At 48.7% G+C, this 121,896-nt stretch overlaps 3 protein-coding genes across 3 annotated transcripts; 1 reads left to right on the top strand and 2 right to left on the bottom strand.

Moving 5' to 3' along the window:
• The first annotated feature begins 452 nt into the window (after nt 1-452).
• Nucleotides 453-29,301, top strand: MYH7B (myosin heavy chain 7B). The gene is made up of 42 exons (XM_068419661.1): nt 453-549; nt 1,412-1,515; nt 3,276-3,419; nt 3,523-3,679; nt 3,781-3,808; nt 4,962-5,058; nt 5,913-5,936; nt 7,836-7,928; nt 8,564-8,627; nt 8,749-8,847; nt 9,892-9,995; nt 10,533-10,671; nt 11,975-12,093; nt 12,832-12,981; nt 13,319-13,489; nt 14,207-14,386; nt 14,474-14,606; nt 15,109-15,185; nt 16,690-16,777; nt 17,228-17,345; nt 17,973-18,096; nt 18,606-18,742; nt 19,191-19,446; nt 20,023-20,265; nt 21,076-21,252; nt 21,571-21,716; nt 22,515-22,605; nt 23,201-23,590; nt 24,027-24,153; nt 24,617-24,735; nt 24,986-25,182; nt 25,378-25,727; nt 26,106-26,230; nt 26,528-26,643; nt 26,771-26,963; nt 27,055-27,258; nt 27,372-27,497; nt 27,668-27,838; nt 28,159-28,263; nt 28,653-28,748; nt 28,920-29,057; nt 29,263-29,301. Exons 1-42 carry the CDS (start codon nt 453-455, stop codon nt 29,269-29,271), a joined length of 5,826 nt encoding a protein of 1,941 aa, XP_068275762.1. The 3' UTR covers nt 29,272-29,301.
• A 2,819-nt stretch (nt 29,302-32,120) lies between these two features.
• TRPC4AP (transient receptor potential cation channel subfamily C member 4 associated protein) lies at nt 32,121-68,354 on the bottom strand. Its single transcript, XM_068419739.1, has 19 exons — nt 68,220-68,354; nt 58,448-58,576; nt 58,082-58,198; nt 55,085-55,142; nt 53,898-53,953; nt 52,136-52,264; nt 50,795-50,996; nt 49,332-49,520; nt 47,498-47,640; nt 43,192-43,323; nt 42,423-42,481; nt 39,574-39,675; nt 37,356-37,439; nt 36,936-37,026; nt 36,431-36,571; nt 34,730-34,838; nt 34,400-34,512; nt 33,958-34,164; nt 32,121-32,502 (listed from the first exon to the last, which is right to left on the bottom strand). Exons 1-19 carry the CDS (start codon nt 68,346-68,348, stop codon nt 32,374-32,376), a joined length of 2,319 nt encoding a protein of 772 aa, XP_068275840.1. The 5' UTR covers nt 68,349-68,354; the 3' UTR covers nt 32,121-32,373.
• A 4,139-nt stretch (nt 68,355-72,493) lies between these two features.
• Nucleotides 72,494-81,064, bottom strand: EDEM2 (ER degradation enhancing alpha-mannosidase like protein 2). The gene is made up of 11 exons (XM_068419708.1): nt 80,961-81,064; nt 80,771-80,881; nt 80,611-80,650; nt 80,080-80,185; nt 78,893-79,018; nt 77,950-78,161; nt 76,640-76,781; nt 76,219-76,343; nt 75,349-75,493; nt 74,046-74,167; nt 72,494-73,209 (listed from the first exon to the last, which is right to left on the bottom strand). The coding sequence occupies exons 1-11, from the start codon at nt 81,062-81,064 to the stop codon at nt 72,718-72,720; spliced, it is 1,725 nt and encodes a 574-aa protein (XP_068275809.1). The 3' UTR covers nt 72,494-72,717.
• Between the last annotated feature and the right edge of the window lie 40,832 nt (nt 81,065-121,896).

The following is a 121,896-nucleotide window of genomic DNA, read 5'->3' as shown; positions in this document are numbered from 1 at the left end:
GGAAAGTGGACACGGCTCTTTGCAGAGGTTTTGTGCGGGGTACCAGGGCTCCAACACGACTGTGGAGCTGCAACTGGTTTTAGCTTGAGTTTATCAAGAAAAGGGTGTCGTTGACGATCTCTGGTGATGCTTAAAATGCGAATGTGGATTTTGACACCAAAGCGATGCCGGCTCACCCAGCTGGGACTTGCAGTGTGGGGCAGATAGCAGCAGAAGGGAAAGTGTTCAGTAATTGTCTTGTTATTATAGTTATATTAGCTAATATTGTTGTCGCTGTCTTCTCTCACTCTCTAAAATGAAAAGTGTGTTTGGTGACGGTGTTGCTCTTGGTCAGCAGCCCAGCAACGGGTGCTTGCCCCATGCACTGACTCCTTGCCCCTTCCCTCCTTTCAGCGTTCAGGTGTCTTTTCTTCTTCCTTCACTGCTGCCAAGTCTTCTTCCAGCCAGGCAAGATGGCTATGCTGGACATGAGCATTTTTGGGGAGGCTGCTGAATACCTCCGGAAAAGCTACACAGAGCAGTTGAAGCTTCAGACGATCCCGTTTGATGGTAAGACCCCAAGGCAGCTCTCGCACAGTGCCATGTGTGTGCCCCAAGGCAGCCCCTTGGCCATGGCTCTCTTTGGAGACCATCCCCGTCCCTTTCCCACTGCTGGTACCTGTGGTATTGCAGGCGCTGCAGAATTGCACCCACCACCCTGGAGCACAGGAAGATCTCAGAAGTAAGAAACGCAGATTTTTCACTGTCCCATTGTCTTCTGAGGTGCAGGAGGAGATGGCCCTTCATCTCCCCTGACCCTGAGGGGCAGGAGGGCTGAAGGAAATGGGTTGAGGGACTGGTGGCAAAGTCTTCTCCAGCTCTGTTTCATTTTGGAGCTGTACAGAGCTCACCCTGCAGCCCTCCCGCTCTGTCCCAGCCATGCTGCTGTACTGAGGCTCACTGTGCTCGGGCTCCGGGGCTTGGCTCGTGCTCTGCCTCGCTCCTCTCAGCTCAGCAAATGAGGAGAGTTTTGCTTGTTCTCACTGGCCTTTTTTCATGATGGTCTGAGCGCAAGCACACGTGAAGAGGCAGACTTCTGTCAGACTGGAAGTTGACCCTGGCAAAGTAAACAGCTGCCAAACACAAAAAAGGCAAAGAAATACCAGCCTCTATGACGGAGAGCGTAGGAAGGGATAATCACTGTCCTTCCATGCTGCCAGACTGCATTCGTGCGGCTTTCAGTTGACAATTTCAAATGGTTTCCTACATTTCAACCTGTTTTGTGTCTCCTTTCCCCTTTCCCCTTTCCCCTTTCCCCTTTCCCCTTTCTTCTTTCCTCTTTCCCCTTTCCCCTTCCCCCTTCCCTTCCCTTCCCTTCCCTTCCCTTCCCTTCCCTTCCCTTCCCTTCCCTTCCCTTCCCTTTCCCCTCCAGGAAAGAAGCGAGTTTGGATCCCAGATGACAAGGAAGCTTATATTGAAGTGGAAATCAAAGAAACCTCTGGTGGCAAAGTCACTGTGGAAACCAAAAATAAGGAAGTAAGCAAAACACCTTTCCTTTTCCAAGGGCTAGCGAGTGTGTGCAGAGGGGGGGGACGTGTGACAAGACTGCTTCTGAAGCTAGCCAAGCCCTTGCTGATAACCCTTCCACGCTTGGTGATCAGTCGTGCCCCGAGGGGACACACACCGCAATGTGTCAGGACACGTAGGCCAATTACTTGCCAAGAGCGGTAACGGTCCAGCATCCCCCTGTGGAGCGTTTGCTTCCAAACACGGTTTACTGTGCGAGACAGACCGAAGCGGGACAGTCGGGCTGGCCCAGCACAGCTCCTGGCTGCGGGAGGAAGGGCTGCCCGAAGGCTGCGCCTGCCCCACCGCAGCCCTTTGCAATGCTGAACCACTGCCCGGCTCAGCTTGGAGGTTGAAACAAGAGGTAAGGAGCCAGTTGGCCAATTCCTGCTCGTTTTAGCCAGGATTTGCAGCGGGGTGAGCGGTGCTGGTGGGAGAACAGGCGCTGGACGAAGAGGTAGGACCAGCTGTGTCTAGTGGTGAGGCTCCAGCTTTCCAGCAGCAGGAGGGAGGCAAAGCAAGCAACGATCAGCTGATATTTGTCAAGATAATATCCAGTATAAATAGCTGCAAATGAGCTTAATTAATATTCTTTTCTTGGCTGTGGGAGTCTCATGGCCCTGCAACATCATTACACTGGTGTAAAACTGGGAAAAAGAACAAGGACCTGACCAGGCATTAGATGGTAGACCTTGTTATTTCTGTTTCTCAGCTAGTCGTCGTGGCACTGAGAAGTGCTCGTGTCTGCTGAATTTGAAAGAATTATACGTAATCCTCTTTGAAAAGTGTCAAGGTTTTGAAAATATTTTTGTCTGAAATGGGGGGAAAAAAAAGCAAAAAAAATTTCCTTCCCCAAAAGAAAATTTATTGGAGATGGGGTATCAATTTTAAAAGTTTATTCTGATGTTTAAAAGTTTATTTTGATGTTTATTCTGTGAACAAATTGGTTTCCAAACCTTTTTTGCCGTTCCCTCTTGAAACTGTTTGGTTTTTTTTCACAATTCGTCATGGATTTGCAAAATCTAAAACTATATCTGCTTCCCCTGGATCAGCATTTCCAGCAGAAACAGTTTCAAGAGACATAACCCCACCCTTATTCTTCTATCTACCTTCCTGCTTCTAATACCTAATGCTTTTTAACACCACGCATTCACCTGTAAAAAAAAAACCTCTTTGAAAGGTTTCATTTAATCTTTATTAACAAGACCATTTGCTAAATTCAGCTTATTCCATTCGGGCCAGATACGTAATGCGATAGTTTCCCAGTGCTTGGCTTCGTGAGATTAAATAAATCCAGTTATAAGTGATGGGGTCCAGGCTTCAGCTCTTGGCCCAACCAACCAGGGATCTCTCCAAGCGACAGACCGTGCTGCTGTGGGGTTTTAGGCTGCGAAGAAGAGCTCAGGATGGCGGTGTCAAACACGTTGTGGGGTGACATCTTGGTGCCCCCCAGCTTGGACACCCTCCACTGGGCTTGACCACAGCCCATGTCTCTGGGGAAGGGATGGGCTTGAGGCTTGTTTTTTGCCAGCTGGGCTTTGTGGCTGAGGTGCCCCGCAGCCCCATCACCCCAAAACTGAGGGCAGCCCTGTTGGGAGGGCAGCAGGCACGGGGCCAGGCTTGTCCCCAGCATGGGACTGTCAGTGTGTCCAGCCAGCCAGCGTGTTTTGGGGGAGACAGTGTTCGGTGGGGGCTGGGGTCCATCTGACGTGTCCCCCCTACTCCGGCAGACGCGGGTGGTGAAGGAGGACGAGCTGCAGCTCATGAACCCCCCCAAGTTCGACATGATCGAGGACATGGCCATGCTGACGCACCTCAACGAGGCCTCCGTGCTCTACAACCTGAAGCGCCGCTACTCCCACTGGATGATCTACGTAAGCCGACGGCGCCCGGGGGACTGGGGGTCACCCGTAGGGTGGGGAGGTGAAGGGGCATCGGGGCCCCCCCGTCCCTCATCCACTCCCTTTCCCCCTGCAGACCTACTCGGGGCTCTTCTGCGTCACCATCAACCCCTACAAGTGGCTGCCCGTCTACACCGCGCCCGTGGTGGCGGGCTACAAGGGCAAGCGGCGCTCCGAGGTGCCCCCGCACATCTACTCCATTGCCGACAACGCCTACAACGACATGCTGCGCAGTAAGCCCTCGCCTTGGGCACCCCCATCTTGGGGGGTCCGGGCTCTGCAGCGGGGGGTGAGGCGGGCGGCACCGGCCTAATGCCTGCTCCTTCTCTTCCAGACCGCGAAAACCAGTCCATGCTCATCACGTAAGTGCCCCTCCATGCTCTCCCCCTGCCCAGCCCCGGGGTGGGCCGTTGGGCCCCCCTACGCTGCCCTCCAAGGGGAGCCCCGGGCAGGCACCCCACACCCCAGGAGGGCCCCCCCGCCCACTTCCCCCCCTGCCCCGCAGCTGTCGGCCCCCCTGTCCCTTCCCGCCTGCCGCCGCCGCGCCAGGTGACAAAGCCCCGCACGGGGCTGGCGGGCAGGCTCCCCCGCACCCCGACAGCTGCGGGAGCTGCCGTGGGGCGCCCCGGCCACCGGCATCCTCCGAGCAGCGAGGGGGAAGGAGAGATGGAGGCCAAGGCCAGAGGGAGATGGTGGCCGGAGGGGCGGCGGCGGGGGAGGAGGGTGACGTGGGAGGGTGTAGGCCAGGTTGATTTCAAGTGACATATAGATAAGGGCTATATAAAGGACTCTAAAGGACCCTACGCCTCTGCCAGGAGCCAAGGACATTTTTAGCCTCGGCCATCGCCTAATTAGGAAAGGCAGGGGCTGCGGAGGGATGCTTGGCGTGTGTCCGGTGGCGGCTCTGCCCCCAGCTCCCCCCTGGCTCTTTGTGATCTGGGATTACAATGGGAGAGCAGCTAACTATAGGGATGAGCTCAGCGGGGCCCGCTGGCCGCCTGCACCCCGCACCGGGCACGCCGGCCCCCGCGCTCGCCTGGGCAGGATTCACCCCAGCACAGTGCTGCTGCCATCTCCAAGACCCCCCAACAAAGCGGGGTGTGCTGAAAGTGCCCGAGCGGGAGCAGGCGAGGCTGGTTCCTGGCTGATCCCGGACAGCTGAAGCCCCGGGGCCAGGGCCGTACAGCCTTGGTGGGCGCCCAGCACCTCCCGCCATGTCTGCAGCGGGCAGCTGACCCCCCGCGGCACCTCCGAGGAGGCAGGCAGAGCCCGGGCTTGCAGCCGGAGGACACGGCAAGGATGGAGCTGGGTTTCGCTCCAAAGACAAGCCCCAAAGACAAGCACATACACCCCCAGGCTGGAGGGGATTGATAGCGCCGGCCTCCCCGACCCTCCGATCCTTTGCTTCTCCCCCCCGGCACGATGAGGGGGGTGGCAGGTCGGCAGGGTGTCTGTTTGAAGTTTTGCCTGTTCTTTGCCTCATGTCCTTGATCTGTGTATTTCTGTTACTCTAAGCGGAGAATCTGGTGCTGGTAAGACTGTAAACACCAAGCGGGTCATTCAGTACTTTGCCATTGTCGCAGCCTTGGGCGACACACCGGGCAAGAAATTAGTAAGACCCTCTTTTGAAACAAGTTCTTGCTGTTTTCTTCCTTTCTTTCTTATTTTTTTTTCTTTATTCCCCCTCCCCCTTTCTTCTTCTTTTTACTTTTTTTTTCTTCTCCCAACTTTTTGCATTTGGAAGCGTGTTTTGGTCTCACCCACCCAGGGCTTGGCTTTTCCCTGACTTTTGAACAAGCAAGGCTTGAAATTATTCTGCTCAAGGGGAAATGGATATTTTTTTTATGTGGCTGCTCAATCTATGCAGCCTGGAAGAGGTGCTTTAGATGCCCTCTTTATCTTCTCTTCCTCCTTCAACACCCCACAGATCTTCTTAAGGAGCACTAAAAGAATGGAGTAAACCTGACATTTCCCACCTTGCCTCTTTTAAGCCTTGCTTTTCATCCTTTTCTCCTTTTTTCCTCCTCTCGTTCATTTTGACCCTTTTCTACCTTGTGCTTTTCTTGCTCTTGTTTTGATTCTTGCATTTCTTTGGTGCTGGTTATTTTTGAGCTGTCCTTGCAATTGCTTATTTCTTCTTGATATGGTGAGGCTCCAGCCTGCTTTTCCCTTGCAGAAGCAAACTGGCTGCTTTAGGTATCTGACAAGCCGTACTTCAGCCTTATTTTCTTTACTCTTCTTTGGGTTTGGATTTAACTGTTCTTGCTTTTTGACGCATTTCTTTATTTTCTTGAGCTAATCTATTTAACAACTTTTTGGCATCTCTTACAAAGTTTAATCCTCCCATTTTTTTCTTGGACGTTTTTTGGCACTAAATGGTCATGCCCTGCTTTTCTGACCATGCTTCTTGTGGTTCTTGCCTGGCTTTTCTAGATTTCTAAAGACAATTTTCTTTCCTTTCTCTAGGCAGCTCTTGCCACTAAAGCTGGGGTAAGTGTTGTAGACTCCTAATCTTTAATGCTGAGGACAGAGTTCTGCTGCGCCACAGGGCTATGGCAGGGTGATGAGGAGTGCCTGTGCGGGGCCTCTGCCTTGGGACTGGGAGCAAGGGCTGCCCCAGCACCTGGGCAGCGTTTAGTTCTCCGCTTGGCTTTGTATCTCCCACCTTCCCATAGTTGGAAGCTTTGGTATTTCATCTCTTAGTGACTTTCTACCTTTCTGACTCCAACCTCTCCTTCAAGGGCCTCTTCAAGCACGCGTTTCTAACCAGCACAGTGTTTGCCTGGGGGTGGCGTGGGCTCCTCCAAAGATAAGGTGAAGCCTTCACTCTCTGAGCTGTTAATGTCCCCCCCCGCACCCCTCAAAGCCCAGCTGAGGGGCAGGGGAAGAGCCTCTTTGCCCCAGGCAGCACTGTGCTCTGGCTGCAGACCGGGGCCCTGATGATGCCTGGACATGCCACCCCCTGCAAAGACCTGAACTGGCTTGGCCCACCCCATTGCAGCAGCGGATGCCCTTCTCTGGGGTGCATTTCTGAGGTGCTTGCTTAGCTCCAAGGAAACAACAGAGTGCCTCTGGAAATACAGCAAAGGTTCAGTCCCTGGTGCTCCCAGCACCCCAAGGGCTCAGTCGCATGTCCTTGGCCCTTGGTTTCTCTGTCTGAGCACTGAGGGACAGCCTTTAGCTGATGCACACTCTTGTTTGGGGGATGCTCATTAACACACGAGTCTCAGACCACTTGGGCAAACAGACTAACAGTGAGGTAGGTGGGCGGCTGAATCTGAGTGTCCCAGGGCAGCCCATGGGGCAGCCCGCGTTGAATCTCACAGGCCAGGCAATTTTAGATCAGGCTGAATTTAAAGATAACAGACCAAAGGATACCCAAGTGACAAAATACAGTTAGTAAAGCTGTGATTCACAGCTGCTCCTTGTCTCTCTTGCCCTTCACACGCCTGGAGCTGCAGAGGTGGGGAGCAGTCCTTGGCCCAACATTGAAAAGACAGCGTGGCTCTTGGTGGGCAGAGCCCAGAGCTGGTGTTTCCCACCTAAGGAAAGCCCTGGGGACTGTAAAGTGTCAGAGCATGGGCAAAAGCTCTCACGAAAACTCCTGCAGGTGCCTGTGCCACCAAACTCCACTACTGTTGTCAAACCCCACTGTCCTTCGTGTGGCTTGGCACGAGTCTCTTGCTTCTCTCCTCGAATTCTTGTCCTGCTTTGCCTGCATTAGGTGGAAGCTGTCTCTATCTTTGAAGTGTGCATGTGAAACATGAATGGAAAAACAAGGTTAGGGGAAGATTAATCTTGGGGCTTGCTCAGGAGAGCTCCTGTGAGTTCAGCAGATCACACCAGCTGGGACCTGTGATGTGTTCCCACCACACTGTGACCCTTCTGTGCCTGTTGTTGGTGTAGGGAGTCGTAGATCAAGCCTGTTTTCTGGATCTCTTCTTTTGCAATGTGCTGTGATTTGAACTGTCCAAGATTTGGTTTGGTGGAAGAGGAAATGCCTGGGAGAGTCAGAGAGCCTGAAATGTTTCAGACTGTTGTGGTGACAATGGGTGCTTGCTCTTGGTTTGCATATTTCAGCAGCCTAAGAAAGGGGCTAAGGGCTGCTGTGTGCAGAGGGGACAGTAGCCTGGATCTTCAGAGGGACCAGTTTAGGCAAGGAGAAGCTCACAGAGAGCATTGCTGCAAAACCTAGCTCTGCTGACCCCTAAACTGAGCTGTATTGCCTTGAGACAAGGAGATGTCTCAGGAGCAGCAGGCTCTTAAGGACAGCTAACGAGCACAGCAGGCAGATGGTGCAAGGAGCTCCGCTCTGTTTCCCTGTGTTGTTGGTAACAAATCCCCTCTGGCTGGGTGGGAGCTGACGCATCCTTTGGTTTTGTTTTCCAGGGCACCCTCGAAGATCAAATCATTGAGGCTAACCCAGCTATGGAAGCTTTTGGCAATGCCAAAACCATAAGAAATGACAACTCCTCGCGTTTTGTAAGTGTCTTAGCAAGACAGAGAGCCAATGTGGTGCGTTTATGTAAGCTGAACGCTTCTGGTATCGCGTTTGGGCTGGAAAGAAGTCCCTTACAGGACCAAAGTTGAGAGGGCCAGTAAGCACAGCCTGGAGCACTGGAGCTGGGACAGAGAAGTGTGCCCCTTCCAGGGAGCAGCATCTTTTTTGCTAAGCCCCACCTGGATTTGCTGTGGGATACAGAGCTCATCAGCCACAGGTGGTTTTGATGCCTGTTCTTGTGCCTTTGGGGGAAAGGAGACACTCCTGGGTGAGATTCCTCAGCAGACCACTGAGCAGGAGGCTGCGGGCAGACTCAGTATCACACTGCCCCGCAGAAGTACTTAGCTTCGAGAACAGGCCTGGGGACAGGGATTTATCTACTGTGAGTGAAATTTCTGCCTGCCTAGTGCAGGCGATGCTGTGGGACCCTCTGCACGTTACAAACCAGAGAGCTTCACCCACCTACCCCTCACAGGGCCCAGTAACTTGCCTGGCATCAGCAGAAGCCTAAGTGGGGAATTACCAGTATCTTGTAGTTGTCGGAGGTTTCTAGGAGCTGTTCAGAATTGTACCTCTGTAGCCAAGCCCAGCACTTACCTCCTGTGAATGTTTTCAGGGCAAGTTCATCCGGATCCATTTTGGCCCCTCAGGGAAGCTGGCCTCCGCAGACATCGACATCTGTGAGTAACCGTGTGCCAGACGCAGCGGGGAGGGATTTCATCTGGCTATGTGTGCTGATGCTGGCTCAGCTCCAGGAAAGAGCAAGCCCTCCTCTAACCCCTCTGCCTTATTTGATTCTAGATCTTCTGGAAAAATCAAGAGTGATTTTCCAGCAACCCAAAGAGCGAAGCTACCACATCTACTACCAGATCCTCTCTGGGAAGAAACCAGAGCTGCAAGGTAAGGCAGCCAAAGCTGCAGCATAGCCTTTACAGCACGGTGGCTTGAAAATAACCACAGAGAGCTCTGTTGTCAGCTTTGGGGCCCATAGGGACGGAGGAAGCCCAGCTCACTGCCCTCAAATGCTTTGCTGGCTATGCAGGATCATAGGATGGGCGGATAATTCAGGGTGGAAGGGATTTCAAGAGGTCATCTAGTCCAGCCTCCTTTATCCTCACAGACTGAGAAGCCAGACTAAAGCCCTTTCTGCAACTGTCTGGGAGCAGAGAAGTGGTCCCTCAGGCTCTGTCTGCAGGATGTGAGCATGTTTTTGTAGAGCTGCCTTGCAGAGAGAGTCCTCATCGTGTGGTGGGTACAGCACTGACCTCAGGATGTGCAGGCTGGATATTTACTCATTTGGGGGTAGGGGAAAGTGTTTTGCAGCCCACTCTGAGCTCCTTCAGCCACCCTACTGAGATGACCTGTTTCAGGTGAGCTTGAAAACAGCTGCAAAGCTCACTCACAGCAGCAGCCCTGGTGTAGACATGTCCTAGATGCGTTCCCCAGGACAGTCCCAGCTGACCCAAATCAGCTCTGGGACAGTCTTGTGCTCTGAGCAGCCCTGCCCTCCAGGTGCCAGGACACACAGAGTGCGCAGGAAACCTTTCCACGCTGCAGAAAGATGGCTGGCACAGTCCCTTGGGGTGGTCAGCCTCTTGGCTGCGGGCTCTTGAGCTTGTTGCTGACTCGAGAACAATACCTTATTAGGCAGGTCTGGAGAGCTGTGCAGAGCAGTAATCTTATCTGGTGGTCACAAGGACATGGATGGCCACTTCTAAATCAGTCTGCAGCCAAGCCATATCCCAAGATAGCAAGCAGGAGGCACATCACAGAAGAGATGGACCCACGTGTGGGCCTGCCTGGGCTTACAGAGACTGTCTCACCAGCTAGTGCCCTCTAGTTGAGACCAGTGAAGACCTCTTCATCTGTGGCCAGGGTTGTCCCTCTGCCCCAGCTTTGTCTCTGTCAGACTGGCCTCACCCCCTGCATGTCTTCCCCCAACAGATATGCTGCTGCTCTCCCTCAACCCCTATGACTACCACTTCTGCTCTCAGGGTGTAACAACTGTGGACAACCTGGATGACGGCGAGGAACTCATGGCGACAGATGTACGTGTACTCCCTTCACACTACACAGCCCAAGGCGGGGGCCTGAGGAAGGGCACAACCTCCTTCTGGGCAGACATGGGGATGTGTCCTGGCTTTCCTGGGTCCCCCTCTAAATTAGCTGTGAGCTCCCTCTGGTTTATTGGCAGTTGTTCTGCATGTGCTGTGAGACTACAAGGAAGGGCAGAGTGACTCTGATGTCCATCAACAGCCTCCTCCAGGCAGAGAAGGGAGAGTAATTCCCTGCATGAGGAAGGGCGTGTAGCACGTGAGCACTTCCCATGGGAACGTGAGGCCTCAGCTTGGAAAACCTCCTGCTTGTGGATGCTAGGCTAGTCCTTTTGCTTTCAAATAGATCTTGTGGGAGCTGGACTCACATTCACAATCCCGTGGACAGGATGCTTTGTCTAGGTGCCCACCAGATAGTGCACCCTGCCCAGAGCCCCAGGATGGGGAAAGCGCCTTAGGAGAGAGTGGGAGGACCAACCCTCTCCTCAGAGTGGTGATCTTGTTCTATCTTTCTGCTTTGTCTCTCCTCAGCACGCCATGGACATCTTGGGCTTCAGCAATGACGAGAAATACGGCTCCTATAAAATAGTGGGTGCTGTCATGCACTTCGGCAACATGAAGTTCAAGCAAAAGCAGCGAGAAGAGCAGGCAGAGGCTGATGGCACTGAAAGTGAGTTTAGCTCCATGCTGCAAGGTCTGCCCAGCATGGGCTGGGCACGCAAATTCCTGCAATGGCAGACTGTGATAACTTCCCTGGCCTGGTCTGTGAAGGTCAGTGACCATGATCCCAAGCAACCACACTGTCTTAGGACCTGCTTTAGGCACACAAAGGGGCTTGTCTTTGAGCGGGCATATTTAGGACAGCCTTTTCTGCAAGCACTAGGTGGTCTCATCTGCAACAGACTTGCCTCAGCAATATCACAGGCTGTTACACCCTGGCTGTGCTTCACCTTGTTCAGTGTTCTCCTGCCCTTCATCCCCTCTTCTCTCGCACTTCATTAGGCAGCCTTCCAGAGCAGGTTGCCCACAGAATATGAGCCAGACTGTGATCAGCACTGCAAGGACCTGCTCAAGTCACAGCCTCCTGAAGAGCGGTTAGAGTAGGATACAGTCACCATCTAATACTTTTCCTTGTTTTTTACTTAGGAAAATCCAATGCAAATCATAGAGCTAACAGAACAGTCAGGCTGCAGAGCAAACTTGAAAAATTGGAAAACTCGGTGCTCAAATGTTTTCTGTTGCTTTTGCACTGCTGCATTATGCCTGGCTCCCAAGCATAATGGAGCAAGCTTCAAGGAGAGGGTGACTTTCCAGCATGTGGAGGGATGAGAAGGGGGAGCCCTATCACTTAACTGCAAGGCTTAACCAGTAACTATCCATCAGCTGAGGCAGGGATCCAGCAGAAATGACTACCTGGATCAGACCTTCTCATGCTAACATTCACGAAGGAAGAGTTCTCCTTGCCTGAGGAATGTCAACATGGGATTCAGCTGCTACCTGGTAATTAAAGAAGACTTTGATCTAGCAGTGATTTCCCTCCAGAGGTGATTTTCTAGCTATAATCTGCTATTAGGAGTCTATGAAAGATAAGCAAGAAAATCACCTCTCTCCTGGTCGGTTCAAATTCACTGCATGGGAATCCAAGCTTACACTGGAAAATGCATAGAGATCCCCAGGTCAAGAAGACTCAAAAACCTGATAGGCACCTGATAAGGTGCAGCAGGTCTGCTATGGCCATCTCGTCCAAACAGTAACTTCTCAGGCGGGAGGTCCAGACTTTAAAAGCATCATACAATATCAAAGATGGGAAATCACACTAGACACTGGAGGAGACTCTGGAGCAGGTGGAAAAAAACTAGTATAGTTAGCACTGATCAGCAGAAGAGCTGGTAATTTTTTTTTTTATTATTTTTTTTTTTTTTCCTTCCTGGGGCTTCCTTCCTGGCTCCTCATAGCTTTGTACTGTTTTACAGGTGCTGACAAAGCTGCCTACCTCATGGGAATCAGCTCAGCTGACCTCATCAAGGGGTTGCTCCATCCTCGTGTGAAAGTGGGCAATGAATACGTGACCAAAGGTCAGAACGTGGAACAGGTGAGTGTGCTGGGACACAGGCTCCCTGCTCGTGCTGGTATGTGACTCCTCTGCAGGCAGGCCCATTGCGTAATGTTCTCTGCACAGGGCGACTGGTGCTTCAGTTCACTCTCTTGGGTTTAGGAGGAGACTCCAGAGCCGCGTGAGAAGCTGTGTCCACAGTTACTGGCTTTTAGCAGCTGGGAAAATTGGTGGCAGAGATGGCAGATGATAACTTTAGATATTAACCAAGGCTGGAGGTTTAAGTCAGTGTCTTTGAAATGTGGCTTGGATTACAGCCAGAAGAGGTCCAGTTTCTATGGATCTGCTTCAGACACAGTCACACTCCCATGAAGCGTTCAGCTCTGGAAAGTAGAAAACACATCATAGTTAGGAACCCGAACCTGGCCTGAATAGTGCAAGCCAGTCCTCGAGTAAAATTCAAGAGGACCTCAGGAGCTGGTGTCTTACCCAAAGTGAGCTGTAGGCTCCTGCCATGCATAAGGCTTCTGAAAATATCACTTTAGACTGAATCTGTATCCTAAGACGTTGGAGGCTAAGACCAGGCCAGGGACACAAGAACACACCTGTGAGCATGTGAAAAATAAACTTAGAGGATATACTGTAACCATGAACTCCCTGGATCTGTCTGTCTGTCCTTTGTGTGCCAAGAGGAGCTCTCCTCTTCGGCCTCTAGCTGCAACAAAGGCAGGGAGAAGCATAAGTGCTCATGACCTGCTCTCTGATTTGCTTTGTCAGGTTGTCTATGCTGTGGGAGCGCTGGCTAAAGCCACCTATGATCGCATGTTCAAGTGGCTGGTGACTCGGATCAACAAGACCCTAGACACCAAGCTGGCCAGACAGTTCTTCATCGGAGTACTGGACATTGCAGGCTTCGAGATCTTTGACGTGAGTTCTGCAGGGTCTCTGCAATGGGTTCAGGGGAATGTAGTTGGATGGCTCAGTCCCTTAGTGTCTGACAGCTCTATCTCCTCCAAGAAACTGCTGGCCTTGGTAAGAAAAAGAGCCCTTGTCTGAATTAATTTATCTGGAGCAAACAGGCAGCTCACAAGGACTGTTCTAACATTGCTGTGGGCACATCTCCAATGATTCCTGGCTACCTGCTCTGATAGCAATCCAGCTGAGCCTAGCAGAGATCAATCTTCACACCCAAACAAAGCAAAAGAGTGAATCCCTTCACGTCTGGAGCTCCTCCTTCTGACGCAGGTTTGTTTTGTTCTTGCAGTACAACAGCTTTGAGCAGCTGTGCATCAACTTCACCAATGAGAAGCTGCAACAGTTCTTCAACCACCACATGTTTGTCCTGGAGCAAGAAGAATACAAGAAGGAAGGCATCGAATGGGTCTTCATTGACTTTGGCCTGGACCTGCAGGCTTGCATCGACCTGATTGAGAAGGTAAAGCACGAGTCAGGGCACAGGAATGGTACTTCTGATAGGTGGCTTGTTTGCAAAGACTGGAACTGTAAGAGGTGCTCTGCTACCAGCAATGAAATCATTCCCTCCCCAGGCAGTGACAAGTGCCCAACTTTGTTTCCCCATACTTACAGCTCAGAGCCTCCAGTCCATTGAGTCCTTTTTGACACAAATTTTGACTTTATGAAACCACAGAAGTTCTGTTCCCACCCACTGGTGAGCCACAAAACATGGTGCAGCCTTTTCCTCCAGAGAAGAGCGATCTCTGCTCCTTTTTTCCTACCCACTTATTGCCCCTCAGTGCCTCTTACTTGAGTACTTGCTGATTCAGAGCAGCTTGTATAACGTATTTCCACTATTGCATGGAGGAAACTCACCTTTTTTTTGGAAAGGAGCAAACCTGTCAGGATACTGGAGATGATCTCCCCTTCCCAACAATCTGATGGACCTTGGCAAGCCCCCATGTCTTGCAGGCCTGGCCAGTCCCACTCTGACTGGCTGGAGGTCAGATGCAGCCTGAAATGCACCAGTGATCGCTTGCCCATGGTCAATGTTTTGCACCATTTGCCTGAATGAGGACAAGGTCTCTCCCAAGTCAAGCCTTGCCTCACCTCGCTCAGTGGCACCGAGAATCCCCCATTCTGAATGGGACATGGCAACACTGAGCTCAGACCTCTTTATACCACATTCTCCCTGCAGCCACTGGGAATCCTGTCCATCCTCGAAGAGGAGTGCATGTTCCCGAAAGCCTCTGACATGTCATTCAAAGCTAAGCTCTATGACAACCACATCGGGAAGTCACCCAACTTCCAGAAGCCCCGGCCGGATAAAAGGCGGAAATACGAGGCTCACTTTGAGCTGGTGCACTATGCTGGTGTGGTACGTCCCCTGTCAGCTCTTCTACAGCATTCACACCTTCCTCCTTGCAGGGCTGTCCTTACCTTTGCCTCTCTTCTCTGGCGACAGGTACCATACAACATCATTGGGTGGCTGGACAAGAACAAGGACCCCCTGAATGAGACAGTTGTGGCTGTCTTCCAAAAATCCCAAAACAAGCTCCTGGCCTCCCTCTATGAGAACTATGTGAGCTCTACTTCAGGTGAGGAACAACCTCACCCCTTTTTTGACCTTGGTCTCTCCCTCCCTTTGCAGCAAAGCCTCCTTACCCCCACGCCCCACTGTTGGTGCAGCATTCCTGCACCTAGCAGCCAGGGCAAAGGGAAGACCCACATTGACCCCTAAAACCACTATGACCTGGGTAGGTGGGTACTCTGGACATGCAGTGCTGGCCTAGGGGCTTTAGGTGGGTGGTTAGAACCAGGCTGAGCTTGTGCGGTGCTGTAGAGCTGTCCTGGTGGCCCTCTGACTTAGGATGTGTGAAGGGGTCTCTAGTTACCAAGAGTCAAGGAGCAACACCCAGAGCTGGGTGCTGTGGGAGATGTTTTTGGTGGTCTGTGGCTTTGCTCTGTAGCAGGGCACTACCTCTGCTTTACAGAAAGCAGGGGCTGTGGGTATTTCAGGGGTGTTTGGGGGTGCTTCTGAGTCCTCCAACCAGAGCAGATGTTTTGCTGATGTAATCAATTAATATTTCAACCCAACAGAAGAACTTCACAAGCCAGGGATCAAGGAGAAACGTAAAAAGGCAGCTTCTTTCCAAACAGTGTCGCAGCTGCACAAGGTAAGAGCCAGCCCCTCATCCAAGGCCATGAGGAAAGCATGCTCAGAGTGTCCCAGTATCAGTCCCACTTCCCTGCCAAGACTCTGGGGTATCTTGCACATGAGCCCCTGGGGCCTGAAGGACCACCAGGGCTCCAGAAAGACCACCACTAGCCAAAAGCTCCTAACACCCTCTTGTCTCTGGGCAAGGGGCCTGTGCTTGGCAGAGTCCCAGCCCTGTCCCCGTGCTGCTAGGGAAGGACACGAGGCTCCAGGCTGGGAGAGCGATGGCTCCCTTTGAGCTGGGGCTTATGCTGCTTCTGCCCGTGTGATGCTTGCGCTGCCTGGCAGCTCCTTCGCCTTTGAGAGAGCGGCAGTTAAGACTTGTAGTGATGTTTAGATGATGTATTACATGAACATCACTTTAAGTCTGTGCTACTTCTCTCCTCATTCTTGTCGGCGGGAAGGACAGCCTTTGGGCAGAAGAAAATGGAGGAGGATCTTACAGGTCTCTGAGCAGGCAGCTCTCTGCTGTCCTGTCCAGGAAGGTGACCTGAGCTATTTTACAGCTCAGGATAACACCCCCCGCCATTCCCATGCTCACCGCAGGAGTTATTTGTCCATCCCAGAGCTTAGGCAACTAGAAAACAGCACAGAGGGGTGTGTGAGCCCAAAGCTGTGTCCTGCCATGACAGCCTTGTGGTGACAGGGTGCTCGTGTCAGAACCTCCGTTCAGGGAGGTGTGTGACTTTCTTCCTCCTGGATGAGTCACAGGCCTTAGGGAAAGGTGTGTGCGGTGAGAAGTTGCCCCATGATGACGTGGAGCTGTGGGAAGGCGTTCCCTTCCCTGAGCTGGTCCTGGACAGGCTGAGCCTGTACAAGCAGGGGAAGGCAGCCTGGAAAGATGGAGGGTGCAGATGCCTTTCCCACAAGAAAAGGCAGGGCCATGCCTTGGTTTGAGCCCTGTCACGGAGAGAAAAGGAGGCCCAGGTTGAATCATGATCCTCTGTCATGGCTGACAGGCGTGGGCAGCACGGTGGAGGTGCAGGGAAGACCTGATGAGATGAGGACTGCAGCCAGTGTGGATGCCAGCACTAGATTTGCAGGGTGCTGAGCGCAGGGGTGATGGGCACCAGCAGAGCTGTATGCCAGGAATATGCCCAGTCCTGTGTTCCTGGCTCTCCCCTGCAGCAAAGCTTTACCTACAAATACTTGGAAAGCATCGGGCTCCTCTCTGGCACAGCAAAACCTGCAGGTGCCATTTGGCAGGTCTGCCAGCCCAGTCCCCTCTGCCATCGCTCCCACCCTGGCAGAAGGCAGTGGTCCTGCTATGGGGCTGGGGATGTCCCGATGGCAGGACAGCACAGAGAGCAGCCAAGCAGGAGGAAATTCCCCCTCTCATGATGAGTGGTAAGGGGCTCTCAGTGTCTGCTCTCCCCCTGCCTGTGGGGGAAGGGGCTGGAGAGAAGTGTTGTAGGGGAGCAGAGCTGTTGCCTCATGCCTCATCCCCTGTGTCTGCCCTACAGGAGAATCTCAACAAGCTGATGACCAACCTGCGCTCCACTCAGCCCCACTTTGTCCGCTGCATCATCCCCAATGAGACAAAGACCCCAGGTATGCATGGACTGAGACAGCACCCTGGCAGCTCCCTTGGGTGACATCTACATGTGGGAGCTGGCAGCTGACCTTCTCCCCAACCCTTTTCTTGCAGCAGTTCTGCTGCCACTGAGACCTGGCCCCATCTCAGTGTGGAAATTCCTGTGACCCATGCCAGTCTCCTCTACTGGGGAGAATGAGTTTAGCCAGGCTCCCATTTAGGCTGTGCATTGATGGTTGGGCTCCCTTGCACTTGTATGTTACAGCAGGCATGGATGAGTCTTTCAGGCTCCCTTCTACCATCCAAGGCCCAGGCTGTAGCAGTGGTGCTCAGCATAGGCCTACAGGACAGGTTAACACCTATGTTCAAAACCACAGGCTGTTTCCAGAGTTCAGGCCCATGCTGCAGCTCCATTTCTCCTGTTCTCTTAGGCTGAGTGTCTGCTCCGTCTTTTTTCTTACCCCTAGGAGCCATGGATGCCTTCCTGGTGCTGCATCAGCTGCGGTGTAACGGTGTCCTTGAAGGTATCCGCATCTGCCGTAAGGGATTCCCCAACAGGATCCTCTATGCAGACTTCAAGCAGCGGTAACTCCCTCTCCTTCCTTGCCCAGCTACCCACACATGTTCTGAGGGGAGACAGACTTGCCCTGGCTTTGACCTGCTCCCCAGCTTGTGCAGGGCTGATCTGAACCACCACAATATGCCCAGTGCGTGCACAGTTTGGGATAGCTCTGCTGCTGGCTCTGTGGTGCCAGACATGGATAGTTTGGTGCCAGACGTGATGAGACAACACGGCTGGTGACGTTTGAGATGCTGAATGCAGGGCTAGTGCAGGTGGATGGTGGCAAGGCTGACGTCCTCCAATCCTGGCTCAGATTTCTCTCTGCCCTTGGGATCCTTCCCGTTCTCCAGGCTGGCCCCATACAACCTGCTTAGCCTGGGCCTGACCAGGCATGGTGAGGCCAGTGGCCTCCTCCTACAGAGTCTTCCTTGTGTTCAGGGACTAAGATCTGGCAGGGTTCCCTGGTGTCTGCTCTGCAGAAGAGCCCATAGTGTGCCCTGGAGCTCCTGGTTCATACCTGGCTTCAGCCTGTGCTGCAGTGACTTGTTTCCAGTGGGAACTGGTGTGACTGGGGTACAGGGATGATGATGGAGCCATCCACTCTGTGCTGGGGTTCTCTTGCATGTCATCCCTCTGCTTTGTCCCTGCAGCTACCGTATCCTGAATCCAGCAGCCATTCCAGATGACAAGTTTGTGGACAGCAGAAAGGCCACAGAGAAGCTGCTGAGTTCCCTGGAACTGGACCACTCGCAGTACAAGTTTGGTCATACCAAGGTGAGACCAGCAGCTGGTCCTTGGGAAGGAGACATTGCCCCTCCTGTCTCTCTGCAATCCCAGTTTGCTCTCCATGCCCAGCTTGCTCTCTGCCTGGCCACAGCCCTGCTGAAGCCCTGCACTCTGCAGGTTGAGCGTGGCCCTTGAAGGGACTGAAGAGGGCAGAGGAAGAGACATGTCGGGAAGAAAGAGGTCTGAGCAGAAGGTCGCTGCTGCCTGATCTCACACCACTCAACACAGCATCTAGTCCCTGCTGGGGGATGCAAGGGGATGTGTGCAGGGCAGGGAGCTTTGGTGCCCAGCTGTGCCTGTGCCTTGTGTGGGTGCACCTAAGCCAGTGCAGAGCGTGGGCGTGTGCCCGTGCAGGAGGGACACCTAAACCTGCAGCGTGTAGCCCTCGTTGCTCTGTGTATCCCTGCTTTGGGCCCAGGTCTGCCTGGCAGGCTGTGTTACCCCTGAGCCCTCTGTCCTCTCTGCTGTTGACTCTGTTCTCGCTCTCTTGCCTGCAGGTGTTTTTCAAGGCTGGTTTGCTGGGCTTTCTGGAAGAGATGCGAGATGAGCGTCTGGCCAAGATCCTGACCATGCTGCAGGCCAGAATCCGCGGGCACCTCATGCGCATTGAGTATCAGAAGATCATCAGCAGGAGGTAGAGTTGTGAGGGGAGGCAGATCTTTGTGAGCATCTCTCCTTGTTCCTTCTGCACGTTTCAGTGGGTTTGATGTGTGGGGCTTGCCTGTGGCTGGCAGGGGTTGGGTAAGGCCCTGTCCTGAAGGGATGGAGGAAGACCTGTAAGAAGTCTGATGTGGGCCTGGTAGGGAGGGTCAGTGTATCTAGGTGGGGGGGAGTGCTTGGTTTCCACTGGAAGATTCAGAGGGATGTAGAGTGAGGAGACCTGACAGCCAGGCCACACCATCCATCCCACTAGGGCCACTACGGCATGCAGAGAATGTGCCATTCATTCAGCATACTGCCATTTGCCCTCCTGGTGAAGAATAGAGCCATGTCTAGGCCTGCAAAAGCCAGGTTTCTTCTGCAGTGAGGATGGGAGGTGGGGAATCTACACCCATGATGATGCTGTGCTTGTATCCCTCCAGGGAAGCCCTCTATACCATTCAGTGGAACATCCGGGCCTTCAATGCTGTCAAGAACTGGTCCTGGATGAAGCTGTTCTTCAAGATCAAGCCTTTACTCAAGTCTGCTCAGACTGAGAAGGAAATGGCCAACCTGAAGGAGGAGTTGCAGAAGCTGAAGGAGGCTCTGGAGAAGTCTGAGGCTAAGAGGAAGGAGCTGGAAGAGAAGCAGGTCTCCATGATCCAGGAGAAGAACGACCTGGCTCTCCAGCTGCAGGCAGTGAGTGCTTCACCCTCTCTCTGGAACTGTAAAGATAGTGCGGGGTCCGAGGGTACAAGAAGGAGCAGAGCATGCTAGGTTCCTCCTTCAGCCTTTTGCAGTTCTGAGACCTCCTCATTGCCACAAGCTGTTCGAATTGCAATGTTAGACTTGGTGCAAACCTGAAGCAATGTCGCAGACTTGCCATCTCAGGGCTGCCACAGCGTTTCATGCTCCCCTGGCTCTGGAAAGGGTGATCTCCTCACATTGGAGTGGGAGGGATGGGAATGTTTACTCGCCAAACTGTGGCTAATCTGTTTCATTTCTGTACCAAGAAGTGTCAGTCCAGTGTTTCCTTCCTCTGGAAAATTTAGTTGCAGTTAGCATTTTGGCCCTGGTTGGTGTTAGTTGTTGTCCCACGAGCCTTGAAAACAGGCAGTGACTGGAGCTCTTTTTTGGTACACCTGAGCACCTTGAGCTTGCTCTGCCCCTTCCACAAGGAAAGCTTCTGCTCTGGGCCAGGACAGCATGGCTGAGAGCCTGCTGGTATGCTCTTGGGGCAGTGGATGAGCACTGGCTCTCCTGTGCCTGTCCCAGGAGCAAGACAACCTGGCAGATGCAGAGGAACGCTGCGACCTGCTGATCAAGTCCAAGATCCAGCTGGAGGCCAAGGTGAAGGAGCTGACGGAGCGCCTGGAGGATGAGGAGGAGATGAACTCAGACCTCACTGCCAAGAAACGCAAGCTGGAGGATGAGTGCGCAGAGCTGAAGAAGGACATCGATGATCTAGAGATCACACTGGCCAAGGTGGAGAAGGAGAAGCATGCCACGGAGAACAAGGTAACTGACCTTCCCTGCAGAGTACAGCCTCATTGCCCAGGGGCCTTAGTGCTTGTGGGGGCACCAAAGAGAAACGCCAGGGACAAGGCTGCTGATGTGGGGGAGCAGAGGCAAGGCAGAGTGCAAAAAGGTGTGGGAGAGAGAAAAACCCTCTGGTGTCCTGCCTCATTGCACAGGAGTGGTGTGGGCAAATGGTTCTGTGCAATGGCAAGTGATCCTCCTATGAGGAAAGGCTTGGAGAGTTGGGGCTGTTCAGCCTGGAGAAGAGGAGGCTCTGGGGAGACCTTCTAGCACCTTCCAGTACCTGAAGGGGCTACAGGAGAGCTGGAGAGGAGCTTTTTACAAGGGCATGGAGTGATGGGACGAGGGGGAATGGTTTTAAACTGAAAGAGGGGAGACTGAGATGAGATATTAGGAAGAAATTCTTTCCTGTGAGGGTAGTGAGACACTGGCCCAGGTTGCCCAGAGAAGCTGTGGTTGCCCCCTCCCTGACAGTGTTCAAGGCCAGGTTGGATGGGGCTTGGAGCAACCTGGTCTACTGGAAGGTGTCCCTGCCCATGGCAGGGGGGTTGAAACAATATGGTCTTTAAAGTCCCTTCCAACCCAAACCATTCTGCGATTCTATGATTTGGGGCACTGGCAAACCACCTGGTGGAACCAGCCTGGCCAAGGCGAGAGGGGCTGGCTGCTGCTGCGGTGCCAAGCTGCTGTTGGCATGGACTCCTGCCTTTCATGGGTCAGGCTACTGTATTAGCTTTTCTTCCCCTGTTTCTGAGAAGATGCACTTAATTTTTGACCTCACCGATCTAGGTTAAAAACCTGATTGAAGAGATGGCTGCTCTGGATGAGATCATTGCCAAGCTGACGAAAGAGAAGAAAGCGCTGCAAGAGGCCCATCAGCAGGCTCTGGATGACCTGCAGGCTGAGGAAGACAAGGTCAACACACTGACCAAAGCCAAGGTCAAACTGGAGCAGCAAGTGGATGATGTGAGTCATAGACCAGTGACAGTGAAGTGAGAGAGGTTTGAGCCAACCTCCAGGAAAGCCCAAAGGCTGTCCCTGAATGGTATCTGGAGGGTGGGATCATTATCAGATCCCTGTTTAATATGGCCAGTTGATGAATAACCCCCTTGACAAACTGCCCCTGAACCAAGAGGTCATCCAGAGTACCCCATGGAGAGCAGTCCTGGGCTGAGGGAATGGGACTGGAGACCAACTGGGAAACAGCTCTGGATCTGAACACGGGAAATGTTGGAGTTACGGAGGGTCCTTTCCCTCCCTAGCCTGTCTCTCTTCATTCTCCAGCTGGAAAGCTCTCTTGAACAAGAAAAGAAAGTCCGCATGGACCTGGAAAGAGCAAAGAGGAAGCTTGAAGGAGACCTGAAGTTGACACAAGAGTCTGTGATGGATCTGGAGAATGACAAACAGCAGCTGGAGGAGAAACTCAAAAAGTGAGTGTGTGATATGTGCCTGGGCTGTGTGCTTACTCTGCTGGGACAGTGCCCACCTCTAAATCACGTGGACACGTGGCCTCTGCAGGGGCTATTGGGGTGTGGCTTTGAGCACTGCTAGTGTGATCACAGAATCCGAGACTGGTTGGGGTTGGAAGGGACCTCTGGAGATCACCCAGTCCAACCCCCTGCCAAAGCAGGGTCACCCACAGCACGTTGCACAGGGTTGTGTCCAGGCGGGTTTTGAATATCTCCAGAGAAGAAGACTCCCCACCCTCCCTGGGCAGCCTGTGCCAGGGCTCTGGCACCCTCACAGTAAAGGAGTTTTTTCTCATATTTAGATGGAAGATCAGTCCAGGCAACATGAGGGCTTGGTTTTCCTGGGCACTATGCAGAGATGCTGAGGAGCTTGTCAGCTGCACACACTGATAGATCAGGGTGCTCTACAGCTTCCTCTGTACATGGTGTTGGAGAGGAGAGACTTGCCTGGCAGGATCCTAACGCAGAGCTGGGACATCAGCTACAAGTACAGATCTCATCGCTCATGTCCCATTCTCGCTGGGGAACTGGAGAACACCACCTAGGGACCTCACGGGGAAAACCTCAGAGCCAGAGTCCACTTTAAGCCTCCCTCCGAGCAGTCCATGCGCTACTTCTTGCCCCTGAAGTCCCTTTCCTGTGTGCGTCAGTTTGTTTGTCCTCTGAACCTGGGTGCAGGGAACAATCTTCCTCTGGCCTCAGGAGCCAGAGGGACTTGGCAGGACAGCATTTGCCTGACTCTGCGTTCTTTCTGTACAGGAAAGACTTTGAAGTGAGTCAACTGAATTCAAGGATTGAAGATGGGCAAGTAACTGAGGCCCAGCTGCAGAAGAAGATCAAGGAGCTCCAGGTATGGTGGGAAGAACTGTTCTCACAGCCCAGGAGTCCTAAATTTCCATCAGATGTATCTGCATGGGCCAGTCCCTCTCTTTGGCAGAGGAGTGAAGAAAAATGCTGGCATTGTTAGCAGAAGCAAAGCCCTCTGCCAAAATGTGGTGGACTGAAAATTAAAGAATGAACTATTGAGGCGAACACTAGCACCAGCATGAGGAACGGCTTCGTGGATGTAATTCTCTGTTCAGTCTAAAACCTTAAAGCTAGTGCCTCAACTCTGAAGATCCAAATCTAGTATGTTGGCCTTCTTCCTAGCAAAGACAGGCCCCCCAGGTTCAGGCTGTTTGCATGGAGGTTTCCCACCGAAGGGAGGTTAGTACCAGCCTGGCTCCTGATGGCAGGGCACAGAGGAGAGCAGAAGCTCTGCAGAACAGGCTGCCAAAGAGCACCAGGCATGCCTGCCTCAGGGAATCCCAAACCAGACCAAGTATCTGCTCCAGGCTGGTGGCTTGTTGCCCCCCCCCCAGCATCAGAGAAGACACTTCACTCCATTGCGTGGAGCAAAGATGCCAGAGCTTCACGAGCTTATTGCCTTATTCTGCCCCTGCCAGGCCCGCATTGAGGAGCTGGAGGAGGAGCTGGAGGCTGAGCGTGCTGCCAGAGCCAAGGTGGAGAAGCAGCGAGCAGAAGTGTCACGGGAGCTGGAGGAGCTGAGCGAGCGGCTGGAGGAGGCTGGTGGGGCGACGGCCGCGCAGCTGGAGATGAACAAGAAGCGGGAAGCAGAGTTCCTGAAGCTGCGGCGGGACCTGGAGGAGGCAACCCTGCAGCACGAGTCCACGGCGGCTGCCCTGCGGAAGAAGCACGCAGACAGCGTGGCGGAGCTGAGCGAGCAGATTGACAACCTGCAGCGCGTCAAGCAGAAGCTGGAGAAGGAGAAGAGCGAGATGAAGATGGAGGTGGATGACCTATCCTCCAACATTGAGTATCTCACCAAGAACAAGGTGGGCACTGGTTCTGTACGGGGCAGGTTCAGCTCTTCCCTGAACATCAGTGCCACTGGTAGCAGTGTTCAGCATAGCCATGTCCATGGGGTGTTCTCCTAGTTAGTTCTTGGCCATGGCCAAGTCCCTCTTTTTCACTAGGTATAGCTTGTCCCTGTGTCACTATGGCAGTGCTTGTAGGAGGCTTTGCTTGTCCTAGTCAGTTCTGGAGGATCTGGGAAGACATCTCCTGTGAGACTGACTGCAGAGAGCCACTGTTAGCTTAGCAGAGACACGAGAGCTCTGGCAGGCTCCTGCTTTCTGCCCTGTGTGCACAAGGGATCAGCTGGGCAGGGCAGCGAGGTCCCAGGGTGATGCCGTCACTGAGCCCCTCCTGGGGTAACGGTGCTCTCCAGGTAGAACTGGGTCTCACGCAGGCTTTGCTTGGTGCCTGCAGGCCACTGCCGAGAAGCTGTGCCGCACCTACGAGGACCAGCTGAGCGAGGCCAAGTCCAAAGTGGATGAGCTGCAGCGACAACTGACCGACGTGAGCACGCAGCGGGGCAGGCTGCAGACCGAGAATGGTAGGTGGGGGTGGCAGCCAGGGGACATGTGGCTGCCCTGGGGCTGGTCTTGCATTGGGGCATCTGAGGCAGGGAGCCGTGGTTCAGCCCGGCAGACTGTCCTGCTTCTCCCATGGAGCTCCATCTGGGGTGGAGGGGAGTGGGATGTCTGTGTTGTGCCTCCACTCAGGCCTTGCAGAGGTGCTGTATAGCTTGGCGAGGAAGAGGACCTCTGTGGTGACGCTAGTTGTGCTGGGGGATGCGCTGTGGTCTCAGGCGTCAGAAGGAGGGTTCCTAGCTGGCCTGCTTTGCCTTTGGCTACTGATGCACCTCTGCTCACGGGCCCCAGCTTGCCTGGTTAGGGATACAGCCGGGACTGCTGGAGGCCTCCGTGCAGCTGAAGGCCACAGGTTCTGAGGCATGGCTAATGCAGACTGCAGCCCTTTGGCCCCAAAGTAGCTGTTTTGGCTCTATTTAAACCCAGGGGAGCTTAGTCGGCTGCTGGAGGAGAAGGAGTCCTTCATCAACCAGCTGAACCGTGGCAAGACCTCATTCACACAGAATATCGAGGAACTCAAGAGGCAGCTGGAGGAAGAGACCAAGGTGAGGCTTCTAGGGCCTGGCTGATCTGGTGAGTGACACCCTCAGGGCATGGGGTGTGTCCCCCACTGTGGCAGTGGCCCAGATTCTTGGACCGGGGAGGTGGGACATACCCTGCACACAGGAGCCCCAAGGGCAGCTCTTAGCCTGGGAAAAACAGAAGTTCTCTCCCGCTGCCCCCAATCCCAGTGTCGTGGCCAGTGTCCTGGAGCCTGGGGCCAGCTGCTCCTCTGATGAGCTCTCCCTTCCTCAGAGCAAGAACGCCCTGGCCCATGCCCTGCAAGCCTCCCGGCACGACTGTGACCTGCTGCGGGAGCAGTATGAGGAGGAGGTGGAGGCCAAGAGTGAGCTCCAGAGGAACTTGTCCAAGGCCAATGCAGAAGTGGCCCAGTGGAGAACCAAGTATGAGACGGATGCCATCCAGAGGACGGAGGAGCTGGAGGAAGCCAAGTGAGTCTCATGGCAGGAGTCTGTTCCTTGAGGGTGGCGGGTTCAAGGATGGGGCTTTCCCAGACCCCAGGGTGAGACTGCACCCTCCTGCCTGGACCTCAGGCTGTTTGGGCAGGCTGTGGCCTCCCCTCCTCTGAGCAGCGGGGTGGGATGACAGTTGGGCTGGGAGCGCTCACCCCTTGCTGCCGTCGGCAGGAAGAAGCTGGCCATCCGGCTGCAGGAGGCGGAGGAGGCAGTGGAGGCTGCCCACGCCAAGTGCTCCTCACTGGAAAAGACCAAGCACCGGCTGCAGACAGAGATTGAGGACCTCTCGGTGGACCTGGAGCGCGCCAACTCGGCCTGCGCTGCCCTGGACAAGAAGCAGCGCAACTTTGACAGGATCCTGGCCGAGTGGAAGCAGAAGTATGAGGAGACCCAGGCAGAGCTGGAGGCATCGCAGAAGGAGTCGCGCAGCCTGAGCACAGAGCTCTTCAAGCTCAAGAATGCCTACGAGGAGTCCCTGGACAACCTGGAGACCCTCAAGAGGGAGAACAAGAACCTGCAGGGTAGGGCTGGGCCCAAGCTCTCCCCTTGGACTCTCTGCTCAGGGTCCTGCTCTCACAGGCAGCCTGTGGCTCCCCCATCCTCAGCCTTGTGGTAGGAGGGGTGTCCCTTGTAGGCAGGGAGCAGACCTGGCTTGGGGGTGTTGCTCTTGGATGAGCAGATCTCCATGGGTCCTTAATGCCTCTCCCATGCCCTCTCCTTCACTCAGACTGCAGGGGAGTGCAGCAGGGCCCAGAAATGTCCCCAGGCACAACCTCAGCTGCTCTCCAAGGGGCTGGGCGGGACATGAGCTGGGCCTGGGCAGGGGGATGGGGAAGTCACCTGAGCAGGGCTGGCCCCACAAACTCATTCCTGACCAAACGCCCTTCTGTCCCTGCCAGAGGAAATTGCTGATCTGACTGACCAGATCAGTCTGAGTGGCAAAACCATCCATGAGCTGGAGAAGCTGAAGAAGGCCCTGGAGAGTGAGAAGAGTGATATCCAGGCAGCTCTGGAGGAGGCTGAGGTGAGTCCTTGTTTCCCACTGATGCTTGCATGTGCCTGCTGCCCTCGAGAGGTGCTGGCCCACCCTGCAGCTCTGGTTGGGTGCTGCTGGAGCAGCAACCCACACTGCGTTGGCAGGGTGATAGTCCTGAGCTGGGCTGGCACCCCTGGGCATCCCACTCATGGGGGCTGTGCAACCACAGCAAAGCACTGGGGTGGCTCCACCTAGCTCTGGGCTGGGGTGCAAGGCCAGGCTGGGGTGGGTGGCTGGGGAGATCCCCCCTGGGGGCCACCTTCTCATGGCTGCTGCTGTCTCTAGGGGGCCCTGGAGCATGAGGAGAGCAAGACACTGCGCATCCAGCTGGAGCTGAACCAGATCAAGGCTGATGTGGACAGGAAGCTGGCAGAGAAGGATGAGGAGTTTGAGAACCTGAGGTGTGTGAGGAGAGGGGCCAGGCTGGGCCATGAGGGCAGGGGCAGAGCTGGTACTACGGCCCTGACAGGGCTGCCCCAGACCGGGTGTCGCCGGGCAGATGGGGCTGAGGCATCATCCCTCCTGCAGGCGCAACCACCAGCGCGCCATGGACTCCATGCAGGCCACGCTGGATGCAGAGGCCCGGGCCAAGAACGAGGCTGTCCGGCTGAGGAAGAAGATGGAGGGAGACCTGAACGAGATGGAGATCCAGCTGAGCCACGCCAACCGCCAGGCCGCCGAGTTCCAGAAACTGGTCCGCCAGCTCCAGGCCCAGATCAAGGTTGGGTGGCGCGGGTGGGGTGGGCTCGGTGCTGTCCCCGCTGCTACCCCCAGCTCCCCGCTGTCCCCACTGACCCCCCGCTGCCCGGCAGGACCTGCAAATCGAGTTGGATGACACTCAACGCCACAACGACGACCTGAAGGAGCAGGCGGCCGCCCTGGAGCGCCGCAACAACCTGCTGATGGCAGAGGTGGAGGAGCTGCGGGCAGCACTGGAGCAGGCAGAGAGGACCAGGAAGCTGGCGGAGCAGGAGCTGCTGGAGGCCACCGAGAGGGTCAACCTGCTCCACTCCCAGGTGAGGAACCACTGAATCCCAGGTCTCTGCTGGCACTGGAGCAGCAGGAGCCTGCCTGCCCACCGGCCACGTAAATGGCCAGTCCTCATGGCACTGACCCGCTCTGTCCGCAGAACACGGGCCTGATCAACCAAAAGAAGAAGCTGGAGAATGACATCTCACAGCTGAGCAGTGAGGTGGAGGATGCAGTGCAGGAGTGCCGCAACGCTGAGGAGAAGGCGAAGAAGGCTATCACGGATGTAAGAGCAGGGAGGGGACTGTGCTGTATGGTTCAGCAAAGGTGCCCAGCACCCTGTGGGGCTGGTGGGTGGGAGGAGAGGGCAGGGTCTCAGAGCTTCTCCATTGAGCCCCCGTGTCTGGCAGGGCTTCCTGGCCTTGTGGTGATGCCTCTGTGCTCTTGGCCTTGCAGGCTGCCATGATGGCAGAGGAGCTGAAGAAGGAGCAGGACACGAGTGCGCACCTGGAGCGGATGAAGAAGAACATGGAGCAGACCATCAAAGACCTGCAGATGCGCCTGGACGAAGCAGAGCAGATCGCTCTCAAGGGGGGCAAGAAGCAGATCCAGAAGCTGGAGGCCAGGGTGAGGTGGGAGGGGCAGATCCCAGCTGTGCCACCTAGGAGCGGGCTCCTGGCACTGCCCCAGCCCCTGTAGCACCAGGCTCTGCAGGGCGGTGGCACTGTCCCATCCCTCGGGGGCCAGGCTGGACCACAGGTGGACTGTGGGCAGTGAGGGGCAGTTCCTGAGGACCTGCAAGGCTGGGGCTGGCTCCATGCCTTTGCTTGGGGTGGCCTGGCCTTGGCTGTGGCTACTCTGATCTGGGGAAAGTGATTTGACCTCAGCTGGGGCTGGTGCTGGTGCCAGGGAGCAAAGTGCTGAGCTGGCCTCTATCCACCCCTCAGGTGCGGGAGCTGGAGGGAGAGCTGGACATGGAGCAGAAGAAGATGGCTGAAGCCCAGAAGGGCATTCGCAAGTATGAGCGGAGGATCAAGGAGCTGAGCTACCAGGTACGGCAGCACTGGGCGCAGCTCCAGCCCCACGGCACCGGGCCCAGCTCTCCCTGTGCTGAGATCTCGTGTTGTCCAACACCCCGCTCCAGCCCAACACAGCCCTGGCTGGTTCTGGGCGCTGTGCTGGGATCGACAAGGGCAGGACGGGCTTCTCCCTGTCCCAGCATCCACCACCTGCTCTGTGCCTCTCTCTTGCCCTGTTGCTGGCACCTCCAAAGCGAGGTGCTGGGGACCAGGGGACGTGGGGCTGGTGGCTGGGTTGGTGCTTTCTGTGCGATGGGCCCTGGCACCACTGGGACTCCTGGCTAAAGGTCTCAGGGCAGCCGGAGCCTGAGCTGGGGGGAGGCTGTTCCAGGGTCCTGCTAACGGGGCCGGGGCACTTGCAGGCTGAGGAAGACCGGAAGAACCTGACACGGATGCAGGACCTGATCGACAAGCTGCAGAGCAAGGTCAAGAGCTACAAACGGCAGTTCGAGGAGGCGGTAAGTGCCTGTCCCCGCTGCAGCTCTTGGGGCTGGGAGACGGTGCTGGACTTCCCCCGGGGCTGCCCGGGATGGCTGCGAGGGACAGGGGCCGTGATGCCAGCACGGGGAGCTCCCAGCCTGGTGCCCCGCTGCGCCCCACACACCCACCTCTCCCCTCGCCCCGTCCAGGAGCAGCAGGCCAACTCCAACTTGGTGAAGTACCGCAAGGTGCAGCACGAGCTGGATGACGCCGAGGAACGCGCTGACATCGCCGAGACCCAGGTCAACAAGCTGCGCGCCCGCACCAGGGAGGTCATCACCTCCAAGGTGAGTCCCTCCAGCTGTGGGGAGGGGGGAGCAGGGCAGGGGCTCCTGCCGGCCCTGGAGCCAGAGGAGCAGCTGCACAGCCCACGGCCTCATCCTGCCCGGCCCTGCTGTCCCCTGCTGCTGGTGCCAGGACCTGAAGGCTGGCAGCGTGCTCCCTGCCTCCAGGTCTAGGACCTCACCAAAGCCCTTTTGTTTTTTTCACCAGCACGAGTAGCAGGAGCCCGGCTGCCCGCCCCGTCCGTCCCCAGCCGCCCGCCGGAGCTCGGAGGCAGATGGCTGCAACAGTCGCTGCCAGCTTTGCACTGCACGAATAAACGTAGATCTGCCAGGCCTTGCTCCGTTGTGTCCGTCACAGGGTAACCGGGGCCTTGGCCTCTGCTGCTGCTGTGGGGGCAAGGTGGGGTCTTTGGGGACACCCTTCACAGGCAGGAGCAGGAGAGGCAGAGGCTGCCCCACGCCCTGCTCCATTGCCCTGGCTCGCTCCAGGCTTTGGGTGGGTTTTGGGAAAAGAGCCCTTTCCTCCTCCCTTCCCACCACAACACTTCAGCCCCTGGCAGCTGGAGGGAGCAGAGCTGAGGGGGGAGGCAGGGCAGGGGTTAGGGGCAGACCAGACCCCACTGGAACCATTACTCCTGGGGAGCACACAAAAATCCCTAACTCCAGGCCTGCAGGACTGCAAAGAAAGACATTTCCACTCATTTCTTTAAAATAGATTTCTTTAATAGTTTCCATTTAATATGTTTATTTGCAGTTAGTAAATTGGCGTTAATCTGGGCAGCAGGAACCTCAGCAATCCCTGGGGATAGGGCAGACTTCCAGCAGTATTCGTTAGGGACAGGGGTCCCCCCTCCACCCCCAGCCCTGCACACAGCCTGCTGCAACCTCCGCTGAAGCAGCCGAGCTCTCCCCGGCACACACAGGACCCCTCCTCCCCAGGCTCTCCCTAAGACAAAAGATGGATGAAGGGCAGAGCTGTCTGGTCCCTCTCAAAATGAGATGCTTGAGGCCTCTGGCATGGACAGAGGAGCCTACAGGAACGTGGCCCCCACTTAAAATTTGCCTGTGCCCCTCCCTGCCCGCTCAGCCTCCTGCCCGCTGCAGGCAGAGCCTTTCCCCCGTTGGTGGAGGAGCTGCTGGGGGTTCAGGCTGAAGGTGGAAGCAAAGCCAAGCTCTCTCCAGCAAGGATCCAAAAGTGACCCTGCTCCCGCGTGGGGAGGAGGGAGCCGGGAGGCAGAAGGCAGCCTGGCGTGACTTCAGCTCCACAGCCAAGGGCGGACACAGCTCGGCCCCTAACTGTGTGTTACATAAATACAGAGATGTAAATGAGACTCTGCACGTTTCTAGCAGCAATCAGTGGATGCACCAATTAACTAGACTATGGAAAAGGCATCCCTTAACTTAAAAGCCTTTTAATTTGAAGCATAGTGTACATCTATTACAGTTAAGAAGCAAAGATACACCAAAACCACAAATACCCCAAGAACAAAAAAGTACAGATGAGAAAGAAATTAGCTCAGGGGAGGGAGGGGTAGGGTGGGGAGGCCCTGATGAAGACCAGAGTTGCAGGTGCCGTAGTGAGGAGCTCCCCAACACCAGGGGGGTGACCGGTGTAACCTCACCGGAGCAGAGCAGAGCCTGCCCAGGGCATTCAGCCCCCCAGGGAGGGACACAAGAGTCCCCAGGAGCTCCTGCAAGGCTCCAGCTTTCTGCACAAGCTCAGCAGCTCTGACCACCCCGCAAGCCAAGTACTGACTACAAGTCCGCAGCAGGACACCAAAGTGTGAGGTAAGTGAGAGGAGAAGGGGGACTTGGAGAGGGCCAGTCCCACACCTCAGGCTGGAAGCCTTGTCCACTCATCCAGGCCCCAGCACAGGGATCCTCAGAGTGGGTTTCATTCTGCTGGCAAAGATTAGAGACAAAATGCTACAGCTCTGGGAGATCCTTGCCTGGACAGAGCTGAAGTGAAGTCATCTCATCAAATAAGTTAAGAAAATTTTAAAAAATGGAGATGCGTGTTTCAAAGAAAACTGTTTTAGCTGGAGCTGCAAGACGCCTATTTTTTGACCTAAAACGCAGTGGCTCAGGACGTCAGACTGTTTTTATTCTTGGGAATGTGACTGTCTTGGAGCAACATAATTAACAGTGAGCAGGCAGGGCATGCGCAGGTCTGGCAATCGGGACTGCCAAAACTTGATTCCCCCTTTCCCAACAGATCCTACAAAGTTACTTTCAACCAGGAGTGTTTATTCCCAGCATTTAACACATTCTGATTAAAAGAGATCCAGGAAAAACTGACATCGCCAGTAAATACTGCACTTAAGAGATTAATGTGGGGGTTGATATTAAGGACTGAAAGCAGAGACTGACATAAGACTTCCAGGCATAGCAGGTTAGCATCAAGAGCAATGGTCCTGAAAAGGAGTTTAAAACCAGATTAGTTACCCAAGAAGGGACAAGCCGCAAGTTTAAACAAATTAGTACATTTTAATGCTAGTGCTCCGTGAAAAAGCCAACCCCTGTTGCAATTCCACCGCTGCTGAAATGTCTCTGTTCTCTGCAGCATTGTAAAACACCTTCAGAGGGGAAGGATCTGCAGGAAAGACAGCAGGAGCAGAGGTGCTCTCCTAACGCACAGACAGACAGCTTTAGTACCAAACGATCCGAAAGTAGGTGGTGAAGAGGTGACTGGAGCTGGGGCTCTCAGGAATTAAAAGCGCACACGCGCACACACACACACACACACACACACACACACACACACATTCACACTCTAACCAACCCTAAACCCCTGATTCCAAACCCCAACAGAAGAGTTACAGCTGCAGTAGTCCTGGTGGTGGCTCTGCACGTGGCTGGTGTGTCGGGGTCCCCGTCAGACTGGCTCCTTGGACCTCACATTTGGAGGGTGATTTCTGTGCTTTTTGACTTGCTAAATTCTGGTAGCCATGAAAGACAGCCACAACTAAATTGGCACATACAGAGTATCCTCATCTGTCAGCAAAGAAGTCTCTGACCAGCCACGTCAGACAGGGAGAGAGGAAAAAAAAATAATAAAGAGGCTGGTTTTTGCAGGTGAATATTTTTATCCCAGAACAACTGTTAGATACATCCCTGAATGTGTTGCCCAGAGAGCTTTCGAAGTCTCATCCGTTAGAGATCAGAGATGGGGACCGGGGGGGGCTGGGGTTTTGACAATGCTCCACGGTTCCAAGCCGCACACGCACACACACACTACACAGCGTATCCCTGAAAATCCACGGGCTGCGAGGTACCCTCCAAGCGCTGTCCATCAGAAGCCAGAGTGAAGAATTACTCCTCAGAACAGTCTGTCCATGTCCATATATGCCTCGTCGATGTAGCTAACTATGGCACAGGGGGATGTCCGGTCTGGACTGAGCAGTATAGATACAGTCTCTTTCCAGTAGGTAAAACTAATACATGAGCTCTGTGGGAAGAGACAAAGAGGCTGGTTAGCGTGGTCCACAAACACCAACATGCAGCAGAAGACACATCCCAGGGGCATTCAGCAGAGAGAGCTGACAATCACTCCCTGTCCAGCCTGACTTGCCCAGCCACACAGCTTCACACCTCTGATTCACCACCCACTGCCCACGAGCAGTACGCACACACACAAGCCCAAACTCCTCCTTTGCTGTCCAGTCCAAACACAAGCTGGGACACCGTGGTGCTGCAGATCAAGCCAACACTGGCAGTAGCTCCCACTCCTATGGAAGGCACAAAGACAATACACCCTCCCTGCTCACATCCCTCCTGCATCCCTCTCTCAAGGCCAAAAGGCCTCTCCGGCAGCCCTACACCACATCGTGTACTCCCCACAGCCTTTACACACTGGACAATTATTTCCACCCCACCAGTGGCCCAAGATACAACAAGTACCACAGCACAGCACCTTCCCTCCGCAGCCCAGCATCAAATCACGGCACAAACATTGCAACACAGCGCCCAGGTGCTGCAGGCCCCAGCTCACCCTGCCACTCCCCAGGTGTGACTGGCTCAGCCCAGCACCGACCCAAGCGTCCTGCGCCAAATAAGGCTGAAAGAAAAGCGTTAAAGTTCTGCACCGTTCACTCCAGCTTCTCCTTCCCAGGTGGACTCCCTCCATCGCACTGCTCCTCTCTGGGAAACTGAAGCTCCTTATTTTAATGACTTCCAAGCCCTAACACTGCCCCTCTTCAGGTGCCTTGTCTATAGGAGACTGCCCGCACTGCACTCATGTCTGGTGCCGCAGTGTATGTGCGCACCAAAGAAGGGCTTTTTCCAAATCTGTTAAAGCTGCCACCCAAGCACTGAAAAGTCAAGGAAGAAATCTGTGCAACCTCACTTGAGCCTTCTAGGGCACATACAAGGGAGTCACCTTCTCACAGGTCATTTCCTCCTCTTCTCAGTGCCCAGGACAGAGCAGCTCTGGAGTGGAAACTTGCAGGCTGCTTTCCACAGGGCACTGCCTTGCCTTCTAGCAGCTACACCAGATACTTTTCCTGCGCTGTTTGCCACACCAGGAAGAGAGGGGACAGTCTGGTTAAGGTGCTAACTAGTCTGGGAGCTGGATTCTGTCCTGCCTCCACATCCCTGGGCAGGGCTGGCCATCTCGCCAGCCCTGCCTCTCAAACCTGCTCAGCGCTGGCAAGTCTCGCTTCTATAAGCCAGAGCCAAGACCTAAGGTCTTGTTCGCAGGGAAACCCAGCACCTGCCTTGTGGTAGTGTGACTGCTTGCAGAAGGGACCTGACTGGGGAAGATGGTGTGAAAAGCACTACAGAAAATTACACTGCGGGGCAGAACTTGCTCCCTTCTCAACCTCTGAATTTCCCATTTTTGCTAGGTGACTAGTAGACAGATATTGCTATGATTGATTCTCGCTATGGTAAGAGGTTCACATACATTTTCTAAGCAGGTGCTGTCTTTATCCTTGTTGAGGTAATGCTGTTGCCAGAATCGCAGGAGACTGTGGAAGTTGTTCAGGATGAAGCCTGGGTATTTTTCTGTATATTCCATCTGTTGCAAAGTGCGCAGATAAAAAGGTAGCTTTTCTTTCCTTCGGGCCAGCATTAGGATAACTAAACTTGTGTTCAAACAACTGACATTTTCCTAAAAGTAAAGATGACACAGCAGGTCAAACAACAAAAAAAAAAAACCAGAGACATCGGCTGTACACGTGTCCTTACAAAACGTGCTCGTGGCAAGCATGCAGAGGAGGTGCTCCTACGTGTATCAAGAAAGGACAAGGGTCTCCCCAAGAGAAGCCAGGTTCCTCCCTGCTCCCAGCCCAGTTCATCACTACACAGTATCAGCAAGATAACAGCAAAGTTAGTCAGCTCTTTACCTGTGTAAGTGTCTGTACATGAATAATATTAATGAGACGGAAAAGAAAGGACATTCTCATGGACATCTGGGACATATACGATAACAGGCGGCACTCTGACAGGACTTCTGCAACTGCAGGGAGAGGAAAAAGACAATCATCAGGTGCTTAAAGTTCAGACACATCGGTCCAAGCAATATGGCAGTAAGAACCAGTGCTCAGATTGTAGCAAGAAACCTGCAAGGTGGCATTTCTCTGTCTAAACCCCAAATTTTCAAAGCTTAGACTTAAAATAACCATTATCACTTCCAAACACACACACACGCCCTCCCTCCTTTTCTTACTCTTTACCTTTAGCATCAGACTGATTCTCAAACCGGTCCAGGGACAGCGTAATGCAGCGAACAAGCATGTTTGAGTCAACCAATGAACTGTTGATTTGATTTAAAAATATCTGGAACTAAAGAGAAACACTTTTTAGTGTTGCATTAAAAAAAAAAACAACAAACAAAAAAATTCACCCTACATCAACGCTCATAGATGAGGTCTGACAGAACAGCATGTCACACCCTTGTGAGAACGTGCATGGCCAAGCGCTGTACTAAGCCAATTACTCTGCTGGCACAAGGGGAATAGGTCAGTGAACCCAAGTAGGAAGAGCTACGAACAGGGTTTGGTGAGTAGGGCAACAGTAAGTGTCCTCCACATTTTTGACACTGAAAGAGTACAGTTCTTGAAGGTTATTGGAGAAACACCTTGAATTCTGAGCACAAGCCCCTAAACATACACCTCACCAACATAAGGCTTCACAGACACAATTTCCCCTTCCCTTCAGAAACAAGAGTTAAGTTCCGAATGCCAAAATACTCACGCGGGTCAATACCTTTTTGTTATCTCCAACAAGACCAAGAGGAGATATACACTCCTGGGCCTGCCTCATCCAGGCCAAGCCAATACTGGCGCTGAGGGCTGACCAAAGGATCCCTATAGCAAGTACCTTAAAAACACTACGGAACAGAAAAATGCCGAAATCTTGGCACCACTAAAATGTCTTTTGAAGCTGTGTCACTTCAATGAGACCAAGATTTCATACACTATTTGTTTTGAAAGAGGGAGATGAGACACCGTGGCTGCCGGCCTCTGCACTTCCTCCAGCTCCGTGTTTTCCTGCACTTATTTTGTACAGCAGACAGTGGGAGGGAGGAATACGGTGAGGGACTCATACAGAATGAGAATTAAAAAAAAGTTATAGATCAATAAATAGGAAGCACAAAGTATAAAGACAGACTCTCCAGAATGTATGAGTTCATTTACCAGAAAACAACCTGGAATTAATTACATCTTTCTTTTAAATACATCTCTGCTGCTATTCTCCAAGGTCTGCCAGACCTAACAGCAACCGGAGAAGAATTACAGTAACGCAAGCAAGAGTACGAGGTCATTCAAAACATACCCAACAGCTGCTGTTATACGCACAAAGTACACAAGAGCATGAAACCACCTTGCACAGAGAGCTGCCCATTCTTGATCTACCTATGCAACTAATACATCAGCCATGACTTCTTAAACTGTCTGTAAGGTCAAATAACATCAAAGATAAGATATGTCTTTTTGCAGTACCAAATATTAATGAATATTTTAAGTCATCTCCATGAAGACGGAGACCCCCAAGCTCCAGTAGAAGATTTTTCTGGAAGCCTGTCTCAATGTCCACAACTGTCAGCTTAACCCAAAATCCAGTGACTTCACAGGAAATGTTCTACCATTTTGAGCCCTGACCTTAGACCTGCCTGATCACGTAACACGGCAACGTTTTCTGAACAGCTCAGCGCTCGCTGACTCAGCACAGCGGGGAGCACTTCTGAAAATACGAGTGTATGCACCAACATACATGCTTGTGAAGAGACTTTGGCAGCTCACTCCCTAGTGTTTACTGTGCACCAAGCTCAACAATCACACCAAAATCAGCAAATGAATCTGAGTTTTAGTGCTACATTTGGTTATAAGAGCATGTAATTTGACCCACTGGGGACAGTTTTGACAAATATTTACCTTCTCATCTGTGTTGATGTACTTGTTGAACCTCTTGAACGCATCAATATTGAATTTCATCAGTTCTCCCAGAAGGTCAAAGTAACTCTGAAGCACATCTCGTGATTTGCACTCACTATCAACAATGCAGTAGAGAATATGCTGGTACAGGAGGAAAACATGTTATTGCCACAGTTTAGCCCAAGCCAGCCGTTCAGCACAGACTCTGATTTAATCACTATTTAAAAAATTTATCTGCAGGTTTAGTTCTTAGATGACAGAACTAAAGACAACCATTCAGATGAGTCTTCTGTTATTAACTTCCCAGTGATGCAGGCTACAGAACTGGCTGCCCCACAGCTGGTTGCCACGAGCAGAATTCACAAATACTTTTCAAAAATTGCCCTATTCCCAGTGAATATTTAAGACCACATTTTTTTACACCCTTTTGAATTCATGACAGTTAAATCCTTCTTGATTGCTATGGAGATACGTTACAGAGGAAGCTTGACATATACTTCATTACCTCCAGGAGTCCTCTATTTAGCAGGAACATCTGGTCTGCATAGGAGGTGGTGCCTCGCAGAAAACTTTCAACTGCCCTTGCCTGCCAAAACCTGAGAAACAGAAGAAATGAGGTTTTAATTTTGGAGCAAGGGGAGTATTTTATCACAACTGTAATTTCCTCATCAGTTTCATTCCAATCTGAAGCTGGATTCAGACCTGTTGCTCCTGTAGAAAAATCACTGACTGTCCTGGGTGTGAGGTTCAAAGCAAGCTGTGGCATTCTCCCTCACCTGCACTGCCACGGTACCCAAGTGCAACAAAGCCAGATCTTTTCACAGCTTACGAATTTCAAGCATTTTCAACCGCTGTAAGATGTATGAAAACAAACCGACTTCCCAACCAACTCAGAACAGCATGTTACAGTGCAAAGCGAACCCACCTGAAGGAGGATTCAGCTGGTTCCTTCTTCATGACCTGAAGCAGTCTGGTCAACAAACCTCTCTTCCCATCACAAACAAGACTCCTAGAGCATGTGAAGAAATTAGAGCATGAGTGGAAGGGCTGGCAAGCACTGCACCTCCTAGAACACTGAATCCAGTCTCTTCCCCAGAGCTTTTAATGATCAAAATCCCAATATTAAATATCCAGTACAAATATTCATTAACTTTCGTTACTAGTTCTACTAGTGGAAGAGTTCTCCTCACTGCCTTTGGTAAATGTCTGCAACATGACTTCCGAATAAATCCTAAAGAAAAATTACTCATTTTCTCTCAAAATTTTAATGATTTCAGAAATACCAATTCCCAGCTTGTAGGAATTAAGAGATTAGAAAAAAAGCATATACCACATTTGAGTTCAGGAATGACAGAAAAACACACCTTTTTTTTTGCTCAACAAATGTAAAGGAAGCTCTAAGTTCCGTTCTGGAGGCAAAGCAGAGTATGGAAACCTAGATGCTACATGAGGTAGCCTCCTTCTGTCTGTATTGGTAAAAGTATAGAGGCTGTAGAACTACAATACTACTTGTATTAAATAACATCTTCAGTGGAGTATCTACCGACAGTAACCTTGTGCAGAAGCAATGCCTTGACCTCCTCATGTATCAAGAAAAGCAACACGGAAACAAAACGCTAAGGGTGAAAAAGAAACCAAGTTTAGGCCAGAAACTGAGCAATGCTGCCTGTCTGGCTATACAAACCATCCCGCAGAGGTAGAGTAAAACGCTTCAGGTGGCACTCCTCTACTCAAAACCCACCCCAGCAGCCATACTCAGCAGATGCCCCCAGGTTAATGGCTACGTACTGTATCAGCACCTTTGCTGGGCAGTCAACAGACAGCTGACAAAACCCTTGTGGGAAGTGGTTTTCTTGCAGAATAACAGTCTGTTCTTACTAACACTCGAGAGATGAGAAACTTTGCAGGTCAGAAAAAGCTGTTTACACGCTTGATCCACTTCCTTTCCGTGTGCTCCTGACAGGGTAAGTTTTTCCCCCTAAATATTTACTCCTTTTTGAACAAAGCCAGAAAGGTATCTGTGCTTAGAAGGAAAGGATCTGAGTAATACAGACACCATTTCTTCCCAATTAGGCACAGTATTATAATAATTATAATCTAGAAATCCTCTTATAGGATTCCCTTTTGAAGCATGGTAAATCTGCTCTGTGCAGAACAAGTCCTTCCTGATACTTTGGGAGTATTCTGACAACTAAATTCTACAAACGTTTCACCTTGTGAGGTTTGTACATCAGAATCGTGTATTAAAGTGCTTATTAAATCAAAATAGTCAATCTAACATACTCAAATATAACACTAGAGATTCTGTAAGTGGTTTAACATGTTAATCTAATTTAGCTTATTCTAATTATTAGCTGCTCTTAAAATAAAGACTCTGAGCAGACACACTTAGATCTGTTTACACAGACTGCAAATGGACGGTAAGTGTGCACAGACTGCCCCTGAATCTCAAAACTAAGATTTATGAGTAGCAGCAATTCATGCATTAGAGGGATCCCAGCCTACTTTCCAGGTCCGTTTGCAATGCCTGTAGTGAGAAAGGCCAAACAGGCAGATCTAGCACATCTGAATGAAGTCTGGGCCATGAACTCAAACCCCACATTTTAGGTTCCTTTTGTTTTTAAAGCGCCTTAGTCTGAGCACAAGCACACTTTAGATTTGCTAATGACCATGAGTATCGTACAAACCTAGACACTTCCTGCTGAAACATGTCACTGGAATTAAAGCAAGAGAGGTGGACAGAACGACCTCAAACAAAACAGGTGACATCCATTGACAGGACAAGGGGCAACGGGTGCAAGCTGGAACACAGGAGGTTCCACATAAATATTAGGAAAAACTTCTTTACAGTGGGGGTGACCGAACACTGGCACAGGCTGCCCAGAGAGGTTGTGGAGTCTCCTTCTCTGGAGACATTCAAAACCCGCCTGGACGCGTTCCTGTGTGACATGATCTAGGTAATCCTGCTCTGGCAGGGAATTGGACTAGATGATCTTTCGAGGCCCCTTCCAATCCCTAACATTCTGTGATTATGTGACATCAAACCTAACAGAAGGACCTCAAACAGGTGACATCAAACCTCCAATATAAGTGCTCGCAAAGCGCTAGAAGCTGCTGACGTAAACCCTCTACCCCTAACTCACCTGTCCGTGTTGACAACTGCATCAACTTCAGGGATGTTGGCTTTATGGGAGATTGCACTCAGCTCATTAAGTTCTTGGCTGTTTAAAAGGAGATACTTGTTCCTAAAGCAAGACAGTTGGGGAGTAGGGGAGAAAAATATGATGAATTCAAGAGGCAAACATGCGATTCCATGAAGAGTAAAGCCACACGCCTACGAGGGCTGCAGGACCAGGCAATCAGCTTTCACCTCCCCAGCTCTTCACAGCCATTCACACCCTGCTCCCCCCCACCACAGCACACTCCCAAGGTAGGCCAGCTAGCTGCTGTTTTGTAAGCCTCCTCCAAAACTGGCCAAATGCAAGTCTGAACACTGACCGGCTTTGAGACGCTGGTTCTTTGCTGATCTGCTCAGAATTTTATGTTTTGCTTTGTAAATATTTGCTTCTGGATAGCACTTGTTTTTTAAAATCTCAGCAACGTTTTGCTGAATTTCAGTAGACTTTAATAGCGAACCTTTTCATAGCTTCCTACAGTTTTTACTCTGCCTTACAGTGACCATGCTCTTACCAGTAATAAATCTCAGCTAGAAAGCTGAAACTGCAAAAGAAGTACTCAGTCATCCTGGTATTTTATTACTCTGAGCAAAGTGCTGACTCTGGAAATTTTTAAAAACTTCACTAACTGTACAAAACAAAACAGGAATGGATATAAAAATCTGAATGAAATGCTTTATCAAATACTGAACTTTTCATAATGAAAACCAATTAATTTATCTGTAAATAAAATGCAGAAAGAGTCTGACAAAGTAAAAATGTAGTCCAGAGGGTCCCTTTGACAGACTCCCTGCCCAATGACAGCGTGCTCCCTTCCAGCCCTTCTACTTCACAGTGCTCAGAATCAGACAGCGAAGATTTATTTACAGGAAACATAAGGGAGCACAGGATGCAGTGATGAGTGTGAGGGTGTGCAAAGAGAACCTATTCATCAAAACACAGCAAGTACAGAGAGGATAAATTATTAGACCAGAAAGGTGATGGGGATGCCTTCTTGCTTCAAACACTGTCTTCCAGATTAGTGCCCACTGAGGCTGTCACATGAAGCTTCTTTTGATCTGGATCAACAACAGGTTTCTGTAATGGAAATACAGCCTCTCTCTCGATGCAATAAACCGTTCTGCAAGTTTGGTTTATAATACACAATTGTACTGAAGTTAATATTAGTATATAAGCACTTGCTCTCATCTTGTCCTCAGCTAACTCAGCTTATCTGGGATTTCATACAAAGTTCATGTAATTATTTGCTTAACAACCCTAACCAGATTCCACACATTCCACTTGCTCAAATGCTAGAGTTGAAAGCTGTTTTCTGTTTAAACAAGCTTGAGATCTTTGTAGTAGCCACTTAAGTAGGATCATAATCTAAAGAGGTTTTATTGGAAAACCTGGAGTGATTCCTGGGCAAGGTCTTGCACAGAGGATTTACGTTAGGTCAGCCTTCCCCTTATGTTTACAGTATGTCCAGCAGCTCCCCCGTTTTAAAGCTAATACTCCCCAGTCAAAAAGGCTGATACTTCCAATAGGCACATCTAACAGTACCAGATAAAACCTACCCAAAAATACCACCCTGGCTGCAGGTATGACCAGCTAGGCAGGAAGCGCAATACGCCTCAAATGCAGATGTTTCTAAGGAACAGGACTGAATTAGAGCCCCAGGACACTGACAGAATGCAAGATATGATTCTGCAAGTCAGAAGAGAGCAATAAGGAGCTCTGTACCAGCAGTGCAGCATTCAAAATAAACCAAGCAAACTGCATCACCCCTCAACTACTCCAGCAGACTCAAGCTTCATAAGTATGTCTGCTGAAGGCAAACAGACGCTTTCTTCCTAATTCCAACCTAGCTTCCCGATGGCTAGCTGACAGATAATTGTTCCCCTAAACTGTTCCATCCAGTTTAATCAGAGGTGGCCTTATTGCAGTCTACAACTACCTGAAGGGAAGTTGTAGCACAGTGGGAGTTGGCCTCTTCTCCCAGGCAACTGGCGATAGGACAAGAGGACACAGCCTCAAGCTTCGCCACGGGAGGTTCAGGTTGAACATTAGGAAGAATTTCTTCTCAGCAAGGGTCATTAGACATTGGAAGGGGCTGCCCAGGGAGGTGGTGGAGTCACCATCTCTGGAGGGCTTTAAGAAAAGACTGGACATGGCACTTAGTGTCATGGTCTAGTTGTCATGGTGGTGTCAGGGCAATGGTTGGACTCGATGGTCCCAGAGGTCTCTTCCAACCTGACTGATTCTGTGATTCTGTGATCAGGTCTTCTCCACTGCTGGCATTTAGACAGCAATCATGTCTTCCCAGCCATTTTGCAAAGGCAAAACAGTACTGATCAACCCCTTCAGAGGTACGCTGCTTTTCACCCTGATCTTCCAACAGCCTTTGTTTCATGCTTGTTCCACTCTGAATTACACCTGAACATGTCCCCACAGGGTAGATGTGCTCTTGTGAGCACACTGGCTCACTACCAACTCTCAGGGAAAAGACAGATAAATAGCATCATGGAAGCTGCGTCCTTATTTCTTCAGCCAGAAAGTGTTAACTCATCACATTCATGTTTCAGTTTGTTTCAACGTGAAGCAAAACGGGCTATTTTCAATCATCAACAGACATACTAAGACATGCCCACTGGAGAGCATATCCTTAGCCTTTTCGTAGCAGGAGCTGAAAGGCACGTGAACATCTGAATCGAGTTTAAGGACAGTACAATGTTCCATTCACATGGAGCCTGCACCGTGCCTAGGACACCCGCTGTAACTGCAACCAGGCAAACAATACCGCCGAGGCACAATCTACCACCGCTTTTTGTACTCACTCATGGTGATCACTAAAGCTCTGAAGAAGCCTCAAGAATTGTATCTTTAAAGTAATGTCCTAAAAAGAGAGAAGAAAGGTCAAAAAAATTTCCTTTACTATTTTTGGATATCATTAGTTACCAAGCTGACATGAAACAGCTGAAAACCTATCCAAACCAAAGCCATTTGGACAGCAGAGCAAGTGACCTGCATAAAGGGAGAAGTCTGCACTTTGCAGGCTTCCCAAAATAGGTGGAGACTGCCTCCAAGCCTATGCATGTAACGGTTAATAATTTCTTCTCACTGCAAAGGCAAAAAAGCTCATCACTGTATTGACTGATTTAGAATATCTAGGTTTGAAAAAACCAAACCAAACCAAACCCCAACCAACCATACAAAAAAACACCACCAAAAAATCCACCCCCCCAAAAAAACCTGACGGTGATCTATTTGTTCTTCTGTGCCTCTCCTTGCTAGACCCACTATCTTAAGTTATCTTCCTGTACTTTCTTAAGTTTTGGTCATCTTCTACCTTTGGCCTCCAGGGACCACAGAATTTACTCCCTTCCCAGTTCCCAAACTCGAAGAGAGGGGAGAGGCTAAATTGCTCTCTGCTAAATTGCTAGCACGAGCCAGAGACAAAGACTTAAGTGAAAACCGTAATTCACAAAAACCTCAATGCTACCACATCTCAATTATTTATTATACAAGCACCCAGTCACTCAATACAACTCCACAGAACTACATGATAAGATCAAACTCCAATACAGAATTTAAAGAGTTACTCACTGGGCTACAATCACAATTTGGATTGTGTCCATACAGAACAAGAGCCGATGCCGCATGTTTTCTCCAGATCAGTTTGTCAAACAAGTTATTGAGGCCAGGAATCAGCCTGAACTCTGCTATCATTTTATGAACCTGGAAAACAAGGAGAAGTACATACTCATCTGCTGCAACATCAAATACGGATATAATGTAGTCTGGTAAACAGATGGGCATAATTACATCATCCTCTGACAACAGAAAGAGTGAATTCTTCTGTCAAACAGCACGTGTTTGTATTAACATGTACTAACCATGGTGTATCATTAGAGTAGTTTCCATTTGGTGGACCTGGATAGAGAACCGACATTTTGGGAGAAAACTGTTAGCCAGTGTGCCTCTGGAAGCAGCTTTTGACATCATATCACTTACAGCACATTAAAAACACATCTACATCTAACTTCTATGTATCACAGAACTAAGCTGTGAATATTCTGCTGGCAGTCATCCACTGAGCGTCCTTTGCCTCTCCAGTTCACACAGCTGAAGCTGAGGTAGCCCTTTGAAGATAACACAAACTATCAATATCGGGTTTGTTCAAGTGACCTAGGCAGGAGTTCTGAGCAAAGCAGAGTCCAGCAGTAACATGACCACACCACAGTTCAAGCGCTGCTCCTTCACGTTAAAAGGAAATTTAACTTCTTTAGAGAATGCGCAGAAGAGAAAAAATTGCCAATTACTCAGGTTTATTTGTCAGTCTGCCTGCCAAGCTCGGACATGGTACATCATGACACATCTGAAACTGGCTATAGAGTTACTCGTGTAAAAAAATATTAATTTTGGTGTGAACAGCTGTTAAATACCTTCAGTCCAAGTTTTGGTACTTCTGATGTAAGCAATTACGAGGAATACGAGAAATACAAAGTGGGACTCTCATCAGCTGTACGCCGATGACAAGCAGTTTGCCTTGAGATGTAGTGCAAACGAAAACCACGCATGACTGGGAAGCCCAACATGCTGTAAAAATGAAGTGCCCAAAGCAGTAATGGACACGTTCCTTAAAACCAAGTCACCTAAACAACAACCTAGGTCATACCCGAGACGCAGAATTATAACCAGGAGTATTTCAAGCAGATCACTTCATTTTGTTCTATTTCCTCAAATACCTGAAGGAATCAAAAACATTTGAAGCCAATGCTATTTTACAGGTTTTCATTCTTATTCTTGTTCGCAGCATAGCTGATGGCCTTTTGCGTTCCTCTTGGTTGTAGCCACCAACTTTCCCATCTATATGGAAATCACATTCCTGCTGCTGGGCATCTCCAAATATCACACCTAAGGAAGCATGCAGCTCCTTTTCACCTCACCCATACTACCCTGACAGACTGCAAAGCCTGGAGTCCTTCGGTGCTCCCTTACTTTACAATGCTCTCAGACACTTTGATCCTGTCACAAGCCTCCAACAAAAACAGCTCTGAGGAATCTGTCCGAACAAAGTAGTCCCCGTAGTCCTCCCGTCCCTCAGTGGCCAGCATGGCACAAGCACAACAGGATGAAACCAAGCGTGTGAGCTGCCTGCAAGAGCCTCAGCCCCTCACTAAAGGAGGAGCTCTCCATGCTCATCATTTTAACTCGTCAATCTGCTCTTTTCCACACAGAGCATAACCTGCTTATTCCAAATCACTCACCCCTCATTTCACATGTGTTCAGTTTACTTTTAGTTTGCTTAACTCCAAGTTCTCACCTGACAGACGGCTGCGTGACAAAGCTCCTGAGTCACAGTCGTTGCCTTTGGATCATGCTCTCTCCCAGTCCCCAAACTCATTACAACTACTCAGCCTGGGGATGCCAAGACAATCCCTGCTCTATAGTCATCCTTCAAACTCCTTTGACTTTTTCACGTTGCTGCCCAGCTTCACACCGATCGCTCTATCGCCTTCTCACTACTAAAACTATTATGAGCTTCTACTGCATGCAGTTGGGCTCCCTACAGCAGGAGCAAGTAAACCAGCTGACTGCCTTTCACCACAATACAGCCATGCAAGACAGCCTAGAAAAATATATAAGGAGAGTAACTTAGGGTGTGACCATAATGAGAAGGAAGCAAAGGCACAGATCTGCAGTGAAACACCACTTAGCCCCAAGGGTGTGATCATCCCCAACACGGCAGCAGGCAGGAGCCGAGTGGCTGCTAGCACAGTTGTCAATTTATGCAAGTCAGACAGCAGTCAAGTTTAAACCAAGGATTTAGAGTAAACATTCAGCAACAGGCTGAGTTTGTTAGGAAGCTGCATCACGCTTCACACAAATGCCAGACCATTATGTTGATTATCACAGCGGACTGAAGCAAGTTTGTGATGCCCTTTAGAAATTCTATGCAAAATTATTCCAATATAAAACCACTAAGATCTTTTGCTGCTCAGACTGGAAGACTGGTATCACAGACCCTGCGCTTTTATTCCCTCATAGAAAAAGAGATACCATCAAGCAGCTGAAATGCTCAGCTCCAGTTCTTAATCTGACTGCCTTTCAGGAAGGGGAACGGACTCACATCTGCCACAAAAGTATTTGAAAACTTTACATAGATTAAAGAATGAAGGATACATCACGTGTTTCAAAGGCAGTGGATTTTACAGAAAGAGCTGGCTCCGGACAAAGTGTTTGGGAATGAAATAACTCCAATCTTTGAAGAATTCAATTCCAGTCCTGAATCAGCCCTGGAGAGAAGTGAACTGCATGCCAGCTTTACCCTTGGACAGCTTCCCCATTTGCATGGGGGCAGAAATAGCAGAGGAAGAATAAAGAGTTGTTTTCCCAGGAAATTAAAAAATAAAAAGTCAGCTTCAAAGCTAGCTATTTCAGCAGCATACCTTCTACCTTGTCACATTTGACAGTAACACAGAACTGACCCAGGGAGGTACGGAAGCGAGCACCTCCAGCTCCCTGAACAGGCAGCAAAATGAGTGCAAGCTGCAAGTAGTTTCTGCAGTATCTATAAAACTGCACAGGCAGGAATGAATTATCTGACGTGATACAATGGTAAAAAAAGTCCTCCTAACAGCTCCACGTTCTCGTAGTTCCAGTTATGTCTTGTTGGTTTTTTTTGTTTGTTTTTTTTTTGTTTGTTTGTTTGTTTTTTTTATTTTATGCCCAACAGTACTTCTACAAGGAAAGACAACAGGATTATGAGTTTCTTATGGTAGTGATTGTGGTTTCTGCAAGAATTGTCAGTTTCCTCTGGTTACTATTGTACAGAATCTATTTCTTTTTAATGCTGAGTATCCATTTGTAGGTTCAGAGTGAACAGGTTAGTTATGTTCAGGACTGTACTACAAATGCACTTCTATTTTAAATTCAGATTAAGAGATTTAAGAGACTGCCTGTGGTATTTGTGACTCCTATACAGTGGGAGGTTACTAGCAAAGAAGAAAACACTCAAGGTAAATGTGCTCAAGCAACAGCCCCCCAACACAGTTACTCCTGCCTAATACAACAGCCCTTCAACAACTCAAAACAATTTGATCCTCACAGATACTAGGGCATCCAAATGCCCCTGCTATTCCAAGCTGCTCTGCTGAGCTGAGCAGACTGCCAATGTTGGAAACCCGTCAAAACTGCACCAAGGGATTGCTTTTCTTTTCACAATATGCTTTTGACCCGTTTAAATCAAACTACAGTCAGGCTGCAGTGACTGGCTCTCCGTAAGCCTACATGAGGCAGGGAACAAATTATTTTTCATTTCAAAAGCAAGAAACGCAAAAGGAACAGATGAGTAGGATTTCTAGGCAGTGCCTAGTGTATCCCCCCAGCTACGAATTTAACAACGCTCACTCAGCCAAGACGTGGGAACCTACTGCAAAAATCACCCATCCTCAAATGACCCCAGAGGATCTCCAAAAGTGAAAGCAGCCAAAGAAGGGGAAGGCCTGAAGGGGCTCTGTCCAAGTGCGCCAGGAGGGGGAAGAATGCCTGGCTGCAGCTCCCGCAGCATCCAGGTACATCCACACGCTTCTGCAGAGAGAGGCAGGGTGCCTCCTGGATGAGGCATCCTCCTGCATCCATCTCACACCAGAGCAGCCGCTCTGCAGAGACTGACCACCCCCCCACAACGGCCAGCACAACTTGTCCCAAGCCCTGCCCAATGGCTCATTCTGGTTCTCAGCAAGGTAACACCACTCGCTCGTTTGTGCATCGCTGCAATGACGGGATTTGCCCAGCTTTATGCCCTGAGCTTTGCCCTTCATGTTTCTGTGTCCATGACCTAATTAATGAGCACTTAGGTTTAAAGAGACATCAACTCCTGCAAGCATGACCGTTTACAAGCGCTCACCTGATTCCTTTGTCTCCCCATGAGCAGGACGCAGAGAACATACAACACCTCCAGCTTATACATAATCTCTTGCATGATCTTCATGGACTGGGGAAGCTGTGTTCGTGTTGAGGTGTTGGCCAATCCACTTTCATCCGAAGACTCTGAACAAGATGGCAAAGATGTGAGCCCGAGGCAGCTTCAACAGGAAAGGATTTGTTAATTATTACTTTCACACTGAAACACTGCAGATGTAAGACCAGCACGTCTGCTTGAATCTTCTTCTCAACTAAAAATAGTGCCATACAACAAATAACCAATTTAAATTAAATGCTACAGAAGAGAAAAAAAAATAGCTGGAACTTTAGAGGAGATAAAATTACATTTTTTAAAAAATTATTTATTTTTTCATAAGCTAAATGGTGTCATCTACCTAAAATAAGTAGGATCACCTCTACGAATTAATAGACTACTGTGCCAGAAAGGACATGGCAGAAAAGGTAATACAAGTAGGGGTGAGATTATCAGAAGCATTTACTATTAAACTACTTTCATTTCATTCCTCAGTACCAGTATACTTAGGCCACAGTTAAGTAATTTTCATAGCTCTATCTAGAATTATACTGCTAAGGGCAGAAATAGGATATACCATGCCATGATTGCAAGGGGAAAACACGACAGAAATCATGAGTGACCCAGAGAAAGTAAATAAGGAGACAGTGAAACTTGTAGGTTACAGTTCAAAAAGGAGTCAGCTCTTTACACCACACATAACTAAGTGATGAACTGCCCTGCCACCCAATAGTGTGAATGCTTTTTGAATCCATGTGAAGAAATAGTAACTAGGCGAACACACAAAGGAACGAAACCATCAAAGGCTAAAAAGCACAGACACCACCTCTGACTCAGCAGTCCCTAAGCCACAAGCTACTGGAGACTGAGGCAGTACTCGGGGAAAGCACGCCCAGGTTTGCTTGCTAACTGATGTTGTGGGTCAAGAGCTGCGACTGGGCATGTTCCACCTCAGCAAAACTGCCTTGTGAATTCTGTTCCAAAACACCAAGCGTTCTCCAGTTATCACCAAGCTGGTGTGTATAAAGGTATTTGCGAGACGCTGTTGGAGCATTCACGTATTTATTTTTTTATGTATTTTCAGAAGTTTTAATAATTAATTGCTACAAAAGTAATGAAGCTGGATAAGGAAGAAAGTTTTCCAAAAAAGTATAGAAGCAAAATTTAGATATCAGAATTTTGGGATAATTCTATTCCGTTACCAAGTACTTCAAGTTCTACACGACATACATTGCTTTTTTGTAATATCGAAGAGTGAAGAAACAAACCAGGCGCTTGCTTCAAAGCATTTTTGTAAGGTTGTATTAACACTTCCATATGCTCACCAGGAACATTATTTTTTTCAAATTAACTTATTTAGTTCTGCTGGAACTACCTTTCCTTTTTAAAGGGACCGCTTGCTTGGTATGAAGTATTTGGACCTAAAGCCATCAGCCTAAGTTTTAGAGCAAGATGCTGGTAAAGTCACTTACCTCAGACGTGGGTATTTTTGTCCCTCCAGGGGAGATCAGTGCTGAGGATGTACAGCGTTACAGAGTTATCTAGGTGTGCAAAGGGCACAGTTTGCCGTAGGACATTTCCTTTCTCTAACTTTAGTTCACGAAAAAAAAAATCAGTGCTACACGAGAACAAAACGGGAGTCAGACTTAAACGCTGACACGTCGGTCTTTCATGTAAAAGGGGAATCAATACCAGTTGAAAGGAAAAGCAACACGTGGCAAACACTGAAGAAGGTTAAGATATGCATCAGCTAATGGTGGCTAGAGGAACGCAAGCCAGATACCTGTACTGCTCTGCTCTGCCTCTTCATTTGCCACTCTCATCAGTGCATCAACTACTAGTGCACTGTCCAGCCAGGCGTACCATTCCTCCAACTCCTGGAGGAAGCTGGAAGCACCTGTTGTTTCAGACACCTTCCGCGTTGCCAGTTTGCACAATCGCTCAATAAAGCCTGGAACATTCAAAAGCGTAGCTGAAAAAGAAAAAAAAATTATTACGATTTAAGATCACCAACACGTCATCAAATCCTCTATACCACAAGGTACCAAAGCATCTACGTTAGCAACATAGATGAGTACACAGAAACAAATTCCATCTGGTTAAAAAGTCCCTCTTTGTGCACTCTCCTAGTAAGGGCTGGAAGAGAGTGTACATTCCCTAGGCATAATTCAATCAGTGTTAAACTGGTTTGTGTCAGACTTACACTGAAAAAATATTAGTTCCACCCTACTCTAACTGCTTGTTTCCAGCTGATTCCCTTTTACTGGCACTGCTGTTTTCCAGTCCACAGTGAGTCAGTATCAAGGAACTGATCTGACTGAAAACTATGCTGGCAGAAATAAAGCAGCAGCCCTTGGAAGGGGCAGCTCCACCTCCCCTTTTCTCTGTGTGAAGCTACCTCCTTCCTTTTACCTCCTGTGGTGTTTGTCTCATACCAAACTGAATAGCTCACTTCAGTAGCTGGGCGGAAAGCTGTTAGCTTTTTAAGTACTAGTTTCCTGAATTAGTTTATTATTATGGAGCAAAACAGATGGGGAACACATGAACTAACTTGGGCAGCCCCAAGTTAGAGGGTTTTAATTAATGTGGAACTACACCCTTCGAAACAGCAGTTCAAGGACAAAAGCTGCTGGTCTGCAAAATGCTTGGGGAGATGCTAGGAGCTGCACTTTGTCCTAAAGGTTTCACAGAATAACTTAATATACAGGTCCTACGTGGTACCATCTCTGCAAGAATAAGCTCCCTGATAAAGTTTTTAAAATGGAATATGCTTTATAGTCTTAGATACAGTCTCTAATCGTACAAACAAAAAATGATTAGTTAAACATTTGCTTGGTTAAGTTCAGCTCTGTGGGATCCAAGCTTATTCAGTTCAACTAATTTAATTTAAACTTTGTACCCACACCTACACATACTTGTCCATTGTTCTTTACAAGCAAGTGACTGGGATAGAAAACAAACCCAATTATTTTAAGCCACTTAGTTAATCAGAGAGGGTTGAAATGACAGAAATTAACTCACCTAATTACCAACATTACATGAAACTGAAAGCTACAAAGTAAGTTTCATTAATAGAAAAGATTGTTTCCAGGAAACTGCTTGAGGAAAGTGAATAAAGAAAAAAGCTTTATAAAAGCATGCTTACAGTAACCTCTAGAAACATACGCTACAGACGTGACATTAAGAAGAGGGAAACTTTACACCCCGTTGAGATTCTTCTGCATTTCTTGACATTGTAACAATTACCTTGGTTAATTTCAGCTCGAGAAGGACCCAAGTTTTTTTTCTGGTGTGCATTTTTGGCAAGAAGCGTGTGCTTGTCATCGCTTCCCGCGTCAAGTTCAGAAATGGTGACGGCAAGGATCCGGCAGAAGTTCGCAAGCTGTTGCTGATCAAAGCTGGACACAAGGCTTGCGAGATTGGGAATATCATCCAGTTGTATCATTTCCTGCAGGAGGCAACATCAACTCAGTAAGCTGCACATGATGTTCAATAAGGGAACAGAGACACAGCCAGAAGGCTTCAGCTACAGCTCTTCCCTGGCAAGATCTGTGTGATATTTCAATGTTAGTAAAAGAGAAGCAAACAGGCAGCAACAAGGGAAGAGCCTGAAAAAAACTGTGATTTACAACTGGTGTCACGTTTATCAACTCCAGAAGTATAGATACCCATCTTTTAAAGACTAGGTATTTAAGTAAAATTTTGGGGGCTTTTTTTTAAAAAAAACTAATTTAATAGACAAATTGCATTTAGCTATTACAAAGCTTCAGTTCAGTTTTCCACTTGTCTCTGTATTCTCTTTGAAGGTCACAGATAAGAACTGAGGAAAAAAAATCTAGGCATCAGTCTTTTTCATCAAAAGATAGTAAAAATATTTTTTTTTTTTTTTCCTGAAAACTGTTTTTAACATATGTTCTGATAAACTAAGCTTGTTTCCTATTTCAGGATATACATCATCCTCAGCTTTACCCTAAAAAAAACAGTAACAAGCTACAGAATCCTGACCCTCTCCACAACAGGTACATAGACACACTTCATTCAGGATTTTTCCAAGGTTACACCTCTAATATTTTACTTGCATCACGTCAGGGCACTAAGCTGTAATGATGCTGGCAGGCAAGTTCAAAAACCTAGTTTGTGCTGAAGATGTAGAGTGCCCTGTTCCCCCAGCCTACAACAAACCCCAAGGTAAGAGAGAAGCACGGGAAGCCTTCCAGATGTCAGGAAGACTACTAAAATATTTGAAGTGTAATCAGAAGGCAAGGATGAAAAATTAATTTATGAGGTTCATTTTCTTTATTTGAAATGCTGCTTGTACTTTAATGACAGCTAGGCACTCACCCCCCCAGCATCCTCTGCAAGCTATGCAGAAGTATTACAAGTACGATACTACACACGTAATTTGGCTTTGGTATGAAATGTGGTTTAAGTTAACGATCACTGTAAACAGTCAGGTTTCAAATAAGCTGCAAGAAGTTAGAATGCTAGCTTAGAGGATTATCTTCAGCAACATGTCAAAGAAACAGCTGTCTTTCCTCTAGTGGCCTCCAAAGCCACACAAATAAAATGAAGAAACCAATAACTAACCTTTTTAACTCCCAGGATATCTTCAATGAGCCTTGCAGTTTGTAGGAATGTCTTTTTGTTTGTCATCAGTGTAAACAGGAACAACACAAAGTCATTTCTTTCTGCCAGTCGCCTTGTGACTCCTTCCGTCTAGAAAGCAGCAAGAAGCACAGACAGACCCAGAGTCAGAGCACACCTTGACAAGTCATATGTTAGACACACGCAGGGCAGTTTTACAGATGATGTGTTATCGAATCAACTATTCCCAAAACCAGGAAACATTGTGTTTAAGGTGACCAAAACTAGCTCCAGTCCTTGTGTGAAGTTAACATGACTCTTGCAAAAACTACAGGCTCCAGGATGAGAGGCTTCATCTCAAGGAAGTTGTTTACTTGCCTGACTCAAAAGTAAACACTGCATGCCTGGAAATACATCAGAGAGGCTTGTCTCTGCTTTCCCATACAAACTGTAACCAGCTCCATTTTATGGTATGTAAATGTAATCTCCAGATTCCTCCTAAACTGTTCGCACTGCTCTCAGCTGGGCAGAGTCTGAGCAACCAGAATCAAGCATTGGCCATAATGAACTCGGGGATGAACCCAAAAGTCATGCTAAAGCATGAACTCTGCTTCATCACCAAGTTCGTTAAGGCCAGTTCTCATGCTCTGATCATTAAAGACAGCGTTCATGCTCTGATCTCTGCTGAGAGCATGGCCAGTCTTCTCTGGAATTAAATGAAACTTAGAACTACATCCTTACTGCTTGCAAAGCTGTCTACTATATATGACTGACATATTACCAGTGCTCACAGAACTAGACTAGCTCAAATACTTCCTAAACATTTACACATAAGCATAAGAACAGCTAATGCTGCACACGTGTTTCTGTGATTCTGAGCACTTCCCGTTCAAGAGAGAGCAGTAATACTGAAGTGAATTAAAACAGCAGCTAGTCTATAAATTGCAAACTTGTTTCTTAGTGTATTACGGTATTCATAATTTGCAAAAGTTGCATAACCTGTAGATAAAAAAAAAAATAAAAATCCTATAAGTCAAGAAAAAAGTGTTCCCTCTCTTCCCCCTCCCATGTGTACACAGATACTTAGTAGTGAGAACATGACCTATTAAGACTCAAACTCTCAAGATTAGGTTGATGTCTTTGGAAGAGGTCCAAGTCAGTAACTGCCTTTTTAAAAATTTTTGTTAAACACTGTTCTCTAGGTAATTACACATTTTATTATGTCATAAAGCAAACAATCCTAAGGGATGTTCCCTGCATGCATAATCTGATGCATGGGCTTTTAGCTTCAGTATTTTAATGGCAAGGATTTCAACAGGCCTTTAACCCAGCATCCTCCTTAGCACTGATACGACATCAACTGAACTGAACTAATATTCAGCACGTGAGGGAGTTGCAGGATCAAACAAAACACTTTGCCAGCACCATTACTGAACTAGACTAACTGCAGCTCGGGTTAGCAGGCATCCATTTCCAGTTTCAAATTTTAAGTTTGAATACAACACAGGCTGACACGGCTTTCCTATGGAAACACAGATAACGAAAGATCCAAACAAGAAGATTTAAACTTGACAATGTGGTTAAGAAAACAGAAATTGAGTAACACATCAAAATATAGGGCGGTCCTATACTTAACTGAAGGAATTTTAATGAGAAGTTTCAGAGTAAGTTTAAATCATGCTTAAAAAATTCTGCATGTTGTCTTATCAAGTGTCACATGTAAAACGTGACCAGAAGAACACTTTTCCACAGCAGCTGTACTTACACATATACACGTGTTGTACAGTATGCTTAAACAGTCCTTGATGAGGTCATCACTTACTGCAAAGAAGAAAACAGACATTCACTAGCTATACACCACTAAGGAACACTAATGTACACAGTCGTGACATGAATAGCTATAAAATGGGTGAGAACTTCAGGCTAACTGCTAGCTCAGATCGTATGTGCAAATGCCTTGGAGGATAGAAACCAGAGGAAGAAATATTCTACGCCTGACCTGTTCACGTGCTCTCTTCCAAAACTACTATCGGCACTGCCTAGGACCACAGGGAGAGATGTACTTGTGGTCTGGTGCACTTCTTAGTCACACACAAAAGAAAACGACAGGGATGTAAACAGTATTTTAGAAAAAATATCAAAGATCAACTCAAAATTTGTCGATATGAGAAACTGCTGAGACACATACTAGCTCCAATTATTAAGCATGGGGAAAAAACAGGACAGTTCATGCAATTTTCTCCAGGCAGCATTCAGGAATTCACAGAAAAGCTTTCAATCTGATTTACTCCAGCATTTTAATATTTAAAATAGGTTTTCAGTACAAACATACAACAGCTGCCTCTAGCTCAAGTTCAAGTTACTTCACCTTTGAAGTTCCCTGGCTGACAGGCATGGAGTGTACCATGACATCTCCTTTCCTCAGAAGGGTTCAGGGAACCAGCAGAATCACAGACAGGAGAAATGAAAACACTAAACTAAAGCTGCTCCAGCAGAAAAGCTGCGCTGAAGCTACTGCGCCCCGTTGGCAAGTTCTCCTTAGAGCAATTTGGAAATTAGTAGTCACTGTGACTGGATCAGGAAAACAGCCTGCTTTTCATTATCTCACAATCTCTGCAGCTCCTATTACATAAACAATGTTTTGTGGCTTATTATTAATAATTGTTAACTGCAGCCACAGTAACAATAAAGTTTCCAGTGATTGCAGATTTACTGCATTGAGAGAAGTATGTTATGCTGAGTGCATGAATACTCCTGAGCTGTGCTTTGCAACAAGTGACTATCCTAAATCCCATCATGATTCAGTACTACAGAAAACAAAGAAATCAATGATTCATTTCGGAACAGGAAATTGCTGGTATGGAAACAGAGTAACAGAAAAATAGAATAATTTCTGTCTGAATAAGGACACAAGGCAAGAATGAAAAAAAGATAAAACACCTATTTACTTACTTTTCTGTTTCTTTTTCTGTGTAATAAGAGTTGGTCTCATGAGAATTTCTACTAAGAGCTGTAACAACAAGATAAAGAATTAAGGGAATAATCACTGGGATACAAATAACCAATTAATCTGTCAGTGACAAATCCAAACTTAGTCCTGTCTCTGCTGAAGTCACGGAGGTGAATAATAGAAGCTCTACAATCAAAACCCCACTAGTATCAAAATTACATTGACAAAAAATAGTTGTATTTATCCTGAAGAAATAATAACAGTTGTATAAAATGATCTCCCACTGGCAAGTTTTAAAGAATTTGAGTCTTCAAAGAATGTAATTTCACATGCATCCAGATACCATCAAAGATAGCTATCACACATCTCCCAAAATAATGGACCTTTAGCGATAATCTGCAAAGAATTTTGCAAAGGCTCTCCCTAAATCTTCCTTGGCCTCAAAATACATTTCAGGTCTAGACATAAGACAACTTAGTTGCTCCAGATTTTAATCTCACCAACAAAGAGCAAGCCACTGCTTGTGTACATGCACCTTACATGTATACTTACACATACGTTTACAGATATTTGAAGTGTTGTCTCATTTCTATTTCAGGAATGTAATGGTTAGCTGTCCAAGACTAGGACTATGGCTCTGATAGATGTAGAACTGATCTTTAGTTGTTCTAGCCTACACCACTGGTTTATTTTAAAACATTTAAAAAAATAGCAGTTTATTTAAAAATGAGAGTTAGCCACTAGAAGGAACTGATGACTTCTGCAAGAAGTATTGCAAAAAGCCCCTCGTTTTAAAATTCAGTTTAAAACTGTTAAGAGCAATGTAGGCATCACCCAGTCATGTCAACTGACAATATACTTACGTTTTACAACTTGCTTTGTCTATTTGTCCCAAATTAACTTTATCCTCTTTTTAATGAACTACCTACCCAGATACAGAGGAAAACATCTGCTACCACTGGAGGCACTGCCCACATTTTAAGCGCTGACAAATAAATAAATAGGCAAGTTTAAAGAGGAATATACATTTTCCAGCAATACTGGTAATAGTAGCTGTAGCATCAGTAGGGTAGAGAAAAATGACTACAGCAGTAATGTAGTGCTCATGTTAACGGCTTCTGGTTTAGAAGAATGCACACCTCAAGGTTCGGTACCCGAGATAAGCATCCAAAGATATCCCTATGCACTGCTCTTCTGGGAAAGAACACCTGCTGCAAGAGTCTGTCTTTTAAGGATGGCTGCAGTCATGATCGCTCCTGACTTGCCAGAGTGGATTTTTTCAGCTAGTATTTATTTTTTCTGGTCAATACTATATCACCTTATTCTTGCAGAACTGGTATGCTCCTCACATACACTCCAGGGACTGGACTGCAGTGGTGTGACACACTCCTTGGAGAAGGCTTTCTTCAGCCATCCTACTGAAACTGCAACAGTATGCAGCAACAAAAGCAAGAGTCCAATGGCAGAAAGAGAATAGGTAAGAGGGTGCCTCACCAGAGGCAGAAGGAGCAGAAAGGGAGTTATGAGATCTTATTTCTTAGAATGGGGTTGCATTCACGTCCAAAGTCCACAAGGCTCGTCTAGTGTCACGTGTTTGTATTCTCGGGTAATATCTTACATGTATTCATATAAAGGGAGGAGACACAAATGTGCTTTTGTTCTTCCTTGATGTAAAGGCTGTCAGAATCCAAAAATATTTAAGGAATATACTATCACACATTATACCATACAGAGTACACTGCCTTCGAAGTTACTGCTTCACAGTTTGAGATACCGCAATACAGAATCAGCACATGGCACACACAGAACCAGCAGATTAGACTACTCCCCTTTCAAGTCCTAGAGTAGGATTTTCAAAAACACATTGTGCTGGTTTCTACCACTGCCTTTAACCAGATTAAACCCACTTGTATCAGCCAGATCTCTGGCCATAGTACCAGGTAATTACAGTGTATCTGATATTTACCATCTCCAGCCCAAAGAAAAAAAAAGAAAAAAGAAAAAAAACCAAAACCCAACACACGCATTTATTTAAATATGAAACATAAAGCCATTTTCTGTGCATTCTTATATTAAAAGCACTTCTACAGGAAGTATCACAATTTCCCTTTAAAAACAAGGGAAATTTAGAATGTTTTCATACAACGTTCTGAATCACTTGGGTAGCTGAAGACTTTTGTCCTCAGTTGACAGTACACCAGCAACTAAACCAGTGCTAATTCCAAAACAACAAAACCTAAATAAAAGTTTTACTTAAGTAAAGGCATGCTAAGTGTAACAAGAGAGAAGTAGCAGACACTGTTTAGTTAGACCAAATGAAAAAAAAAAAAGGAAGAAAGTGTCAATTAGTTCACTGGAAAATACAAATCATACATTTCTAATGAAAGCTAAGATCCCATAGTCTGTCACCATAAAATTGAGCACACTTGGGTATTTCTCTAATGTAGAATTAAAACAAATAAACAAAAAGATAAATTGCCAGAACGTCTACAGAAACCTTGCAGTTCTGTTTAAAAACTTTTCCATAGATGAAGTAGCCCGCACTGCATGCCAGCAACAGACAACCTGGCTAAGAGAGTGCCCTAGTGCGCTTAAAAAAAACACCACATATCCTTCAGTGGGAAGTGAAATTCTCAGTGCTTTAGTACCAACTGTAGTATTTAATCTCACAACTAGAAATCATTTGGAACTGTTTTCATTGAGAACCGAGAGGTCTCACCTTTTTTAAGTTAAAAACGGACTACCTGAAGAAACAGCCATGTCTTCCATGTCATATAAGAAAAAGCATCTCGTTTTTGATGATGCAATACCTCAGAAAATAAACCCTTTTCACATTTTTTAACAGAAACAGAATTCTAATGCTTAACATCAAATTGGTAAAGTCATTCTGTAGCTTGCATTTAGAAGCTTCAAAGGTCTCAAAGACCTCACTTACAGATTTCGCAGTGGCACGACCATCAGGCAGAAATCTTTTGATATCAATGAAAAAGCACACTTACATCGACTCCTCCAAATAAGTCAAATGTGTATGTATTTGGGAAGGTGGACTCTTGAGCAGCTTTTCTATCTCCTGTAACAAATGCCATGGCTTCCATTGAAAGAAGTGCAGACATTTCCTGCATGCAGTAACAAAAAAAGACAGTTCAAAAAGAAAACTGTTCATCACTATAAACACAATTGACTCCAACTATTTGTGTGATCTACTGACTAATCAATTATGTGAATTCCCAGCTCTTATCTAGCACCCAATCCACAGACACTATCATGCAAACAGTATAAAAAAATCAGAACATGATCACAGTAGACTTTAAAGACAGCAACACAAAATAACCCCTAGCTTTCAGGAAGAACAGTGCAGACAGTACCTTTAAGATGCTTTGGCACTGGGAGAAGTCACTGTTTGGGTGGCTATGTTCATACAGCTTTTGCAACAGCAAGGGAATCCCATTCCATTTTGCTTGTTTATCTCTTTCCTTTAACAAGGCCTCTGTGATCTGCAACAAAGGAAGACTATAATTCCCATGTGTCCAATGCTTCACACCCAGGAAAACAACCTTATCACCTCCCCAAAAAATCAACAGCAGAGTATCACAGAAAAATAGTTTGTTGTAGAGACTACCATTACAAAATCCAGTACCTCTTTCCATGCAACAATTTATCCAGGACTGGTAGTTGCAGAATTTTACAAATGGTCAAAATATCTCAAGCAGGACAGGGCTTAAAGCAGATGTTATCGTTTAGAGTACTTACTCTCATTCCATATTTTTATATTGATCAAATATTTTTAACTACCCTAGTCTAAGGTAGACAGAGCGCTGAAGATGGAAAGGCTTCATTACTCGTCTCATTCAGCTAGTAATGAGTATTTCCTCAGCCAAGTCCCGGAAGCCATCCTTGGTCATAGCAATGACCCACACCACCAACATTTACCAGCAGACTCCAGAAGAATGTATCAAAGATACAGAGAAAATTTCCTCTGTAGTCTTGGGCTGGTTATAGATGGAGACCAACAACTAAATCAGTAGGAGAACATTTGCGTTATCCCCTGGGAAGCAGGCTGCAACCACAAAAAACCCCACGTTTGCACTTGCCACTACATTTGTGAAAACTTTCTCCGATTTTCCTCCTTCTCCCCAAAATATATAAAAAAGTTATTAATATTCACCGCTATATTTTACACCTGAAAAAAAAAACCGAAGTAGCAGTACAAGACTAATAAATATTCTGCTTTGAATCCACAAAAGATGTTTTGAAGTCTGAACACTTCCAGGTTACTGCCAGGAGATGTTGTAAAGGAGGAGCTCTTCGTTAAAGTTCACCATCTAGTCAATGCTGACCAAAATTTAACCCTCTTCCTTAAGGACACTTCAGAGGTACCTAGACCAACCCCAAAATAGGGACTTACCCTTGTACAGAAAGGTAAGGCAGACTACAATTACAGCCAGCAGGATTTCTGGCTGGTTTCACAAAATTCATATATGCCCTCCAAATAAAAAACAAAATAAGGAAAAAACCATCCAATCCTCAGGGCAGCTAGACTGCATCTCAAGGCAACATTTGTGGATTTTCTCTTACTCCTAGACCTAAACATCTAAGCTGCTCTCATTCTGCGTAAGTGGCTCCCCAAACCTGTCTGTGCTTAACTTGCATTGTTTCCCTCCAGCCTGCTTAAATGTCCATTGTTAACAGTTAACAGCCAGGAAATCTTGCTTCTTATTGTTCCAGCCAAGACATCCTTCTCAGCTATACCTCAGTGTACAATTCCAAAGGGCCATTCAATTCCTGCTTTGACAATTATATGCAAATATACCCCAATTTCTAACTGAGAATTTAACCTTTTTCTCTGCTTGTTAGCGTACAGGAAGACGAGAAAAACGATGCAAGCACGTGAAAACTCAGACTGGCAACGTTAGCTGCTATGGGTCCTCGCCCTCCTTCTAAGCTTCCAGATACTTAGGGTCCTTTTCCTGACACAACACCCAAATTTGTACGTAACCAAGAATTTCAAGGCTCTTGAAGTATCAGGTTTACTTGCTACAAAGGGTGATTGAAGCAGCTTGAGCAAACCTGGGACATAAAACTCTCTCCAGTTTTTAACTCTTCCCTGCTTTCCGACTTCTGAATAAGCGTAACCAACCAGCACTGCTGGAGAATGAGGCAGAGCTCCTTCCGAGGAGGCCGTTTGCACAAGAAATGACAGGACGAAACTAGAAAGTCAAAATGGCTTCTCATCGCCTGGACTGTGAGTAATGGGTCAGCTCCTTTGAAGTCACAAATTTCTCCTTGTAATACCCAGCACAGAGAGAGCAAGAGGAGCTCCACCATTACCCGATCTCAGGTGCGGGAGGAGTACACAACCCCACAAGCGGCAGGAGGAACTGGATTAATTGCTGGGTAAAGTGCAAAGAACGTGAAGCAAAATGCCAGGGAAAGAATCCAACTCTCCGGCTCCAGCCAATGTGGAAGATACCACAGGCAACGATGACGTACATGGGCTGCAATCTCAGGTTCCAGTAACACAGCACAGAATTCCAGCATCCAAGTGCTCTCAGAAAAGGCCAAAAGCCCTCAATCGATGTTAAAACCTTGTCCTGGGCTTAATACCACATTTGTTAATCGCACGTCGCTTCTTGGTTTGGGGCAGGATCCACCTCCATTCTCAGTTCTGTACTAGTTGTTCTTCCTCTCCCTGTCCTGGACTCCGAGAGGCAGTCACTTGTGCTGATCTGCAGAAAATGTTCAGAACTGAAATTCGGAAAGAATGAAGTAAATGTTTCCTTGCTCTCATCTTCTTTTAACTGCTTTCAAAAAAAAAAAAAGAAGCTTTTCTTTCTCTTGATTTAATATATGTCTTTGGTTTCATTGCAAGCTCTAGCTTGTGGTCCCTATTCTGTATTTATGAGGCTACCCTGGCTCTGAATATTTCCATTGTGGCAGGGCAGTATTTGCCAACGCAAAGACTTTGGATTCTGTGGAGGGATTAAAATTCAATTAGATTGTATGGAGCTCTCTTTCTTTACAACCATTTTGGTTAAAAACTGCATCTCATGATTTCTGTAATAGCAGCTACTCAACGGTTTTCAATTATAAGCAAAGTCGATTTCCTTCTTGCTCTTTTTGGGCAGACATTATTGAATACTCATCAAAAGTAGCACTGGGTCTTTTGGGGCCCCCTTCCCCCTCCAGCACTTTTTTTGGTCTCATCCAAGCAGGATAAGCCAAATCCAATATTGATTTCTCAGAAATTTTCTTCCTTCACTGAATAGCTCTGGATAAAATCTCTGAAATGTTGCACACAGAGCTTGAGAAACTAGGTACTATCTAGCAAGAAGGGGAGGTTGCAGAAGCCCAGCTGGAAATGGCATAAATTAAAAGACAGGGCCTACCTAACCAATGGTTGCAGGGGTTTTGAACAGTCACGCCTTACTGGCATTAGAAGAAGACAGAGTAAGTACCAATTACTGGGAAAAGAAAAGAAGCAGTGTCAAAACTTCCCTACCACCCAGGTAGGGTAAACCAAACTGGTACAAACACCAAGACACCACACGGTCATTTCTCAGAAGTTTGCCATAACACATCCAAGTTTGAATCACAAACCCAGAAACCCAAGGGAGGGCAGGCTGTGGCTCTCCAGAAGCGGCTGTATTCCGGGCAGGCCTCTGAGACAAGGCGGCACGCACCAGCTCGAGCCCAGGCACAGAGCTCCCAGGCGATGCCTTAGTCCAAAGTGAGCTGGATGACGCCAGTTTTACACCAGCACTGTACTGAATGCTGTTCACCCCCCAGGTGACCAGATACCTAACCAGCACCAGCCACCTCCCCCTCCTCCGGCTGTGCTGCCGAAGCCATGGCAGTGTGCGTTTGCTGGAAGGGCAACCAAAGAATGCCAAGAGGATTTAAGTACAAAGTTAAAAATGTGTCATCAAGCCCATCCACGACTGCAAGGTAGAGCAGACTGAGTGGTTTTCCCTTCAAAGTCTCCCAAAGGACTGGAGCCCAGGATTTCCCAGATTACTCCAATGACTGTTAACTACCGCAGAAGTACTTTCCTACTACAGAGTTTAAACAACTCGTGCATAATTTTTCTGGAAAGTATACAAAGGGCTGAACAAAGACATACACAAATCTAAATACTTATTTTAAATTTCTTTCTAATCTTCCTGTGTTATAAACCCTTTTAAAATGCCCCAGCATCCATTAGCATAACAGTCAATAAACAATTATGAATAATACCTAAATCTTCATCAAGTTACGTTGTTATGTGTTAACACTTACCTAAATCCACCCCTTGATCAGTTTCGTTCCCCTTTCCTTTCTCTCCCTCCACTTTGCTATTGATGTTCCTACCCACGGCTGCGATCCTCCAGGCACGGCCTCTCCGACAGACGCAGCTTATCCTCCCGGCTGCTTTGTGCCCGTGCCCCCGCACACGGTCCGAATTGCGTTACAAGCCTTGCTACAACATTTGTGACTGGCCTGAGATCTCTTCTAGTTACGATTCCGTCAAAATCCCTTCCCCTTCCAACGAGGATTTTCCTTTCCATTCGTGTTCCTGCATCGTGACAGTTTTCATTGCCCTACAAAGTAAACCTCTTATTTTCCTAACCTTGTCTCCGCCACTTTGCTAAGTTGTGGTCAGTGACACGTCTCCATGTCTTCCCGTAGCTGCTGACGAACCGAAGGTCCATGAGCACAGGATAGCAGCAGGAATGCCGTGAGCTAATCCTCCCCTTCGCTCTCCAGAGTAGGGGTAACAGTTTTCTAATAAAATTGCGTCTCTATTTCACATTTTACCCTACAAACACTTCACTGTCTTGCTGAACACTCACTACAGGAGGGTGCTTTCTGTGATCTTTCAAAAAGCACAAAATAGTGACTCAGGTGCCCAAGCATCCTTTACAGCACTAAAGGATTCATGTTGTGATAGACTTTACAGCTATGACACATCAGCTGTAATTTTTCTTAATTCAATTTTTTGTTGCAATCACGCATTAAGGTGAGATTGGAAGTGCTTTAAAAAAAAGCAGGATTTCCATTCTCAGTATTTTCCATGACCACTTCTGAAGTATATATTCACATGTTCTGAAAGTTTAAAAGGAAAAAGAGGCACAAGATTCTGGCTCTCAAGTAGATGCAAGCACATGGTCTCTACGTATTTTTAATAAAATTGAAGCCTTTCCATATCCCTTCCTGCAAACCTTTTATGCCATACCTTTAAAAAACAGGAAACCAGTATTTGTGCAACTAAATATTTAATTTTCCTCTGAACAGTAATAACTTAGGAAGTCATCTCTGACACACTGCCAGGAGAATGATTATTCAGTATTTTGGGGAGTGCCCTGTCATCCCAGCTCTTTATTGTACTTTCCTTTTCAGTCACTAACATCAGTCTGGCTAAGCCGTCTCTTTCCTCACACAACTTTTCACAACAGAGCCTACAACCAAGGTAAATGACCCCCCCCAAGTTTTCATTTTAACCCAACAGCATGCTACAGAAACACACCTTCTGGCCTCCGCAGCGGTTCCAGAGGCGTTCCAAGGGAGAAGCTGGGAGCTGCCACCCTGCAGCTGCATGGCAGTAAACAACGCAGCCAGTCACCAGCTGGGCCTTCTGCACGTAGCTCTGATCGAGAACGTGTCAGAGCCCCCAGAATTTTATTCATAAAAAGAAACTCCGTTGGTGGTACTAAGCTGGGAGAAGGCCACGTTAGAGCACCCATTTCCAGCCTCTCTCCAGCTCCCAGATTCTTGGAAGTGCGGATCACGTTTCCCATAACCACCGTTTCTCCATCCTCCCCAGCCCTGGATGGAGCTCACCATCCCTTCTCCTGCCGACCCAAAAGCATGAACCCAGGGACATGGTGTCCTAGGACAAAACCTGCCGTAGCTTCTAGCCAGGTCTAACCATCCCCATGACTCCCAGACTACTGCTCCACTCACCATCAGTGGAGGAAGAGCCAGTCTACGAAGACAAGGAATACATCTGACAAATCTCAAAACCCCACAGCGTTTCTGAGAGCAGACCAACTCCAACACAGATCTTTAACACCAGCAGCTCTTCTAAACCACTACAGAATCTACCAGATAAACATCAATAGCTATTGTTACTCTTTTGATGATCTTACTCTCAGAGAAAAAAATAAATCAACTGATATGCAAAATTATATTAACTTCTCAGTGATTACTCTTTCCTTGGAACTGCCTACACTTCTTTAATTCATTTTAAAAGAAAGCAAAATCTGTGCTGTATCTAGGAAAAAGCAGAGGGGCAAGGAACTACCACATCTACAACAGTTTTCTTGCCACTCACCTTCACTTACACAAAACAAGACTACTGAAGTCCAACACTACCATTTTTGAGCATTTCTAGTGTATGTCAGAGCTCTGGTCCCTGTTATATAAAAAGCACTTCCAGGCTTTCCAATACTCACTAGCTGTCCTCTACGGCAGAGCTCTAAGCCTGCTAAGACCCATACAATTAGAGCTACTAAAGTGGATTATATTCACGTGAATGCTTTGTTCGTTGTTGTAAGGAGGAGACAAAACTGACTAGAAAACAAAGTATTTTCTCAGAGTTCAAGGGGAAACTGCTACAGACTACTGATCATCTGTAATGACAGGAGCTAAAATCTGGATGTCTGAGGCAGAAAATGTTTTCACAGAGCTTTTTCGGAGTGGATAGGGACTATACTGCTAAGGGAAGGATCTATTCCTAGGAATGGCAGATCATGAAATACAGCTGGAAAAATGGACTCTTCTTTTCTGTTCTGATTGTTTCAGCTAAACCTTGGCAACCCTGTGAGAGCAAGAGCAGTGCTGACGACCTGCTCTTGGGACGGCACCAGAAGCACGCTAGTTTGCCAACAAATCACTGGTTAGTCCATCATTATACTGCTCTGTCTACAGGGATTCGCATAGCTGCACCTAAATATCTTCTGGTTTCATGCTATATACATGCTTTTCACAGTTGGCTTGCAGCAGATGAAGTGTGTGCCCTCTTGCTAAGGGGATTTGAGCTTGATCAGCTGAGCCAAAATGTTTCTTTGCCTTCAAGGAACTGCAGCATAAACCCCGTCAGCTCTTATTTACAGCGCCTGTGTGCACACAGCATGGCTGTGCCAGGAAAGGGACTACAGACCAGCCAGTTCACAAGCAATTATTTTTCCTTAGTAGAAAATGTGTGTCACTTCTGGAAAGTTGGTTTGCTTCTAGTTTACCAATATCTGAAAAGCCCCTTTCACTTGCTCTGTACTCGGTGCTAGGGCAAACCTCGGTACAAGGTTATGCAATCTGAGACCAACGACTGAGGCCTGTATTCAGGGCAGGAGCTGATGTGTGGCTAAAAGGGATACGTGAACAGATAACGGCAATACCTACTGAAATCTGGTTAATCCATCAACGCTCTTATTATTAATAATAAAGCAAAGAGACTGACCAGCAAGAAAGCTACGGCCCCTGGTAGGCGAGCACAGCAAGAACACACAAGGGTCCAGATTTCAGAGCCTTCGGTGGCCTCAGAACTGCCAGATATTTAGGTGGCTGCTGCTGTCAAAAATATTTTTATGTCCCTGTCAGATCAGACTGATGAACTTTTAGATGTAGGTCTGTCAACAATTATCCTTACCAATTCAAAGACAAGCCCCCGCCTTCCTCGTACAAAAATGGATCTTGAGATCAGCTAAAAATAGTACACAAAGCTTCGTTTAAGAATAAATGCTACCGCTGCCCACAGAAGGGGACTAATTGTCTCCCGGTGATCAGATGCTGAAATAGAGTGACAACATTGGGCGATAACACTACTGAGATGGCAGGCACCACAGCAAGGAATGGTGTTTCCCAATCTCTCTTAATTAAGATCTTGAAAAGGGTTTCTCTTCCTCACAGGATACCAGCAGTGCAGTTCATGCTGCATATGACCCAAAACTTCCTTGCAAAGAATGGGAAGAAAAGGCTCGAAGGACATTATCCTGACTTATTCTTCTGGACCCCAACACAACAGCTTGGAAATCTGATCTGCTCTCAGGCTTTCCAGGAACAAATGAGTTAAGAAACTTAAGCAAGGACTACCACGCTGCCACTGAGGAGTCAACTGCAGGAAAACCGTAAACATTCTGATGAAAAAATAAAACCTAAAAAAGAAAAGCATCTAAAACTGCCTTGTACTTCTTTAAAACTTACATCAAAGTGTTTTATATTTAGATCATCTACAAACAAAAAAACTGCTTCAAGGTAAAAGTACAGAGACACGTAATTTACAAAGTTCAAAATCATTCAGGGACTTGCTCCCCCCGCTCCGTAGTCTAAGGGATTTAAAAATGCATTCCTACAGCATTTGTGAAGCACTGGGAGCCCTACGCATCCAAGCTTTAAGTCTTTCATGGCAGCACAGTGATACTGAAATGTATAAAGTAAAACAAAACAAACAAACAAAACCCCAGCAACAAAAACACCCACCTCAAACTTGGGCATTACGAGAAGGAGGATATAACTAGCAGAAGTTTCCTCAGTTACTGGAAAAGCCTGGTCATCTGCTTCAGCAGTTATTTCCAACAGTTTGTAAAAGCCCCAAATCAAAACGCAGTACCTCTGCAGTGCTCAAGCAAACCAAAGCCCAGAGCGGAGGTACCATCCGAACAGATTACGCTGGTGCATGATGTTGTTACAGGTTTATCTGACTTAAATCGCAATGGCTGTGAGGAGCGAGCAAGCGAGGGTGTAGAGGCGGACAGGCAAGTTAGCAAGGCAACACGCCGCTTTGTCTACACGCCGTATGAAACACACTCCTAAAACAAGCCCACAGAAATAACTTCCTTCAAAAGAGACAACATCAGGTTTAAATTCATGCCAATTATTTGCTTCTTCTCAAGCATTAACCAAATAGTACCTGAGCAAGCAGTACAACAAGGACAAAAGAGCTGTTAAAAATCACCTCCTGCTCTTTTTACCAATCTCAGCTACAGAATGAGCCATGGACATTTACGATGAACAAGTCTTCTCTCACTAATTGCTCACAAACCTTGTTACTCAAGGAAAATACTGTTGTCTACACTAGTGGAAACCACTTAGAGAAATCCGATTTTTTACTCCATTTCAACCCTTTTAAGATACATTAGCTCAATAAATCGCCACCCGAATGCAAGTTCTTTATCCCATGCTTCAGTTTCCCAGTCTCTGCACCATTTTGCATTTAATCTGTACAATAAATGCCAATTATTCTTTGTAAAAATAAATAGTCCTTTATCCATGAGCAGCTTCTCAAAAAAGCCAGCATAAGCACACAACAGGCACAAGCCTAGGTTAACGAGTTGATTTCATTTAATTTCTCTGTATTTCCCAGCATCGTCAACTGGGAAAGATGACAAATTTGAACTAGACCCGGAATAGTTTAATGAAAACCACCAGCATAGAGCCTCCCCCATTTCAGAGCTAGAAGGTCCCTTGAGCCCTAGTATCATGAGGCTGACTTTGTCCATCAAATATGCTTAGATTTTGATGCTGTATTGTTACGGATCCAAGCAGAGCTTCCTTTCTTTGCAAGAGAAAGCCACAACCTCTATCACCAACCGAAGCAGCAGAGGAGGATGGCTCTTTCGCAGCATGGCGAATGGTTCTCCTGCTCCACAGTCTTACTAGAGGGAGATGGAGGATGGGAAGGAGATAAAAGGCGCACGAAGGCACAGAGACATCCTTCCTCCCCACCGCGTGAGGCTGCAGGGCCGGCCCTCCAGCGCCAGGGCCAAAGCCCGGCTGGCAGAGGGGTCCGGGGAGCCCCAGCCAGCGCGAGAGGCCGCTTGGCCCGATGCTGCCTCCGAGCAGAGCCGGCGGCAGGCCCCGCCAGGCCAGCCGGGCTCTTCCCGGCCTCGGAGCTCCAGAAGAGGCCCGGCAGCCCCCAGCTGGTGCTCAGCCCCGCCGAGGGGCCGCGGAGGCCGGCACCCTCCCAACCCTCGACGGAGCGGGGCCTTGCGGGCCGGGCTCCGAGGCGGATCTGCAGGCCCTGCCCGAGGCCGGGGGGTGGGCTCGGGGCAGGAGGTGCGGCAGGCCTCCGCCAGCCTCGCCGGAGCCCCCGGCCGGAGCTCTGCCCCCCTCCCCCCCCGCCGCCTCAGGGCCGCGCACACCGGCCCGCCCCCCATCCCGTACCTGCGCCCCCCGCGTCAGGCCGAAGCCGCTCAGCTGCCCGTGCCGGAGCTGCGCCAGGATGTTGGTTGGCGCCGCGCGGGCTCCGCGCCGGCCGCCCCCGCCGGCCCCGGGGCCCCCCGCCGTCGCCATGGCCGCTGCTCCGCTCGGCCCGACACAAACAGGAAGCGCCCCCCCCCCCTCCCCCTCCCCCGCCCCTCTGCCGCGCCCCCGCGGGGGCCGCTGGGAAATGCAGTGCGGCTGGAGCGGGGTGCGCATGCGCGGGGGGCCGCGGAGCACGCCGGGAAGGAGGCGGACTGCCCCCCATCCCCAGGCGGGCACAGGGGGTGGCGGGGGCGTGTGTCCCCCCGCGGTGCGTGGGGAGGGTCCCGCAACACCGCATCCCCCGGCCCGGGCTCCCTCCCCTTGATCGCTCCTGGGGGCTGCTGAGACGGCAGGGCCCTCACAGGAGCTGCCTCACCTCCACCCTCAAGTTTATTTCCATTAAAACACCCGCATGTGCTTTAACTATTACTTTTTTACCGTTACTATTAGTTTACTATGAGCAGCTGAGGTGAGCAATCCAGACACGCAGGCAGAACTCAAATCCACAGCGCAGCACCGAAGGAGCTGGTTGAATCAAATGAAAGAAACCACAAACCGCAGACTCAACCACCGCCCGAAGAGTGCAGGCCCCAAGACAGACCTTCCCCACAAAGCTGCTCTGCCCCTGGAAGACAGGGAGAAAGCTGGAGTCAACGCCAACTGCCGAGACAGGTGCTGTCCTCCACACCAAGACAAAATGTGTACAGGGTAAAGTGGAGTTTAAATGCCTCCAAGGGTTAAAAAAACCCCAACACGTCAAAGGAGCCACAGAAGAAGGACACTTGGGAGCAAGTTCTTGACTAAAGTACAGGCAGCAGCTCCAAGGGACCCAAGAGGTGACCATGGTCACAAAGACACAGCTGTCAGTGGTGGCCACCTCCTCCCTCGCTCGCTGCTGCATCTCCAGAGGCTTGGAGCTGCTGTCGCTTGCCTGCTGGAACAGAAGCAGCCCAGCTCTAGTTCTTGGTGAGACAGCAAGGAATGCAGCGTACAATTTGGGTGCCCAAAATCATGACTGCTTTAAATGCAGACCTTAGTTTAGATTCCATTTTAACTTCTCTTTGATGTACAAGGAACAAGAGAAAGCAATAAAGACACCAAGGGATTAACATGATGCTTAACAGCACTGCCTAACCAGCGCTGTGATGGCATCTAGGGGATGTGTTTTAAAGTTTTACAGCATCACATCGTACATCACTTCTCAGGACCATGAATAATCCACGATCGTGGGCCTGACACGATCACAGTTTTATTTGTAAAAAGCAAGATCTGCTAATGGAGACTTGCTGTTTAGATAAACTGCCGCTCACAGAAAGCCATAAGCACTGCGCCTGAGGAAATGCAAACACGGCAATCTTTTCACTGGCACACTCACACACCTCGGATACAAAAGGCCCCTTTCCTAGTGCTTCCCCTGCCCCCTCTCCCTCGCTTTTTGGTATGTTTTTTGCCATTTGCCAGCAATTCATGCTAAGGGCTGACTCTGTTTCCTCTATCTTCTCCTTTGTTAGCTCCATTAAAATAAGTCTTTCACAAGATGTTTGTCTGACCTTTCATCAACCCACAGCCTCTCCAAATCCAAACAATTACTTTTGAAATACCTCAGAAAATCTGGCCTTAAGTTTTGGGCTTTGCGGGCTGCTTAGAGTGGAGGAAAAAAAAAAAAACCCCAAACAATTACAAGGACAGCATCAACATCTAATGCTAAATTTGGTTTCTGTGCTGTCTTGCACAACTCGACCAAAATACACAGCTTCCTCCCAGCCCTTGACAGATGCCGCAAGTATGGGCTGTAGGTGGGACCTTTTGAGCGCTGACCTGCCTTGTTTGGAAGCCATCCAAAACTGCCACTGCCCATCTGTGTTTCGCGCACATCTCATTTTGGATTCCTGACAAAAGCCTTCCACGGCCTGTTAACATGACCAAGCGCTCACCATACTGCTTGACTGGAGCTCTCCCTCCAGCTGGAATATGCCAAAACAGACCTGCCATCTCTTCCCACAGATGTCCTTCACTGTGAGGCCCCTGGAAGGAGAGGCAGCAGGAGACCACAAGTTTTAGCTTTATTTTTTTTCCCCGTCTGACTTGAGATAGTAATTTTGAATCCATCAAGTTCTCACTAACAACAGAACCTCTTATGTTATATATACAGGGAATGGAATCTGATCGCTAGGGGGACAGCCAGGCACAGACTATTTTATCCTGCCATCCCTTAGAGAGAGATTCCCAAACATCTGTCCTTCATCACGTTGCCTATGAAACAGCACAGCTTGTACACGTGTCACTAAGCTTCAAGCACGCTCTCTGCCCTCCAGCAGCCAAGCCAAGTCATAGTTTTCTATGTAAAGAAGAGGCTTCCTAAGGATCCTAAGAAATCATATCACAGTTCTTTTTGTTAAAAGAAAGTCTTAGTAAGATGGTAGCTGCTCTCAAATACTAGAACAAACCAAAATTAAGGCTGTCTTGTGTCATTCTGACTCATCCATCCCATAGCACTAATCAAGATCCACCTAATTACTCACAGTAGAACAGTAGCTGTGGACAGATGAGTTCTTTCAGCTCCAACTGTGCTGAGGGAAGACCTTACCTCCTAAGGCTACTACCCTTTGGTTCTGCTACTGGAGCCTCTTAGGTGAGGGTACCAAAATGCCGTGGTTAGTAGAGATCTACTGTGTTGGTAATCTGCAGCCTATCCCACCAGTCCTTCATTTTCCTCTACATCACGAGTGAGGCAATGCTGAGAGAATCAGGACAGAGCACTGAGTAAAGCCACAGGAAAAGGCCTGCATTTTGTTGTTCTACAGAACAGACAACGAATGGCATGTAAGATACAAACAGCTGGAAAAGAAAAATAATAACCTGATGGTTACAACAAGGAGCCACTAACAACAGCTCCATCTTTGTCTAACAGTGCCTCAATTTTAGGGTGCTCCACGCTCAGGACCTCCCCTGCAACAGCTGCATCAATGTAGTATTTCTAGAACAGCAGCCGTCCCACCTGCTAAAAGCAAAGAAGTACAGAACTAGAAGGGCCTATGCTATTTAAGTATTTCACTGGCCACATGGATTTATCTATCCTGTATCTCTAACCCACTCAAATAACTGTAGCTTGTTTGTGCTTCCTCCAGACTCCTCACTTTCCAGCAGGCTTGAAGAAAACCCATCACTTTTCTGCCCCCCCTCTTTTTCTTTCTTTAGAAAGAAAAACTCTATGTAACACTACTGATTTCTCTCTTTCTGATCATTGCATACACCTGTCAAAAAGATACTAATAACACATTTAAAGGTTTGGATTTGTCAAGTCAGCTGAGCACCAAGAGCTTTCATGCCTTTGACCTGTTGAGAAAAAGACAGAAACACAGCCTGGTTTCTCTGAGCGGCTGGATCACAAGGAGCTCTCTCACTGCCTGCTGCAGGGAGCAGCTTGTGAACATCTGTTCAGCCATCTCCTGCACCAAGGGAGAGCTGCCTTTCAGTCTGAACCAAGTCCCCTTCCATCCTACCCTTATGCACGCTACACATAGAGCTCAGCTCATCCACCCCGAGGCCAACTTCACTTACCGAACTGGCTGATGCAGTTACACAAGTGAGGCCCCAAAGGGAAGTTTAAAAGAGGAAGGAAATGGGGAAATTTCACAGGAAAAGCACATTAGATTCTGTAAGAAGAAAGCAAGCTCCACTGCAGAGTAAATCAAACCTTTGCTAGTCCCTGCTCCACCTTAGTTTGCAGATGACACTACCGGACGCTTACTAAACCGGTTTCAGGCAGGTTGTACTGACCCACAGATTCTACATAGAGGAACCGAGCAATTTTCTATGTTGCAACTGCTCTCCTTCCCCCATGCCATCCTTCATGCTCGACAGACGTGCTAAATCTGCAAATCTGAGCCTTCATCTCAAAACCAAAATGTTTTTTCCTGATCACCAATCTGTCAGGCTAACCACATATTCATGAAGAGGCCAAAGATAAAAGGTGCAGCACATCCCAGAGGAGGCTCGTAGTCTCAGAAGTGAAGCTACAGCCAGCGATCCATGCTTCTCCCCTTATGACAGGGAGCTGCTCAGGCCCATTTTTATAGAGCAAAGCAAGCTGTGCACTCTGCATAAACCTGTGCAACTTCAAAACATAGTCACAATGAAATAAACAAGGTACCTCTAACCTGTAGACTTTTCTTTCTCTTTCTGAACACCTGCTTGCTATTCAGGCAACCAGTTGGTTTTAGATTAGCAACTTCACAGCGTTAACAGCTGATACCTGAATCACATTTTATGAACCACCAGTAGCATATTTTAATGGGAAGCTGTTTCACTTGATAATACAATTCACATTGTGAGGTACGACTTTTTCCATTATGAAACTATAAAAATATATTCCCAGAGTCTGAATCAATAATTTAAACTGATAATGAAAATAGAATCAGGTGTCATCCAGGAAGACCTGTCCCAGTACTGCAAGTTTAGAGTTAAAAGATTGAGTGGGGCAACTCAGGAGGGAGTGTGAGCTCTTCTTAGAGCTTCTCTTCTCTCCACCTTTCTCTGAAGAGGCATCTTCAGGGTCTTTTGCACTTTCCCCTTCACCATAGTCAGCAGCTCTTTTTAAAGTGAATTTCTTGTTTTTCTTCGGTGAGTAAAATTCCCGCATCAAGTCTTCCACTTCCCACTGCTCTTCCTTCCGCTTCCTACAGCAATGCAGCGCAGCAGGGTCTATAGGATGAGCTTCAGTGTTGAAGACGTATCCTCCAGCATTCAAGACGCATTCCCCGTACGGTGTAACCACCACATCAAAAACTGATCCATCATTGTGAATGAAGTTGTCTGGGTCAAACAGCAGGTACAAGTATTTTACTGTTTCAGCCAAAAAGAAGGATTCCATGCGATTATCCAGTCTGTGATCTCTCAAGTCTTTGATCTACAGGTGAAGAAATACAGTGGGTTACAGTTGTATCGAATTCAGTAAGTTATGAACTTAGGGGGAAAAGTAAAACCAGCTTGCAATTCATTTCAGTTAAACAGCACAGCATGGCACCAATTCACCCTGTAATTTTAAACAGCTGTATGCAGATACATCACCAAGGTTTCAGATGTTTTGAATTAGTGATAAGGAACAGGAAACTAACAATCAGGAGAAATGCACTTCCTACCAGGGTAAGGAGGAGAACAGTGAGTAAGCTTCCCATCATTTCCCCACTAAAAAAAAAAAACCATAAGGCTTTTACCTGCTTCCCAAATCACAAGGCCTAATTCCTAATATTTATAAGGAGTTTTTTGTAAAACAGAGCTTTTGTAAGTTTGAAATCTTCTATTAAATGATTTTAGAGAAAACACTGCAGTTCCCTTGTGTTTGATCAGATTTTCAAGGCATAGTGGGAAAGCAGAATCACACAACTGGCAGGCAGAGAGCCTGCATACGAGCCTTTCTGCTGAGCAGGAACACGTAGTAGCTACCAAGATACAAGGAGGCAGGAGAAGCTTCTGATGCTTTCCCATGTTTTGGGCTCTGGTGCAACCGTCAATGACAGGATTGGGCCCACTGTTCAGGCTGTGAGGGAAGTTACTACCAGAAACATGACCAGTGGTTACCAGATCAGCTTCACAGAGAAATACCAGGGGTTTGTTTGAAGAAGAAGTCATGCTTCAACCAAAGTGATCATTTGACTCAATGGAAAAAGTCATTCAAGAGAACACTTTCTAAAAGCTGATTTTTAGCAGCCATTTAGCCAACTTAGCAGTTGATTTAGCACTTACAGTTGCAAATCCACAGTCCACCTTGCTGATTTTCTCTATTGACTCCACTGCATCTCTTCCCAGCTCTAAGACCGTGGGATCTCTTGTAGCACGGTACAGATACATTGCACTCTCAATCAGCTCTGCAAAAAAAAAAAAAACAAAACCTTTGCAAGCATAAAGATTACCAAACCACATACAGAGGGAAGACAAGATACCCCTTGAAATAATTTTTAATACTACTTTAAGATGACGAGGTAAACAGCCTAGCTTGCCTTCTATTTCCTCTGGCTCAAAACACAGACACTTGCTTTTGCTAAGGATGTGCTACAAAGAAATTCACTCTAACCAGATTGCATCAGCTCAGGTAAGAGTGAATAATGCTCCTCTCCCACACTCAGAGTGGGAGGGGAGTGAGAGAGAAAAGGATTAAAACTCAGTTGTCAAAGGAAGAAAAGAAAGATGCTTCTAGAAAGGATTAGAAACAAGAAATTCAACCCCCATAATATAGTTTTTAAACAATACTGTAACAATAAAACAAAACTCTGAAACACCACAGAAACAGGCACTATGGAAATACGCTATACAGGCAACATATAGATTGTGCTGTGTTTCCTTACTAAAGAAACAGGTCTTTTTAGATGCTGTAACACATTTGAAAGTTAATGCTGATGAGTATTTTTGGTAGATGTGTCCTATGTGGATGTCACCTGAACACTCAGACCAAAAGGAAATCAATTATTCTCATTTACAAAGTTTTACTGAACTAATGATCAGGTATGCAATTTTTTGTCAGAGTTGTAAAAAAAAAAAAAAAAAAAAGAAAAAAAAAGACAGAGCATTTTATTGCAGTATCACAGACAACATATAATCCTCTTATACGCTGAGCTTTGCTAGTGCAACTAGAATTACTTTATTTTAGGAACTCAACAGAACTAGAGTGGTCTATTCATACTCGCTTTCGCTTCCTAAATTTAAAGGACACAAGCAGTCACATTAACATTTCACACTTTAAAACATCCCATGTCAGAGAATCTAACCCTTCAACATGTCAAATCCTACACTGTGAACCCAATTCATTAACGGGCCTCATTATACAGTAACACTATGGTCTGCTGCCTTTAAAAGACAGCCCTGCCTTTGTGAATGGCAGAAAGCAAAACGTGTAGCTTTGACTATGGAAATCACTGATAAAATGCATGCAGGAACTAAGTCAAAGCAAAACTGGGAAGGAACTTCTGGAGGGCAGGTGTTGCTAACACGTGATCACACCACCTGAGCAAAAGCAGGACTCCATGCTCCTTTTTATTTCCTTTCTGCTTACCAGGCCTGAGGGGATAGCCTTCTCTCTTGTCCACTGTATAGCCCTGGGGAATGTTGTAGAACTCGGGCAGCCCACCAAACTGCTTCCAGACAGTGTAATAGTTGAGGAAGGTTCTCATGGCATTATCTACATCCCCAATCAGGCTCTGAGGGAGAGAAAACAAATAGCAAAGCAACATCTGGGTGAAAAAGAAACCGCATAGGAATTGATTCAATAACACTCCTATAGTCAAAGCAAGAGACAGTGGCAGAAACGGGTTGTTTAGCAGATCTGAATGGGTATGATGCCAGTAATATTTAGGTATGATGCCTTAAGAACAGGTAGGACTAAGGAGGTAGGTGCTGTTTTTCTGTTGGATCACATTCCACACACCTGAAGTAACACAAAGTCTCTTTGATTTTTAGTTAATGGAAGGCTGGGTTTCTTCAGTCAACATTTCTTTTAGTCAATCACAGCATCCAGTCTATTTCAGTAAGGATAACAAAGTCCCAGACCACAAGTAAGTGCTGATGAGAAAGCAAACCTCTTAGTGGGCAAGTATTGACACAAACAAAGCATTTATAAGGTGGTAGAAAAAGAGGTGTGATTTGATTTTGCCTTAAATTCACCTCTGAGTTATGAGACCACTGTCAGTGGAGTTTCCTACAACAAAACTGCCCTCCCATCATGCTTAATGGGAGACTTTTTTATAGACCAGAGATAAAGTCAGCATCTGCTCTTCTACAGGCTCAGACTACCATAGATTTCACCAGAGATCAAAACAAACTTTTAAAGCAGCACAGATGAGGGTTGTATCTGTAACTTTTTTATTAAAGACCGACCCAAGACAGATGAACAAAATCACCATGCTACTGGTATGACAGCTCTTACCTGTAGGCCTGGCCAGTAGGCCTCCAGGGACTGAAAAACAGGCATGGACACTGTTCCTTTGTACATCTGAACCCAGAGGTACCAGTCATCAAACTTTGTGTAATTTTTGATAGCTTTGTTATATTCTATGAAGAAAGATAGATGGGTAAGTAATCCAACAAAAAACCCTTTTTTTGTTAAGAATGAGGTAAGCCCTTTTCACTTCAGCCACGTCAAATGAATGACTTCTCAGGATGCTCACTTTGGTAACTCTTTGTTAGCACAGATTGTTCAAAAGCATTACAACAAAGGCTTCAGGAACAGTCTTGAATGGAACCTATTAGATTCCTCATCTTCTTCCACAGTCCCACATGCAAAGTTTTTACAGGCGCAGTCCAGGAGGCATTCCTGGGACCCTTCACACAGAGAACAAACTGCTCACCTAGAAACATGGACATCAGCTCCTTGTCCTGCAGGAGAATGGCTCCTTTGACAAGGTATTCAAAGTAGGAGTCCACTCCGGCCCCAATGCCAGCATCTTGGGCCACCCACTTGGCAGTTATCACATCAATGTGGTTACCAACCTGGAGTAAGTGAGGGAGAAGGAAAGAGGGAGTTAAAGTGGAAATAAAGCTTCTCTATTAAACAGTAATTTAAAAAATCCCCACACCACCACCACACAAGAAACCCTTGACCTTTTCTCAGACTGTCCATTTCACAGATTCACAATGTCCACTCCAACTAGCATTTTCTCCATTAAAAGACACATTTATCATTTTCTACAGGTTGTACTGCTCTGATACTGTAACTTTGGAATTTTATGCTTCCAATATAAACACTGCACTGGCCAAAAAAAAATACCATTATGCTACTGTAAAAAACACAATTTCAACATGATATGTCTGGTCCTAATTCTGATCTTACAAAAGATTAGTGAAGGATGAGGAGGTACAGAGATGGAGGTCAAGGATGTCAAAGGCATGAGAGCTGCCCTGCTAATATTTAAATAGATCCTTTAAACCTGGGACTCTTTAGCCTAGAAACAGATCCAGCTGATGGAGAATAAAATACACAATTGTGACTTGCTTAGCAAAGATGAAAAAAAACCAGCTATGCAGTTTCTGTCTTGAACAAGAATCATGGCTATAAACCAAAAAGAAACAGATTCCAAAGCAAACAAAAGGGAACACTTCTTCATACACCACATGAATAAACCTGTTCCACTTTCCATATGCAACACTAGGAGCTTGCATAGGTTGAAAAAGCAGCTATAGAAATTAACTGAAGATTGACCAGGGGATAGTGAACACAGAGATAACACTTCTAGCTCTGGATAATCCTAAAACACCAAAGCTGTAGAGGCTGGTAATATCTTGGTGCACTTGCAATGCTTATTCTTTTCCGTAGGCCATTGTCACAGTAGGCATCAGAGAGACCTTTTATTTAATCTGTTACAGCTGCTGTCACAAAAACTGCAATACCCAGCAGAAGCCATTTGTCTCCCAGCCACATCTGTGATGGAACAGAACAATGGCATAATGTTGGGTCACACCACTAAAGCAGAGATGTGGATGCTGCAGGTGTTCAGGAACAATGTCAAACACGCGACTTCAGCCCAGATATTAGCACTGTGGTTATTTATCTAGTTCTGTCTCCTCTCTGTTTATGTTTTTTTTTTTTTACGCTTAGAATAGCATCCACAAAACTATACAAAAAGCAGGACAGCAAATTCAAAGTCCATTCCTCACTCACCAGCCCAATATCTGAGCGATTTTTCCACAGTGCCTTCAGCGCCTTCCTGGCAACATCCTCAAACACAGGGTCACCAGTAAGGTGGCTTAAAGTGGCAAATTCCACTATAAATGTACCAATTCCAGCAGTACAGGTAACTGGGGTCTCCCCAGGGTTTACTCCGTGCAGCAAGTTCACTGTTCCATACGGCATCCCAGTTGGGGTCTGAAAAGCTGAAAAGGAATATTTTTGGTTCACATGAGTGCTCACTGTTACGTCTGACAGACTGTCAAGCAAACACGTGCACTGCACACAGGCAAGAAGGGGGACTGGAGCAACTGCAGTAACTGCAAAGAACGAAATGAGAATGAGAGTGTGATTCTGGGAGGGACAGAGAGGGTACCCCAAGCTACACACAGTCCTGGGAAGGTACGCCAGAGCTCTTCCACCTTGCCCAGAGCAGCAGACTGCATCCCTACTTTTTTTTTTTTTTTTTACAGCACAAGCAGGGTAGTCAAAATGGAACGACACACACTGGTCAGCAAAGTGTAAACACTGAGCTTGTGGTTACTTGGTGGTAGCCCACGGTGCACCCCACACAAGGAAACAGTGCCGGGCTATCAGGGCACACGTCCCAGCAGCAGCCCACAAAGGGGCAGATAAGTCTGCATCTTCTTGTCTTTACAAGCTGCTGTTTCACAGCCTTTATTTATTATTTAGATTAAATATATCTCCCCTCAACAAGCAACAAACTGATGTGTTATGCGCATACAACACTTGGCAGGCATATATACAACTGGTATCATGCACTTCACAATGTTTTCCCCACAAGCTACACTTGCTTTGAGCTCAGGGAATGCAGGACTGTTTTACGAGTTTACACATCAAGCAGCACCATCTTTATCAAACACACCAGTCACCTCAGGAGCTACAGCACTGTCACATAAACCAGACAAGTTCTCACCCGGCAGGAGTTTGCGAGCTGCTTCCTCTGCCATCCTCAGGAGAGGTCCAGAGCACGGCCAGCCCACTTCTACTTCAACACCAGCCTTCTTCGATAGCAAGTGAGCGGAGAGGAGACCACCCACCACTGGAAGGCGCACAAGAACAATCCCATTAAAGAACATGGGAACGAAATCCGATACCAGTTGTATTTGTCATAATGCAGAGGCAGTGTTTGTGGGGAAGTGAGATGGCTCATCCTTAACAGCCTAATTCAATATGCCACAAGAGTGGTTTGTTTCTTCCTGCCTGTTTGCAATGGGTAGGAGATAAGACTTCTTCCATTTAGAAGCATCAGATCCTACTTGCCCTACTACAGCTGCACTGCCCTGCAGAGAATCAGCAAGCTAACAGTATAATTAACACAAACCTCTAGGAGAGGAATTCTGTTTCATTTCTTCCAGACAGCTTAATGCTGTTTGTGTGAAGTAGTGCAGCATACCTTCTTAAATTCCTTGGAGAAAAATGTCTAGGCCAGAGCCAGGAATTTCAGCGTGACTGACAGAGGCAGGGAGTTATTAGCCCTTTTCACAGGGGCTAATACAGATAGTTAGCCCCCTTTCACAGGGGCTAATACACACAGTTCGTCTACTGTCACATAACAAGCACAAAACCACAGAAATTACACTGCTGCAAAAATTGGCTCAGCAATATTTGACAGGAGAAACAAAAAAGTGTAACTGTTTTGTTCTCTGACAGTGTCTTTGAGATGGATGGCACTGAAGCAGTTAGGCATTTGACCAGGTACAAGACTCCAAAGGCCTTTGCGATTCTCAGGAAAAAAAGACAAGTTTCACTTTATGACGTTAAAGCAAGAAATTAATAATCTCTATTCCAAACAGTACATAAAAAAAGATTGTATACAATTTGTACCGTTTCAGTAGAAAATATGTTTATTCCAAAACTCAAAACCTGGCATCAGAATATTGAAACTGCCACGTCTACTTCTGTTCGTGTTGAGGCAGGAAGCAGAAAGGTGATGGGCAAAGACAAAAAGGAAGTGATGTTTGTGATTTTTCTGTGTGCTTACGTGTCCTGTCACACTGCATTACAAACAGTCTGACTGCTCCCTCGCATCACCTCTGTGTACAGTTCAGACTCGTACAGGAAGGAAATCCAGGATAGACAGCAGAGAAAAACGCACCTCACCTCTAATGTTAGTTTCAAAGACAGATGCATTGACATCAATATCAAAATCCACCCCTTCCTGCAGCACACTGACGACTCGCTGGAACTCGGACACATTTCCCAAGATCTGCAGGGGGAGCAGGACAACAGAGAACAAGGCTTACAGCTCATGGGAAAACAAAGGTGCAATTCAATGTCAGGGGCTAATTCTAGTTTTGTTTTACTATTTTATGAAATCATTAATTACAAATAGTACTAAAAAAGCGACTGGCAGTTTCATCTCACTTCGAAACTTTTTCTTCACACACTTTAGGTCTTTATTGCAGAGGTAGAAGGGGTTGGGGCAGGGAGCTCTGGCCACCTGCCTCCTAGGGCTGGAGCAAAGAGAACGGCAAAAGCTCTTTGGTCAATTAATAACTGACTTTCCATCGCTACTGCGTGAAAACCAGGTGTGGAGGAGGCTGCCAGCGGCCTTGAGCGGGCTGAAGGCCGGGCTGCAGCCGCGGGCACGCCCGGGCCGAGCCGCGGGGCTGCGGGGCAGCTCGTACTCACTAGCAGCGTGTCCAGGGCGTCGATCAGCGTGAGGGAGAAGCTGCGCGGGGAGAGAAGCGAGGTGAGGCCCGGCGGGGAGGGCGGGCGGAGCGCCCAGCAGCGGGGCGCCCCGGCCCCGCGGCGGGCGGGGGCGATGCCCCGGCCCGGGGACGGTCCCTACCTGCCCCAGGTGTCCTGCCCGTCGCACGTCAGCGGCCGCAGCTCGTCGTAGGGGAAGGCGCTCTCCAGGTAGTGCTCGTAGGCGTGGTAGAACATGGCGCGCACCCGCTCCCTGAAGCACAAACACAGCCCGCTCAGGCCCGCTGGGCCCCGGCCCGGCTCGGCTCGGCCCCGCCCGGCCCCGCACTCACCGGTAGGAAGCGATGTCCAGCCCCCGGGCGGCCGCGCCGGTGCCCGCCGGCAGCCGCAGCGCCCAGAGGCACAGCCAGGGCCCGAGCGCGCGCAGCACGGCCATGGCCGCGCCCGCCCCGCCCCCGCCGCCAGCCAATGGCAGCGGCCGCGGCGGGCGGCGCATGCGCACACCACCGGAAGCGCCGGCGGCTGCGAGGGGGCAGCGGTGGCGCGGGGTTGGGGGGCCGGGGCGGCGGGGCGCGGTGCTCGGCCCTCCTCCCATGGGGCTCTTACTGCGGTAACTGTCGCCAGGACTGGGAGTAACTGCAGTTACCGCCGTACAGAACGGGGGGTCCGGCGTGACTTCACCGGAGGCCGTCACTCCCCGTGGTAGGGCCGAGGCGGGGACGGGCAGGGGCAGAAATGAGCCTCCTGGGCGGGTCGGAAGGCACCGGGGAGCTGGCAGCACTGGAGGTGCAGCGCTCAGACCTAAAAATAAATGTAACAAGCGCTGTGACATTGTTACAGTAGTGAGGCGTTAGCAGCGGTGGTGCCAGCTGCCCGGGAAGGAGCTTGTCCCGTGTGGGATGGGGAGGTGGTTCCTGGCACCGCTTCCGTGTGATTCCACACAACAAGAAGAGTGGCTGGAAAGTGCCTGGTGGAAAAGGACCTGGGGGTGTTGGTTGATGGCCATCTGAATATGAGCCAGCAGTGTGCCCAGGTGGCCAAGAAGGCCAACAGCATCCTGGCTTGTATCAGCACTAGTGTGGCCAGCAGGACTAGGGCAGGGATCGTCCCCCTGTGCTCGGCACTGGTGAAGCCGCACCTCGAATCCTGGGTTCAGTTTTGGGCCCCTCACTACAAGAAAGACCTTGAGGTGCTGGAGCGAGTCCAGAGAAGGGCAACGAAGGTGGTGAAGGGTCTGGAGCACAAGTGTGATGAGCGGCTGAGGGACCTGGGGGTGTTTAGCGTGGAGAAAAGGAGGCTGAGGGGAGACCTGATCGCTCTCTACAACTGCCTGAAAGGAGGGTGTAGTGAGGTCGGGGTTGGTCTCTTCTCCCAGGTAACAAGTGACAGGATGAGAGGAAACGGCCTCAAGTTGCACCAGAGGAGGTTTAGATTGGATATCAGGAAAAATTTCTTCACTGAAAGGTTTATCAAGCCTTGGAACATCGCTGCCCAGACGAGTAGATGTGGTACTGAGGGACATGGGTTAGTGGTGGCCTTGGCAGTGCTGGGTTAATGGTTGGACTTGATGATCTTAAAGGTCCTTTCCAACCAAAACAATTCTATGATTCTGTGATTCCTGTCTGGAAGTGAAACTGGAAATGGCCCAGAATGTTTGTGAAGCAACTGGGAGGGACCTGGCCTGTAAGCCTTCCTCCTGGCGAAGCATCCTCGTGCTCTTTCTCAGTCTCATTCAAATCCAGCTTTCAGTGAGTTCTGTGTGACACATCAGGGCCTGCTTCAGAGAAGCCAGCATCCAAGCCCATGCGTGGAGCTGTGTGGTGGTGGCACCCTCCTGCGCTGGAAGTGGGCTTCAAATCCTGGTGTATTCCCCCAGGTCAGAGCAGGACCAGCTCCGAGGCATCAGGCTCGCAGCAGCCCAGCACCCTGCAAGAGGAATGAGTCCTCTGGGGGTATCAGTGCTGTGGCTCCCGTCAGGGAAGATTTCCAGGCCCGTACTCCCAGTGCGATTACACTGATCTTAGCACCCAGCTGTTTAACCAGCAGGTTGCATTTTAACATCAGAGTGATTGGCAGAGCTCTCTCTACACCCGCATCTTTAGCCTGTGATTGATCCACAGGAAATCCTTCCCTGTCTCCCTGATGTGTGCCCATCCGTGAGGAGTGAGGTGGGACCCTGGCAGGGAGAGCAGAAACAAGAAGAGAAGTGATAAGCCAGTCCTTTGCCTGGCAAAGTTGCAGAGTATAGAAATCAAAATGAAACCAGCTTGCTCGCAGGAGACGAAGGGGCACAAATGACCCAACACTTCATCGCTCGTGCTGGCGTTTAGCACCAGGGAGGGCTGGCTGTTGCTGGTGTTCTTTAATAAAATAAATCCACTGTACCCTGAGCCTCCTGCCCCGGGGCTGTCCCACTAGGTGTCAGTGCACCCTCGTGTGCCGGCGTGGCTGCCCACAGCTCTGCTCGGCCGGCAACAAACAGCCAGCGAGTAATTTCAACATATCGTTCATTTGCTGCAGCTGTAATTTAGGTTTCTGGGGCCATTTATCATAAAGCTGTCTGCTTCCTTATTCCATGGCTCAAGGCTGCTGGAGTATATCTCGCTGCGTTCCTGGGAGAATCAACCTATTGGAGCTGATTTCACTAAAAGCTGTCACAGTCCATTACTGGAGCGCATTTTATTAAAGTTCATTTTCCAGACTGAAATTTAACAGTGTTCTAGACCACTGTCATTCACCATAGACTGGAACAGTAATTTCTCTATCAAAGTCAGTTATTGAATTCTAAAAGTTGACTGAAGTATTTTTGAAACAGATGCAGCTGAAAGAGAACCAGGAGAAGACAGGCAGAGCCGTGCTGTGTCTCTCCACCGGCTTCCGAGGGAGAGCCGGGAAGGTGGGAGCACCCTGTCACCGTGGCCGTGGAGGAGGGGGATTCCAAGGAGGCAACATCACGGGCACTAATTGCACTAATTGAAGAGTTGTAATTAGTCGCTGCACCCCACTAAGCATTTGTAAAATATTTTTATGGAAAAAATGGAGCTAACTAACAGAGTTGAGCTGTCCATCGCAAAAGAGCTTTCTGTCTCTCAACCTTCAAGGGCGGTGAACAGCAAAGACCAAACCAAGGGATGAGCAGAGGATGGTGTAAACGGGACTGAATCGCGGCTCCAGGGACTGGTGGGCAAGAGAGCAGCGGCTGGGAGAGGCAGCTGGATCAAAACCCAGCTGGTTGTGAAAAAGCCGCTTTCACTCCAGTGCTCATCACCCTCCTTACCGTTTCTGAGAGTGCTTCAGGCAGCTGAGCAGCCTGGGGCAATTTTGGGAGCTGGACAGGGCTGTCTCCTCCCAAGCATTTGCCACTCTGCCTCCTGACATAGCCACGGGTTTCTTGCAAGCCCTGGTGAAGCAAGGTGACTTTGCTGTGGCCACCACAAGCCCCACCAGAGAGGGGCTGAGAAAATGGTCTGTTGAGAGGTGGGTGGGAGCAGGTGGGATGGAAATTATTTGGGGGAAAGGGTGGTTTTCAGTGTGGGTGTGGCATGTACGAGAGCAATAGGGATGTGTTGTGCACATAATATCATAGAAGTTACACAGGCTTTGGTGCAATAAATCAAGGAAGATGCGGGGAGTGGTGCTTCCAAATGGATAGAGCACGTTACTGAAATATTTAGGCTGCATCAGAGCTAAGTGCTTCTTCAGATGTCTCACTCCAGCTCGTCAGGCTTTCTGTCTTTATGAAAAGGCCAGTGGCAAAATAATATGAAGTTTCCCTTGGCTGTGGGGGAGGCTGTAATTATTAGGGGCGCTTAACGCTTTGGTTTATGACATCTTTAGGCTGAGGACTTGTTTACTACTTGTTATTGCCATAAGTGGTGCTGTTGCCCTGCTTGCAATTTGGACGCCCATTAAGATGGAAACTGTATGTAAATCAGGATCGCCCATTAATATTTATAATTCATGGTGGAATGTAGGAGTTTGTTATGAGAAGAACCGTGAACAGGAGTTTTATGAACACTGAAAACTGTTGCTAAGGTGGTTCTCTTGAAATAATTTTCCTTTGCAGCTGAACATCAATTCTTAATTTTACTAGCACGCGTAGCAGGATGGAAACGATGATTGATTTTTCTCCAAGTGCTGTGGGCTGCTTCAGTCGAGATTTCACTATAAAAGACTAGACATTTCCAATTGCTTTTCATAAGTTCAGAATTGATTTTATTTGTTTAGCGCCTGACTAACATAATAAAAGAGAAAAGGAGTACAGCCAAATATAAGAGACAGAAAACTGACAGGCTACCTGGTTTCTGGCCTTCCTTTTGGTGCCGTGACTTTAAGCCCCTCTGCAATTTAAAAAAAGAAAGAGCTGGACTCCCAGCTGCCTGGCTGTGACCGGTGAGGTGTCCCAGGGCTGCACAGCCCTGCTCTCCCAGGCAGGGAGCACGAACAGAGTAGGCCCCACCGAGGTGGCACTCAGCAAGCAGAAACAACAGCAAAAGATGAGAAAGGATGAGCTGACGCGGCAGCACTCCACCATGCAGCTTCTCTGGCTTCAACTGGTTCTCTTTAAACCTCTTCTGGAGTTTTCTTTCACTAAGTAACTTATCTAACTAATGTAGCTGCAGAAACTGTGGGTAGGCAGCAACCAGAGAATTAGTGCAGTGAGGGCTCCCGTTCCCAACAGGTCTCTTCCAAACATGGGTCATGCAGAAGCTGTTTGCACTGTGTTCACAAAGAACTGTGGCTCGATATTGAGTTTGAATATTTTATGCAAGTCTGGCTTGCTGTTGGGACTTTGACAAGTAAGAAAGCAAAAATAAAACTGAGTTAGCATCAATGTGTCTTGGTTTTTAGTATGGGGATGCCCCACTTGTGTGAATGAGGTTTCATTTTCTTTGTCCAAGCCAGGATTTTCCCATAGGGATTGTGGCTTTGATTTTTTTTTTTTACCAGGAAGATTTTGAGGTGTTTGGATGATTGATGTCTGTGGAATACAGACAGGCAAACAGGGGACAGGCAGCATTTGCCTTTTACATAAATTCTTCGTGTCGCCAACAGCCAAGGAGCAGGTACGCAGCCTTTGGGTGCAGGCAGGTGCGAGGTGTGGGTCTGTCTGCTGTCCACCCCTTCTGCCACGAGAGTCGGGGATGTCTGCAGAGGGGCTGCCTTCTGCATCTGTTCTTTTTCTTGGTGGGCTTGCAAAGATAGAAGAAAAAAATGGGACTAGAGGGAGCCTTACTCCATGCGTGGTGGGAAAGGGGTGAGAAATCCCATTTCCTTATCAGCTCCTGCACAGTCAGGATTTTAACCTTGAAGTTCAAAAACTTTCTGTGTCTGGGAGAATCCCCCACCTTTCACATTCGCGTGATGAACATGGTAAACAGGGCTGAGTTTACAGCCGGAGAGAAGCAATGAGAAAACCCTCCTGGGGCTCTCTGGAAACACAGAGAGATGGCAGAGACATTTTATTCTCTAGTTTATGACCGTGTAAAACAAATTCAGTGAAACTTATCACAGAACAAGGATATCCTGCTGTTAGGTAAAGGTCAGAACAGAGGTGAGTTTGTTTCTCAAAGCAGGAGACAAGGACTGCGTTCTGGAGCGTATAATTCTGCGCTGGTAACCGCTGCCAAAGGGGGTGCGAGACCAGGGGCAGGTGGGTTTGGAGCTGCTGTGGGCATTTCCCTTGTGTTTGGGAAAAGGGAATTTTATCCAGAGGTTTTGGGGGGGAATAGGGGAGGGAGGGGGACACCACCAGCAGCCACGCTGGGGCGGTCCGGGCTCGGGCTGGGGCTTGCACAGGAGCCCGAGCAGCAGAGACCGCAGCCTGCTGCAGTGCGGCGTGAACCCCACGGAGATGCAGAACAGATCCAGAGGAGTCACTTCTCTCCAGCATTCACCTCCTTTTTCCCTTACTAATTTTGCTTTCAACCTAGGATTGCTTTATTGCTGCTACACAAAGTATGTCATATATATCACATATATTAAGGCCAGTCGGGTGACAACCCTGCTGGCTACCTTCTGTCCCTAGACTTATTTTTTGACCAGCGTAAATAGTAAGCTCCTCACTGGTATTGTTTCAGTCTGCTTGGGGTAATAATCTGGCAAACCCTGAAAGACATTATTCTCTCTAAAAAGTGCTGATATTTAATAATTGCCAATTTCGTGACATAGAAATTACCGCGAAGACAGTACAATCAATCTCCATAACTGACCACCAACAGAAGCGACTGCCCTGCTGTGTGTGGGAAGGGGATGGTTTGCAGTGGGAAGCCAGAGCAGAGGGAAGGAAGCCCCATCCCTGCTGGGATCTGTAGGGTTTGGTCACTGGTTTCAGTGGAGCTGCCTTTCCTCTCCCATGGGGATCCTGCTCAGCAGCACTGGCTCACAGGAGCTCTGCACAGGAGCCAGAGCCACCTAAGGAGCACCGGTGCCTGATCCTGGCAGGATTTGTGTGAGACCCATGTGCTGCTTCACCTCGCTCCTCCCTGCAAGAGGAGTGATCATCTGGGCAACTAAATACAGCCCAAAGGCAGCTCAGGCTTTGTTACCTCTCCATTTTTCAGGGATCCCATCAATTGGCTGGGAGAGAAATCCCAGTTAGTTTTTTGGGAATAAATACCTGCTTTTTTGTCCGTGCCATTGGTGCCTTCAAAACTTGCATCTCCCTTTCTGCACTCACACTGCACAGGGTAACCTCCTCCTCGCGAGGTCCTGGCCTCCTTTCCTGGGGATCCGCCGTAATGGCATTTTCAGTATCTCATCCATGTTTGATGAGAAGGATTCAAGCAGCAAGCTGATTTCATTAAAAGCTCTCTCCTTGCTAGCTAGAGGCCTCTGAAGACGAGGTGAGTTCATTAGCAAAGCTGGAAGGAAGTCTTCGCATGCCGATGGGCTGGACTGGACCCTCCTGGGGAGCGGGTGAGATGTGCATTGCGGGAACCCCCTCTAGCATGGCTGAGGGTCAGAGCAGAGCCTGCAAAGCAGCGAGGCATGGGGACTGTACCCATCAACACGTCGGCCCATTTGCAGGGCTGGCCCATGCCTCGGAAGCTGAGCACGTGGGGTTTGAAAAGTGAAAACAAAACACAAAGATCCCTGAATTAATCTCGGCTTCGTCATTGCAGTGGCAGTGGGAGATGCGAAGGGTTCGCTGGCCGTGCTACGGAAAACTTTTCTTGGTGGGGGCTGTCATCTGCATGCATGTATAGCTGTCATCCACGGGGGACTCTGGCCTGATCATTTGCAGCCTGATCTGGTGGCCTCGTCAGCATGCTGCAGCCCTGCTCTGGGGGTGAGGAGATGTGGGCTCCTGACCCCGTCCTTCCTGACATTCGTTCCCACAGAGCCATTTTCCCCTACTGCAGTGTGGAAGGAGGTGGAGAGGGCCTCCTTCCTCTCCTCTCCACATCCCACTCACCAGGCTCCCACGGTGACTATGATGACCAGATGGTTATGGGTCTTGCAGTGGGACCACCGCCTTGACTCCCAGCTGCAGCAGGACGTTGTGGGAGCAGATCAGCTTCGTGCAAGCTTCAGCCTCCATCCTCCATCTACAGCTCACCCATTAAGCTATGCCCGCTTCATTGCTCCTGCCCCAGACAGGAAAGGGAGAGGGACACGTACAGGGTGGGTTTTCTTAGGAAGGACCATCTTTCTTTCTGGTCCTGCTCACGTTGCATCTCCTGACTTTTCTGTGCGAGCCCGAAGGCTCAGGAATTGCAATGTGTTCATAACCAGGCTGAGATTCTTGGAGTCCCGCAGATTCAAAGAATGAGTTTTTAAGGAGGAAAGAAACCCAGTGCCCAAAACTTGCTTGAAGGTCTCCAGTAAGGGGGGGCTGAGGCCCTCTCCCAGGTCTGGTGTGGGGCAGCACCGTGCTGCGTTGGCTGGAGGGTGCTCCTGTAGACCCCCAGTGACTCAAGGAGAGCCCCGGGGTGGGTGGTGATGAACTGTGGGTGGGAGAGAGCTGGCAGAGGGTGGCATCCCCCATCCCATCACCCTGCGGCATCTGAGCACTGCTCTTACATCCACGGGCTGTCACATGAAGAGCTCCCCTAAGGCCTCAGCTATGCAGCTCCCAGCAGGACTGCAGGGACATTTTGACGTCCCCTTCTGCTGCCTGGCAAAGCCACGGACAAGGACGGCTTTCGATGGTGAGAACCAGCCCAGAACTGGCCACTTCTGTGGCAGCCTGGACAGAGGTGCCAGCCAGAAAGCGAGGTGCTGGCTAAGACATTTGTGTTGAAACCTCTCTGGCAAACATTTGGTGGTTTGTAGAGAACTGAAAGAATGAAAACTGCTTTAAAAACAAAACTTTCGGTTTTCAGTTGTTAGTTTGGGATTATTGATAAAAATCAAGCATGTTTTCACTGGCAGTGACTTTTCAGAGCGGGGTTTGGTGGCTAACCACCTGCTCCCTCCGCGGTCAACCAGAACTGTTTCGAAGGCAGTTTTGCACCCCTGAGTCCATGGTCTGTGTCCTCAGAGAGCTCCTGTCCCTCTGGACAGTGCTGTGAGACACGGCTCTGCCACCATGACAGCATCACAGATGTTCATCCGTGTCTGGGATGCCATACTCTGCTGCTGCTGCTCTGGACATCTTCAGCCAGGTCCCCAGTAACCCACCCCTCACAGTTCCCAAAGCTTCATACCTTCTTTCATTCCTCAGCTTCTCATCCATTCTTCTGCTCCTTTCCATCAAGAAAGGGCATGGAGCTTCTCACCGGGGTCCCTATAGCTGCACTCGGGAAGACACCTTGCTGTCTGAACTGGGCTCAGACAACCAGCCCGTGGCTCCCTGTGCCCCTCTGCTGTCCGCCCCCCAAGGTAGCTCCTGGGCCCTGGGACCGTGGGAGCCCCTGGGAAGGTTACTGCTTTTGCTGGGCCTCTGTGATGCTCTGGTCTCCTCTTCTCCAAGGCAAAAGCCTGTTCTGCTGCTGGCTGCAGGGAGATGAATGACCATAGCGCTGCAGAGAAGTCAGACAGCTGACAAAGCTGCCAAGATAGAAATTATTTTTAAAGAAATCTGTGGGCCTTTTTTTTGTTAACAATTATTATGAGTGGTCAAATAGCGTCTGTGTCATGAGAGGACTGTTTTCATGGCAGTTCTGCTGCTGCTGTCTGAATCCTCAAATGTCAGGGGGCTGGAGGGCTCCTTCCTCTCTTATTTGACATGATATTTATTTCTCCTCTGTTAATGTTTTTTAGAGCCTGCTAGAGAGCCTCAAAGACAACTGCTGGCTCTGCTTTTGTGTCAGACAAAATGCATGTATTGAGGCATTTGTCACCGCTCCATCTGTGAAGCTCCTTTGAGGCGGTGAGGTGACATGGTGGCAATGGACTCTGAAAGGGCAGGCTTCCAGATGGGAAGATGATGGGCTGGTAATGCAAAACTCCCTGCAATGACCTTCCAGCTCTGCCAAAACAGAAGCAGGTTCCCACTGATGTCAGCACGGCAGGAGATCTCCTGAGCTCCAGAGGTGGACATCCATTCTGGGAGTGATTGAGCAGAGGGACAGAACCACCACCTGCCTCTGAGCTTCTTGTCCTTGGTGAACCCAACCATTTTGTTTACTGGTGTACAAAGAGGAAACCAACAGTGGTACAAAGGGACACCCCAGCCCCTCGTCTGTCGTCATGGCATGGTTATCCGCAGCTCAGAGTGGGTAGAGAATGCTACGGTCAGTGGGTGCACAAGACCCTTGGACCCTACAGCGTTTTGAGGGTGCAATGCATTTATAACCGGTTGGTTGTTGCCCTCATGAGTCCCCATTTCAGCCTGTGTCACATCTGCTTTTCAGAGTCAAACATTTTAGTGCTGTGGCTTGTGCAATGTCAAGTTTTCAGTTGTGATTTCTCCAAAATTGGATGAGTACCAACAAGCAAATAACGATAACAAGGTACCACCCTACCACAAAAACACACTGCAATTTTAGGACCAGGTTTGCTAGGATTCTGCCAACGGATCTCAGTTGAATTTTGCTCATTGTGCGACCTAGTTGTTGGGGCTCGTTTCCTGTCTTTTCCCCTTTCTTGTTTTTTTTTTTTGTGGTGTAACAAAACTCTGTGAAATTTAGCATTAGAAATGGGTTAGGACTTTACTGAACCATGCTTACATGTTTTAAAGGCATTTTGGAGAACATCATCTTGTATCATTCACTCAAAAAATGTAGTGAACCAAGTAAAATATAGTTAAAATTCAGATGACTAAGCTTATCTAGATTTTAATCTAACAAGTCTTTGTGGTAATACCTTATACCAACACATACTTTCTGAATTTGTATACATGTATACAGGTGAAAGAGCTGTTTTCATAGCTGGGAGGGGAAAATATGACCTTTCTGAAATTCTGAAACTTCCCCCTGCTCTCTGAAAATAGAAAAAAATCCCATGAAAAACACTCTCAGAGATTTCTTTTGCACGTTAGGGAGGGATCTTTTAACCTACAGTCAAGGGAAGCTCCAACTGTCTTCTGCAAGAGTCCTCAGTAGTCCTTGCAGCAGGTGATAAATGATCCCTGTATTAGGTTTGAGGACTCAGCAAGGCTTTGCAATCAGGATATGGGCTGCAAAATTATGAGCTTTTAAAACTTGTGGGCTCCACCTGTTTGCCTCCTTGTTTCAGAGGCTTAAAGGGTCAAAGACCTTTTCAAACTTCCTCTTGCTACCCTTGCTGTAAGAAACATAACATTTTTCTTACTGACAGATGAGATTTTTAACTGAACTTCACAGCTTCAGGCTGAGATTTTAGGACGCAAAGCAAATCTCCTGGGAGATGCTGGTGCTTGGCCAAAGCAGTGGAAATTTGGGGTACAGTCACATCCTTCTCCAGGCACTGCCATGTGCAGCGCTTGGCTCTTCTTGAGATTTTGGACAAGTGTGGTTATGGTTGGGCTGACACCCAAGCATCGTTGGCACGAGTGCCCGTGCTGCCTGCACCGCCTGCATGCCAACTGGGGCTCACTGGGGTGGATGTGGAGCAGCACTGCAGGCAGGGAGCACCAGCTGAGCGGTGCAGCAGCCCAGCCTGGGGTTCTGCCATGTCCATGGGGCTGGCCACCCCCATGGGGGCCGAAGCTGTGACTTTTTGAGGGTCTGCTGGTGTCACCAAACCACCCAGCCTGCCCCAGGAGCGCCCTGTGGCTCTCCAGCCGTGCCGCTGCCAGGGCCGCGGCGGGTGCCGTGGAGGTGAACCGGCCAGCTCATCTCATAACTGCTGTCATTGCAGCGCAGGGCTAGGAAACGGAGCGGCGCAGCGATAGAGATCAGAGGTGCTTGTGCTCCATGCCGCGCACCGCAGGAGGTGGGTGAGGAGCGGTTACTCCGCTCTGCAGCGCTGGTTGCGATTGCAAACACGTTCCCGCTATGGGCTGCGATGGAAACGTGGCTTTCTGACGTTTCTCATGAGAAGCGAGACTTGCCCCTTCCAGCCCTCGGCACGGCTGGTAGCCAGGCCGGCTCTCACCTTCGCACTCATGCTGTCCCCTGCCTCCTCCCAGACCCACCTGTGAGCAGATGCTCCTCGTGTGGTCCTTCCCCACATCCCCTGGAAGACTGGCTCACGTCCAGCCCACGCTGCGGTGAGGGTCTCCCAGTCGCTCCACTCACTGCTCTCCATTTGAATAACTAGAGGGGGTAAATGCTCATTGACTGGAGCAGCCAGCTCAAACCCGATCATCAGCCTCCTTACTGACAGCCCCTAAGCACTGGTGATTTTGTTTCATCTCTGATATTAACCAGCTGTTCTTCCCAGACCAGAGACACCTTTTTCAACCCAAATTTCAAAAAGCCTAGCACACTGCAGGGAAAAATTCCAGTTCTGACAAATCCACACTTTCCGAAGTAATGTTGCCAAATATTCCAAAATAGAGTAATTAAGAAATTATCATTTCTGGTCTTACTAAAATAGAAAGTCCTCATTTTGCGTGTTTCCCCCCAGTAAGAGCATGGCTGCTGTCAGGCTTCTCCAACCTCGGTTTGCTGCTGTGGCCAGCTATGCCACCAACCGTCTCTGGATGATGGCATTGCAGGGGCTGATGCCATGACCTGCTGCAGAGCTGGGCTTTGTTTTTAACTGTACAATCAACCACATTTGTTTTCCTGCCTAAAGAGGACTTATGAACAGGTGGAATTAGCTAGAGAGATACGTCCAATTGATGGATGTGCCCTAAAACATTACCACTGAAAGAGGAGAGAAGGAATGAGGGAAGAAGAAAGGGATGTTTTATTTGCAGTGAAGCACTGCGTCATTCATATGGACTTGAGCTGAAACGATCCCATAAGTTCTTCATGGCTGCAGAGACCTGCCCTTGCTGCTTGTTTCCAAGCCTTGCTACGGCCTGTGAGAGATCTGATCCTGTGAGGACAGGGGTGTTGGGACCAATGACCCTTGTAGCACCTGGAGGCACACCTGGAAGGGCCAGCAGGAGCCTCTCACTGCTCTCATGAGCAAAGGTTGAGTTGGGTTGGTTGGACATGCCCAAGCATGCCCTGCTCTGCTCCCATGCAGACATGGGGCTGGGGCAGGAGGCTCCGTGGCCCGTGGCAGGCAGAGGACAGAGCAAGGGTTCCCTTGGCCATGGACACTGCAGCCCATGAACAAGCCTTGTGCTTCCACTGTCTCCCTCAGCAGCCACAGGGTGTGACGGGATGGGTGCTGAGGGGCAGAGATGTTCATTCTGTCACGTCGGTGCCAACGGGTGGGGTTTCCCATGGGTTTCCACTGGCAACCACAGCCAGGTCACTCTGCTGTCATTGATAGAGGTGTTGGATATGTAGAAGAAAGGTTCTGGAGCACTTTCCTCTGCGTTGCAATGCCAGGGAGAGCTCCCTAGCACCTGCCTGTGTTTTTTTGCAGCTTCCCCTTCCCCACCTCAGGGGCAGGGAGATGCACAGCCAGTGTAGGACACGGGGACACTGTACCTGCATGTCTCCTGGCCAAGGCTGGCTCGGATGCTGGGGCAGACCCTGTGGGAAGCACCTTTTTCTGTCAGAAGGACCATGCAGTGCCTCTGCCTAAGTGATTTGGCGACCACTGACCAACCCAGCCAGTGCCCAGGTGGGAAACCCTCATTGCTCACCAAGGAGAAGTGGCAGAGGGTGGCTTTTTCTCGAAAGACCAGTGAAGACTTTTCCCCTTCTAGTCTTTGTCTCGAGTCTTGCTGGACATGTGTCCAGCAACCGGCACAACAAGACCTTTTACTGCACTGCTATGGCCTGGCACTGGGAAATGAAGTTGTACATCAAAGGCAGCAAATATGAAATGAAAAATGGGTTTTAAAAAAGGCTACTTAGGAATCAAAGCTTCCAGATCTTGTATAACCCCTCTTGTCTGGGCTGGCAGCAGCAAGTGAGCTTTGGATCCTTTGACCACCATTTTTAAGGCATAAAAGAAAATGATGCATTACAAAATCATAATGAACTGGTGGCCATTTCTTTGGGCAGGCTTAGCAAGGCTTTGGAGCCTGGGAAGGGATGGCCCTTTTGCTATGGGGATGTTTTGCTTTTCCAGTTTGGCTGTATCACAAACCTTTGGAGAAATCTCATTTAGCCTACACTCAGTAGAGGGGTCAGTAATAGTTTTGTATCTCCCATCTACACTGGCCAAGGCTGGGAGGTGGGTTCCCCTGGGTGCTCTGTGGCCCTTTCCCAAGTACTGAGCAGGAGAGCTGGGCTGCAGCAAGAAAGGGGGCATGGGAAGGGGTCTACGACAAAGATCCCAAAGCTTACGAGGAGCTGGGGCTGGAGCTGGGCAGCTGGGAAATTGCTTGGCTAAGGGAGCTGTGGTTGGGGTGGGAGCAGTGCCGGCGTGGTTTGGTGAGACCCACAGCTTCCTTGGCAGAGGTCTGTGAAGTTTCCAGCCCTGCTAATAAATCACATGGGCATGATTAGAATGACAAAGGAAACAATTACTTCATTGCATTTTCTTCTTAAGAAACTCATCTCATCGCACCCCAGTGAGCAGAGCAGTGAGGAGTTTGCAAGTCCAGAGCGTGGGAGTGAATTCAGACTGACAGAGCTCAGGTCGTCTGCGACGAGTGCAAGAGAGCTACAGGAGCCAGGGCTTGAGTCCTGCGGGTTGAACAAGGTCATTCAGAAGTCAACGTAGGGCAAAAACCTGTGAGCCAAATCCTGCCTGGTGCTAAGGCAGCTCTTCGTTATGTGGCTAATCCCAAATCACCCTCAAGTCGGCCAGCTGCCTATGAAGAGCTGCTGAGCACCCAAAGCCAGTAGGTTTTGGCCTTGAACACCATTACTAAGCCCTTAGTGGGACAGCAATTTCAGAGAGCTGATCTAAGCCTGGCCACTGTGTAAGCAATGGCTTTATTTAGTACGTGTCTGTCTCAGCCCGCTGTTAGAAGTTAAAACCGTTCCTTACTGATGGGAAACAAAACACAGCTTTGAAAAAAATATATGCTGGTGATGGGCTTTGTTTTGCGTTTCTTTGTGACAAAAGTGATTAAACTGCTAAATCACAGCTGCTTTTCTCATAAAAAAGACAAAGCATCTTTAGATCCCTACATCATTTGAAGAGTTGCAGAAAGCTGTAGGTAAATGGGAGTGATTTGATCTATCTTGGTTTTATCACTGTATCTCCTACACCCACAGGCTCCTGAGCAGGGTGTATTTGCTGTCTCATGGCCTAATAGCTTCCTGTGTTACTCATAACTTAAACACCGAGGGAGAGATAAGGGATTGGGTTTGGTTTGTTTCCTTTAGGAAGAAATGAACATTAATAAATATCTCTTTACCAGAAAGTCTCATAGTGAAAGTACAGAGCTTTCTCCTGCTCCACAGTTGGCTCTTTAATTTTCACCGTGGTTAAAAAGCAACATGAAAACCCTGAAAAATGATCCCAGTCACACTCAGCTGAGTTTTCAATAACTGCTGGATCAGATAGGGCTGAGCACCTACCGCGGGAGATGATCAGACAGGAGCAGCAAACTGCTCCAGCCTTTGCTCGGCGCAAAGTATTCCCCGCTAATGTCCACTGAAACAGTGAAAATTTGCCATCGCAGCACCTGTGATCTCTGGTGTGTCAGAAAGCTCCTGAGGCCTCGGGCCTCAAGGTTGGTCATGAGGAGCCCTGGGCCTGCTATGAGCCAATTCCTGTGACATCTCCTGTCTCAACCATTGCTGCAGCTCGTCTTGCTCCAGAGAGAGACACTGATGAGGGTCTCCTCCACCAACCTAATTTCAAGGAGAGGTGGATGCTGGTGCCCCAAAAGCATGGGCTGGCCGTGGAGGTGGCCAAAGGATCTGCTGCACTGGAAGGCACTTGTGGCAGCTGTGAGTCCAGTCTCTAATCTTCTGGCCATCAGGCTTCATTCCTGGTGGTCTCCCAGGTGGCAGTGAAGATGCCTCTGCTGCAAAGGATGGCTGAAAAAGGCACCAAGAAGGGCTGCCCAGAAATGAAGCTGGGGGAGGCAGAAAGAGAGGGGACCACCAAGCTTGGGGGGAGAGGGAGCAGTGCAGAGGGTGCGAGAGAATCAGTGAGTCAGGACTGTCCCCAGGCAGGGGGTACACAAGACCCCCAGCAAGGAAACTGTCTGCTGTCCTGGCTTCAGCCACGCTTGGGATGTCAGACTCTCTGCATCTACTGCCTGGAGTGGAGAATGGGAGTCATTGCCAAAATCACCCCACAGAGCCTCAAAATATGGCATAAGCCAAAGAGGCAACACAGGCTGTCCTGAATAAACCCCAACAAATCCACTGCTGGTTGGGAAATGCCAGTGACAGAGAGATGCCAGAGAGCGTGGGCAATGTGCTCAGTTCCCCATCGAGAAAGGGCGATATCAAATCCAACAAGCAGCTCCATGCTGGGCACTGGTGGCAGGGCAGCTTTGATGCCTGGGTTTGGATGGCAAATGCTTTTGGGCAAACTGTGTTCTCCAGCACCGTGAGAGCAGGAGAAGTGAATAAGCAGCATGCTGCTCATGTTCGAAAGATCCAGGTACGGGAGTCAAGGGATCTCAGGGCAACGCCAGCTTCCTTTTATAATATATATATAACACACAGCCAGGAGTGGGGAGTGGAGAGAAAAGCTTGAAAAATGGGTGAGTGAACAAGAAAGGGTCAGAAAGGAGAGAAAAGGCCACCTAAAACTGCTAGAAAAGAAAGATCTCATGACTTTTAGGCCAATCTCCTGACACATGACTCCAGGCTTTAGAACATGTGGGGTTGGCAATACTGTGGACTATTTGTTACAAATGATTTACAAGGCCCTTCAGAGGGAAATAAATTTCCCAGGACAGTGCCTCCAGGGAAAATAATACGTATTTCGAAGGGTGATTCATCATTCTGCATTAAGCCCATAAGCTCAGCTGACATCGAAGTATACCTGATAATCTCTTATCTAAATAATTTCCCCTTGAAATCTTCCATCTGTGCAGCTTTTGTGCTGTTAATGAGAGGATAAACTGTTGGGCCAGAACTTCTGCTGGGGAAACTGGTCTTGTAATGGCATGGTCGAGATGGAGAGCTGCTGAGTCCTCCCCAGATGACCTCACACCATGGTAGGTTACGTGGAAGGCACCAATGGTGCCAGATAGCTCCAGAGAGATGGTGAAGGGTGGGGGTAGAGGCCTACTCTGCATTTTTTGGAAAGCTGGGTCGCTTTAAAGCTTTTGGGGGTGACCCGCCTGGTCATCTCTTGGCTCATGATCAGTACAAGAGGAAGACTAAGAGCTTTCTGTAAAGCCTTCATCTAGCTTGGCCAACAGGGAGTTTCCCCCACACTTCAAGAGATAGTAATTGTTTTAATCCTGAGATATTTCACTAGATTTCTCCAAATCTTTTCTTTGCCACTGTCAGTCTGGGTCATCTTCATTAGCCAGCCTGGGATGAGGTCAGGCCTGAATTCTGGGCTTCCAAATCATCTTCCAATGGTGGTGCTGAAAAGCCCAGCCCCCCGTAGTCTCCCCCAAACTATTTTTGCCTTCTTCTCAGCATCCTCTTTCTTCTGCTGTTGCACACACAGGGGGTTCATCATGGAGCTCCAGGGGTTATTTTGTGGGGTATGCTGGCCATGTGTAGGTCATCATTATGGCATGCTGTGTGTTGGGGCAGGACAGCTCCAGCTACAATGGGAGTAGAGCTTGGAGAGACTGTCATGAGTGTGGACATGGGCCTTTCGAGGGTCCTACAGCCCCATAGCACCTTCCCATCCTGTGTCTTTACAGCCATGCTGCAAACCAGGGACACTTGCGAGGGGATGTGAAAGATTCAGATTTCCTCTGGCCAATGTTCTGCTGTGGTCTGCACATGGCCAGCTGGGACCTGGCTTGGCAGGGTGACGTGATGCTTGTGCTACTGAATTCAAGAAATTAATCACTAATTATAGCAGCCACCCACAGTGTCCCCAGTAATGTAGTATCTGAGAAGGTCACGAACCCTGTGAATAACCTATGAATCCACACGTAACTCCGGTAAAATAACAGGAAATATAGGCATAATGAGACATCACGCCATCGCTGATTATGCTGATAGTATGTACCGTGCTTGTTCCTTTGCCATGGAAACAGGTTTGGATGGGACCCAACAGGGTAAATGCTCTGCAGTTACCTCCCTCTTGCATTCAGGCTGTGGGTTTGCCTCCTCGCTTGGCTTGCAGAGTTAGTCAAAGCCCTACACCAGCAGCCCTACAGCTCACAGCCTGCTGGGCCTCTGCTAGCCCTGAGCAGCGGAGAAGAACATCTTCAGAAAACTTCCATCCCACCCCAATTATACCCGCCATGGTCATGGTCAGCCTGGAGAGGTGGAGGCACGCGGTTGGGCTCTGCGTCCTGGCAAATGCATGGAAGCCCATCCCTCCAGCTCGCCGCGCGGGGTGGGCAGGGACCCATCCACCCTGGACAAGCTCCGGGATGGAGAGGTGGGGAGCAGCTTCCCGCAGTGCCGGCGGCTGGGTCCCCTTCCCAGTGCGGCTGGCTGCTGCTGACACAGGTTCTGAGCTGGCGTGGCGTGCGGCAGCAGGGCACGTCTGCCGGTAAGCAGCCGAACTAGAGCCTCTCAGATGTGGTTATTTTGTTTTTCTCCCATCTTCTCCACAGGGGAAAGCTGCGAGCAGAGCTTGCTGCTGGTAGTTTTGATGCGTCAAGAGAAGGGGGCTCGCAGCCCAGGGCAACAGCAAAGTGTCTACACAGCACGGCTGGCAGCAGGGATGGGGCTTCCTCTTCCACCCCGCATTTGTCCTGCAGGTGATGGGCACAAAAGCTGCGTCTGGCCCCGTTTTGGGCAGGCTCCTCTGCCCACCAGCATCCATGATGCTCCCTCTGTGCTACCTCGTGAGCCCCACCGCCCGCACCCGTGAAGCTGCTCGACTCCCTGGCTCCTCTCCATCCCTGCTGGAAGCCCCTCGCCCTCTCCCAGCTTCTCCCCACCTCCTCCTCACCATCCTCCTGGCACCCCACAAGCTGCTGCCTCTCTCACTTTTCCCTCTCCGACTCCTCAAACCCCACCTCGATTCCCCCCATCCTCCCTGCCCCTCGCTCAGCCTGCGTGGCTGCACGAGCATCTCTCCGTTAGCATGAAATTCAGCAAACCCAGGAGGGCTGAAGGGATCCGTGAATTTGCTTTGAATATAGAAAAATGTTTTGGCTAAAGGGAACAGGAGAACATTTTGAAAATGTCAAAATATTTTGTTTAGGCATTTTTTAAACAAAATGTTTCACTTGGTAGTTGACAAAAGAAAAAAGAAAAAATTCAGTTCAAAATCTCCAAAGCAAAACCTTTCCCCTTTTGTTTTGAGACGGCACCTGCATGTGAGAATTCAAACTACAAAGACACAAAAGCTGTTTTCAATATTAAATAATGTCCAGGCACCCATGGGAGTTTCTTTGGGAAAGTCAAAATGTTTCAAAGGGAGTCAAAACATTTTCTGATTTTATTTTTTGATCTGTTTCACTGCGAGGGAAAAAAGAAATCTGTCCTTGCTGGGCCTGGATCAAGGACTCCTCTTCATTTTTATCTTGGCCGCTAAGTAGAAATATTTATGACAACACATGTGGCTTGCTAGGGAGCTCCAAGCTACTTCTTGCATTAGAGAGGGAATTAATGCTGGGGTCAGGTCCTCCGCCGTGACCCCCTCTCTCTCTGCCACTCTACTTTGGCTTCTCAGCCCACAGGACGAAGGGGCCAGAGAAAATCTCTTTTCTCCGTGTCTAGCTTTGCCCCAGCCCATGCTCTGCCCTCAAGATCCTGTAGCTTTTCTCAAGCGGGGCTGCAATTTCTTCATGTTTTTCAGAGCCTTTCTGGTTTCCTAATGCATCTGGCTGTCTGGCCCTTGTCCTCCTGTCCTTTCATCTCCACTTTCTCTCCTTGAACACAACTGATGGGAGAGGAGCCCGGGGCCATGGTCCACCTCCCCACGCTCAGCACTGGTTGCGTTGAGCCCCTTCTGAAATGCTTCCAGATGACACACATCCCAGTTTTTGCCTGATTTTCTAAGGCAACGATGTACTGCAGTCGTGCCAGCTGCCTGTTTGTCTTTCTGCCATCTGTCTGTCAGTCCCCCACAGAGCTTTTAGAGCCGATGACTAATTTCAAGCAAACTTTCCCAAAGACTCAGAGGTGGGAAGTTCCTACGAGCCCAGTGACGACTGGGAGCGGGGCTGGGGGGACCAATCGGGAATGGGCAATCTCTTGGTGTTTTGCCTCCTGGTGGCACCTCCAAGGTTTGGGTGGCTCTTCTGGTCCTGCTCACTGTGAGCTGTCAGATGAAACGTACAGATGAAACAAAACTATTCAAAGACAAACATTTTTTGTTAAACGAAGTGTCCAGGTTCAGTACAAAGAAACTGCGGAGAAGAACCCTAGGTAAGCAAGCCAGGCTGGTGGGTTCGTGCTGTCTTCACACCAGAAGGGTCAGGGTTGTGTTTCTGCCCATAATAACATTTTGCTATTTCACTGCACGGTGGAAGGGTGGAAATCAGCCAGCTGCAGGCTGTCTGCGAGCCGAACCCCCAGCCCTGGGGCTGGGTGGGAGCATGGCTGTGGTGGCTCAGTTTTCTTTTGGAGTGACAATCCAACCCTTCCAGCAAAACCCACAGCCCTCCTTGCACGGCACCCTTGTGGGGTTGTTGGAAGGAAACCTTTGTGCTGAGGTGAGCAAGGTCTGAGTTTTGCTGGGATATATCTTCACTGTTACAATTAAAAACATTTTGATCAACATTTAATAGTCACCAGATTATAGAGACACACGGATTTTTATCTGCTGTCTCTTGTGGTGTTTAGGGGTTTTGCAGCAGTTTTGCAGATCACCGTCTGATGAAGGGCACAGCTTGCCCTTGGACCACAGTGGTATGAGTGTAGTTTTGAGTGGGATCTCCTAGGTAGACAGCCCCATTTTTCCTATCTGTCTATATACTTGGTCCTTTGAATTCTTGAATATTCAGGATTGTCCAGCAAGTCTTCTGATATCCAGTGTTTTTCTTGTAGCTGCAGCTCCTGAAGCTGCATTTGTACCAAAAATACATATACAGTTGGAAAAAAATATTCCAGTAGATTGTGGTGAATGTTTTTGCACAGAACTCTCAGGTGGTGAAATTTTCAGTTCATCAGAAGTGCAGCTGTTCTGTGAACCAGAACAGCCCACTGAAGCATCGGAGCTGACATGCACCACAAAGATTCAATTTTTATTCTGCATCACCTTTGTGTCCTGGCGTTTGCAGAGAAAAACACAAAGTGATGTGGGTGTAGTTTAAAGGCTTGGAAACCAGAAGATGACCAGAGGAAACCCAAAGGATCCATAAGAGTGAGAAATGTTGATGTATATACCTCTAAGGAGCAATCAGAGGTAGGCCATACGAAGTGTGCCATCATCTTTGATTAATAAGGATAATTAATTGGCACAGTGATATCCATGCAGACTGATGTGCTGTGGTTTGAATGAAATCTAATTTCTTAGGCCTGACGTGTATCACCTCGTCCTTAGTTTGGAGGGTTTGGAGGGACACCAGTGATGAGATGAATGACACCAAGATCTTCCCTGTCACAGGGGAAGGCTTCAGAGCGAGGGAATGATGTCTGCAATGGCTGGGAGAGAGGGAGTACCTGGGCCAGGGCCAGGGCTTGTCTGCCTGCTCCATGTCAACCACATTTATTCCTGCAGGTCATGTCCAGCACCTCAAACCCTCTCTGGAGGCTGGTCCCAACCCTGTCGAGCTTCCCTCAAGAGGAGCTGGACCAACTCTTCAAGCTCAGCCCCAACATTATCCTCACCATCCCCAAAAACTCATTCGCACCCTTAACCCTGCACCCACAGAGTGCCAGAGTTTGGAGATTTTCACTCTCTGCCACTTCTCACATTGGGCCAAAGCAGAGGACAGGGCAAAGCACTCAGAAAACACCATCTCAGCGCAGCGAGGAGGAGAAGGTGGCCAGGACACTTGTCGGCATGTGCACAATAACAGGAAGAAAAGTGCGAGCGCAGCCCTTGCACTGGGTGGAGGACCGGGTACGGTGATGGGGGTAGAGCCTCCCTCGGTTTTGAAGTTGCCTGAGGAGTGCTACTGTCTTCACGCTGAAGGTAAAGGGAGAAAGTGTACAGAGGACATTTGGCCCAGAGATGTCTTCAGTTCATGTTCCAGCTGACATAGGCCATGGTCGTGGGGTATAAGCGGTTGTGCCCGAAGCCTCCATCTTTGCTGTCATGCAAAGCTGATGTTGAGGGTGAGGTGGGTTTTCCCATGGGAGAACAGCCTAACAAATAACCGAGAGCACCTCAGCATCTCTGCAGGAATTGAGCCAAACTGGCTTAATGATAAGAAAAAAAATGTGTGGAAGAGGTTTTGGGATACGAGGGCAGTTCTGGTGTTAGTACTCAGTGTGGGACCAAAGGGGACAGGCTTGGAGGTCTTAGCATGACCTGTCTTTCTGTGGCATTGAACAGTAAAATACAGATCAGCAGTAGGAATTCAAGGGTCTTTGCCAATTTAGTGCCACGGCAAAAATACGCCAATGTCTGGAAGTGTTTAATAGGAGAGAAAAAGAAGAAGTAGTAAAACCAAGTGTTTGTAAATCAAAATTTGACATATCTAACCAGAATGTCCCCAAGTTCCTGTGTTGGGAGGGGGCTCTGGACATTCCCCCCTATCAGGACCAAGCATTTCTTCTCTGAGGAGAAGCAGCTCTGCTGGGCATCCACCATGGACAGGATCTGCTTTTGGCAAAAGTCAGGGGGAAGAGTAGGGATGGCAAATGGCTCTTTTATTTTCCTTTCTCTTCTTTTCCTTTCTTTTCCTCTTCTCTTCTCTTCTTCTTTCTTTCTTTCTTTCTTTCTCTCTCTCTCTCTCTTTTCTTCTCTCTCTCTCTGACAGTAAATACTTCCTCAACCCCCTGCTATTTTTGCCCATAGCTTAGCAGATGAGATGGCATGTTTGATTAGACTCCTAAAGCTGCAGTGATTCCTTGGTTCATGCGTGGCTTATTTTCTCTCCCTGGGTAGCTGCCCTATGTAAAGCTGCCTATAGATCACACATCATCAATGCACTTGTGTCTGGAGTGGCCTGGCAGAGGAGGGAGATGCATGGACAAGCAGGGTTGTTGGAGCTGCCTGTGGCCGTTTCCCCGCTCTCTCCAGAGAGGATGGGGCCGATGGTTCAGCCCTGCTGCCCTGCAGAGCTGCCTCCTCCATCCTGCAGCCCCGGCAGCTCCGGGTGAGCTCTGCCAGGAGACCTGTCCTGGCTGGAGACTTCAGAGTGCAGAGTTAACTGGGACTGGGCAGAGGGGTGCTGAAGCTGGCAGTTGCCTAGTGAGAAGGCAGGGGGTTGCAAAAAGCATATATGCAAATGTGGCACGTTTATTATTCACCAGCAATTAGCAACAGGAAAGGGAGAGGAGTAAAGGATCTGATCTGCTTGGGAGGGAGGCGATACTTTAGGGCCTGAGCTGGAGGGAAGGAGCTAACGAAGGACTCGTGCCCTGCCTCCGTGCAGAGCAGAGGGCAGCGTGGGGGGCTCTGCCTTGGCCCAGCTCTCCTGGTGGTGAAATCCCCTAAGGGATTGTCTCTGTTAACAAATACAACTAACATCAGTGCTGGATGCACAGGCAGAGAGGAGTCTCTGGAGGCTGGACCAGAGAACCTTCAGCAGTCCCTTCCAACCCAAATTATCCTCTGAGCCTATGAGATGGGGCTCAGCCAGCTCTTGGGCAAAGCAGACTCCCCAGGACTGTATCTCAAGAGATTCTTTCCCCGGAGCATCGCTGTCAGCTTTCCTCATGTCCTGGTTTCATTGGGATTTGGTTTCAGTTTGTGGCCAGCCATGGTGATCAGGGCCATTAGCAGCTAGATGCAGGGCAGCTGACCCAGGCTGGCCCACAGGTGTGTTCTATATCATTGACAATCAAGTTCACTATCAAAGGGAGGGCTTGCTGGGGTAGGGGTGGGGCTGGTTTTGGTCTTCTCTCTTCTGGTCTCCCTTTTTCCTCATTGCTGGTGATTGGTATTCCTGAAACCTGCTGCAACCCTGTAGCTAAGTATACTTTTGTGTGTTTTGTGTTAGCATTTATATTGGTTTCTTTATTTTATTAAATCTGTTTAATTTTAACCCATGAGTCTCCCTCTTTTTCCCAATTTCCTTCCTTGGTTGAGAAAGGGACATTGGGTGACAGTAAAACTGTTATTGTTTAGCCCCAGGTGGGGGCTAAAGGAAGACACCCCCCTCACCCTCCTGCGTGAGCACAGCAAGAGGCTCCACTGGCAGGCAGGGCTCTGGCTGTGCTTCCCTCTGAAGCTGCCTGTGAACCAAGCAGAACTACTCATGTTGGAAAGTCTCCTTATTTCAGGAGAAATAAGCCCAAGCCTTTGATTTTCACTTGGACTCCTCAGCTCATTTGCTCTTCAGGCTCAGCAGAGCTCTCCCTTTCAGGGTCTGCCAGGTCTCAGCACTGCTCCCATCACAGTCAGACACCTCTGATGGAGCAAATGTTCCCAGCCATCATCCATGCCAAAACCAACTTTGCTCTGTCCTGAATCTTCAGAGAAAAACTGTTTTTTCAGCTTGAAATCTCAAGCCAAAATTGTTTACAGTTTTGACAGTCGTCTTTCCAGATTTCAGCCAGAAGTTGGCCCATTTGTACCCAGGGGGAGCACTCAGTCAACATGCAGGTAAGGGCCATGGCTTCCCCAAAGCATTGCCAGGCCCCAGAGCTCAGCTGGGGTTTAATGACACCGCTCAGCTTCACAGGGAGCTATTTGGTTTCTGCCGGAAAGGAGCAACAAGGAAACTCGTGCAGTTCAAGTAATGTGAGAGGAATCGCATGTGAGGGTGCACTGGGGTTAAGTATGATATACATCTGTGACCCCAACAGAAGAAGGACACAGAGCTGTTGGAGCGAGTCCAGAGAAGGCCACCAAGATGCTCAAGGGCTGGAGCCCCTCTGCTCTGGAGACAGGCTGAGAGAGCTGGGGCTGTTCAGCCTGGAGAAGAGAAGCTCCAGGGAGACCTTCTAGCACCTTCCAGTACCTGAAAGGGCTACAGGAAAGCTGGAGAGGGGCTTTTGACAAGGGCATGGAGTGACAGGACGAGGGGAAATGGTTTTAAACTGAAAGAGGGGAGATTTAGATGAGATCTTAGGAAGAAATTCTTTCATGTGAGGGTGGTGAGACCCTGGCCCAGGTTGCCCAGAGAAGCTGTGGCTGCCTCCTCCCTGGCAGTGTTCAAGGCCAGGTTGGATGGGGCTTGGAGCAACCTGATCTAGTGGAAGGTGTCCCTGCCCGTGGCAGGGGGTTGGAACTAGATGGTCTTCAAGGTCCCTTCCAGCCCAAACCAGTCTGTGATTCTGTGGTTCTATGATACATAGAATAGCAGGTCATGTACATGTGTGTGTATATAAACACATGAACACAGACATATATATGTGTGTGTATATACATGTATATTGACACTACCTCTGTAATTTCTGCGGTCACCCATTCCTGTAACAGCTCCAGAGTTAATATCACGAAGGATTTGTCTGTGCACCACTAGAGGCCAGTGTGCACCTTGAATGAAGAGCCCGATGCACTAATTAATAACCGCCTGTTGGGAGGACAGCGTTTCTTGCGGGATAAGGTCTTGTTGCGCAGGGAATGCTGGCCAGGTCAGGGGAGGCGGCTGCCCACCGCTGGCAGCCCGGTGGGATGGGTAAAACCTTCCAGCTATGGGCCCTGCGTAATCCTGACAACTTCTTGTAAAATCCTGCTGCACCGTGATGGGTTGAGCGTGATCCTGCCCAGGACCTGCTGCGTGTCCAGGGTGTAACACAGCCGTAGCGTCCTCTTCTCCAGCCCTGCGCGGCCAGGCGGTCACATCCACCGGGAGCCAGCACTGTCCCTGCTGCTCTTTGGGGACTGCTGGGACACAGCAGTGGCAGGGCAGGTCCCACAGCTTCCCCTCCCCACGCCACGGCCGCCCGGCCCCCAGGCTGGTGCAGCAGCAGAGCTCCAGGTTGGAGATGGGCAAATAACCACCTACCTGCTTCTATGGCCGAGCTGCAGATGGCGAGTTCTGGATGGCCCTGGAAAGTAAAATCAATTTCTGAGAAAAAATGAGAGACCACTGCAACGCTTCGTTTAACTAAAGATGGAGTGTTTCGGGTTGTTTCGCAGGTTTTGCCTCGACATCGACAGCAGCAAATTGAGACACCTTTCTCTGTACGAGATCACTTCGACACGATAACAGCAGAACCTTTGTTTAGTGGATGTCAAAATGAGACGTGCAGCCTTTTAAAATGTGTTCTGAAATGGGTACGTGTTAGCTTGAATTATTTGCCAGCCCCAGGCCCTGTTTGCATTGGGGAGGAGAGGGGTGAGATGGGGGTCGAGCCGGGGAGGGTGGCACTGGGGTGGGAAGCGGTGCTGGAAGGGCAGCGAGGAGGGCGAGCTTTGCTGTGTGAGCTCCTCGATAATGCAGCTGTGTTTTGGGAACTCTTCATTTACAGTTGATGGTTTTTAAAACCTTGTTTATTGCTTGGCTGCTTTTATCTTTGGGAGACGGAGAATGAGACCAGTGTTGCTCCTGCGTGTAACTCCTTTGGCCAGTCTGGGGGAAACAGTGAGGTTTGGAGTACGGCTTCATGTGCTGTTAGAAACCCAAACCCAAATACTCAGTCCTAAGTCCTTTTTTTTTTTTTTTTTCTGTGAAGCAGAAATAAAGACAGGAAAGAAAGGCAAGGTGATATTTTTCCCAGAATCCTTCCAAAATATTTTTCTGCCTCTTAGGTATGTACTTGCACTCCTATTCACAACCTAGAAGAGCTAAGATTTGCCTTGACATGACCTGAAACAGGTTAAGGTCCCAGGAATGATGGTCCTGGAGTCCATCCCAGTGGTCACAGGCAGACACCAAAAAGGCAAAAAAGGGGCAAGTGTACATGATATCCCATGTTGACCTTCCATCTGTTTTCACAAAATGACCATTTTCACTTGCCCCGTGCTCCAGAGCAGCTACTGGCAGAGAAGACAAGGGGTTCGATATAGCCCAGTGCCAGAGCACCTCAGTCAGGGTCGCCCCGAGTGACCCGGGGTCAGAGGAACTGCCCAAAAGCAGAAGAAAAGCCACTCATGAGGGCTGTGTCCATGGGGTCCCCAGGAGGGTGACCTGCCCTCGCTGTGTCCCTGGAGCGCTCGCAGCCATTGCCAGGCTGTGGCAGGCTCTGAGCTGGCTGACACTGTGAGTTGTGGCAGTCTGGTTTTGGTTGGTGTGGGACAAGCCCAGTGCCAGGCTGGTGTCGCTGGTGCCTGCAGCTTTGCCGGCTGGAGACCTCATGGGAGCAGATGGTTTGTTTAACCCGGGACACTTCAGCTGGGAAATGTCAGGCTGAACGAACTGCTGGTTCCTTTGGGACTTTGCTCCCTGTGGCCCCGCTCCAGCACGGCGAGAGGAGGGCCAAGGAGGGAGGAAAGCCGCTGCCCTTGGCTGCGGGCAGCTTGCAGTGCATGACACAGCCATCTCGGCATCCCCACGGCCGGGGCGCAGCATCCTCCCATTGTTCTCCAGAGCTGGGGCAGACCTGCCCTGCCAGGGTGGCTGCATCTCTCGAGGACGTTTGCTGGGCACCACGCAGGGCTCCTTGTGCTGACCAGCACAGCTTTGGTGGAGATCCACTGGGTCCCAGGGAGATCTGCTGATCTGCCCCTCTGGCATACACCACCTGAGGGCATCACTCTGGCAGCCTCAGCTGGCACGGGCTGCTGGGCTGGCCTTGCCACACTGCTCTTCTGGTGCAGAAAGGGCTGTTGTCTATATCTGGCAGTAGGATGGGAGCCTGAGGAGCATGTGGAAGATGATTGTCTCACCTTAATGTCTATCTTCTTGCAGGACCTGCCATGGTGATGCTTCTAGGGCAATGGTTGGACTCGATGATCCCAGAGGTCTCTTCCAACCTGATTGATTCTGTGAATCTGTGATTCTGTGAGCAAGGAGCTCCTAATCGTCACTGTGTCACATGGATGGAGCACAGAGCTGCATTATCACAGGAGAATCATCATGGCAATTGCCTCTTCCTCTGGAGACCTGCCAGGGAAAGATGCCCCATGGCACCATGTGGGATTTGTGGACCACCACGGTCCTGGTGATCCCTGCAGCCTGGGGCCAGCACAGGAGCCCAGTGGAGCTGTGACCCCATATTGCTTTTTACAGAAAACCCCCATGAGCAAAAGCCTCCCAGGGGAGGACTCAAGGTCATGATGTCAGGGCCAGAGCAAGCTGGGAGCAGCCCTGAGAAGAAACAACATTATTAGACCCACCTCGCTTTCCCCCCAAATCCCAAAGCACAACTTGTTGCTGAGAACGGTCTGATGGGCCCAGCTGGGTGTGTTGAAGGAGCACAGCCACCCAGGGGTTAACTGGGATCCTCTCTCCAAGCACGGCTCTCCTGCCAGTCTGCTGAAATCCACTAACAGAATTACCACTGGAAATTTGTGCACTGCGCTATGTTTAAAAAAATAAAAAGGCATGAAATATATTTAATCTCTCATTTCAGAATTGCATTTGACATCTAAGTTAAATAAAATGTTCCTGAGGTCATTAAAAATCAGAAATAGTACAAGATTTGGGTTTACCATAGTTTCAGAATGAATCAGGTTTCTGAACTTGTTTTAATCTCTGTATAATTGCTTTTCTGTATACGGTAACCTTTAGAAAATGAGTTTAATAATTAGTCATCTCAGACTAGTTAAAGACAACATCCTGCCCTCAGTTCAGTTTTATTTTCAACAAAAAACCAATGGCAAAGTAAATTCTTCACTATAGCTGGAAACATAGATCCAAGCTACATGTTCGACAGGTGAAACAGCTTGTGCAACGCTCATCTTGATTTCCAGAGGAGGTGGATTTTCACTCTTCTTCTGCAAGAAGAACTGGAAGAGAAGTGGAAAACATCAAGAAGCAGTGCCAGCCACGGCCAGTCCCTTGGGTCTGCCCCTCCTGGGCACAGAGCCCCAGCCCAGTGCAAGGAGAGGTTTTTACTGGATGGTGAAGCAGGGACCTCGTGCCTGGACCCCCTCTTTTCCCAGGATGGCAGGTCTGGACAGAGTCCAGGTGCAGTTTCCAACTCCTTTGGGCCCATGCCCGGTGCCTGCATTGCCAGCCTGTAGATCACCATGGCTGGGGCATGCTCTTGGTCCTCGTCCTGGTCCTGCCATCATCTCCCCCACTCCCTCAGCACGTCACTGATCTATATTGAAATCTCATCTGCTTTCACTCTCCCTGTCACATTCCATGCCATCATGCCAGTCTGGATCTGTCCTGTGTTTATTAGTCTCCCACCATCCATACGTTGCCTTCCCTGGTGTGTCCCCATCCTCCAGGTCAGTAGCTCAGTGGTGTCAGTGGCCCCTTGGCCCCTCGCCACTCCTGTGGCATGGGGTCCCTGTGGAGTTTAGTGCCTCCTCCCTGGCTCCTCGCAGGCTGTGGGACACCATCCCACACCTCTGGGACTGCGGTGAAGAAAGAGGCAAAGCCCAGCCTGTGCTGATGGCATGTGCTGTGCAGGGGTGCTGCAGGGATGGGTACCCGGTGTCCCTGGCTGCTGTGTCCTGAAGGGCTGCCCTTGCCCTCGGGAGACAGGGTTGCACCCCAAGGCTGCCATCAGCTATCCAGCTCCTCTTCCCTCCTGACTTCTGGCAGTCCAGTGCAATCCAAACCGCAGGTTTCCTTTATCGGTGCAGAAGGCAGTGGAGGAGGAATGTCCTCCTCCAGGTTTCGTTCCCTCATCACACTGGAAAAGGCACTGCAACTACATTCCTCTACATTTTCTTGTGCTTTATTTAGTTTAAATTTCTAAAGGGGTGGACCTGCCACCATGTCCCTGGAGAGGTTATTCCAGTATCTGACAGATCTCACTCTGAGAAACGCTTCCTGCTACTTACCTTAGCTTTTCCCTTTCTTAATTTCATCTCATTATTCTCAGCTCTAACCCCTTGGCTGATAGCCATCCCTTTCCTCCCTGCTGACAGGGCCTCTGGTTGGATTTGAAGGAGCTCTTGGCATTTACTTACCAGGTCATTCCCACTGAAGCCAGTGGTCTCCATGGTGCACAGACTAATGCCAAGTGCTCCTGGCTTGGAGAGACCTTCTTGGTCATCCTGTTTCCCTTGGAGGGACTGTGCTGCTGTCCTGTTCACCTGGTGTCTCCAGAAATGGGTTAACCCCACCCTGGGGACTCCAGGTTACTGACCCGGTTCCCAGCCCCGGAGTGCCCGTTGAAGTCAGTGGAAAAGCTCGCATCAGGGGTGGGATGAAGCTGTAATCCCACAACTGTGCTAATCTTTGGATCAGGAGCACTCAGTGCTTAAATGTCTCTCGCAGACAGCTGAGAGTGTGTTTTGCTAAAGCAAACTGCAATTACATTTAGTATCTTCAATTTAGCTTGACATGTTGCCTCTAGAAAGCAGAGATGTCTTGTATTAAGGGCTCTGCAGCACAGACAGTATCTTTGACCCTCTCATCCCTCGTCTTGCAGCCCCCCAAACCCTCTCCCAGGCTGCCTGACGAGGTGAGCAGGCATGATGGCAGCAGGCCGTCCTGGCCAGCAGGAAGGAGGTGCTAATGCACAGCTACTGCAGTCACAGTGAGGAGCATTGTACAGCACTGACCGAGGAAATGAAACCAGAGCCTCTGTGGAGACCAGAGCAAATCCAGGAGAAAAGGCCAGGTAGGAACCATCTACTTCACTACAGAAACCAGAGGAAGCATCTCACCAGAGCACGGTGATGGATAAAGGCAAGCACCGGCACGCTACAGCTCTGCACCGCTCAGCACATCTGGGGCACCGGGGCGAGGGAGTGTTCCCCAAGCTGAGAGCCCACCTAGCCGTAATGGAGATGGATTTTCTTTTCACTGTCTTTATGGAGTAAAGGTATAATTAACATACCCTCTGTATTGTCCATGTGCCATGCATAGGTGAAGGTGTCCCTCTATGTCGTCTTAGGGAAGAGCAGCAGATTGAAGACAAGGTGATGAACTAGATCCACCCTTGGCTGCTTTCTCCAGGAAGTTATTTTGGTTCAGAAATGTTAGGTGATCTGATAACTCCTTGTAAATGTAGCAGTCAAGTCCCCTGCCCAGTCCCACACACTGACACTCGTGGTGGCCTTTTTTAGCACCACCTTCCCCTCTCCCTTTCTTGTTACAATTCTCTAACTTTTACAATAACAAGGCCAGGAAGTTTCTCATTAGCCCACTGTTAAACTGGACTTTGGGAACAGCCATGCTGTAAGTAAAGATCTCCTTGGGCTCATGGAGAGGAACAGACTCCGTAATGGGTCAGCCTAATGCAACCTCATCGTGGCAATCCAGGTTACTTGCAGGGGTATTTCTGTTGCCAAAGTTTTCTATGATATTCTTTCAAACTGCTCATAGCTTAGGTCAGTTTTTGGCCACAGTCCTACCTCATGGTCCTCTTACACCACATCCACCACATGTGGGATGCAGGTGTGCAGCAGATCCTGTACCAGCCATTAAAACATTCTCACTGGAAGCCAAAGAGAAAACAGGGGAGTGTGAATAATGAGCCTTAAGACACATATCTAAGGTGCCTCAGCATGTCAAAAAGGGTGTGGGTCTCCCATAGGTCCCATTGCATCCACAAGGAAGCTACCCCACGCCATTTCTGTGATGCAACACGTCTATGTTCAGACACCCAGTCTCTCCCTAGGTTTCTGGAGCCCCAGGGCTCAACATGAGCTGTAGTGCTGCGTGTTTGTATAGACCTCAAAGATAGAGCAGCTCTGAGTTGTTACAGGAAATTTAAGCAATGAGAATGCTGATATCTGGAAAGGCTGATGGTTGGCAGCAGGGTTTTTCTGGACTGCTTGGTGTGAAACTTTTTTTCAAGTCCACAGTGAACGCTGAACACGAGGAAGAACAAAGCACCCCCAGGACAAGAGGCAAACACAGCATCTGGTGAGCATCTCCACAGCAGGGTGGCATCGGAGCATGGCTGGCTCCGTCTCACACAACCCTTGCTTTCCTGGAGAACATAGTGCAGGGGGAGACAGTGGCAGTTGTCCAACAGCAGGCATGGCCTGGGGTTTCCCAGAAGTTAGAGAGGAAAGCGCTCACCTGTTGGTGCCCATGGAAGCTGAGCTCACCCATGTGCTCAGGTACTTCGCTAGTGCAAGAGCCCTGAGGATTGCAGTGTGTCTAATCAGGTTTGAAGGCTGCACATTTCACACCTGCTCCTCTTCTTAAGAGCCGGTGGCACAGCTACAGCTTGAAAGCACCACAGCTCACTGAAGTTGTCAGAGATCCTGCTGGCAAAGCACCCTTCCATCTCATCCCCAGTCTTTTATAGCGCTCTGCTCAGCAAGGCTCAAAGGCACTTAGACGTGAAGGGTCCATGTGTCCCACCCGGCTGCAGCAAAGCAGCTTGGTGGGAAAATCAGTGTGGGTTTGGATGGGCTGTGTCACTGGTGGGAAAGGATGTCTGGGAGGCGGGGTGGGAAGAGGAGGAGGAATGCGACTGTCCTTGGGCTGTCGTCACTCTGTCATAGCGGGCTGATATGTTTAAATATGTGCTGAGAGGCTCCAAAGCTGTGGCTGGGGTATGCCCAGAGGAACTCACCAGAGTCAGCATCTGCATAAGGAAATACTGGACTTGGAAAGCTGGTCCATAGTGTGTGTGTGGAAGCAACGTCAGCAGAAGAAGGTCCCTTCCCCCTCCCTTCACTGCATTAACGTTTGCTTTCATTTTACTACCGAACAAATGAAGACAACAGCTGTGTTATTTAACAGTGTGCGTTTTACTACCAACAAAGAATGGTCCTTTAAAACATGCAAAGCGCCGTGTGCTCTTGCAGTGAAAAGTGGAATTGCAGGTTTGGACAGAATGACCTAAACAATAAAAGTGCAGCTGGAGCATTAAAACCAGAGTTGGTGGCAAGGATGGTTGGGTTTGGCTTGACTAATCGGAATGATGATCAAAAGGACAATTACGCTGCTGTAGGAGCAGAGCCATTTGCCACATATTACAATAATGGCAAATCTTGAGGACTGGTGGATATTCAAAGAAGTGATCCAAGGTAAAAAAACATATCTCTATTGCTGCTATTTTTCTAAAGGTCATTCAGATAGCATAAAAGTTGCTTCGAAATGAAAACCTTGGCTGTAATAAATGAGCATAGGTTATCACGCCTGTGCTGAGTGAAGGAGATGAAAGCAGCTCTGGGGGTCAAATTTGAGCTGACCTGGAAACAGCCACCGCGGGTACCAGACACGGTGAAACCACGGCAGTGCACAACTCCACACGTGCTCGGTCAAAATGTTTCCCCTGCTTTCAGCTTGCTACTTGTGTTTACCTCTTTGAGCTGCCTTGACCCCAAAATTGTAGTGTAGGCTAGCATTGAGACTGGGGAAAAGAGTAAGCCTGAATATTCATGTTGTGGTTGCAAGGAAAGTTGTGCAGAGAATAACTCTCTGACAGAAATGACACAACACATCCAACATCTTGTCTGAAGCACTCAGAAATGAAGCTTGAGCGTGCAAGGCATTTTGAAACCTAAATGGGAGTGTTTGTGTAAGCTCAGGTGACAGTCAAAGGAGATATGATGCATCTTTGGGGTTAGTTTGATGCAAATGGGCACTTGAAAAGAAATGTGATGGTTGGTTAGCCAAAGGCAAGCGGTAATGTGTGCTAAAAAAGCTATTGTATTGATTGAAACGCATCTAGAAAACATCAGTCTGATGTAAAACATGAGTAATCAGCAGGAGCTAAAGGCTATTTCATAGAGCTCATGAACATGTGTTTTTGAACACCCTTCATTAATAAATCAATGAAATGTTCATGTTGGCAGAGGGTTCAATGCGGCCTTCGGCGAGCTGCTGGAGGAGGCGGCTGTATCTCAGGCTGCTGGAGGAGGTGGTTGTGCCTCCAAAGGGGTGATGAGTGCTGGGGTGCTCAAGGACACCAAGGTGTCCACTGGCAAGTGACCAGCAGTCAGGGAGGACGGTGGTCCTGGGATCAGTCAGGGACAAGATGCGGCAGAGCACTAACTGCAGAGTGAGGGATCTGCCTGCAGCACCGTGGCTCGCTCAGGACCCGCAGCCAATTCCTGCTGTGCTGTTGGACCCCGGAATGGGAAATCCCTGCACCCCACCAGTGCAAAGAAAGTTTGATTTCAAAAGTAAATCCATCTCTCTCATCCTGTATTCATTGCAAAGGAGATCTCCAGTGGCTTCTTACAGAGGTCTCCAATCCTGACTGCTCGCAGACAGTCGGAGAGATGCTGTGTGAGACAGAAATTTAGAAGGAACACACGGATCTTGCATGCCAGAGAGACCTGTGAAGTGGCCCTTAAAAAGAGTATGTTTTCTGATAAATGATTGAACTTTCACTGCCTCCTCTTGGTGCCTCCATCCGCCAGCCCCTCGACACTTCTGCTGCTGCTTACCTGACCGACTCAGGCTGTTTCTGTCTACGGGACCTCCTGGGGACCAAGTGGGCTCCCTGAGTCCTGAAGGACAGGCAGGGCGCCTTCTTCTCTCCCACGCTGGGACCGCACAAAACCCTTGGGGGTTTCACTACAGAACTGACAAGCTGGGTCTGTCCCAAGTCATGTGTGGGGTGCAGACGCCCTGCCCTCGTGCAGAACCCCTGTCCTGGTGCTGACGCCATGTAAAATTTTTTTGCATAGGGAGTTCTCCTGCTGCAGCTATTCTGCATCTTTCGTGGCCCTGGAGCTTGACTTTTGCTCTCCCCCAGCCCAATGAGGTGCCCTCAGCACTGACCTGGAGGTCTGGTTTCCCCTCATGGTCTCTTTCTTACTGATTTGTATAAAATCCAGCATCTCTGTCTAGAGCTGGTTTTGAAGGGAGAGGCCACAAGTGAGTGATGGGACCAACCTCTTCCCCAGGGCAGGGGGTACCGATTCACGGATCTTTGTCTGCATGAGCTGGAAGCAGGACCAGCCAAGGGCAGAAATAAAGGTGTTTTCTGGCTGCCCTCCCCTCCACAGCACCCACTGCTTGCAGAGCAAGGCACCTTTTAAGCACTTCTCCGTGCTGCTGCTGAGCTCCTGTCCTGGCAGCATTTTTAGCTGCTGCATCCTTACACTCCTGGGATTTTCAGCCTGTAAATGTGAGTTAAAATACACAGTGGTGTGAACTGCAGGTCCCCGTTCCTGCGCCTGCCGGCCTGCATCTCCTGGATGCTCTACTCCTAGGGGGAGCAAGGCTGGGAGCAGGTTGTGCTTATGGCTCAAGAGAGGTTTTGGTGCAACAGCAAGGTAAATGGCTTTGGGATCTCGGGAAATATTGCTTTCTCCATGCTGTTGGGTCATGTAGCATGAGCTGCACTCAAGCTTTCCCCCTCCTGATCGTAATGCAGGCTGATGGCCCTGTCATGGCAAGAGGCTGTGATGCCGGCTGACTCTGACGTGGCCCTGGGGTGTAACCGTGCAGTGGGTGTGAGCTGTGGCAGAGGTGTCACTGCATCATGACAGTGATGCTGTAGGATGCAAGGTCATCGCGGCACGATCACTATGGGCTGTGATGGCTTCTTCACAGGGATTGGCAGCAGTGAATGGAGAGCTCTGCAACATGATGTTGATGCAGGAGGAGTGTGATGGCACTGCAGTGTCAAGTGGTGTCCATCATCTGTGGTGGCTGAAGAAATGGATGTAACAGGTGTATTGAGTTGTGAGGACCAATCTCCTCCATCAATGACCTCCCTGTGTGACCGTGGGCATGGCTCCAGTGGTCAGCAAATGGTGGGGCCATAGGACCATATCCATGTTGAGCTTGCTTGAAGGAGCTTGAGCCATCCATCAACACCAGCTCTCCAGCACAGGCCACAGGATGCACACCCTGCAGAGGTCTTACGGCTGTGATCTCCCCGAGTTTGTAGTCTAAAGCTTGACTTTCCTAAGGATCCTAGAAATTAATGTATAAATTAGAATTCACTTTGGCGCTCATGTCTTCTTGCCTCTGTGGTGAGCAAACCACACACTAAGGACTCACGTGTCTGAGCAGCACATCTTGGCATGCCTCTTTCTCCATGCTCTCATCCAGGCGCAAGCAACACTGTCCAATAGAAAAGCCATCTGCAAGCTCGGTTGGTCTTAGGTCAGCACCACAGCCCACCTTGGTTTCCTTGGGAGAGGGCTTCCCTCAAGAAGAAATGTCCATGTCCCTGTTCATAGCAAAGAGCCACCACCACCCCCCCAGCACATGTGCTGTAAGGGTAAAGCTGATGCACCTGGGCATGCCAAGCCCTCTGTCTGAAACCAAAATTGTCCTGAGCACCCCATGGCTCCTGGTCAGCTCATGGCTCATGCACTTCTTGCCCAGGAGGGAACCAGGAGCTGATGGGGAGCGAGGTCCAGCCCATGTGCAAAAACTCTGGTTTTCAGACCTTTCAGACATAGAAAAGTCTGGGAGGGTATTTTTTTGGAAAGAGTTGCAGTTCAGTTGCACATGTAATGCCCCTTGCAGAGATCACCGAATGCAAGATACTAAAAAATGAAGCAACCTGAATATTCTTGGCCCCTTTTCTCCTTCTACCACCAATTTGTACAGTAAAATAGAGATTTTACTTCAAGAACTATGAATTTTTAATAGATTTTATTTACATATTTTTTCTGTCTAATAAGATGGGTTTTAAATGCATTAACTGCAGCATAGTTCTCTCAGACCCTTGGAGAAAAGAAACTACAATAAAGATTCTTGTCTCCTAATGTTCTGGGTTTCAGGCAAAAATTATACTGTAAGATAGGAACGCTTAAAAAAACATAGTTCCACTGAACAAGAAAATCCAGTTAGAAAAAACTGTATTGGAAAACATCTATTTGCCCACAAAATAATGTAAAAATAATGAGTCCATATTCCTCTTTGATGTGTGTGGCACATGCTCCTTTAAGGAGAAATTCTGTATTTCAGAGATAGTGTGCGTATCGTGGAATGAAACGGTTGTTATGGCAACAGCTCTCAAAAGCAAGTACTTAACTGAGAAATGTGTTCCACATAGCCATAGAAAAATGAAAACATGAAAACAGAGACAGGGAGAATGGACAAACAGAAGCAGTATGAGACGGCAAAGCCATTTCTGATTTTCAAGCGCGCAGAGAGGCAGCACCGAACTAGCTCTGGGGATTTTTTTTTTTTATTTTATTTTAAAGCCAAAGTCTAAAGCTGCATCTGTTCCTGGAAGGTTTAATATGTCTTTTATTTGACGTCGGTGATGTAATAATTAAAAAGTGCCATATCGTATTAGTTCACCCTTATTGCTGTGGACCAAAGGAGAGGATGCAGTCTGGCTGGTGTTTATTGCTGCTGTGTCCAGCCAGCACAGCCAGCCCAGGGGCACGGGGAGCCGGCACCTCAGGGTGGCTGCACCTCCAGGATCCCCCGGATGGCCAAGTCCAGTCTCAGACTGATCTCAGAGATCCCTGCCAGACGGGTCACCAGGAGGTGGTGTAACCATCTGCACTTAACCACCTCCACGTGGGCTTGTTGCTAGGCTGAACCCCAGACGCTTGGGCCAAGCCTGCTCCATGCAGCCCCTGGCCACCACCCAGCAGAGGGTCAGTCTAAAGCACTGTGGAAGAAAGATGGACAAGCACAAAGCATTGACTGCCAGTGGTATTGCTGGTGTCTTCTGCCATCACATTCACATAGTCTGGAGACCAGACCATTTCCTGATGCTACAGAGAAACCCCCTCGGGTCTATCTCCACCTAGGAAAAAAGTCATTCCTGAGCCCAAATCTAGTCATGGGTTTAGCCCAGGACAAGCAAGCGAGGCAGAAGGTGTTGTGGCCAGGCCCTGTTTTATTTTGGCATCCATTTCAGCATTTCCAGTGTGGAAATCTGGAGTCCCTCAGCACTGGCAATACCTTCTAACTTCATGATATCCCTCATTTCATAAGTGCACACTTAACTTTTGCATGAACCCCCCAAGGCTGGTCCCTGAGCAGCACCATTCAGCACTGCTCTCTAGGCTGGTGACTTCGTTCTGTACAGCCTTCCCTTTAACTGGATCCACATCCACTTTGTAACTCCTGTAACTCCTTCAATAGAGATTCTTCCCAGAATCTCTATTGAAAGACTAATTTCCCATCAGGCTCTGTATGCAGTATTTTGTTTAAACCTAGATAGATTAGCTCCTCTCTGTTTTCCTATTAAAATGATATTAAATTAGTCTAATGTGATAAAACTTTTGATAAAACCTTCCTGATTTTTTTTCCTCTCATTTTGTATTTGCCTCCATGTCCTCAGAGGTCCACATGTCAGTAGAATTTTCTAGGATGAATGGAGGGGCCTGAAACCAGAATATTAAGCAGCATAGAAAAAAAAAATTACAAAAACCCTCTAGTATTTGATGTAACCCAAACTGATCTTCCTGATTTCTTTAACTACCATGTTACATACTGCTTATCAAAGCACCTACAGAAATGACAGCTCAGCTGTTTTCCCTGCACGTCCATGCCCATCCTTACTTTACCTGCATGACTGCCTCTTCCTGGCAAAAGATAAACCGTGCTGGAAGCCTGGCTTTTGGAGGGGAAAACCTGAGTGTGTGGTCTGGGTGACTTTGTCCAGCCTTGTTCTGGCTTTGCCTGGCCTCGGCCAGATTTGGGTAGGGTCTAGGATGGGATCTTGCTTGAGTGGTGTTGGCTGTGGCTGGTTGCTGCTGCACACCCTTCCATGACTCACCACACTGGGAAGACGAAGGGTCATCGCTGGTGGGTGGCATCTTCTATTTAGCAATACCAGGTGTATCCATGGCTGGTGGGACCCCACTAGACCCACTAGACCCATCTCCAGGAAGGAGAGCAGCAAAAAGACTGGGACAAGTGGGGGTGGCATCACCACTCCTCTCCCTCACTGACCTCTTCAGACCAAACTTCTGAAGGTGTTGGTGATCCTCAGGTTCACATCTAGGGCAGGGTGCTTCTCATCCAAGCTCTCTCACTACAAAGCCTTTCCTCTGAGCTATGTGTCCCTGTCCCTCTGCGATCAGATCAGAGAGGGAGAGGAGGCATCTCCAGAGCACAGGCATCCTAAGATGGGCTGACACCCCTCCAGAGCATCCATTCCTCTCCATTGACTTTTCTGGAGCTCATTACTAACCCCAAACTTAATTTGGGAGACAGATATAGACTGGCTGGATGAGGATTTATCCTGTATTGTGTGTGATGAGTGAAGGGAAGGATTTCTTAGTGTAACCCAGGTCTGCCGAATCCTCCTTTGCAAATAAGTCACTTACATGTCCCAAAGGCAAAGCAAGAATTTGTAAATGCAAACTTTTTCAAATAAATCTTTTGTAGGATTTACAAACCTTCTGATCGGATTTGTAACTCCAGACACAGATTTGTATACTTGCTGCGAGATTTGAAGGATTTAAAAACCCATCTCTTGACTTGTGAAACAATCTAACATTTTAGAAACCAGGTAGCTAAACCTAAGACTAAAAGCACACAGCACTTGGGCCTGAAGGTTTAGTGACAGGATTTATACATTAGAACAGGGAGATAATGTAACTCAGGTGTATTAAATCCTGATTTATTAACAAACTCAGAAGTAATAGCTTTACAAATAACTCCCGAGACATTTAAAAGAGCTTAACCCTTCGAGTACTAGCATTTGTCAGACTGCCACCTCTGTGAATGCCAAGCAATATGTTTTAATATACCGGGGAAAATTGAACTGCGCTGCAGACAAGCCCTGCAGCCCCTCTCCCCGGTGGTTCCCTCTCCCGCAGGAGCCTGAGCAACTCCCAGGGGTCTGGGAAGGGGCTTCCCCGGGTGCTGCAGACACCCCTGGCATGGTTCTGGGGTGCTTTTTGGTCCCTTTGTGCTCAGACACCCATCATGGCTGCACATCTTTGTCTGCTCGGTGGGATGGGGCCCTCTCACATCCCTCTCCTGACATGTCACACTGCCACTACGGTCTCTCTGCCTTCAGGGGAGTGATGGTTGGGCTCAGAAACCTCTGCTGGAGAAGGCACTTTGATGGGCTGAGACGTGTGGGGAGAGGGCTGGGAGTGTGTGTGGACCAGGACAAACTGTCTCCATTATTGAGTGCTCTGTCAAAAAAAAGACTCTTTCTGGGGATGCTCTCCCTGCATCATCCTTTCTCCTCTCCAGCAGTCTCAGTTTTTTTCCCGTTACCTCCTATCTAGGCTACAAGGCTTTGAGCTCCTCAGGGGGTGGAGATGGGGGACCTCCACTTTGGGATGATGAGGCAGAATTTCATCCAGCTGTTCAAGCAGTCTGTGTGCTTTCGTATATTTAAATCTCTTGGGTTCAGCAATAACCAGAAGCTGATTTCTTCCTGGTCACAATCAATTCTGCAGTAATTTTACCTTTGCCAAACCTGTTCGAAGAGAAAGGTTTTCACTGCAGAACCAACTCTTCTCCATTTGTGTTTGTGCCAAATGCACCAACATAATAAAACGGCGTTTCCAGAGCAGTTGTAATTTTTAGATAGAAAAACCATAATTACCTGAAGGAGTCTGACAGGGCTGCTAATTCCCCTTTCCTCTTTCCTCTGGTGCCCTATTAGGTTTTGTTTAGCATAATTGAGTTCTCATGGCAGTGGCATGCCCCAGCGAGCAGCATGTTTTGGGATTGCCCTGGGCACTTGACAAGCTCCACGGGTATCCAAACCCTCGTACAGGGAGAGAAGCCCAGGGTGTTTTCAGCTGGCGAAAGAACTCGAAGCTGTTTGTGTCCCAGCTTGCTTGGAAACAGAATGACCATTCACAACAGCTTGCTCCGTTAATGGTATAAAGTGCACTAGAAAATGATTGTGAAAATAATAGCTACTTCTTAACGAGAGAGCCAAGAGCAGCAGGCAAAGGCCGGAGCGCTGCATGCAGAGAGAACTGGAATGGAAAAGGCACTTGACATCTCTTGTGGGTTCAGCCTGCACGAGCAATTAAACATTTTTAAAACTTAACTCTTATTCCCTTTGGTGAGCTTTTCTCTCTTCTATTTGGCTCTTCCACAAATGGCTGCTCATTATTTTCAGAGTGTTTTCCTATCCTACTTTGATCAGGACTGATTGTACATAGCACGGGAGCACCCAGAATCCAGCCACTGAGTAAATGTGGATGAAGCGTTCCCTCCTGCTGAGGGGTACGTGCCACTGCTCTGCCTGCAGCCACTGCAGCATCTCCGAGTATCTCTCCTTGACCTCTCCATGTTTTTACAAATATATTTAAGCTTTGAAGTACATTAGAGATGAAGTATCTGCTGCGCTTCCCTTTATGTGTTTAGCCTTTGCATTTTTCACTTTAGACACTGAAAGGCATCAGAAAAGGTTTTCAGTTTCTCTCCCAAGTTGGCTTAGGTTTGTGGTGGACCAAAGCCCTGATTCAATAAAGCGTTCAGTCCCCTGCTGAACTTTAACCACATCCTTAAGCTCAACTTTATTCAGGAAAGCTCTTAAGCATGAGATAAAATCCCAAGATTTTTCAATGATTTGGTAAATCTCAAGTGAGGGGGTGGGCTGCTCCTTTGTTCTGCCAAAACGCTCAGCGAAGCTCTCACTGAAGGCGGGACTGGGGTCGATGTCCCTCTGTGAGCACATTTTTCGTGATGCTGGGCCAGGATGCAGTTCCCGAGGGCACTGTGATGTCTGATGCATCGCAGTGAGAGAGCAAAGATTCTACCCATCCATCCATCCATCCTGGGCCACTCTGTGTTGAGTCCTGCCCTATGCAGACTTGAACACCATGGTTGCATGGCGCAAGCAGAAGGACAGTTGCTTCAAACAAGGCAGAAGGTAGGGAAGAAGAAGAGATGGGGATGGCACTTACTGATTTAACCCGGGGCAGCCGAAGAGCACT

The sequence above is a fragment of the Nyctibius grandis genome, chromosome 28 (genome assembly GCF_013368605.1).
Source record: "Nyctibius grandis isolate bNycGra1 chromosome 28, bNycGra1.pri, whole genome shotgun sequence".
Classification (NCBI taxonomy): Eukaryota; Metazoa; Chordata; class Aves; order Nyctibiiformes; family Nyctibiidae; genus Nyctibius; species Nyctibius grandis.
Note: the sequence above shows the minus strand (reverse complement) of the source record. Positions and strands in the feature narration are given on the sequence as shown.

Bases quoted from the DNA above. Each gene is read 5' to 3' on its own strand.
- MYH7B (XM_068419661.1), top strand. From the start codon at position 453: ATGGCTATGCTGGACATGAGCATTTTTGGGGAGGCTGCTGAATACCTC. The intron at 16,778-17,227 runs GTATGCATGGAC...TCTTACCCCTAG, and splicing joins CAATGAGACAAAGACCCCAG to GAGCCATGGATGCCTTCCTG. The intron at 19,447-20,022 runs GTGAGTGCTTCA...TGCCTGTCCCAG, and splicing joins TGGCTCTCCAGCTGCAGGCA to GAGCAAGACAACCTGGCAGA.
- TRPC4AP (XM_068419739.1), bottom strand. From the start codon at position 68,348: ATGGCGACGGCGGGGGGCCCCGGGGCCGGCGGGGGCGGCCGGCGCGGA. The intron at 47,641-49,331 runs GTATCTGGCTTG...CATCTTGTTCAG, and splicing joins GGCAGAGCAGAGCAGTACAG to AGTCTTCGGATGAAAGTGGA. The intron at 34,513-34,729 runs GTAAAGAGTAAG...CTCTCCCTGCAG, and splicing joins GAATCAGTCTGATGCTAAAG to TTGCAGAAGTCCTGTCAGAG.
- EDEM2 (XM_068419708.1), bottom strand. From the start codon at position 81,064: ATGGCCGTGCTGCGCGCGCTCGGGCCCTGGCTGTGCCTCTGGGCGCTG. The intron at 80,651-80,770 runs GTAGGGACCGTC...CTCCCCGCGCAG, and splicing joins GGGCAGGACACCTGGGGCAG to CTTCTCCCTCACGCTGATCG. The intron at 78,162-78,892 runs GTGAGAACTTGT...ATTCCTTTTCAG, and splicing joins AGCTCGCAAACTCCTGCCGG to CTTTTCAGACCCCAACTGGG.